Source organism: Labeo rohita, chromosome 16 (assembly GCF_022985175.1).
Source record: "Labeo rohita strain BAU-BD-2019 chromosome 16, IGBB_LRoh.1.0, whole genome shotgun sequence".
Classification (NCBI taxonomy): Eukaryota; Metazoa; Chordata; class Actinopteri; order Cypriniformes; family Cyprinidae; genus Labeo; species Labeo rohita.
This window is the reverse complement of record NC_066884.1, coordinates 38,431,382-38,566,691: the sequence shown is the minus strand read 5'-3', so window position 1 is coordinate 38,566,691 and position 135,310 is coordinate 38,431,382. Positions and strand designations below refer to the sequence as shown.

At 37.9% G+C, this 135,310-nt stretch overlaps 3 protein-coding genes and 1 long non-coding RNA gene across 4 annotated transcripts in view; 1 reads left to right on the top strand and 3 right to left on the bottom strand.

The window, feature by feature from the left end:
• slc6a3 (solute carrier family 6 member 3) overlaps nucleotides 1–10,084 on the bottom strand; it is a 20,332-nt gene extending 10,248 nt beyond the window's left edge. Inside the window, exons 1-6 of the mRNA XM_051130314.1 lie at nucleotides 9,941–10,084; nucleotides 8,691–9,034; nucleotides 7,619–7,750; nucleotides 2,791–3,004; nucleotides 2,570–2,708; nucleotides 2,181–2,315 (exon numbers count right to left, since the gene is read on the bottom strand). Coding sequence (XP_050986271.1) covers nucleotides 2,181–2,315; nucleotides 2,570–2,708; nucleotides 2,791–3,004; nucleotides 7,619–7,750; nucleotides 8,691–8,979 — 909 coding nt within the window. The 5' untranslated portion in view covers nucleotides 8,980–9,034; nucleotides 9,941–10,084. The remainder of the gene's footprint in view (nucleotides 1–2,180; nucleotides 2,316–2,569; nucleotides 2,709–2,790; nucleotides 3,005–7,618; nucleotides 7,751–8,690; nucleotides 9,035–9,940) is intronic.
• An 8,382-nt stretch (nucleotides 10,085–18,466) lies between these two features.
• Nucleotides 18,467–54,642, bottom strand: LOC127178483 (lysophosphatidylcholine acyltransferase 1). Its single transcript, XM_051131382.1, has 14 exons — nucleotides 54,296–54,642; nucleotides 40,703–40,842; nucleotides 36,539–36,753; nucleotides 32,828–32,940; nucleotides 31,688–31,748; nucleotides 31,541–31,599; nucleotides 29,511–29,545; nucleotides 27,330–27,384; nucleotides 25,953–26,035; nucleotides 25,504–25,629; nucleotides 23,659–23,812; nucleotides 23,372–23,470; nucleotides 23,085–23,226; nucleotides 18,467–22,189 (listed from the first exon to the last, which is right to left on the bottom strand). Exons 1-14 carry the CDS (start codon nucleotides 54,407–54,409, stop codon nucleotides 22,038–22,040), a joined length of 1,548 nt encoding a protein of 515 aa, XP_050987339.1. The 5' UTR covers nucleotides 54,410–54,642; the 3' UTR covers nucleotides 18,467–22,037.
• Nucleotides 54,643–54,731: 89 nt separating this feature from the next.
• On the top strand, nucleotides 54,732–96,254 carry LOC127178048 (uncharacterized). The gene is made up of 3 exons (XR_007829288.1): nucleotides 54,732–54,816; nucleotides 56,393–56,477; nucleotides 96,144–96,254. It is a non-coding gene; the product is annotated as an uncharacterized LOC127178048 (long non-coding RNA).
• Nucleotides 96,255–132,602: 36,348 nt separating this feature from the next.
• Nucleotides 132,603–135,310, bottom strand: part of irx4a (iroquois homeobox 4a) — a 3,341-nt gene continuing 633 nt past the window's right edge. Inside the window, exons 2-5 of the mRNA XM_051131990.1 lie at nucleotides 135,250–135,310; nucleotides 134,844–134,950; nucleotides 134,107–134,417; nucleotides 132,603–133,727 (exon numbers count right to left, since the gene is read on the bottom strand). The exon at nucleotides 135,250–135,310 is cut by the window's right edge and continues 179 nt beyond it. Of these exons, the coding sequence (XP_050987947.1) occupies nucleotides 133,039–133,727; nucleotides 134,107–134,417; nucleotides 134,844–134,950; nucleotides 135,250–135,310 (1,168 nt within the window). The 3' untranslated portion in view covers nucleotides 132,603–133,038. The remainder of the gene's footprint in view (nucleotides 133,728–134,106; nucleotides 134,418–134,843; nucleotides 134,951–135,249) is intronic.

Here is a 135,310-nt window from a genome sequence, read left to right as displayed (position 1 = left end):
TCATGACAAATTTTCACATGTGTCCTGTTTAACGCCTGAAGGACGACCTCCTTAAATGCCCTGGTCTTTAATTAGGAGTTTTGCTCAGCTCGTCTCTACAGAATCCCCCACAGCTGCTCAAGAGTGTTAAGAGTGAAATACATGTCCACTGAAGAATGTTTACCTTGAGAGAATGAATGTCTTCATTGTCATGCTGAAATGCCCAATAATGCAGGCAATGAGGGTTGAGTAGCATCTGCAGTTCCAGTTTTTTGTATTACATCACACAGTGGTGTGTGAATTCATGACAGCATTGATAAAACACAACTTCCTCACACCTTCAGCACTCATGCATCCCTATAGAAGAGTTTTACTACCACTGAACGTCACTGTGGGAACCAGACACTTCTCACCGTACTCCTCCTCTAGCAACAACACAACATTTTGGATGCTTTTGGATCTGAAATGATTGACTTGGTCTCTTGAGACCAGAGTATGGATTTCCAGAAGTCTATATTTTGTAAAAATGGGACTTGGAAGATGTTAAATGAGTTTATTGTGCTTTGGCTACAGTAGGTAATTCAGGCTGTGTCGTGCTCTGCTTTTCATAGCTTTTGCCGGCTCTGAGACACTTGCATGGTATTTCTCCGGCTCTTTTTCTAGTAAAAATCCACTCATAACTAAATAAAAAAAAAAAAAATTAAAGTGAAGACCTGATTATTTCAGGAAACTTGTCACAAGTCCATTGTTTTTTATTGTTAGTGCTACTTCTGCTATATTTTCACACTTAAAAAAAAATAATTTGGTATTCCTCTTGTTCCATTAACATTCTTTATGCTAAGAAATTTGCATTAAATTAAAGCATTAAATCTGTGTATGATTCAGTGGGCTATACAATGCCTTTAACTGTCAGGAAATTACTTGTCTTTAAATTTTTTTTCAAAACTTTAAGTTTTGGTTCAAGATACTTACCAAAAATAGCCTTGAACCTACACTAGTTTTATTTAGTAACCATCATTATTTGCTAAATAATTTTGACATTGTTCTTTGGTAATTGATCAAGCAGGCTTGTTGGAACATTATATCTCCAAAGAACCCTAACATGACTTCTAAGTAAGGAGTAATTGCTGAATTTGTTTAGTTTTAGAGGGGGTGTACTCATTTATGCTGTGCACTGTATATATGAAGAGTTCAGATGCAAAACCAGCTAAAAGCCATCTCAGTCAAAAATGAGATAATGATACTGAGTGAATGCTCTCGACACATAGTATACATCCATCAAATACTTTTATTTCAAACTCGCTAAATTCCAGCCTCAGCCCAATCAGAAGTACCAGTACTTACATAGAAACCTATACAAAGTAGACAGAAAGAAATGCTCATTTTACAGAAATACGTCAGATGGATTTAGAGGCTTTTGCATCTGAACTCTTCATATATATATATAGATAGATAGATAGATAGATAGATATTCATTCATTCATTCATTCATTCATTATACTTAATTTAAAAGGACACAAATGAAATGAATCTTAATATCATAATTAATTTAATTTGCTTTCTTTTAACAAAATAAATTAATTTAACTTAATTTTAAATATTTTTTTTTTTATTAACTTTTATTTATGAAAAACTTTTTGTGAAGATCCCTGTTAGTACATGATTTTACCTATTTGCAAAAAAAAAAAAAAAAAAAAAAAAAAAATGGTGGCACTCAGGAATTGACAATTTTCACTCAGTAATTTCTATATACAATGAGATACACAACTATTTATAAGATTGGTGTCAGAAAGAAGTCTCTTCTGCTCACCAAGGCTGCATTTATTTGATCAAAAATACAGTAAAAATAAATAAATAAATACATAAAAATAAGATATTCTGAATATCTGTTAAACTATAATTGCTTTCTGTGATCAAAGCTGAATTTTCAGCATCATTACTCCAGTCTTCAGTGTCCGTTATTTTTCAGGATTCACAGAAAGTTCAAAAGAACAGCATTTATTTGAAATAGAAATCTTTTGTAACATTAGAAATGTCTTTACTGGCACTTTTGATCAATTGAATGCATCCTTGATCAACTGACCAAAAAAAGTGTTAATTTCTGTTGAAAACTAAACAAAAAAAAAGGTACCAATCCCTTTTTTAACTTTGAACAGTAATGTTTGTGAGCATGTGTGTGTTAGGTGTGTGTGTGTGTGTACCTGAGCGTCACACAGGCGCAGGAAGTCCACGCTCAGGTAGGCTTTAATGCCATCGATGGCTCCAGGCAGTGTGACGCCACGCAGCAGCAGGACAGTGAGGACGACATAGGGCATCGTGGCTGTGATCCACACCACCTGCACACACACACACACACACACACACACACACATGGCATGAATGTCACCATATAATATGAATGCATCAGACTTTTGCTTAAACTCCTAATCAACCAACATCTTTGCTGCTCCCCTAGTCTGGCCAGTCTGGTTTGTTTCGTTGTTTTAGAGTGGCTTTGTATGCTCACACCAGCTAAACACCAGTATAAACAGACCAGAAGACCAGCAAACCACCTAAGGCCGGATCAGAGGGTTCAGGTAAGAGCTCGAACCTTCCCTGACGTCTTGACTCCCTTCCACAGACTGAAGTAGAGGACCACGATGACCACGGCCAGGCAGGAGGTGAGCTGCCAGCGCGGCAGACCCAGATCATCGATGCCGGTGCTCTCGTGGAGGTGCAGCACGCCTCGCCTGCAGATCAACATCGACACGTGATCGTACTCTACAGTACTCATGGGTTTAGGTCTGTGTTTGTGAGTATATGTGTACGTACTCGAAGTACTCGAGCGCCGGCGTGGTCTTGTACGTGTCGTTGAGCAGCGTGGCGTTGAGGTCGGAGCAGTTGGGGCTGTTCCAGGTGTTGTTGCAGTTGATCCAGGGCAGTTCTCCGGAGAAGGAGGAGAACAGGTAGAAGAGAGCCCACGCGATGATCACGTTATAGTAGAAGCCCACGTACAGCGAGATCAGGATCACCGTGAAGCCCACGCCTGAGCAAAACCAGCAGAAACATGAAGATATTCCTGCCGGAAACACCATCTGCTGCTCGCCAGATAATGATCTGGGGCCGGTTGCATAAAAACTTTAGACTAGTCTTAAAAGATAGTCATCTAATTTTTTTCTTTAAGACTGGTCAAAATTCCTTGGTCTGTCGCACCATATGTCTCACCATATGCTGGTCAGTCAGCCCATGGTAGACCACCAGCTAAACTAGCACCAAACCAGCACTAACCTGGTCTAAGATGATCTTTTCAGCAGGCATATTAGATGATTACAAATATATTTAAATCAATCATTTAAAAGGTAATTTAAAAAAGAATATACAGTTCGGGTGATGGGATCTATAAACTGCACTTGGGAAAAATATGGTGCATGATTTACTTTGAAATTATTTTCACACAGAAATTGCTAGTAAATTTCAGAAATAATAATAATAATTAAAAAAAAAAATTGAAAAAGTTGAAAAACTGAAATAGTATTTTCTCTGTACTTCAATAATCTTTGTTTTATTTATTTTGCCTACGTTTAACAGGACACAAATGAAACTAACAATCTTAATATCATTTTTCATTTAAATTACTTTCATTTAAATAATTTAACAATTTTTTTTTATTATTTTTTTATTTATTTATTTATTTTATTTTTTTTGTTACAAACATTGTCATGTTAATTGCATTCACCAGCTTCATTTATTCTACCCTGTGAAATATCAAAAATATACATTCTTACATATTAAACTCAACTGTATCAATAACCTAACATAATGAACTGTAAATAATCCCAAATTAGCTATTGTCTGCTGAATCAAAGCTTCATTTAAACTAAATATGTTTTTTGTTTGTTTGTTTTCATTTTAAAAAGTTTAATTCTGAAGCCAAAATCATGTCCTGAATTTAGTCAGCAGGTGGGAAAGAAAAGGCAAACCACGTACAAAATATAATTTGCTCATTACATTTCACAGATTAGCTCCCTATATTAAGTTATTTTTGCTCTGTGGAAATAGTACAAGGAAAAGTACAGTGTTTAGTCTTGATGAAGTTCCTGCAGCACATCAGTCAATCAAAACGACAGAAAGAGTCATAATCAGTGAAGCAAACGGAGCGCTAGTTCGAGTTTTCAGAGTTAGTTTTCATAAACCCCCGTGGCTCTTCAAACGGAGCTCTTTGTCTGAAAGCAAACAGCAGGATTCTCCCGTCATACATTAGCAGCACATGTGTGATTCCCGGCCCTCTCAGGCCATCGATCCTGAGGAAGCAAACATGTTGATCAGCGCTAATTACAGTAATCTCTCCTCGAGAGCCAGGCTCACAGAGAGCCAAGCTTGTGATTAAAATGTCCGTCTCCGTCTCTCTCTCTCTCTCCGCGAGATGCATGACAGCCGTTACGGACACGCAAAACAGGCGTCTTTAGGAAACAGATGATGGCTTTGTCAACCCTGAAGAGTGTTCACAATCCAGCTTCACACAGCTTTACATATACAATATCCGCTAAAGAGCATTCATGGTGATGGACTGATCCTCATGTCTTATTTTCCCACTTAAAATCCAACATGTATCAACAATTCTACCAAACCAGCACCAAAACAGCTGATACATCCAAAAACTACAGACAACCAGAGCTACAGACTTCAGCAAAGAGCCGTCTTCATCACTAGAGCCATTTTTGGCTGCTCTTGAATTGCCCATGCGATTGTTTGGAGAATAATAAAGGCTTTAACGTGACATTACAGCTTCTTCAGATCAGCACATTGGATTATGGGATTTTTAAAACACAATTATGTTTTTCTAAGGAACTATAAAATACGTTCCTTATAGAAAACTTCTTGTATTATATCAGACAGATTTTTTTTTTTTTCTTTTTATGTTTCGATTAATCTGCTATACCACATAAATAATAACGATAAACATAACAACAACATTTGTTTCTAGAGCACATTTAAACAAAACCAAGGTTGACCAAAGTGCTTCACAAAGAATAAAACACAAGTAAAAAAGGAAAACCAGAGAATCAACAAACAAATAAAATCAATAGAATACCACAGGAAACATACTAAGAAGTGTTATAAGCCAGGGTAAATAAATATGTCTTAAGATAGGATTTAAAAATACTAACAGAGGGGGCACGTCTGATAAAAGGAGGAAGGCTATTCCAAAGTTTCGGTCCCGCAGTAGCGAAAGCACGATCACCACGATTTTTAAGTTTAACTCTTGGAACTATGAGCAGGCCAAGGTCACGAGATCTCAAGGTTCTAGAAGGGGTATACGGAAGCAGTAAGTCGGTTAAGTATTGAGGCGCAAGGTTATTGAGAGCTTTATAAACAAATAATAAGATTTTAAAATCAATTCTATACTTAACAGGGAGCCAGTGTAGGGTAAGTGCAGTGTAGAGTAATACAGTCGTATTTTCGCTTGCCTTCCAGCAGTCTAGCGGCTGCATTCTGGACTAACTGAAGACGAGAAATGGAAGACTGAGAAATACCAAAATACAAAGAGCTACAATAGTCGAGACGAGATGTTACGAAGGCATGGATAGCTGTTTCGAGATTTTTCCGGGATAGAAAAGGTTTAACTTTACTGAAAAGGCGAAGTTGGTAAAAACATGACTTGACTACAGCTGAAATCTGTTTATCAAATTTTAAACTAGAGTCAAATAGAACGCCCAAGTTCCTGGCACACTGTGTATTACACGGAGTGGAAGCCAAGATCAAAATTAAAAACAACATTTTCCTTAGGACCAAACAAAATAATTTCTGATTTATTATTACGCTGTAGAGGAAGATAAAGATGGGTATCGTCAGCATATAGATGAAAAGAGACACCATATTTTTCAAAAATAGAAGCCAGAGGGAGCAAATAAATAGAGAACAACACAGGGCCAAGGATTGAACCTTGCGGAACACCACACTCCAGAGGAACGTCTGAAGAACAATAATGTTCAAAATGTTAAAAATAACAACTAACATGTCAGTTCTGTAATAAAATTGTAAGTATCTGTAATAAAATGAGATGTGTGCTCATAATCTCATTCTCATTTTAAGCATTTAAGCAAAAGCCTTTAGATCGAAACATTAATCAAGATTAAATGTGTGTCCAAATATGCCCAAACCAGTGTTATTTTACAATCATTGAGATAGTGTTATAGTTTTTATGGTCGTTCTCACTATTTAAAAAAACAAAAAAAACAAACATTAACTACGGCTTTTGCCTCAATAAACTCCTACTTTGCTGCTTATTATTAGTTAGTAAGGTTGCAGTTAAGTTCAGGTATTGGGTCAGATTAGGGATGTAGGATATGGTAATAAGTGTGCATGCTAATAAGTAGCGAGTTAACAGTGTGAACTGGTCCCTACACTAAAGTGTAACCTTTTTTTTATTAATATTTTGCATTAGTTTAAATTAGTAGCTTCTGTTTTTATTTTGATTTTAGTTAAGTTAGTAATTTTGTGTTGTTTTGTCATGCTTATTTGTTTTTAAATGTCTTTATTGTTATTATTTACTTTATTTTAGTTTTATATATTGTAGTACAGTTTTTAGAACTGAGAAATGTTGCTTAGCTGAAATAAAATAAGTTTAAGATTTCTATTAATATAACTCTTTATGGTAACACTATTTTACGGTCTCGTAACTAGCTGCTTATTAGCATTCATATTACTAGAATATTAGACATTTATTAGTACAAATTAAGCACATATTAATGCCTTATTCTACATGACCTTATTCTACATCCTACACCCAGTACATAAACTTAACAACTACCTTACTAATTATTAATATGCAGTAAATTAGTAATTTATTAAGGGAAAAGTCGTAGTTAATAGTGAATAAGTGTGAACAAAATGAACAAACAAACAAACAAACAAAAAATACTCTGAAAGTCAATGGCCACCAGCAACTGACTGCTTACCAGCATTCTTCAAAACAATCTTCTTTTGTGTTCAGCACTGTGGAACAGCTCTGGAACAACTTGAGGGTTGAGTAAATGATGACAGAACTTCCATTTTTGGGTGAACTGCCCCTTTAAGTAACACTTTTAATGAGTTTTTTTAATGGTTTTAGTGAACTATAATAACCCTGGTCCAAACTGGTAATATACACTGCATGATTATTCCACATGAGAATAGTAAAGTCCCTGCATTACAGCTTCTTCAGATCAGCACACTGGTTGATCTTTAGGGCTGGTTTTCTAAGGAACTACAGAATAACACGTTCTTTACAGAAAGTGTCTCATATCACATTGAAAAGTCTTGTTTATTGAAAAGCAGTGAAGAACTGAAGGTCACTGTGCTTCAGTATCTTCTGTGTGCTCGTGTCATGATGTGATACCGCTGAAGTGACACAAAATGTGCGATCCACCAACAACCGAGGCCTGGCAGGCAAATTTCATACTAAAAGCCAATTTTTCTGTCTTCCATTTGACTGCAGATGATTTGAGCTGGAGATAAACAGCACCTGTCTGCCGTTTGCCATGATGACTTTGTTTCGGGAACACAAACACCTTCTGCTTCAAAAGCCAGTGAACATCTGATCAGCGCTGTCACCTTAAGACTTACACGGGCCAGATGTAGTAAATCACAAGCCAAACCAAACTTTCTGAAGGTTACGTACCTTTAAAGATGGGGCAGATCTTCCAGACTCCTGCTGCTCCTTCACGGTTGTACTGACCCAGCGCTAACTCCATATAGAAGAGCGGCATCCCGGCGATCACCATGAAGAACAGGTACGGCACCAGGAACGCACCTGACACAAGCACAGCCGCACCATTATAGAGCACGAAACATTAAGATATACATGTTAGAGTAAGAGCACAATGATCCGTACTCTGAATAACACCACTGAAAGTCTGGGAATGACAAATGAGAACTCGCTTTTATTTGAGCTTCTTTGCCTAGATTCACTCTAAACATTCATCAGTCAAACTCATGAGGTGAAACAATAGTTACAACTGTTACAAATAAAAATAATAAAAGTAACAACTAAAAGTTTAATTTTGTAATATAATATGATACAAATTATAACAATAACAACTAAAATGTTAGTTTTGTAAACAAAATTAGATATATACAAAACTCATTTAAGCAACAGTGAAAACGTTTTAGATCAAAGAGTTCATTAAGATTAAAAAGTAATATACTAAAGATACTATTATAGTTTTTATTCATATTTAGATTTTTTTTATCTTAATTTTCTTTTTTTTTCATTTATATGTATTTATGTGTATATATTAGTATATATGTATATATATTATTATTTATTTTTTTTTTTTTATTAGTTATATTAGTACACCAATTTGTTAGTACAAAGCAATGTTGCTTTAACAACTAAATAAAATTTAAAAAAGAAAAGATTTTTAACATTTAGTTTCATTTATTTATTTATTAAGTTTTTTTTTATGTAACTATTATTTTTTGTTTTAGTTAACTATAATAACCCTGGTCCAAACTGGTAATGCTCGTTGATTTTACATTACTGGTTCGTCGAGGTTTTACAGGCTCTATGTCATTAAACTTTAACATTTTCCATAAACATCACTCTTGACTTTTCAGACTGTCTAATTCAGCTGTAAATGGCAGATTTTCACAAAAAATCGATATTCCTGTACAAGTTTAATCAATCTCATCCGCATGTCCCTGTGAAGCACATCTCAGACTTCAGTCCTATCTGAATGTCTGTCTCTCACCTCCTCCGTTTTTGTAGCACAGGTAAGGAAACCTCCAGACGTTGGCGAGATCCACGGCGAAGCCGATGACGGACAGGAGGAAGTCGATCTTCTTGCCCCAGGTCTCCCGCTCCTCTCCGGACGGGTGCGTCTGACCGCTGGGACTGACCAGGGCGGAGGAGGTGAACTGCACCCCATTCTGCTCCTTCACCAGGATCAGCTCCACCTCCTTGGGGCCGGCGGTGCCGGAGGGTTTGACGGGGGCGATGGCCGAGGACATGTGTGTGACCGGGAGTCTGCCTCTTAGCATGGGTCGCCGGCAGGCCGCGGAGGACGGAGAGACCGGCTCAGATGCAGAAGCCTCTCTGACGGGATGAGGAGAACAGAGATGGACGCGAGGAGGAGAGAGACGGAGGGAGGAGCAAATCAGCCATGTTGATAAGAGAACCAGACCTGATGGAGCTCGCTATGAGTCTGAACGTCTGAAAACCCTTAACTAAACCGATCTATTCCACAGTCATGAAATGCAGCACATGTAGAGCCATTCGATGGAAAAGCACTTCAAAATAGTCATTACGTTGTAATAAATATGTTACAATGTTGTAATAAACATGTTATAATATCTAGCAAATCCTACAGGTGTCTAAATGAAGTGGTTTACTCAAACCAAAACATTATTTAATCACCAAATCAGTTCTTCTCATTACAGTTTCACTGTTTACAAATAATGTTCATACACTGACAAAAATATTTGCTTTCAAAAATTGCTAGCAAATTTCACAAATAGCATGATTTAAATGAAATTTGGAATAGTATTTTCTTGTAAAACATACTCCAATTATCTCTCTTTCTTTAATAGTGTGTTATGATGTTGTATTGCTAAATAAAGACCCAAATGTGATTGAATTAACTGATATGTAAGTTCCAAAGAAAATAAAGATTACTGTAGTACGGACAAACATTTAATTCAAATGTTTCACTTGTTGTTTCTTTGTAACTATCTGAAAAATGTATTTGCAGTTTCTCTGTGAACATTTTTTTTCACCACTGTTTAATTTTCACCATATAGAATAAATTCAACAAAACACCAAAGGAATGATCTAATTTCTCTCTCTAATTTCAAACTCAACTGCACCCCAAACAAAAAGAGCACATAACCCGAGCTGTTGGCTCTCAGAAAAGCAGCACCTGTTGAGTTTCTGAGATCTGAACTATTTGTCCAAACAGCAATCATGCCATCAAAACAGTGTAAAAGCACAGTAAAATCCTACCTTCAGTGTGGGGTAAAGCACTTCTCCAAACAGCCTCTTACTTCTCCATGCGTTGATGATCCTCGTCAGCGTGTGCGATAATTACGGCCATTTCTTTGTGAATGCAGATGTGAATGATGAGCGTGGACGGTCTTTCTCCCACACAGGTAGAAGCAGACACTCTTGCACTGACCACAGCAGATGGAATATGAAGGATGAGCACCTTCCCATGTCTCCTCCTCCTCCTCCCGCTCTGACACCTCCTCATCTGCTCCTTCATTTCAATAAACATTCTCAAATCCAGAGCAGAAGCAACACCAGGAGACAATGGGGCTGCATTTGAAAGATTATTCTTCATTGCATTTTTAATCTTTTGCAAAACAGTTGTAGCATCTGCTTAGGATCATCAATGATCATTTAGGCTTTATGTTTTAGGGACCCCTTTAGTCTTTTGACATTTGCATATAAATTACAGACATGGCCTCACGTTCTACATTTATATGGCTGTTAATGGTCTATGGTTCCCTCCTCACTATCACAAAGATGCTAGACAGATCAGTTCTTGTCTCCCCATTGGACTTCAAAAACATTCCACGGAGGAGGCAATCACCAGAACCAAGCACCAAACTGCTTGGTGACCTACATTAGCCCAGTTACCCCTCGCTATTTGTACTAGTTAAATAATGTTTTAAAAACAAGGTTCGGGAGGAGCATGTTCAGATAATCAACCAATTCGGCACAGGTGTAACTCGTCTAGCTAATCATCTGAACTAGCACAAGTCATATATATGCACACAGCCGACTTGCCTCTGTCATTCGACGGTTTTCCGGCATCCCTCCTCCACCCCAATTCTTCACTCTTAATCTATTCTCATCCCATACTTGGGATAGGGGGAGTTCTCTGGGTTCGGGCCATATTCTGGGCTCGGAGCCCTTCCCCTAGGACAGCGCACCAAAATATTGCTCAACCAGATTAGATGTAAGGGTGAACTCGTGAATCTCTAAATGCGCATTTTCAGTGTATGAATGTATCTCTGGTTTAATATCCTCTAGAAGTTTCATTCTTGGTATCAAAACGATCTGCTCTTGATTTCCTTAACAATGGTGTACACCATGTGATTAGAAAATACATCATACTGTTTGTACTATATTTTGGGTAAAACCGCATCATTTCCCCAGACCAGCAATAAACATGCAAATGGGAAACTATCAAAATACCCTAACTCAAACCAATCATTGCTCAAACCCTTCGAGACATTCTCCAAGAACGGCAGTTTATCTTCAAGTAACTTTGTCGACTCGCTGTGGATTTTCCTATCTTCAGAAGAACTAGAGAAAACCTCCAGCATGCCTTAAAAGAATTCATCGATTGTCTACCGCATCAGGACGCTTTTTCAGCAACAAAGCCAATGCAAGTAACCTTTACAACTATCTAGATGCGTGTTTTAAGTTGAGCCCCTTTTTAAGGTGATTTTGCTTCTCTGATGATTCTCATGAGGTCACTGGATAATTGATGCTAAATACTGCCATTCTTTGTCTTCTCTCTCTCTCTCTTCTCACTTTCTTCCTCTATGTATATGTACACGTGTTTTGTTTTGCTTAGTTTAGTTGTATGTTAGCTGCAGTCCCATTTATTAAATTCTATGTATTCACAACTGATTGTCTCTGTGTGCTGTTCACAATTTGAAGTCCCTGAGTGTTTGATCTTGCTACATGCTACATTTGATTTTACTACATGTTAAGTTACTGCTAGTACTGACTAAAGTAGGAAAGTTATTCTTTCTTGGCCAGAAAATAACCTTTCCTAGAATTGATAAATGATTATACTTGTCTATTCGGTGGACGAACAGATCAAATAATTTTAATATTAATTCTGCTACAGTTAATTTTAAGATCTGATCAAAATATTCATAATTAATTATAACCAGTTATAATTAATCATAAATATTTTTTTCTTTTGAGCTAATTTGCTACGAAGTGTATTTTTCTTGTTTTCAAAACAAACTTGAACAAAACAGATTGATGCTTAAAATAAGAAAACAAAACTTAGGCCAACTAGAAACATTCTGATTCTGCATCTAGAGCTGTAAATAAATAAATACATGGATAATTAGAGTATATTCTATAAGATAGTACTATTTCAGTACTTCTACTTCCAAATCTCTCGTTTCAGTGTGCTAGTGGCTGTTGTTCTGTAAGCAAAGACTTTGGTGCACATTTCGAAACATGGCTGAGATTTCCAGATGAGACACACATGAGATTACAGAGGAGAAACGTCTGAGGAGTAGGAAATTTTGCTCTTTATTAACACACAGAAAGCGAAACCACTGAGACACTGAGGAGATCTCAATGGCCCAAAGCACTGCTCATTGAATGAAGTCAACATGTGTGGATTTAGGGAAGTGTGTGGCATGATTGTGGCGATGTGATGATATTTCAGCGTGTTAATCTTGGCCTGAGGCTGAGCATTAATCATCTGAAGACGGCATATGTGGAGGTGAGACAGCAGTTTGGCTCCAGCGCAGCAAATACCAGATCAAACAGAGGTTATCATCCTACCCTTTCACACATATCACAGATTCACAGCCAAACAACAGCAAAGACCTGTGGTGATGATGTTGATGATAAGAACACAAACCTTCATCTGACTCTGCCAAACCAAACCACTTCAACAGACAGTAAAGAATATTAGAATTCTCCACCATTTACAGAACAGGTTTCTGTTCATTTAGAGCCATACAGCAGTTTCTACCATACATGAGATGGTAAATGGTCCGGTGAGATATCGGGAATGAGCGTTGCATAAAGGCGCTTATGCAGAAACTCCTGTTTACTCTGAATGCTGAAGCCTGATTTGCTCATGTTCATGTAGCTGCACGAACAAATGCCATTTCATCCCACCAAAACGGCCAAAGCCGACTGCCTATATAAGTTGGCACTGAATGTCATTTCATCAGAATCTTTCGAATGATAGCTACAGTCAACTCAGGTGCAACTTTATAGCAGGGCAGCCTACACAACGCTTGTTCCCATTATCTCAGGGAACTGAAATTACGTTAATAACCTTTTGAAAGTAGTCTATCACATTGCGCAGAACAAAAGCTGCTTTGCAAGTCCAGCCCCAGATCACCTGTAGTGAGGGCCCCTAAAAAGAATGAGCTAATAACGAGACCCAGGTCACAAGCCCGGGGTCTACATAACATAGACCTTTTCCAATCATGTAGCGAAACAGGGTGATTATGCAGACAAGATCCATGCCTGAAGAGCAGGAATGTCCAAGTTATAAAACCTAGTAAAGGCACAGGTTTGCTTGCTGCACAGATATGTCCGATCAAGACTCCGCTGAACCAAGCCCAGGAGAAGGTCATTTCTCTGGTGGAGTGGGCCCTCACTCAAATAAGACACTGTAAGCCCATTGAGGTGTAAATCAGGGCTATAGCATCAACTATTCAGCAGGATAGTTTCTGCTTTGTAACTGGCAGCCTGATAGAATGGCCCCTGAAGCATACAAAGAGCTGCTCTGATTGCCTAAAGTGGCCTTACGTAAACTCTAAGAGCCCGAAACCGAGCAAAGTGAATTAGGACTCTTTCGCTCTCTGAGTTAGCTAGAAGGGTGATAACACATGCTCTGAATGGAATGGAGAGTGCCTTGGGCACTTTGGTTTGAGGATGACTTTACACTGGTTAGACCCAAACTCATGGCAGGAAGCAATAACTGAAAGTGCTTGCAGATTGCCCACTCACTTGACCAACACTAAAGCCAATAGGAGGGCGGTCCTAAGCGAATGGGGCTGTAAATTGGCTGAATGGAGCAGCTCAAAAGGAGGGCCTCAAAGGGTCTGAGGACTGTGGATAAGTCCCAGGTCAGCGCAGTATGAGGATGAGCTAGTTTCAATCTCCAAGTTCCCCTCAGGAACTTAACAACAAGGTAGTTTTTTCTGATTGCCTGGCCAGCTAGCTGAAACATACTTTGAGTGTGGAAGGGGTGTGCCCCTTGTCCAGAAGTTCTTGCAGAAAGGTTAGAATGGGTGAGACATCACATGAGGACGGGTCCTTATTCTAGACTGCAAACCAGTTAGAGAACAAAGACCACGTAAGGGCATAGAGGCATCTCACAGAGTGGGTTCTAGCCTCCAAAATGGTGTTAGTTACCCTCATAGGGAGATGTAAAAACTCCCATTGGAGGGACCAAACATGAACACTCCACAGCTCGGGCCAGACTTGCCAAATCATGGCTCTTACTTGGGAGAGGAGGTCCTTCCTCAATTGGCCAAGGGACTACCAACAGCAGCTGAATCAACTTCAGGGAACCACATCTGGTTCCTCCAGAGTGGGGCCATCAGAAGGACAGAGCATCCAATCTTCTTGACTTGTCTGATGATCAGAGGAAGTGGGCCAATTGTAGAAAGGCATGCAGATGAGCAATGGGCTAATAGTGGGTCAGAACATCTTGCTCCTTCGATAAATAAGTTGGGCAGTGAGAGCTGTCTTCCGACGTGAAAAGGTCCACCTTTGCCCTTCCAAAGACAGACCATATTGTCGGAGCCACTTGGGGATGTAGTCTCCATTCTTCTGGAGACACATTGCCCTGGGACAACATGCCCGCTCTTTGGTTCAGCCTGCCCGGGACGTGAACTGCCTTGAGTGAGCAAGATCCTGTAGAGGGAGCATGACCTGAAACCGATTTGGTGACTTATAAAGGCTACCACTGCCACGTTGTCCAAATGGACAAAGACGTGGTGCTCCATAAAAGGCTGCCCTTGTACAGTGACCACCTTCCTTCTGGAGGTCAGGCCCAATGGATCGCAGCTAGCTTCTAAATTGTCAATAAGCATCCTAGCACGAGCCAGGCCCACATCTGGGCCGAATCGGTAACTATCCCTAGGAAGATGATCGGCTAAATTATCTCTGCCATATGTACATCAGCTTGACATAGTCACTACTAGTAAGCTACAATTAAACATATTGTAAAACTTTAATTTGCTGTAAAGTCGCTTTGCAATGATATGTATCATGAAAAGCGCTATACAAATAAATTTGAATTGATTTAAATTGAATTAAATTGATTTGAGCCCATGGCACACTAGGTGGCTGAGTAGCAGCAACCTGTGAGCAAGAAGTTCCTGCTCCAATCTGGCTAACACAGAGGGGAAAGAGCCATGTCCACGCATTTTGTAAAAGTGTGTGGAGCCAGAGACAGTCCGAAAGGCAGAACTGTATATTGATAAGCCATCCCCTCAAACGCGAATCTCGGTCTGTGATGAGGGGTTATCTGGATGTGAAAGTAAACATCTTCCGGATCTACTGACAAAAAATAGTCCCCTGGGCATATTTGCGTGAGGATCGGCTTCAACGTTAACATCCTAAATGGCCATTTCATTAGGTTTGGGTGTCTGAGGTCATGAATGGGCCTGAGCCCACTATCTTTCTTGGAAACAAGGAAGTAACAGCTGTAAAAGCCTGACTTGCTGTTCGCTGGTGGAACTGTCTCCAAAGTGTCTTTTGCAAGCAGACTTTGCACTTCAGACCAGAGAATGTGTTCATCATTGTCCTGTACCGAAGTTTGAATAACGAGGGGGCCTACACGCGAACTGGAGCAAGTAATCTTGTTATATAGTTGGCAGAACCCAAACTGAGATGCCTAGGATGGCTTCCCAAGCCTGGAGTTGGGCGCAAAGGGGTCTGAGCTTTTTGAGTGAACTGACATTAGTTCTGAAGAAGAGTGTCTTTCCTCTGTTGGGTCTTTTCTATGGCAAGTATGCAGAATTCTTTCTTCTTCTTCTTCAGAGTCCAGAGAGGAGATGATCTTCGTGCTGAAGGAGAAACTTCTGATGAAATGGCATTCAGTGCCGACTTATATAGACAGTCAGCTCCACCTGTTTTGATGGGGCTGAAATGCCATTTGTTCGTGCAGCTACATGAACAGTGAACAAATCAGACTTCAGCATTCAAGTTTCCCCATAAGCATGTATACACAACATGAGAGACTGTTTTCAAAAGGGAATCAGACATGATTAACTGACAACATTTAGGAAAACTGACAGCATAATATGGCCAACATGATTAATTTTGTGGTGATTACTGAACATTTAATTCACTAAAAAATGAACTGAAAGACTGAACCTTGTTCTCAGGATGAGAGGATTTTTCATCACTCAATCTATAACTATATTATTAATTTATTTTTAACAGTATGTTTTGTTTACATCATAATTGTTTGAAAGATTACTGTTAGTTGAAAAGGTCTTTGTGACAACAGGCCCCCAAATTTTTTTTAATTTTGTTTTGTTTTTGAACAAGAACAGTGTAAATGTTCAACAGCTCTGGTTTATACTGGTTTATATCTGTTCAGAAATGGGAAAAATAATGAAAACTAGCCCTGGTCCCCTCAATATACTTTTTAAGTACCAGGGTTATTGTTGTTACTAAAACCTAAAATGTTTTCATTCATTCATTCAGTCATTAAAGAAAGAAAGAAAGAAAGCCCTGCAACTACATGAAATAAGGTCAATTTGAGTCACTATTTCCCGGTTTCGCAGACAGACTCAATGCCTAGTCCCAGACTTAACTGTCTGTGCTGTCTCATCTGAAAGAAACTTGCACTGACTTATGTTAAAATATATCAGCGTCTTTGTTTTGTCTCAAGATGGACACCAGTAAAGACACATATATAAAAATTACTTCAATGTCCTAACTCAGTGGTTCTCAACTCCAGTTCTCAGGGCCCACTGCTCTGCACATTTTGTATTTGAATCTGACACTCAGTTCAGTTCATGGATCTTTCTCCTAACGAGCTGATGATCTGAATCAGGATCGTTAAATGAGGGAGACATACGAAATCTGCAGGACTGGAGATGAGAACCACTGTCTGTGAAAACAGGCCAATACTTACTAAATGGAAATAAATAAAAACTAAAACTGAAAATAAATTAAACTTAACATTGTAGTATTTAAAAATAATAATAAAAAATAAAAACAACAAAAGCATATAACAAAACTACTAAAAATGAAACTAAAATTACAGTGAAACTCTATATAATAATAAAAAAGCAATATAATCTAATCTATATAATCTAATATATAATATAATTATAAAGTATATAAATAATCCTAAAATAACACACTTATGTACCTTTTACAAAACAGCATAATAACACAAAAATAATGTGGTGTTTATCAAACGGCACTGCCGTGTGGTAATTCATATCCCAGCATGCCCTTTGAACAAATATTATTATCATTAGTGGCTGACAGGGCTAATTCAATAATCAACACCTTTCAGAGATTCATTTTCAGCACACGCCACCTGCTAACATGATCAAACAGATTGAAGGTTTGATGTGGATCTGCAGATTTCACATTTAATGCCAAACTGAGTTTCTCGCTGCTCGATTCCTAATGGTGGTAAACAAAAAGTGTCATGGTACCCAAAAAAAAAAAAAAAAAAAAAAAAAAAAAAAAAAGCAGTGGCAGAAGAAAGCAGTGAATGTATGGTATATGAATGATGTATGCCAGAGCAGTCATGGTCCAGACGACGTCTCTCTTTCACACTCAATGAGAGATTCCTCAGAGTGACAGTCATGGTAAGACTCACTGCTTTTAAACAATCCTCCATAGAGCCGCTTTCCGCCGCACACCTGACTGGAGCCAATTAAGAGAGAATTTCATCCGTCATTTGATGAAAACCACTTCTGTGAGAACAAGGACGCAGCGGGAGGAACTCTGTTGTCAATCAGTGATCTTTTACTATTCATCAGATCCACTCGTGCATTTATGAGAGAAGCAGGAAAAACAGTGATGAGCTTCAGGAGACGCTGATCCATGACTGATCATTCAATCACATCGGTCCATTAAACAATCACCACATCCAGCATTCTATACACTGTACAAAAGAATGAATGAATGAATGAATACACACACACTATAGTAAAAGGCAGAGTAGGGGAGAGTGGGACAACAGTTTTTGACTTTCTCAGTTTGTGCAAATCCACATGAGGTTCAGAGTATATTTTTTCCACATTAATTTCACAGTTGTTTAGTACAAATATGTGGTTTTGTTTCATAATTACGGTGTATACAGCGTATTGAAGTGGCAGAAGAAAGCAGTATATATTCAAAGACAAAAGTTTTCATTCAACAGCAAAAGATATTTGTTTTTGATTTAAGCATGAACTCACTTAAACCTGCTAAATTTCTCAGAAAACATCTTCAATTTGCATCTCATGTAAATCTATCATGATTTTAGGATTTTAGATAGACGTACTGGAAAACAAAACAATAACAAAAAAATACTGAGAAAGTATTCATTTTTTAAATTTAAGAGAATTTGTGGAAGGGCAAATTACGACTTTACCATCTGCAGATACCCTGAAAAGACAATATAAAAGTTAAGAAATACCACATGAACTTTTATCTGTTTTTATACGATGACGATCTGAAACCAGCATCACAAGCTCATCAGCAGCGCTGGTGTTTCAGAGGAAAAGCCCATCCGCTCCTCTAGAGGGCGACAGAGTTACTACAGAAAACAAGCAGAGCCAGAGAGAATGTGGTCAAGTGTCCCTTTTTTATTAAAGAGTCAGAATGACAAGTCATTTCATAGCAGTCAAAACGGACAAGCCCAGGAATCTTGTAAAAATGACTCTTTTGATACATTACAAAATAAAAGTCAGGGCAAAATAGAAAACAGAGCTAACATCTACTTCAGCTGGACGAGTGTCAGAAGAGCCATCAGAAAGACACATGACCTGGAGGAGTTCAGCCTCTCTTCTTCAGCTCAGCGCTAGACACACGTCACAGACACCAGAGAAATAAATACAGGAACTTTTATGAACACAGCAGAGCAGGTCTTCTGTGAGGTATTTAAAATAAACTCTACTGTGGAGAAAAAACAAAACAAAAAAAAAGGTATACACTAGAGATGCTGGGTCCTCATTTCATTACAAAAATGATGAAAACAATGAAAAACAAAACTCTTTCCATCTTAAATCACCACTTCTGTTTGTCAGAAAGGAGACCGAGGTTTGCTCAGATCACACATTTCTGATTATTACATATGACTTAATTCAATACAATTCCAGCCAATTCAGCAAGTGAAACTATTGAGATATTTTTATGACATTTTCTTGACAATTTAATACGTATTTGTTTTTCTTTGTTATTCTCATTAGTCTAATACAGTATTGAAACACCAAAAGTGATTGTTTCATTCAAAACAACATTACATTTTATTTTCTTCTCAGAAATAACACTTTGTTTCATTATAATAATGTGAATTTGGTGTAAATGTGTGTTTGTTACAAAAATACAATTACAATGAAAAAAAACAAAAAAACAAAAAACAGGCTTCATGATTTTTACAAACAGACAGACAATGATTCCCATCAGATCCAGAGCAAACCCACAATCCCTTTCTGCTCAATCCAGTATCATCTGTACAGATACATATCAAAACAAAGCCACTGTAACACAGCAACTGATGACTGCAACAGTGTAAAAAAAAAAAAAAAAAAAAAAAAAAAAAAATACTGTAATACAGTAACCAATCAGTGTAACATACCCAGTTACTGTAACACAGAAACCAATCACTGCAACACAGTAATGATCACTGTAACATAGTAGCCAGTTACTGTAACACAGAAACCGACCACTATAACACAGAAACCAATATCTTTAACAGTCACCAATCACTGTAACAGTTACTGTAACATCGTAACCGATCACTGTAACACAGAAACCAATCACTGTAACATAAGTAACCAGTTACTGTAACAAAGAAACGATCCCTGTAACATAGTAACCAGTTACTGTAACACAGAAACCGATCACTGTAACATGTAACCGTTCACATGTACATGAACACCAGCAAACCGTCACATTTGTCAGAGGATTCACGAAAAGAAAGCTTCCAAATCTAAAGTGCCAGCACAAGTAAATACACATCAAATTGAGAAAACGGGAGAAAAACCACGGACCGAGACGGACTGAGATGAGCCGGAGACCGGGGCCGTCATGAGTACAGAGACTCCGTACGTCAGGCTCCAGATCCACCACTCACCGCTTCCCGTTTGAGACTATTGCCACTGAAATGATGCGCTTTTGACTGCTGATTGTGATGGATTGTCAATACATTCTCTTTTCCTCATTAAAATTACACTGAAATTCAAGGCCAACAGTAATCTTTGTGAAATCTCTATCATTTTGGAAAAAAAGAGAAACTGTAACCCTAGTAAGTACATACATAACACCATCAGCAAGGAAAACGTCACAGAAAGTGTAGAACGACAGAAGCTAATCATACCAGTTAACCAGGTCAATCTGAAAATAACACTTTAGATCACAGATCTGTCATGGCAGTGAGAAGAAATTCTTTTATGTATATCAAAATTCACAAAATGCCCAGCACTCGGAATATTCAAAATACATATCAGAAATCATTTTTTTAAAAAGGTGGTGACATCGATAAAATATTGCTTTGCCAAAAATGTGAGTTGAATTGAGAACTGACAGCGAAGGCCTTTGAAGGGTCCGACGGACTTCACTAGAAAACTGAAGTGTGAATCAAACATGCCAGATTGTAATAAACGCAGACGACTGAGGTGTCGGTGAAACGCTGTGGAGACTAAACTGATCGAACCTCAGGAAATCAAACCTGCATCTTCACATTAGTTCATCAACCATAAAAAAAATCTTATAAAAAGGTTATGAATAATAACAGCATCCTTTAGCAAAATAATCTCTTGAACTTTTGAAATCTCTGTGGTAAATCAAATTTAAGACCAAACTTTAAGAAAATAACTGTATATCGCTTGACTTCAGACTCACTGTGTTGTTCAAATGGGGAAAAAAAAAAAAATGTGATTCAATAAATGTTTTCAATTACATCAGGCAGTAGATTTATTCACTCGGCTGTTTGTTAAAGCATGAAAACAAATTGTCCATTTACCACAAAACATCACTCATTAGGGATTGAATGTGACATCAGTCAGACTCTGATTGTTCACGTGAAGAAACCGAAGCTCAAATGAAGAAAGGAAGACTTTACTTGATGTAAAATGCAGATAAAAATGTACTATAGTATTAGAATAAGCCACTTGTATTGGCCAAATTATCAGACTTGAAGTCAAATTTTAACTTGCCTCTGTGAGTGAAAAATAGAAAAATACAGGAATATGTTTATCAAAAAGGTAAACGCTCTGTTATCGACTACATCTAATGAGTAACATTGTTCAGATTCCTGATTCTCTAACTACACCACAGTCATTATTCTGTATTTGGTCCATATTAAGCAAGATTTTAGCAGTTTATTTCAGTACCTGAAGTAAATCAAAATAAAATGTAAAAAATAATTAAATGACCCTCCAAAAAAACCCCAGCTGATTGTGATGTGATCATGAATTGATTACTGGACATCCAGAATTCGTAAATGTGCAACGGACTGTACAAAAGGATGAGAAAAGAAATAAAACACACACACACACACACACACACACACATACCCAAAACAAACACCGTTAGCCGCTTTCCCCTGAGCGAAGGGACGAAATATTAAGGAATCAGGAGATATAATAAAAACTGGCTCATTCTGATTCAGACCAGCACTTCATCCAGTCGTATTTTGCACCTCAAATCTGATGCTCGCGTCCGTCCAGCAGGAGGAGACAGAGTTCAGATATCTGTCACTGGCGCTCAACGATCAGATAGTCAAATACTGAGTAATACTGTTATCAAGCATCGAGCCCATGCAAATACTCACTTATGAATTCATAAAGGCATCTACAGTCATGAAAAGACGGAAAACGGCGTGGACGGCGAGGGACCGAATGAGAGCGAAAAAAACATCAGGATTCATTACTGACTGGATGTTTTCATCCCGTATTTCAAAAACATGCACAGTCGGTCAGTATCAGTCACACAAATAAATCACCTCATGAGAAACGAAATAAGTGCTTGGCTTTCAAGTATGTCTTTTACCAAAAAAAAAAGAGAGAGATAGAAAGAAACAAATTCCCTTCAATTTGCTTTTAAAATAAAGATGCTGAGAGGAAGAGAAAACCAGCAAGCGTAAAGGAACCAATCAGATGTCACGGACAGCAGGAAGTAAACATTGCAGCGACGCTCAGTCGAGTTTCTTCTGCTCGCTGGGGCTGAAGTCGGCGCAGAAGCCGTTGGCGGCGTGGGACGGGGAGCTGCTGCCGAAGCCTGCGTTGTCCGAGTAGAGGTACTGCTCGGCGAAGTCTGGATGCTGATCGGCAAACTCCCTAAAGCTCTCTGCCAGCACCGGACACGGCAGAGGAACAAGAGTCAAAGCGGGAAAACAACACACTGACAACATGAACACGTTATCTTTAGTTCAGCATCACATCTGACAGATTCACATCACAGCCGCACCTTCAGCGTGGACTGATGCGGCTGCCTAAATAACTACACATTTCTATGGGGTAACTACAAAAAATAAAAAAATAGGTGCATGATTTGGGCAAATAGCACTTTTTTTGTGATTAAAAAAAAAAAAATGCAATTTCAAATCAGGTTTGGTGTGCTTGTTTGTAGGGTTGCACAATTTTAGCAGAAGTGATTATATATCAAAATGGCTATAAAATAAAAATAATAACAATAATATAATAAGACAATAATAATGATAATAATAAAAATAAAATACTATTGTAATTTCACTGTAAAAAAAAATCAAGTATTTAAGAAAAATATGATGATGATAATAATAAAATTATTATTATTATTATTATTACTAAATACAAATATAAAAATCACAAAAACAATAAAACATATTAAAGTTAAAATATTCTTCTTTAATAAAAAAATACTTATTTCATTTTTAATTGCAACAGTAAATCTTAACCTTAATTTCTTCATTTTTTAAACATTAAACCATCAAAGTTTTATTTTGATGGAAAACTGAAGGGGGCTTCTCTTATAATGATAAACGATTCCCATCATTAGTTTGATTCCAGTTTTGTTTCAATTAACTGTGCAGCCCTAGGTCACTGTGTTAAACACAAGCGCTATTATTATTATTTTCTTATCATTTACACAAACTCAGGTGACGTCAGCTGACGTCATTTTAAAGAACTCCAGGAACAAGATCAAAGGAAGCAGGTCAGTTGTGATGCTGAGTCTCGTACAGGAATAGGATGACATCTCTCACCGAAGGTGATTTTGCCCGAGTCCTCCTCATCGACGGCTCTGAACAGACGACCGACTTTCAGCTCTCCGACGCCCAGCGCCGTCCTCAAGATGCACATCAGCTCGTTCTCTGTGATCGCACCGTCCTCTTCTGCCTCAAACATCTGAAGACGTCACAAAAACACCAGACTCTCAGAGCTGAACATCATCAACACCACCACATTTGAAATCATTCACTCGTTCCATGAAATGAATGAATCATAGAATGAATAAAATGAATCATCTATTCATTGGATGACAGTCACACACCTGGAAGGCCAACCGGATGGTGTCCAGGGTTTTTGCAGGCCGACACACCACAGAGAAGGCGATCACAAACTCCCGGACGTCCATCGAGTGGTCTTCATTCTGCTCAGAAAGAGACCAGATGGAAAATTTAATGACATTACGCAGAAACAACAGCCAATCAGTGAAAAGATGGAGGAAGCCACAAAGATAACGGACATCTGAGTCATTCACATCTGATCATGAACGATTAAAACACGTGCTCAGAACCCTTCGGATGGATATGGTTTATCACTAAAGGCCTAGTTTACCTCGTCAAAGAGAGCGAACATGTGTCTGAGCTCGTCTGACACGGGCAGGTCGAGGAACTGGGCGAAATCCTCCAGACTCAGTCTCTGACCCTGCAGCTTAGCAGCTCGCTTCCCATAATCCTGCAGCAGCTTCTCTGAGTTTGCACGCTTCAGCCTGAGATTCAACACAAACAATTCAATACAGACCTCATTCAGCATCAGCACAGACTCACATCAGCACAGTGATGCGGAAATCACACATCAAATCATCATACGCACTAGTGTCTGTGAATATGAAACGGACTGCTGTAATCATGTGAATTTCATTACTACACACTCAAGGACACATGATTTATACATTACTATTTTACATCTCAAAGTAACAATAACATTATTAAAATGCTCACAATTGTTCTTCCATGTTTTGACTGTAACAGTAAACCTGTTATGCAGCAAATAAAATTATTAATACATTTTAAAATATTAAATTGTTAATGCGTCATTTTATTTTCACTATTTTTATTAAATTGTAAATCCAGGAAAAAATAAAAAATAAAAATACAAACTTCCTTTAAAGGAGAAGCCCACTTCCAGAACAACAATTTACAGATAATGTACTCACCCCCTTGTCATCCAAGATGTTCCGTGTCTTTCTTTCTTCAGTCGCAAAGAAATGATGTATATTGAGGAAAACATTTCAGGATTTTTCTCCATATAATGCAACTTCAAACGATCACAAATGCGGTTGTAAACGATCCCAGCTGAGGAAGAAGGGTCTTATCTAGCGAAACAATTGGATATTTTCATAACAATAATACAATTAAAATACTGTTTAATGTCAAACGCTCGTCTTGTCTTTCTCTCCCTGAACTGTTTTTGTTCTGGTTCATGTCAGTTAGTGTATGTCGAAAAACTTCCATCTCATGTTCTCCCTCAACTTCAGAATCGTCCTATATCGCTGTTTTACCTTTTTTGTTAAGGGTGTTTGATCTTCTTTGCATGTTCACTTTGTAAACACTGTGTCTGTACTTCTGCAGTGATGTAGGATGATTTTGAAATGATTTTTGAAGTTGAGGGAGAAAATACGATTGGAGTTTTTCGACATACACTAACTGTCTTGAACCAGAATACACAGAGTTCAGGGAGAGAAAGACAAGACCAGCGTTTGACATTAAAAAGTATATAAATTGTATTTTTTTAATGAAACTAAACCGATCATTTCACTAGATAAGACCCTTCTTCCTCGGCTGGGATCGTTTGAAGCCGCATTTAAACTGTATTTTGGAAGTTCAAACTCGGGGCACCATATCAGTCCATTATATGGAGAAAAATGCTGAAATGTTTTCCTCAAAAAACATAATTTCTTTATGACTGAAGAAAGAAAGACATGAACATCTTCTTTAATATTACTGTATAAAGCACTGTATACATTTCATTATTTCAATTAACTAGGTATATTTTTTAATTACTAAAATTTAATTCAAATATTAAAACAAAAAATGGAAATGGATGTTACTTTGAAATATAGGGAGAAAAAAAAAAAAGGAAAAATAAAATGGATTTCATAGTGCCCCAAAATGTAATTTTTTCTAAGCTTTTAATAAACTGGATATATTTCATTACTTCACTTACGATTTTTGATGACTAATATTTATTATTAGAACAGAAAAAAATGAAATCTAAAGGTAATTAATAAAACAAAAAATAACTGAAGAAAAAACAATGAATTTGGGGAAACCAAACTGGTTTCACAGGGCCCTAAATCGACATCGAGAATTACACGGTTCCTGATCTGATGTTTGGTGACACTGAAGCATCTGCGGGCTGATTGTCCTCATCAGCGTCTGTAATAAAAGCGAGACTCACCCCAGACTGCGCACCAGTTTAGCGAACTCCAGCAGACACGTGTCGACGGGCAGCCGGATCTGACCCTCGGCCATGGCCAGCTGACAGTCCTCAAACGAGTAGTCTGTGACGGGGACCTGCAGGGCCCTTCAGACACAACATGACATCAGACACGAGTCTGTCCTCACATACAGCACGGTTTCATTTGTTCATTTCTGTTATATACTTTTCCTTACTCAAAAAGAAACTGAATGCAGTAGCGAGTGAACTACAACAATACTATAAGTTTAATAATGATTAAATAATGTAATTGAGTTGCCAAAAAAAACAAAAAAAACAACCTAAAATAAGTTTTAATTTAATTAATACAAATGCAAAAAAATAAAATCTTAAAAAAAAGGGTGATTAAAAACCAAAGTGACAGACAGTACAGACAGAGACTGAGGCCGTGAGGAGTGTTGAAATCTTACTTTGCCATCAAGCGGCGCACGTTGTGAGCGAAGAGCGCTGGATTCTTCTTCTCCTCCTCTGAGGGCGAGTAAATGGGCAGATACTGAGAGAAAGAGAAAACCACACTGAAGATTCGTCTGTGCAAATCAACTGACACGCAGCACCTCGCCCCGCTTTACAACCAATAATCACAGCTGCTGAATGACTTATAATGACAAGAACGAGTCTGGAGAATCTGCAGGACTCTCGGTTCACTCATATAAACTATTTAATCAAAACCTCTGCTCCTCTGCCAAGTCAAGCCTCACTAATATTCTCCTGTAGAGTCAGAGCTCTGTTCACATCACCAACCCTGTGAAACTTCAGCTTGTGTGAATCCTGAGCGAACGACGACACCTCGTACAAATTTATCCTGAAAGACCATAAAACCTAAACAATCCCACATATGCAGAATGGTGAACTCTGACCTAAAGCACCCATGAGACTTCAGAAACACCCTAGAAATCACACAAAACACTCCTAAAATGATGGATTTATAAATCCATCCAGCTGACCTCTGGGTCTGGGTCTAGCACTTTTAGCATAGCTTAGCACAGATCATTGAATCCGTTTAGACCGACAGCATCTTGCTCAAAAATGACCAAAGCGTTTCATTTATACTATTTAAAACTTGACTCTTCTGTAGTTACGTCGTGTACAAAGACTGACGAAAAATGAAAAGTTGGACTTTCTAGGCCGATATGGCTAGGAACTATACTCTCATTCCGGCGTAATAATCAAGGAACTTTGCTGCCGTACCGTGGGTGCAAGCAGGGTTAAGGCTAGAAGTAATACAGCACTAGCTACTGGGCATGCGCACATCAATCTAACGTTATTTTTGTCACACTGTACAACAACAGCACTGTTTTTTAATTTCCGGTCGGAGCTGTATCCCTTCTAGCCACAACCGCGCAGCAGGCGCAATGATATTACGCAGCCGTCAACTCTGCGCTGCGTCCGAAGGCCTAGACAGCTGTCTTGCTGCCTCGCTGCCTTATCAGTCAACGAAATCGAATGAAATCGAATTTGTATTCGGACGTGCCTTGATGCCTTTCTGTGTAATATCACTGCACCCGTGGTACGGCAGCAAAGTTCCTTGATTATTATGCCGGAATGAGAGTATAGTTCCTAGCCATATCAGCCTAGAAAAATCACAACTTTTCATTTTTCATCGGGCTCTATCCATATTGATCATGTGCTAAAAACCACTACAAACGCCTCACGGACCCTCACAACAGACGGTCATGGAGGCGAGCTCTGCACGGACAGACATATGCTCTTTAGACCACGTCAAAGTCTTTTACAGTTATACGGTTCCCAGATGACAACACAGAGCATGTCAGAGAAGAGAGACTCACCTCGATCTCAAACTCATTGTGAAGCTGACAGAGCGTTAACCACAAGATCTTAAACCTGCAAAAGAGCAGAGGTACACAGATGTGACACTTTTCAAATGAATGTTTCTTCCTTTGATACGCATGTGGTGATTTATCTCAGGGGGTTTCAAACCCGTCTTCAAGGCCCCTCAGCACTGCAACTTTTGTCCGTTTCCTGTACCAGAAACACCTCATTCAGGGCTGTGTCTGAAAGCTTGGGCTGTTGCCGCACTGCTTTAACAGCTAATGACCCGCGAGCAGCGTTTGAGCACACAGAAACACACGAAATTAATGTCAGACAGACCTCTGGAGCAACGTAACGGTTTAAAGCTCTACAAGAAAACAGAGCGAGCTTTGGCGATAACTAATGCTGCATTCCAGACAACTCCAAATTAGGAAGCTTGTCACACTTTAAAACATTAGACATTAAGATTGTAAAATGATACCATAACTGTTTTACGTTTTGGTCATAACCAGTGGTGTATAAAGTCTCGAAAGCCATACTTAAGTACAAGTACAGATATCTTACCAGAAAATGACTTTGGTAGAAGTTGAAGTCACCGTTTAGAATATTACTTGAGTAAAAGTCTTTAAGTATGTGATATTTATTGTAATTGAGTCAGAGGGGGCATGAATGCATTTAAACTGCAGTTACAGATGCATAAATAGGCCTAATGTTTAGTTTTTTAACATAAAATGCTGAATACAGATATTTGAAATAATTTAAGACATGAAAAAAAAATAGTCGAAATGTGAAATTAAAACCACCAGTAGGTGGCAGCAAGTGACTGTTAATGAGTGAGTCATTGAGATTCAACCCATTCTTTCAAGAACAAAGCATTTGACTGTGTTAATAAGTGAATCACTGAATCATTTTTATCAACCGATTCGTTCAGAAAGCTGATTCATTCAATAAGTAAACACGTCCATTGCTCAGAGACACACGACAGTGCTGTGATCTTTGTTTGGAACTATTTTCGTTGGCAAAATTGAGCAAAAACAAGTAATATTATGTCTAAAATGTAAGTCACTTAATGCTTTACCGAACTTGTATAAAATAATTATTGAATGTGTTATCATGCTGATATCTGCAGAAAACCAGTACTCTGTCTGATATAGATCAAGTTAACTATATTCAATTATATAAATATAAAAAGCATACAGAAGCAATTTTGCCGTCTAAAATTTAGAACGCCTGGAATTTTGAGTTTTGAGTGTCAGATCGCACATCATTACAACGCTTACCATATTATGGCAGAAGATATGCTGTCCATCAGAAAATGATTGATCCGCACTTGTTTGCACATGAGCAAAGGTGTTTTTAGGAGTCTTAGCACTTCTTGCAAGCGCCAGACCGCTGATTCGTCAAACCTGCTTTCCTGCAGTCACAGTTCTTCTGTCTTCTGACTATTTTGTAGTAAGTAACGAATATGCTTTTGGGAAATGCATCGGAGTAAAAGTAAAAGTAGGCTGAAATAGAAACTCAAGTGAAGTACAGATACTCCCAAAAAATACTTAAGTACTGTAACAAAGTATTATTACTTCATTACATTACACCACTGGTCATAACTGACGCAAAAATGCTCCTGTAGTGTCACAGCGACATCATGTGGTCAACATGTGAACGTGATGCCTGATTGACTGGACCATAGATGTTGGTGTTGATGCTGGAAGTGAGAATTCGACTCAAATGTTCCCACATCCGAGCTCATCTACAACACTAATACTAATAACACTGAGAGCGGAAAAAGTTGGTAAGAAACATACAGATTAAGGCATCTCAGCAGACGAAAATGCATAACTAAAATTGGTTTCAACAACCAGATGCATTTACACTTCCTGAAGTGGTTTGAGCGATTGGATTTATATGAGTCTCAAAAACGTTTCGGAGGGCATCGATAGCTATCCGATCAGAGAAAACGCATGACGTGACCAGGTGTAAACAGGCCCTTAGACCTGCAGTCTCCACTAATGATCTGAAGAGCTGAATCAGGTGTGTTAGATGAGGGAGACGCACAGAATGTGCAGTGCTGGAGCTCCAGGACGGGTTTGAAAACCACTGGTTCAGCTGGCAGTGAAGCTCCACCTCGACTGCTCATGTTCATTTCATTCTACAGATATGAAGGAGCTGAATGAAAAGCTGTGGAAAAATGAGCCACTTACGCTCCAGGCCCCTGCCATGTCCACGTGATAGTGTCCTGTAACCGGAAGCACAACATCAGTCCATCAGCCTTCACGACACAAACACATCTAACAACTACAATACACAACACACCATCAAACTGAGTAAGTCAGAGATAGGAATATACTGCATGCTGTTTTCAGCACTGGATGAATGATCACATTTATAATCATTAGCTGTGGATGTGCACTCTTTAAAAAAAAAACAAAAAAAAAAAACATGTTAATCCATCTTAGAAGTTTTATAAAACCAGTCTGAGTTTATTAGATCACAGGGTTTAAAGCAAAAAAACAAATATTTTCACTGAAAATGTTTCCTCAGCCATACCCACACAGCCATACTCACACACCCAGTTTAAGAGCAGTTTTTTTCTTGTAATTAGAAACACTTGTCCTTTAAATTTAGAAGCACGACCTTCTGATCAATAATCAAAAATTATGATCCAAGATTAGCCTTCCTAATGTAAGGTGATATTTGACTCCTTACAGTGATTTAGGGGCTTTTTTTTTTACCTTTGCAACTGCATATTTCTAATTTTATTAAAAGTATGTCATCATCCATGTCAAAACCAGGTGTTCAAAAAAAAAAAATTCAAAAATGTATGTTTATAAGCTTTTTAAAATTTCCAATTGAAAAAATAATAAGAATAACACAAAAGTGGCTCGTACATTTTCAGATAAATAACTAAAATTATATGTTAAAAATGTAACTACATCCGCCAGCAGGTGGCAGCAAGTCACTGATTTGATCACCGAATCGTTCAATCAATTGAGGGACTGTCTTTATGAGCGCTTAATGATGAATCACTGACTCACTAGATTCTCAAAAACACACTTTAATCCATGAATGAAACACCGCTGTTTGCTTTTAGAGATGCGCAGCGGCTGAGCTGTTACTTTATTTGGAACTAATTTCATTGAGGAACTAGAGCAAAATCAGGCAGTAGTGTTATAGTCAGACAAAGTAAGTCACTTAACATTAACTTCTTGTTTATTGAACTGTTGTATTGAATCAATATCACATTTGCAACTCCTTTAAAAATTATAAAAGGAGAAGTCCACTTCCAGAACAACAATTTACAGATAATGTACTCACCCCCTTGTGATCCAAGATCCCTTTTTTTCACTTGTCTGTCTTTCTTCGGTCAATAAGAAATGACGCTTCTTGAGGAAAACATTCCAGAATCTTTCTCCATATAGTGGATTTCAGTGATGCCCCCACGTTTGAACTTCCAAAATGCAGTTTAAAAATGTATTGACCTGGATTACAGAGACTATGCATGCGCATAGCAGAGAGGAGACAAGACGAGCGTTTGAGGTTAAAAAAATAAATCAACTGTCAATATGTTTTAAAAAATGAGCGATCGTTTCGCTAGATACGACCCTTCTTCTTCGGCTGGGATCGTTTAGAGCCATCTGAAGCTGCATTTAAACTACGTTTTGGAAGTTCAAACTTGGGAACACCACTGAAGTCCACTATATGGAGAAAAATGCTGAAATGTTTCCCTCAAGAAACATAGTTTCTTTTTGACTGAAGAAAGAAAGACATGAACATCTTGGATGACAAAGGGTGAGTAAATTATCTGTAGATTTTTGTTCTGGAAGTGGACTTCTCCTTTAAAAGCAGTCACTCTCCTTATTGCGATCTTGTGGGTGCACAGAAAATGCTCTAGTGAGTTTTCTTTCAAGACTCAAAAGCACATGCAAATGATAAATTACACCATCTGTCATCATGTTATAAGCTCGAAACCTGCGGGAATGAGTAGAATTATTATTAATGCCCGCGCCAAAATTCAAGTTCTGCTCTGTGTTGTGAGCGGTGTTATTATATTGTCACTGAGGAAGCTGCAGCCGTGGCAGGGATGATTTTTGGTGTTCAGGCACAACAACAACAACAACGCTACATGTTTCTTTTCCCCTAATTTTTTCCAACTGACGGAAATCCGTCCCAGCGACGGAGAGCTTTAATCCCTGAGATCAATAAAGATCTTTCAATTTTGCGTGAGCCTCACCAGTTTGTTTGGGTAGCGGATCACGACAGGCTGTACAGGAACCGCAGGAATGAACGCTCCTGAATCACAAACAAACAACAAAACATCAGGATGAGCTGATCGTTAGCTGCTTCTGAAATGTAGTTATCCACGCACATGTACACACACCTGGTTTGAATGTGATCAGGCAGGATCTATTGGTGCACGTCCCTTCTGGAAAGATCATAATCTGGAAAACACCAGAGTTTCTGATCAGTTCAATATTACGAATCATTTCACCAAACCAGCGGTGTCTCAAATCTGGAAACAAACCGCAGTCATGACACACGACTCACTGTACGCCTCGCATCTGAGGAACTGATTTAAGAGAACTAACTGTGTCCCAGTCATGGGCCCATTTCTGCCACGAGATGTGAAATAATAAAAACTAATTGCAACTTTTTCACAATTCAGCCTTTTCTTTTTTTCAGAATTGTGAGATGTAAAGCCAGAATTAAAAAAAATTAAAAGTCTTTCTGAATTCTGTCTGTATCTCTGTAAGTTGTGAAAGAGTCTGAATTGTGAGACAAAAAAAGCCCAAATTGTGAATTAAAAAGTCATCTTTGTTATTATGTTATTCTGCAAGATAAAATAGCTCCTGTATATTTTTCTAAAATAACATGACCAAAATATTAAACCTATGTTGAATCTTTAAATCATCAGCACAGTGAAGTGAACATGGAGTTGATCTGAAACCATACACTGCTCTGATTTGACAGGATGTTCATGCTACAATGAGAAAACAGCAATTTATTACACATATACCAGGTGTTCATTTATTTATTTAATCAAAATATCTCAAACATAACACATTTGCTTGGGAATAGTGTGTTCATCTCCTGCGTCTTCAAAATCACTTTCCATCCTATTTCTATAACAAAAGCCACTTCCTAATGTTCCTAATCTTATTCTGCAGGAAAAAGTGCAGGACTTCATTTTGGCACGAAATCAACAGCTTAAGCATCAGTAATATTATCACCGAATCTGATTCATGTTGTGTTAGTCTCACTAACAATTCTGTTTGATCACATGACACAGATCAGCTTCCAAAGACCAGCGTTTTAAACACGGCTGAAAATAAGCAAATGAACTTCAGTTATGGTTGAGCAGCTATCATTAATCATTTTGAAGTTTGACCTGAGCAGATTTCTGGAAGTCTAATATACAGATCTGTGTAAACACACCTTAAATGACAACCACACTGATTTCAAGAGAGATTCAGAGTCTCAGTGGCTGTGTGAGACGAGTGTCAGTGAGCTGTAATGGTACCTGTGGCCACGCTCCTCCTGAATGAGCTCTTCTCTTGATCTCCTCCACCGTCTTGCGTCTGGAGTCCTGATCCGACCGCGACACGAACACGGGCCGGATGTATTTGATGAGAGCTGAGGAGACAGACGAGTGTTTCAGAAGCTCACACACACACATATCTGTCCTGCTGCGGTGCCGGACGAAGGTTCTCCAAAGGTGAGGAGCTATTTTTAGTCTCCAGACCCTAATGAGCTGCTTGATTCGAGGATTCAATGACACATTGAGGACAGAGTGACACGAAAAGATATTGAGTGAATCTCTCAAAACCTGTCACGCTTGAGCTCAACATGTAGAGAGAAAGTAACACACTGTGTTTTCCATTATGGGGGGGAACCTCACACAGAACTTGTATTATTTTGCATTAAGAATGTTTTTTTAGAGGAGCTAAGATTATCTTCATGATGTACAGAAATGTAGATTAATTCATTTAGATTAATTTGATTTTAATTTAATAAAATTTGGGGAGCTGTGTGGAATAATGCTTTACTGTCAATACATCAGAAAAAAAAAATCATATATACATATATATACATACATATACATATATATACATATATATATATATATATATATATATATATATATATATATATAATTATGAAAAACATCTTCATGATTACCAAGCATTTTATTTATTAACATAATATAATTTTTTTTTACATTTTAATTATATCTTAATTTAGAATCAAATAATTAAACTTACATTTTTCAGTTTGGGGTCAGTAAGTTTGAAAGAAATTAGTATTTTTTGTAATATAATTTAAGATGCATTAAATTGATCAAAAGTGACAGTTAAGACATTTAAAATGTTACAAAAGATTTCTAATGCAAATAAATGCTGTTCTTATGAACGGTCTATTCACCTGTGAATTCTGAAAAATAAAATGTATCACAGTTTCCACAAAAATAATGGGCAGCACAACTGTTTTCCAGGGCTCTACGCTTACTTTTCTTTTTAGCAGCACCTGTACTCTTTAATTTAGGAGCACAGTCAAAATTTTAAGAGCACCTTCTAATCAATAATTGAAAATTGATAATGATCAAAAACTAGCCTTCCCATTATGATGTGACATTTGCCCTCATAAACTGATTTACTGGGGAATTTAGTTCTTACCTTTGTAATGGCATTTTTCTAACTTTATTAAAAGTCATCTTTTATGTCTTTTTTTTTTTTTATTTATTACTAATCAAATACAACCACTATTAACAAAATTAATTTGTACTACAAAGGTGGCACAGAAGGCTTGTAGGTGTATTTTCATGTGTTTAATGAGGCTCAGAGGTGGCATGAGTGCAATCAAATTCATAAATTCATGTTGAGATTAATGTTTTAAATATAACATTTTGAATTTAAAAATATGAAATGATTTAAATGACTGAAAAGATACTTTAAAAATTAAACTAAAACTGCCAGTAGGTGGCGGCAAATCACTAATTTAAATACTGAATCATTCATTCATTTGATTCGTTTGAACATCTGATTCATCCAGGAACAAAGTCTTCATGAATGGGAAAATGAATCTTTGACATACTAGATTTGTTAAAAATGCACATTTATTCATAAAGGAAACAGTGCTGTGTTTGAATGGAGATGTGCAGCAGCTCAGTTGTGACTTGTTTCAGACTATTTTTGATGACAAAATAGAGCAAAATCAGGCAATAGTGTTATAGTCATATGTTGTATTAAATCAATATCTCATTTACAAACTCCCTTAGAAAAAACATTAAAAGCTCACAAAGTTTCATTATAATGAACGAAGCTCTCTACACTGCACAATCTTATTTACATTCCTCCTACACTTTGTTTATGAAAGGATTGGTGAGATATGTCTGTGATTCATTACTTAACGTTGCAAAACACACAGAAAACTTTGAAGCTCCCCTCAGCGCAAACACAAATATGTTGATCAAGTCAGTCGAACTGATGCTCCTAAATATTTTTTTTATAGTCGCAAATGCCACTGAAATGGTCGCGCTGTAGAGCCCTGTGTTCAACACTGATAATAATCAGACATGTCTGTTGAGCAGCCAATCAGCATATTAGAATAATTTCTGATCATTCGATGTGACACCGAAGACTGAAGTAACGATGCTGAAAATTCAGATTGATATCACAGCATTCAATTACATTTTAACAGATATTCACATAGAAACCAGCTTTTTGAAACCATAATAACATTTCACTATTTTTACTGCATTTTTGATCAGATAAAGGCAGCGGTGGTGTAAATAAAAACCCAATAAAGTGAAATGTGACCCTGGACCACAAAACCAGTCTTAAGTCGCTGGGGTTTATTTGTAGCAATAGCCAAAAATACACTGTATGGGTCAAAATGATTGATTTTTCTTTAATGGCAAAAACCATAAGGAAATTAAGTAAAGATCATGTTCCATTAAGATATTTTGTAAAATTCCTACTGTAAATGTATGAAAACTTAATTTTTGATTAGTAATATACATCGTTAAAAACATTATTTGAAGAACTTTACAGGTGATTTTCTCAATATTTGATTTTTTTGCACCCTCAGATTCCTGATTTTTAAATAGTTGTATCTCAGACAAATATTATCCTAACAAACTATATATCAATTAAAAGCTTATTTATTCAGCTTTCATATGATGTATAAATCTCAATTTTGAAAAAAATGACCCTTACGACTGGTTTTGTGATCCAGGGTCACAAATATGGCCAGACGTTCTCTATAAAATGAAGCTCTTGTTTGCTTGTCTCTGTGGGTTTTGTTGAGACGTCACATCATCACACTCGGATCTTCCTCTTTCACTTCCCCACAGCTGCTGAAACTCACGGCTCGTCCTCAGAGTCACTCAGGCTCTTGTGAGCGTGTGCTGTGGGCCGGTGAGCTCATAATCATCATCATCGGCCGCTCTGGAGGAGTGTGGAGGTGATGACTGAGATCACCGCGAGTGGGAGAGCAGAGATGGACGGAGATCTGCACTATCTAGGGATTAGAGGCTGACAGCGGCCGGCTGATCAGGGACTTAACGCCCACACCAAAATTAGCACTAACCAGCTTCATGTAATCACCCGGCCACAAAACCAGCACTCAGATGTGATCTGCAAACCACGCAGACCACACAGGTCTAAACCACGGTTAAACGTGACTAACCCTGCTAAACCTGGCAATTTGTGTCACTTGGAGCCGTCGTGAGAGCAGCTGCCGGTTGTCAATCAGTCTAATAAACCCCAAAACTGTATGCAGAACAGCTGTCTGAGCAAAACAAATGAAGCTAGCGTCTTTCTAAGAGTAACAGGATGCATTTGAGGAGAAAAGACACCTGTGCATCTGTCACTGCGCCGCTGCATTTCTGACGCCATCCATCAAAGTCACTTCAGTTTTTACTCCATGTCTTTGCTTTTACAGTATCACTACACTATAAACCACTGATGTTATGCACTACAGGTCAAAGCAGACTTCGTTCACAAACATTAAAATAGCATTATTATTCCAAACATTTGACCAACACTGTGCTTATATTCTATTTACTACAAATATTTGATCCAAAAATGCATATTTAATAAATTATAAAACTTTTTATAAATCAACACTGACGAAACAAGGCAATAAACTAGCTCTCATGACAACATCAGTGACAATGATGATGAAAGAACGACAACAGTTATTAAAAAGCAGAAGAGAACAGAAGACTTACTGCCCCACACCGGGATGTCTTTGCTCTCCGCTTTCATCACAATCGACGCCATGGTCATGGTGACGGGCATGGCGTCGAAGTAGGACGAGTGCGGGCCGAGGGTGAGGATGGACGCTTCGGCCGGCAGAGCCCGTCTGCCCTTAATGCTGATCCAGTGGAAACCGCCGGCAAACCACATGACCCGCATGATGGTCTTTAGCACCACGTCCACCAGCCTGCAGGAGAGCACATTCACCGTCAGTCAGACTGCAGCGCCCCAACACAAAACTGGGTCTGATTAGTGTTTGCTGAACCACATCAATGAGCCACACAATAGATACAAAAAAATAAATAAATAAATACAGAGGCTTTCACTAGATGACTTGAATAGATCTATTTGGAAAGAATGAAATCAAGAATGAATAGGGTGGTGAGTTCTAAACTTGAACAGCTGCTTTTTGTTTTATAATACTGTCATTAGAAGAAAATTCAATAAACAGTTGTTAAACAAAAACAAACAAACAAAAAAAGAATGATTAGGGCGATTTTGTGTAGAGTACATCTAAATAAATGCGTTTGAAATCATTTTAAAAAGCTGAAATTTTTTTTAGGGCTGAATGATTTGGGAACACTGCGAAAAATGTCAGTGATCATGGGTTTAAATATTTACCAAAAACCTAAACCCCTTACAGTTATCATTAAGTAAAAAATAAATAAATATATAAACAATGTTTATAGGCCACATTCCCAGAGTTTCTGATCCATTTAATATGACCGTAAATTAAAATGTTTATTAACTTGTTATATATGATTTTTATGATTATTATTAAATAAAAATATAAAAACAAGAAATACAGCTATAGAAAGAATTAAGAGACCACTTGAAAATTCTCAGTTGCTCTGGATTTACGATACTTATATATACTTATATTATATAAAATCACTAGTTGTGTTTGTTAACATTAATGCACTGTAAACTAACTAAATTAAGTTTTATTAACTAACATTAACAAAGATGAATAAATACTGTAATAAAAGTATTGATAAATACTGACTGTTCATTCATGTTAGTTAATACATTAATGTTAATGTTATATATTTGAGAAAAACTTAACTTTTCTTTTATTCTGTAAACTACTGATGTCATTTTTTCAAAAAAATAAAATAAATTATATATATATATATATATATATATATATTTTTTTTTTTTTTTTTTTTTTTTGTTTTGTTTTTAGAAAACACAATACCAACATTTTAACTTCAGAAAGTTAAGAAATCAATATTTGGTGGAATAACCCAGATAACAAATAAATAAAAACATTTGTTAGTTTAACCTACTGTCATTTTCTGCAAAAAATACAAATAAATAAATAAATTATTTTATTTTATTTTATTTCTTTTGGAATTTGAAAGAAATGTTATAAGACCTTACAGAATAAAACCAATATTATCATTTTACTCGAACCCATGCCAAGTAAATCCTGTTAAACTGAGAATTTTCAAATGCTCTCTAAAATTTTGTAAACTGAATTAATGCTACTATAATTTAAAAATAGCATTTAATAAAAATAAACTTAACTCCGAGTAAAACTGACTTTTGATAACGGCACTAAGCATTATCACAATATTAATATTATTTGAATATATCATGCAACATTAATGTATACGGTTAAGTTTCTTAACTATACACAATACTTGTTGCTCAATGATCACTTGTGTGCGAGCATGATCATTACACACCTGACACATCACATGCACACCTGACAACATCTGAACGTGCTTTGATCAGATCAATCAACATGCGTAAGTTTAAATGGAGATCAGACTTTACGTTACGCTGCAGACGTGCTTTAATAAAACATCACAACACACACGGGACAGAATTATAGAGTCCGGATCTGCTTCTCTCATCTCACAGCTCAGTGAGGTCATGTGGGTTTATTAGCAGTTATTAACATTGCTGGATGCAATTTGCATCTTAAAACAGAGTGTTTAATTAGACGCTGGATCTACTGTACAGAATGGGATGTTTCCCAACGGGAATCTGGAAGGACACTGAAAGGACAACAGCGTGTGTGTGTGTGTGTGTGTGTGTGTTCAACATTTATAATAACCAGAAATGTTTGTTGAGCAGCAAATCAGTATATTAGAATGATTTCTGAAGAACCATGTGACACTGAAGACTGGTGTAATGATGCTGAAAATACAGCTTTGATCAGAGCCAGTGATGGGAATAACGGCATTATAAATAAACAGCGTTACTAACAACATTTTTTTTAGTAATGAGTAATCAAATTAATTACTTAGTTTCCCGTGTTACAACACTGTTACCGTTACTGACAATAAAATGCAGCATTACTACAAATTACTATAATATTATTATTATCATTTTATTTTTCAGTTCATCTGAATGGACACGCTGCGTACCTGTATTTGACGATCCATAAATTCTAGTGTGAAGGCACACGACTAGCCGTCGTTTTGTCTCACACACATGCAAAGAAAGACACAGAGCGAGAGAGTCTTATATACCATGCAGAATTGACGCGCTACATGTAAACAATATTCTTTGTTGTATTTTCCTGTCAAAATAATGGAGCTCCTTTGGAATTCTTCAGCTTTTAAGAACTGCCGGTTTCTCCATTAGTAGGCGGAACTAATGCGCAAACGGCAATCTCATTGGCTGGCGCTCACCTATTATCATCATCCCTGTTCTGATTTCAGCAAATCAGATTGAGCGAACGCAGACAACGTGATTAATATTCATGAACCCAGCAGCTCATTAAACCTTGTGCATTTTTTATATTGTTATTAGTAGTAGAATTTGTAGTAGCTTTATCATCTTATCAGTATTATTTTTTGTTTTTTCTCTTCTTTATAGAAACACTAAATGACAAACAAACAAACATTTACTAGCCAAAGGCGATTCTATTGCCAAGGTGTCCGGTCGATAACATTTACAATAATTTATTAAATTCGATAGGTGTCTCTCACATTGTCCCACAGCAACATTAAAATAGTGTAAATTAGTGTACAATGTTTTATAATATTTTTTTTTTATATTTAGTGTCCATTTAATTTATTTAACATATTTAATATTGGGGACATCAAAGTTATTTGATATATTTTTTTAAACTAACAATTGTTACTTTCCCTGGTAATTAGTTACTTTTTGAATGATGAACTCAGTTACTATTTGTGAAAAGTAATTAGTAACTATAACTAGTAACATGCCCAAACTGATCACAGCAGTCAATTACATTTTTACAGATACCTGTATAGAAAACAGCTATTTTACATTGCAGTAGCTCACAAACTTAGTGTATTTTTTTTAATCAAGTAATCACAGCTTGGGTGAGCAGAAGTCTTGCTGACCCCAAACTTTTGAACAATAATAGTAATATACAACAGACACTTCTTCACATTAAAATACTGTGTTTGCCGATGCTGACGCAGCGACACACACTCGACCGATGCTGTGAGTTAAAAGGAGAAGTCCACTTCCAAAACAAACATTCACATATAATGTGGGTTTCAGCATTTTTCTCCATATAATGGACTGATATGGTGCCCTGATTTTGAACTTCCAAAAACCAGTTTAAATGCAGCTTCAAACGATCACAAATGCGGTTGTAGACGATCCCAGCCGAGGAAGAAGGGTCTTATGTAGCGAAACCATCGGTTAATTTCATAAAAATAATATAATTTATATACTTTTTAATGTCAAATGCTCATCTTGTCTTACTCTGCCTGGACTGTTTTTGAAACGTTTTCCTCAAAAAACAATTTCTTCAGGACTGAAGAAAGAAAGACATGAACATCTTGGATGACAAGGGGGGTGAGTACATTATATGTGAATCTTTGTTTTGGAAGTGGACTTTTCCTTTAAGGCGGGACCCTTTTCAAACACTCTTCTTCTATTTGCATTGGGTGTCAGAAACAGTGTGATTGTGCTGTGCCGCTCTCATTATGAACTTCAGTTCTTTCAGAAACTTCCTGATTTATGAAATAGAGGATCTGAAGTCAAATTTATTTCACCACAGACGAACTATAAACACTACAGCGCTATGTTTAAAGGAAATATGCAAAGAAGTGTTGCAAATCTGACTGAGTAATAAAGGCTCTTTGTCTTGAGCTGTGCTGCTGTAGTGTTACTGTCGGAAATGAAGAAGAGCAGCTCTTTACTTTCTCCATAAGCACTGCGGCTCCACCGCCGTCTCGGAGCGGCCCACTGAAGCGATGAAAGCGAACGGCCAGGCCAGCAGCATCATGAACGCCGCTATGAAGAGCCGAATGGGGAAGAGCGTCACCGTCATCAAACCGATCTGCAGAGAGAACAACACGTACACAAAGCTGTTAAATGAACCATTTCTACACATCAGAGAGACGTGTTTCCTGTTCAAGGCTTGCAAGGGTCAAATGAACTGCACAGAGATCAGAGTTCATTATAATATCAAAAGAAAGTGAAACTTTCAGAGCTTGACACTTCCTCTCAGCAATGTCTTGAACACTGAGGTTAGTTTCCACCGAGCGTTTAACGCTCACGTCTGCATTCACACACTCGTGTCACTGGCCTGCGGTTCATAGAGAGGGTGGAAAATAAGTTATGACTAATGAAACACCTTCACTGTCATCACAGGTGGACTTTAGGCGAAAAAAGTAGTGATGATTAAAAAAAGTGATATAACCTGTTTAAGACGCTTCTGCCAATGTAAAACAAAGCATGCATGACCAAAAAAAATAAATAAAACATTCACAATGTTGCAATTTACTAATTTATGAACTGTTAAAGAACATTTGACTGATGACTGTTTTTAAGTACTTTTTCAAATGTTAAATGTTGAAAGGATGCATTTCAAAAAATAATGTAAATCAGGTGACCAAAATAAACTGCATAAACAATGCACAAAAATGTCAGCAAAATGTTACTGCCAAATATATTTAGTAATTTGTTAAATGCTATTAAATGTCAATCTATTAAATGTTCTTACATTTTTATGATGACTTCATCTGTCAATTTGACCATACTGAATTAATTTGTTTGTTTGAATAAATATATTTGTATTAAATGTCAAAGTTCTTAACTTTTTCAAATGTTAAAATATAATAACCAACCTTGTATGCAAAGCCACCTGTCAGCCAATTAACTCTGAATCAACTGATTTAACTGGTTTGCTAAAGATTTGCTAAAGTTATCATATATTGTTATCATGCTGTTATCATATATAGTGAATCATATATTGGCCGATATGTTGATCTAATACAGCCTGTGCGGAATAAAGTTAGATGCCAAAACACAGAGAGGTCGAGACGTCTCACAGATCCTCGAGGACCAGGTGCGACACGGGAGACATTCACCAGATTACAACACAAACAAACAAAAGCTTCATCGGCCCCTGAAGCCGTGATTCAGTGCACTTATCAAACAGGAGCACGTGCTATCAGCGCAGCGGCGATACGGGATATCAGCAGTCAATATTTGTCTTGCTCTTATCAGCACTCGACTGCATTTACACACCGATAGCTTTAAAGTGACCAATTAGCAGCGCTGGAAGACGTGCAGGACGCTGCAATGTTTCCACCGAGCTGCTTTAATTGAGTTGATCACAGACCAACAGGCTGCCAAATCCCATATCAGCGAGCAGAGGCGTGGGACGAGCGCGAGCTAAAAATACAGCAGCTTCATGCTGGAAATATCACTAAAAACCAAGCTGTGAGCTCCTTCATGATGCCATGCACTCAGCTTACAACTCACATCAACCTGTAGAGCACAGAACGAGAGTCTCAGTAAATGAACCCACACAGCTCAAGGTGAACACCAACAACAACTCCATTTAACTTTAACTACATTCATACAACACTGGATTTTAAAATGCTCTATCGTCCAGAACAGAACAAAGCTGTAGGTTTCACAGGATTAAGTGGAAAGGAGTTGGTCTCGCATGCCCAAAATCTGGAGTAGGGCTCTATGAAACCTTTTCCCAAATTAAGTTTTATTTTTTTTCCCCAAATTCTGGATTCATTATGTAATTATTCCTTAAAAAATAAAGCTGTTTTTAGTAGTACATTTTACTAAACAATAGCAATGTATTTCTAGCACAACGTCTTCAAGTTAAACTTTTATTTTGCCTGGTCGCTGTGAATACCCTTAAATTTATATTATGTAATATTTAAATGTATATGATATGACGCTGGATTATGGCTGGATTCCGCGACTCCGTCTGCGTTTTCTGCAAAGTGGAATTCACAGGGCCCTACTGGAGGCATTGGTAATATGGCCACCAAGTGAACAGACTCTCCTTGGAAGGAACTTTGAAGAATTTTGGTGAGCAAACAAGAGACATTTTATCAAGTTTTGAGGTCAAAAAACTGCCGTCCTGACTTGACTACTGAACGACAGCAGGAGAGTAACACACCAGTCATATTCCTCACATACAAGTCATTTAGAGAGACCACACTTGTGTTAACCTTGTCCTCAAGAAACCAACATGTCCCTGAATAACTGCAGACCGTTGGCCCTGAAGTGAAGACTCGTGCATGATCTGACTCATTTCCTCCACATCATCATGCGGTGCTGTGAGCGCTTCACCAGCGGACGCTCATCCATCAGCGAGTCTGTCATCACCTGGACAGGAGCGCCTCAAACGGAGACGGACTTCAACATGAAGAACCATCTGGTGTCGCAGCGTGTAACGGACCAACTCTGCACCGAACAGACACGAACTGATCCAGAAGGACGCGCGGCTGACCCTCACTTATGTTTCTACTTTCAGAAGAGCCCAGTCCTGTAGGTTTCACACTCATCCAAAAGGACCTAAAATGACACAAGACAGCTGAAGAAATCTGGACTGCCGAAAGCACTTTTTGTCCAGAGCCCGTCCCGTCATTCTCTAGGTCTGGGTTCAGTTCTGCATCATCACGCTCAAAGCAAAAAGTTAGAGCTCACTGTGACGTGATGTGCGACGGTCGTGACAGAACCTGGAAAACAACTTTTCCAGCAACTACAACAGTCAAAACCAGGACCGATCTCCACTTTCTGCTACTTTCAGGCCACTGAAATCCTCATTATCATGAACAGAACTGTAGGCCTGCAATTAACAATTAACTCATTCAGATGAGTAGTTGACTTCTCTGATCATTTTGTGGATAAATAATTTCACAATAAGTAATGTTTGTAAATGTCATTCACATCCACTGCATTATCAAAGAACTTCAATTAAACATGCTTTATCCGAACGGTGTAACTTTTCCTCTGTGGAACACGAACTGACATTTCCCAGTCGACTGTTGATCCATTTAGTTTTATTGTACAGAAAAAAAGATGGAGATAAACTGGCAGGTGAGTGAAGCTGTTAAACATTCTGCTAAACATCTGTTTCCATCTGCACCAAGATGAATGTTCTGTACATCCTATTCTTGGCCAAAAAAAAAAAGGGTCTTGAAACACAGCACATTTCAAGGTCACACTGGCTGCAGCATTTTTACAGTGTGGTTTAGCAGGTCATGACTCATGAGAGGAAGTAAATCAATCACCCGTCACTCGTCATGATCACACTGGTACAAACTCCTGCTCCACATAAACATCACACCTATTCTGACCGCTGGACAGAGACGACGCTTCTCAAAACTGTCTTCCAGAACCTCACATAAACTGATGACAACACAGAGTGAGATTCAGGTGATCAGGTGGATTCAGATTTATTCACACAATCACTGAGATGAATTTATCAACCATGAAACAGGAGCTGCATTGGTCCATCATGGGCCCCAAAGTATTTCAATAACAATCAATTATAGTGTGTGAGGCTGACCGTAGTCGATACCTGGTCAAACATGGCTGAAGAGATCCTGTTAGGAAACACTAGAGACAGAAATCATTGATGTGATTCCCGATATCAGTGTTTGCTGATCTTCACCATTCTCTCAGATATCCTGACTGACAGGGTGATGATGCAGTTGAGAGGCCAAAATTCCTATTGTCACAGTAATAATTCTGTGGTAGGGATGCAACAAACAGTTATTTTGACCAATCTAACAATTATTAGAACAATTAATTCAGGGATCTAGACTGCGACCAAAATAGTCACATTTCAAACAGTTTTTTGAGACTGTGCGAGCTAAAATTTGCCGTGGCGGCATCTGTGCGCGCGCTCGGTCTGCGCTGCTCCAAAGTGTGTTCAGCTCCACACAGCACACGCCGCAGAGCCGCGACACATTGTAGCGTGAGTCAGATTTCACTGATCACATGAAGAGAGGCTTCCGGTGCAGAGCCTGGTTTATACTCGCCGCGTCAGCACTAGCGTGAAGGTGCACGTGGCAAAGATGACGAAATATAGAGGAAACGATGGCGGACGGAGGATTTGGTTTTCAAGCTAAAGTAAAGCAAACGACCGCTTCTTAAACCAGAGAAGGTGAACATGTTGGTATTCTTGTGGAAAAAAACAAAACAAAACAAACAAAAAAAAAAAAAAAAAAAAAACAGGCAAAACACCTAGGGCTGTGACGGCGGAAGATTTTTTCCACCGCGGTGGTATATAATTTTGAAACAAAAAACTGAGAAAAATTATTAACAAAAGTGCGTGTTTATTTCAGCCTACAAAACACTAAAGTAAATATCAAAGAAATTATACAGTTAAATAAGAAAGTAAAATAAGTAAAATATGAACGGCAAATATTAAACAAACATTTGTTGCATAAATTCGTAACAACCTCGCCCAACCCTTTAGAATGACCGGCCGAGACCGACTGGAGCCCGAGTCTTTTCTCTTTCTTTCCTATTACACTGTTGCATTCATTAAAATAGCTCAGTTTTGTTTTTAATAGGAACGTGGTTATATTTCTTTTCGTTTCTGTATAAAGTTAATTTAGAAATATGTTTGGAACATTTTTTTGTTTGTTAAATTAAGGTTTTTGCTTTTTAAAGTAACGACCAAGCGGCCAGAGGCAGTGAGTTGATCACAGCGTATGTTTGATCAGTTTTGCCTTCTCAAATCACCACGACTTGCCTAAAATAAAATCTTCAAGCATATCACAGTTTTATTTTAAACGTTTAACTTAGATAAATGCACGCTAATATGCGCATACAGTCGTTTGTTGGAGAGTGGAAGCTATGCGCTTCGCAGGACACGCCAGCGCAATCACTTGCAAAAAATAAAATACGCCATAATCTTTGCTCATAAACGTAAGTGTAATATATCATCCGGAATTGTAAAGGGTCTAATTTTATTTGCGTGCGCTCACAATATCAACAAAATGTTGTGCTTTTGTAAAAGTAAAGAAAACAAACAAGATGCGCTTTCCGATGTCTCTGTGTTGAACAGGAGCGCTGCACAAAAAACTAAACGAAACTTAGCAAATACTTTCCTTACAGTCAGGTTAAACATATCTATAGAAATCTTTAATTTATTACTTTTGTATTTATTACTTAGTAATATACTATTACTACTTTAAAACTAAAAAATTCAAATCGAAAACAAGAACACTTTCATTATAAAATCCGCAGAGATGCATTTCTCTCTAAAGGCGCGTCCAATGAGCAGATGGTGATCAGGATCGTCATCTTTGCGACACTGGCTCAGAAAACACTAGTTTATTAATAATTCATTCAAGTATCTCCTTATTTCCCTCCGACACATTCATAGTAATTACTTTTCCCGGAGTTTTGCAAGCTTTAGTCTATTGTGTGCGTATGAACGTGGATCTCGTCCGGCAGCTCTGAGGGCACTTGCGCTCGCTGCTGCTGTCGGCGGGGACACTAAACACGGCCACGGCAGAATAATTGTTGCAGAAACACTGTATTGTGACGACTGTGTGACGTCACGTTCAGTACTGCCGGTGGCGGTTGTCATTAGGGTTAGTTAGGGTTAGGGTTAACCCTAAAAACACCGTCACTGACAGCCAGTTTTGTTTTCACTTTGGAAAGTATTTTATCTTTGCCGTTTACCGCATGGCATGCTATGAAGGCTTTTACATTTTTATTTATTTATTTGATTCCTCAGTGTTGCTAAAGGTTCTGTAATTTATTAGTTGGTATATAATACAGCATGTGGTGTATGTTGTGCCTCATCTTATTCGTTTTTGTTAATAAGCATTTTGTAAGCAGGTTTGTCATTGTAGCCTACTGTTTTATTGTTGTTGTGCTTTTAAATGAAAAACAACAAGAATCCATCTTTTGTTTTAGTCTTAAAAAGTGAAAGGTGTATAGATGTAAGCAAAACAGACAATTGTGTTTTTTTGTAAAACATGACAAGATACAAAGTTTCGAAAGTGAAGCATCCGAAGCCCGGCTTATAGCACAGTACAAGAGGAACTTCAGTTCACAAAATTCAAATCACAAATAGTACTGATGACAAAGAACAGGTTAAATGTTAACCATTTTCATTACCACATAGGCCTAACTATAAACTATGATAAAAGATCATCAGCATGCATTGATTAATCCCATGTTTTAGCAAATAAATAAATAAAAGCAACCAAATTATGAGCTCCTGTGACCAGCTGAAAAAGTTAGTCACAAAAGAGCGACCAGTGGGTAGAATGAGTCTAGAGCCCTGCAATGGACTTTAGTAGTAAACATCTGAAGTGGATGAAAACCTTTCATTAAATTTGTCCTAAAACCAAACAGAATACCTGTTCTTGCCTTAGGACAACTTTGGTGAACTTTTTTTGATCCACTTCAGCTGTTGACTACTGTAATCATCGATTAGTTCACGGATTAATCATTAGGCTTTGAGCACTAATCATTTTGTCAACTTTGTCAGTTGTTTCACCTTAGTTTGTGGGTTTTACAAATACTTAACCATTAAATACTATTAAAAACAGTTTGTGACGACGTTGGATTGTCAGAGTGTCAGAAGAGCTCACAGCTCCACCCGCGTTCCCCGCATTTCTGCCTCCATCCTGAACCAAGCACTGCACACAGTTTGGAAACGCTCGTCTCTGCTTGTTTGCAGTGCATGGGTAAATAAAGAACTGGTTGTTTCAACAAGTACAGCATTTTGTTTACTCAAGAAACACTCTCTCTATGAAGACTAATGTTTTGTGTTTCTGAGGAGCAGAAGATTGTCTTAGCCTGGCATTTACCATCTAGTCATAGCCAATACTGTCTGAAAAGAGAAGTCCACTTCCAGAACAACAATTGACAGATAACCCCCTTGTCATCCAAGATGTTCATGTCTTCTTTCTTCAGTCGTAAAGAAATTATGGTTTTGTTGTTCTGGAAGTGGACTTAAGTTGTAAAGAAATTATGTTTTTTGAGGAAAACATTTCAGCATTTTTCTCCACTGATATGGTGCCCCGATTTTGAACTTCCAAAATGTAGTTTAAATGCAGCTTCAAAGGCTCTAAACGATCCCAGCCGAGGAAGAAGGATCTTATCTAGCGAAATGGTAGTTTCTTTTTTTTTTTTTTTTTGTAATAAAAATTTGTATACTTTTTAAGCACAAAAGCTGGTGTAGCGTCCACAACGCTACGAATCACTTCTAAGTTCATCGTCTGTGTACTCCAGCTCAAAAAGGTAGATAATGGCAAAAAAAAACTCCATCTCATTTTCTCCTACGACTTCAGAATTGTCCGAAATCGTTGTACCTTTTTATTTGTAAACAGCATTTGACTCACTTGCACTTCCTTAGTCTTTGCGCCCTCGCTTTGTAAACACTGGGTCTGCGCGACCTCATTCAATAGTACAGAGCGTCGTGGACGCACATCCCAGAGCCTGCACCACACCAGCTTTTGTGCTTGAAAAGTATTAAATGTATTTTCCAAAAAAAAATGACCGATCGCATTGCTAGATAAGACCCTTCTTCCTTGTCTGGGATCGTTTAGAGGCTTTGAAGCTGCATTTAAACTACATTTTGGTTCAAAACTCAGCACACCAATGAAGTCCATTATCTGGAGAAAAATGCAGAAATGTTTCCCTCAAAAACCATAGTTTCTTTATGACTGAAGACAGAAAGACATGAATAAATTATTTGTAAATTGTTGTTCTGGAGGTGGACTTCTCCTTTAAATAGCCTCTGCATAGCATTCATCTTCATCTGTTTAATTTTTTCTTTAGGATTTATTTTTGGCTCTTTTTTTTTGCCTTTATTATACTAATGACAGGAAAACATGAGTGCTCACATAGTTACACCTGTAAGTCATGAAATGCACTTGAAATGCAAAAGCGTCTCAGGCGTGGCTGTTCTAATATCTAGACTAAGAATGGACAAAACACACATCCCCAGCATTCACTGGTCAAAAACCCCTTGCAGCTCCATCTGAACGTAATTTTGGTCAAATGTCAATAATGTAATCTGACACTTGCATGTGTCATTTACATGTAAAGCCACAATACTGACTTTGATGACTCAGTGTGTATTTAAAAAAAAAAAAAAAAAACAATGGGGTTTTTCCAGATTTCCTGAAAGTAGTATGTTTGAGCATACAATGTTACAGTCTACTAGTGACAATTTAAAGCAATCAGAAAAATAAATACTGAATTAGAGATTTTTTTTAACAATAAAATTAAGAATTAAACTTTTAATAATGTATCTCCAAAACATGATCAAATTATTAAATGTCAAAAATATTGATGCACATCCCCAAAAGTTTAAATAGGAAAACATACAAGAAAAGTTGTGACACTGTTGTGAGCTGAAGTCTGATGAAGAGCATGCAACTAAAAAAAACAAACAACAACAACCACCAAAAAAAACAAAAAAAAAACAAAACACTATGTGGTTTTATTTAATGGTGACTTAATCCAATAATTCAGGCATATTCAACATTGTGTCGATTTTTCTTATATGTTTTATCATGTTAAAGCGTGCTTTTACAGCCGGTTCAATTGCTCCACCACAGTTCAATCTCTCCTGCTGAACTGTGTCAACTCTATACTTTGGCTAGGTATCAATGATGCAGGACAAGGCAGTAAAATGCACAGTGTTTCTCAAGTCTGTTTGATACTTTGGAGACAGCAAACAATTGTGGGTGTCCACCCAGAATCAGAAAACAGCCTTCGGATCATCCAAACAAACCAGACCCTGACGACAAATAAAGTGCGAAAGCACCTAAAAACTCTGCACTCAATGAACTCAAGCACTGCTCAACAAACACCCAAACAGCTTTTTCTGAGAACTGAATTCTATTATGAGAGTTTCAGCAGAAGAACCAGCAAGTCCTGTAAAGCAGATTTAAGTGTCCTGGTTATTCTGAGCTGCAGTCCTCTTTTCTTTTGGATCAAGGAGATCTCACAGTTTCCTGAGCGTTTCCATTCACTGTTCAAACTCGCGGTGAAGAGGGAAAGTGATCTGCTGGAAAACGACAGGACGGCAGGAAGCAGAGCGGGTCTGGAGTTCATCTGGTGTCTCGGTGACCCCAGCTTCAGGTCACGATCAGAAAGCGTGAAGAGTTTCACTCGGAGCTGCTGCATTTTCTCTGAGACGCATCTAGAAAAGTCTAACTGAACAAAATAAGCAGGCAAAACAGACAGCCTGCCACCAGCATCATCTTAAAACAGGAACACACTGGTCATGAGGAGGACAATCTGAATCATCTCGCTGACTGAAGGACTGATCGTTAGGCGTGACAAGAGTGTTCTTTAAAATACATCCCCACACACAGGAAATGGTGAGCGTGGAACTATGTGACAAACTTCATTCTCACACGGCTGCAAAATACAACCAGCTCTATTTAGAGCAAACCATACTGGTTGATATTACTGTACATCAGGGTTTAGAATAATGCATGAGCATAATATGCTTTGCTGAATGATTATTAGTGGAAAGTACAGCCTAAATCTGAGAAGCTAAATGTGCGAGCGTGAATAAAGTGTTTTTCTGCCGACGGTCTTTTCCGCACGTACTCTTCGATCTGCCACCATTTCCTCCCATTAAAATCATTCAAAACCAGTAAGACCGGCTTACATTTATTCATTCAGCAAATTCATTTTCTAAAGTTACAAATGAGAGACAACACAAAAAGTGGCTCATTCTGAGTCGTAGTGACTGTTAGTTTGATGAACTGGTTCAACTGATTCACTAAAAAGAACTGGTTCAAAAGAACGATTCATTCATGAAGCGGACATCACTCTAGACCGTCTGCCTGGGGCTTTGTACTACAGGTAATAACGCTGTAAATAATGTTCATTTTCTTGCACAGACTGATCGATTCACTTCATAAGACCACAATATATCATCAGGAGTCACTGGTATTAATTTTAAATAAGAAACCAACAAGACAAACACACTGAGCACACCAACAAAGAACTTTACATGTGCTTTAAATTGCCTTTTTGAAAGATTTTCTTTATCTTGGACACTTTTTATTATTTTAGTCTCGCAAAGCTGTCCTATAACTTCAGAAGACCTACTGTAAAGGCTACTTTAAGCTGTTTTATATATATATATATATATATTGGAGTTGGCTATTTAATTTTGGATGAACCATCCCTTTAAAACAAAAGAGTGGCACATTACCGAACCACACGGGAAAACAATGCTAATGGAGACACTCGCTTTAAACTAGCACTTAAAACACCCTGATGACAGACGTAACGAAGACCAGGACACTGAACACATTTGCTTCTGCAGTAAAACTCTAACGCACTTATGCCATTTGTAAACAAGTATTATATCATAACGATTCCTCAAGGAGCTGATTTACATTCACATAATAATCTAATGCAAACATCACAGAGCTGAGCAAGCAGAATGAAAGCGCACAATTAGACAAAACTGCTGCTGCGTTTGTGCTACTAATGGCTCACACAGAAGCGTTTGAGAAACGTCTGGACCGCGTACTAACACGATCACATGAGTACATTTGGCACCTGAGGATGTTGCTTTAAATTTAAACACTGGCATCCATCATAAATCATAAGACCCACTGCAGAAATATTGCTTTTCAAACATACAACAGCCTCCGAGTGTCTGAAAACATGTGAATCAGTGATTCTAATGAGCGTGACAGGACAGGGCCTGTCTCTGAACGAATGACAAGGACAAACGTGTGAGGACAAGACTTCAAATACACAACAAATCATGGTGTCTGAGAAGAGGCTGTTTTCCGCATTGACAGATCATTCAGAACGCTTTCCGTCATTTTGAAAAATATCTGTATTATCTCCAGAGACATTCTCACGGTAAAGGAGGCTTATAAGCATTAGAAATGAATTTAAAATGAAGTTTTAAAGCAGCCCTTGCAAAAACAGACCAAGGAACCAGAGAATCCAAGTGTTTTCCAGTGGATCCGGACTGTTTACTGTACGAGCTGAATAAAAGTCAAGAGTCTGCGCTTGATGAGAATAAAAGAGCTTCTGCCACAGAAGTTCTTTTGATATCAATGTTTCATTAAAATATCAAGTGTTAAAACTGACAGAGAAAAACAGAGCACAAAACTGGCAGTCCATTGCAATGATGAATGATTATTCACAGCTCAACAGGAAACTTCTGTCTTCAATGGCTCGTTACCTGAGGCTTCACGACGGGTCTGTTAATTAGAGAGCTGAAGACTTAAAGGATTTCAGAAGCACAGAGCCGAGAAGCAAAGCCTTCAACATTGTGATGCTAAAGGATCCCAGAGAGGTCAATTCAGTTCATGGTAATTGCTTGGCAGTCCTTGAAAAGACGACCGGTCACACACCTTTACATGTGCTGATGCGTACAGACCGACTGAACTCACACATTAGCATGAGAATCAGCAGACGTTTGCGCAATGACAACTAGTCTTTTCTTTATTAATGCCTGTAAACATAAGCATCAGTACAGCTACTGTCATTTCTTACAAGTTTTACCATGCTTTAGTGAGTTTTGATTAACTATTGTGCACACGCAGCATTCGTTTGAAGTCAGGAACATCATCTTATGAGATTATCTTTGTCTTCTGAGATATAATACATCCAAAAGTCTAAAACTACATAGAAAACCTGCAATTTTAAGAAACAACATACCGTTTAAGACTCTGCATTATTAATAGCCACTAATCAATAAAAAATTAATAGGTCAGATTTTTATCTTTCACCGAAACTCAAGAAGCTCTTTGGATCATCTCGGATCCTGCAGGAGAACATGATCATCAGGTTTAGTTCATGAAGTTTCACTGCTGCTGAGAGACTGAAACATCCCACATTCATGTTTCACTTCACTTTTCACTCAGATTGTTCTGCTGAATGTGTAACTGACAATGGAAAATATCTATGCATTTAACTAGAAAAGAGATGCAGCACATAAGCATTCTGACTAGCTCTTTCAGACTTCGCTTGGAAAACTGTAACTTGAGTTTACTTCTAGAGGCCACAAACGGCTCATCTTCACCCTGCAAAGCTGATTATCAGTCGAGCAGCTGCCATCTCTCAGCAGAAATCAGCCTTCCACACATACACCGCTCCAGCAGACAAACACAACCAACACAACAAACCATATTTACCATATACAGCACAAGCGACAGATAGACGGAGAGATAGATTTAAAAAAAAAATAAAAAAAATCAGACAGCTAGAGCAGATATAACGCATGACAGACAGAATCAACAAAAAGACTGAACGACAGAACAAAACAACAAATGAGACAGAACGAACAGACAGAACAAATGACAGTGAACGAACAACAGCGAACAAACCACAGACAAACGACAAACAGCTAGGACAACAGAACGAAAGAGAGGACAACTGACAGACAGACAATGAACAGACAGAATAAATGTCACAGGACATACAAATGATAGACCGCTACGAAAACAGAACAACAGACAGAATAATACGACTGACAGACAGACAGAATGACAGACAGAACAGAGCAACAGATGGAGAAAAACAACATGACAGAACGAAAGACAGCCAGAACGAACGAACGAGAGTGAATGAACAACAGACAGCTAGAACTACAGTATGACAGACAGATAAAACAACTGACTAAACAAATGACAGGCAAAACGAATGAAAGAAACAGAACAAAAGACAGACAGTATGAACGAAAGAAATACAGAATGAATGACAGACAGAACGAACAGCGAATGAACCACAGACAGAAAGAAACAGACAGCTAGCACAACAGAATGACAGACAGTAGAACAACTGACAGACAGACCGAACGAATGACAGAGAATAAACTACAGACAGAACAAATGACACAGAATGAACAAATGATAGACAGCTATGACAACAGACAGAACAGAACGGAGAAAAAGAGCAAAAAATGAATGACAGACAAAACAAACAACAGGCAGAACAAACAAATGACAGACAGAATGAAAGAAAGACAATGAATGACAGACTGAAAGACAAAAAAAAAGAATCAAAGACACAAAATGAATGAATGACAGACAAAACAAATAACAGACAGCTAAAACATGACAACGACACACAGACAGATGGGATGACAGACAAAATGACCAACAACCAGGCAGAATGCAGACAAACAGACGAAACGAACGTCACACAGACAGACAGATAGATAGATAGATAGATAGATAGATAGACAGATAGACAGACAGATAGACAGATAGATCTAAGCTGTATCTGGTCTGACGGCTGTGGCACGTGTTTTAAACGCATGTTAGGGTTGAGACGATCGCATGATGGGACAAAAGGCCGCTGTGAGTCTCACATGTGCTGAAGCGCCTGTGCTGCAGCGGCTCGACACGCGTGATTCCTCGATGCTGATAGGCTCTTCCAGCCCGAGCGCAACATGTAGCACAGGAAGGAAACTCTCCTTCGAGCTGCAGGCCGGAGAGGAACGGCTGGCACAGCATCTCACGGCCTACAGCTCCATCCACATCAGCAAACGCAAACGCCGCACGTACCTGGAGCTTCTGCGCCGTCGTGAACCTCAGGTCGTGCACGAACGGGTTTCTGAACGGAGGAGGCAGCTCCCGCTTCTCCTCTCCATCCGCATGTGTGCTCTTGATCAGCCTCATCCTCGACAGACCCCAATCAATTAAAGTCACCCAAGCGCCGCTATATCCGTGTCTGCGTCCGTCGGGCCTGCGGATTCCGCTCGAGCGCGTTATTATCTAGCAGTCCCGGAGCTCGAGCAGGGCTGAGGGATTAGGCGGATCATGTATTTGACGATCGCTCCTCTTTCCGTGTGCGCAGCAGCAGCAGTCAGTCAGTCCCGCTGGATGTCATGGAGGGGCAGAATCCCGCCGCCGGTGCGCATGCGCGGGGCCGCTCCTCCTCCGCTCACGCCATAAGATGCTCCGTTATGATGCGACTGCGCATGTGCGGATCCTCCATCCGCTCCGCTGGGCGGTCAGGGGTGATATAGCTAACAATTTGCTAGAGCACTAATAATGTTACACTCCTCAACGCGGCACGCTGCTAGGTAAGAAAGCCGCATACCAGCCATATCCAAGGAGGGTTTTTTATTCTTTAAGTTAAGACATTTTACACACACACACACACACACACACACACACAAAAAAACAAATCGTTTAAATCTATTCCTTAGATAGGCTACGAATCCAAAGATTAGTGTCTAACATTAAAAAATGGAAATCCCTAAAACTCATTTTTAAAGTAGGAAAATTCATGATCTTGTAAAGACAAAATATCACGTAACATTTCACGTGACAGTTCCTGCTCTGTTGCGCTCCATCAGCAATTTCTATATAATTATTGAATAACTGAGAATTATATATATATATATATATATATATATATATATATATATATATATATATATATGTATATGTATGTGTATATATATATATATATATATTACACACGTCTACACAGTTCTAATACAGTTTGCTGGTGTGGCTCGTACTGCTTGCTTGTTCTGTTTCTATATCTGAAAAGCGGATATTTGTACGGTAGTTCAGCACAGGGACTCAAGAGGCGCTAGAGAGTTACATGGAAATACAAATGAACAGGCGAGTGGAGTCTGATACGAATTGGTGGTAAACTGTTGAACTGATTTAAGATTATATTAATTATTGTGTTTAAATATGAATTGAACGTGATTTGGAAACGTTTACCATCTCTTAATTTGCTACTTTTTTTTTTTTTTTTTTATAAATATTACTTTCATATATAGATTTTGTTGTTTTAACCTTGTCAGACCTTGTCTTCCAATCTTAATCTACGAAAATCCATTAAAATAAAAAATACGTCTATAAAGGTTATGACAATCTGAACAAAGCCTGAAAAAACGTATTTTAATATTTATTGTATTTCCATCAGTTATTTAGAGGTTACAGCTGGCTCACAGTTTTGATATAACTTCCAGCACACTGAATAACTCTGCACACAATAAAACTTCATTTACCACGAAGACAGCGGTGACAGTGAAGAACAAAACCATTATGAAATCGATGTAAATTTCACTTGTGAGTGGAATATTATTTATTGTAGCATGTTAAACTGGAGCACATTTTTAATCATTTTACATCAAAGAATACTATGAAACACAATAAATCATTTAAGATGTATTTCTGTTTTTCATTTCTACCTTAACAGTTGCAAACAACAATTACAGCGCCCTTCCCACAAATAGCAAAATGTGCACTAAATAAATCATTTCCATGCCTACTTGTGTTCTTAGTGTCATTTACAACAAAGCTGTAATTTATCAAATTATTGAAAATGTGTAAAAAAAAAAAAAAAAGTGGTTTTATATGCTTCAGTATGAAAGAATTTACGAAAAGAAGAATTTTATTTTGGCCAACAACAATGTTATTATAATATTAAATAAAGTAATGTATACACTTTAACTTCTTTACTGAAGTTTTTGATCGCTTTCTACACCTGTTTCTGCATACAGACGAATATTTGCTATAAACGAACGATTAGAGTTTTGTTGTTTTTGTTTTGTTTGTTTGTTTGTTTTTTCCCTGAGATTGTCAAATTTATCAGCCAATCAAATTGTTCTATTTGTTCCTGTGGGTGTGGTCTTTTAGCCGGCGCGCCAGGAGTTTCGCGATCACGCTGCACTGAGGCTGATTTTGGCGAATTTACCAAAGGCTCCTCTTCAGATGAACACCGGTAAATGCTGCTTTCCCACTTGTTCACACATTTCTGGATTACTTTGCTTTCTATAGGTTTACTAAGGTTTAACAAGACTAGTTCGCGCCAGTTCTCACAGAAATATTAGATATATATTTGACATGAAAGACACGAGTATGAAGACAGACAGAAAGACACAGTGAAGATCAGAAGACCTTTATATTGAAGAGTGACGTGCTGACTTTGATCGTCGATGCAGTTCGGTCAAATCCTGATTCAGCAGATGCTCTGATGGATTCAGGTGAAGGAGTCTGTAATGTGTTCATGTGTCCTGTTCATAATGAAACAGTTTCTTCTCGTGTCTTTGTTCTGTATATTGATCATGCCAAACATGTTGCCAGAGTTAAATATTTTTCAGTGTTTCTTTCTAGTTACGTCTTCATATTTTAAAGGAGAAGTTCACTTCCAGAACAACAATTCACAGATAATGTACTCACCCCCTTGTCATCCAAGATGTTCATGTCTTTCTTTCTTCAGTCGTAAAGAAATTATGTTGTTTGAGGAAAACATTTCAGGATTTTTTCTCCATATAATGGACTGATATGGTGCCCCGAGTTTGAACTTCCAAAATGCAGTTTAAATGCGGCTTCAAACGATCACAAATGCGGTTGTAAACGATCCCAGCTGAGGAAGAAGGGTCTTATCTAGCAAAACCATCGGTTACTTTTATTCAAAAAATACAATTTAAATACTTTTTAATGTCAAATGCTCGTCTTGTCTTGCTTTCCCTGAACTCTGTGTATTCTGGTTCAAGACAGTTAGTGTATGTCGAAAAACTTCAGTCATATTTTCTCCCTCAACTTTTAAAATCATTTCAAAATCATCCTACATCGCTGCAGAAGTACAGACACAGTCTTTGCAAAGTAAACATGCAAAGAAGATCAAACACCCTTAACAGAGAAGGTAAAACAGCGATATAGGACGATTTTGAAGTTGAGGGGGAACATGAGATTGGAGTTTTTCAACATACACTAACTGACATGAACCGCAACAAAAACAGTCCAGACAGAGTGAGACAAGACGAGCATTTGACATTAAAAAATACATCAGTTGTATTATTTTTATGAAAATAACTGGTTGTTTCGCTAGATAAGACCCTTCTTCCTCAGCTGGGATCGTTTACAACCGCATTTGTGATCGTTTGAAGCTGCATTTAAACTGACTTTTGGAAGTTCAAACTCGGGGCACCATATCAGTCCATTATATGGAGAAAAATCCTGAAATGTTTTCCTCAAACAACATAATTTCTTTACGACTGAAGAAAGAAAGACATGAACATCTTGGATGACAAGGGGGTGAGTACATTATCTGTAAATTGTTGTTCTGGAAGTGAACTACTCCTTTAAGGTTCACAGATGTTACATCACTTGTACAGTTATAACATCTTGAATTTCATTACTTTTTTGGAGACTTACGGCTCATTCACACGGGGCGTCAGCGTTAACGCTTCTCATTTATTTAGAATGGAGTGACGTCAAGCATTGCCGAACTGAAATGTGGGTCCGTTGTGTCGTGTCACAGGTGTTGCTCGCGACAGAAGTTTTTTTAAACTTTTCAAGCGCCAACGCAGGCGTCAGCCGATCAGATCGCGTTATGTAAATATACTAGTGCAGACGCTAGCCAATCAGCACGAAGCTTCAGACACGCCCTCCGTAAAGCGTTAACGCTGACGCCCCGTGTGAATGTACCGTTACGGGTTATTATAATAATATTTGTGTATTGAAACCTGTTGTTGATTCAGGACCGTGTGAAATGTTAGTTTTGCTTGATCTCACAGCTGCATTTGACACTACAGTGCATGAATGTTGCTGGAGCGTTTAAGACTGTGGGCAGGGATTCAAGGGAATGATCTTAACTGGTTTGCTTTGCATTTTAGACAGAGAACTCTCTCTGAATTTGGAAAATTTTCTTCCTCTTCTGCTCCCATTAAAGCAGGAGTTCTGCAAAGATCTAAATTGGGCCCTGTTTTATTTTCCATTTATATGCTTCCTCTGGCCAATATTTGTCAGAAACGCAACATATCCTATCACTTTTATGCTGACAGTACTCAGCTTTATCTCCCTATAAAGTATAACTTGGCTTCATGTCCACTCTTCGGTTGCTTTAATGGCATTAAGAAGTGGATGGCAGCCAGTTTCCTCCACCTGACTGAATCAAAGACTGAAGCGAAACTGTTTGGCCCTCTGAGTTCAACCAAACATACAGTGAATCAACTAGGCCTCTTTAAGTCTGAGGTACACAATGAAACAAGGAATCGTGGTGTTGCTTTTGATGCTCAATTCAAGTCTGATAAGCATTTAAAGATTTGGAAGTTGTTGTGTATGCTTTTATTACATCTCAACTGGTTTACTGTAAGTCATTGTATTATGGTGTTTCTCATGCCTCATTATCAAGTAAGCCTGTAATCAAAATGCCGCTTTTGGCTGTGAAATATGCATATATCAGCTGTGTTACATCCCTCTATTGGCTTAGAATTCAGGATTTGATTTTACTATTTGTTTTTAAGGGTTTAAATAGTTTGGAACTCTGTTATATTGCTGTTTTATTTACTTTTCATCTAACCTTTAACCAGGAAATAAAACTCTTGAGATTTAAAATATCTTTTACAAGAGGGTTCTGGACAAGACAGTATGTTGAAATCATTTGAACATCAAACAAATGCATTAATTCACATACAGTGTTGGGGGTAATGCATTACAAGTGACACGAGTTACGCATTACTTTTTGATTGACAAGAAAATATCCGAGCTCTCCTGTCCCCATGTGAGAGAAATCGAGATGTTAGAGAAGAGAAGTAAGATGTTAGTTCTAGAATAAATGTGAACATGCATTAATTCATCGCACTCACAAAAAACAGATTCAGTATTCCTCAAAATGAATAAAAACAGCGAATTTCAACTCAATCCTTTATGCATTTACTCCCATTTTATTAATCAGTGTCTTTGCTGCTGACCTTCGATGATCCAATTCAACCATACTAATAAGCAAAAATAATCTAATAATAACTCAAGATAATCTAACATTTGTTTTCCTTTTTTTATTACTGAAGAGTTAACCTTTTTTTCCTCTGTGCTCTACTGTACAGATGTGAATTTACTTTTGTCAAAGCTTTTGGTGTGAAAAGGCTTTTACATTTGCCAAAAACAGAACTTTATATATTAAAAACAAACAATCAAGCCCTGCCCAGATTTAAAAAGTAACGCAAAAGTAAAGTGACGCATTACTTTCCATAAAAATAACTAAGTAACATAATGAGTTACTTTTTTAGGGAGTAACTCAATATTGTAATGCATTACTTTTAAAAGTAACTTTCCCCAACACTGTTCACATATACATAAAATGTACTTCAATTCATTTAGAGAGATCAACTGTTTAAAGCATAATTTGTCTTTTAAATGCTTCCAATCACATGGAGCAGCATAACTAAACGCCCTGTTACCTGTATTTGTACTGACATGTGAGATGTTTGGCAGATAATAATCGTGTGAGCAAAGACCATCATCCTTTATACCATTTTGAATGATACTGCTGTAAAAAAGAGGGAAACAAACTCTTAATATTTTTAGAAATAAATGTGTGCTGGAGTCTACAGGGTGACAACATGGACCATCTCACCCCTGAGAGTACAGCAGACAATGATGGGTCAGACTGAGGGCTTTTGAATTAGTAGTAAACCTTAATGCTCCATAAACACAATCCGACGCCTGTAAACAATGTTTCGGTGCCTGCATATAGATACTATCTCAGTCATCCGACACTGACAGGAAAGCAGCAGATATACTGAGCTCCCTCTTGCTTTAAAACAAAGACAGGACTTGACTTGAAGAAGAAGCCCCAAAAGAGAGAGAATCAATTAAATATCCCAAATGTTTATTTGTAGAAGCTTTATAAATATGTTAATCTGTGACTGTGATTTATGTATTTGTTCTGTACTCGGTCTCACGCTCTTAAGTTGTAAGGTCCTGGTATGTAAAGCACTTTGGCCAACATATGCTATTTTTAAATGTGCTATAGAAATAAATGTGATTGACTGATATACTGTATCATATTTAATACGTGGATTTCTAAGGCCTCTAGATGATTAAACGTGATCAGAACTTTACTGTTAAACCTGTTGCACACAATCCACTACATCCCTTCTGTCTTTTTTAGTCTAAAACGTCCTCCTTCAGCTGGTGCTTCGTGTGTGTTTTTGCTGTCAAATCTGGACTGATTTGTATTAAGTAAACATAAGAATAACTGTAGTCATATTTCCAGATGAACACTTACTGGACCGAAGAAGCTTGGCTTTACTTGATTCATCTTACTAAGACGTATTATTGGAGATATAGAATCACCACTAATATTTACATCATTTTATGTCAGTATCTGCTCTACTGTTATAAAGATCTCACTGATGTGCATTATACGCATCAGAATTTCATCCTATAGATATCAACATCAGCAATTCCATAATTATTTTTATTATTTGAGTTTCTGAATAATATCGAGCTGTTTTTTTCCTCCATATTCTCACTCCATCAGACTATATGAGACATAAAAGCCTGATGCATCAAATATGACACTTAAACAAAACAAAACACATTTTAAAATACATATTTTTAATATAGATTTATTTCTTTAATATAGATTTAGTTGCATAACCATTCCAAAAACAAAAAACAAACAAACAAACAAAAAAAACAAGTTTTTCAGGGTTAAGACAGCATGTATCAAAAAATAGTACTGATACCCGTGTGTGGTAAAGACATTCCTTTGGTGTTGACAAAACCTATAAAGTTTCGTCCAGCAGCTCTTTCATGAGGACAACCATCATCATCTGTTCTCTGTTCTCCAGATATAGATTATAGACTTCATATGTTAAAAACAGCATGAGATTTGTGACCCTGGACCACAAAACCAGTCATAATACCGGTCGCAATAGCCAACAATACATTGTATGGGTCCAAAGTATTGAATTTATTTATTTTATTTTATTGTATTTTATTTATTTATTTTTTTTTTTTGCCAAAAATCATTAGGATATTAAGTAAAGATCATGTTCCATGAATATATTTTTCAGATTTCCTACCGTAAACATATATCGAAAGTTAATTTTCGATTAGTAATATGCATTGCTAAGAACTTAATTTGGACAAATTTAAAGGCAATTTTCTCAATTTTTATATTTTTTCGGACCATCAGATTCCAGATTTTCAAATAGTTGTATCTCGACCAAATATTGTCCTATCCTAACAAATATACATCATTGAAAAGCTTATTTGTTCAGCTTTCAGATGATGTTATTTTTAAAAATTGACCCTTATGACTGGTTTTATGGTCCAGGGTCACATATCTAGGTCTTGCACATGTCTTGTTTGTGAGCGTTGGTCCTGGAGGGCCGGTGTCCTGCAGAGTTTAGCTCCAACTTGCCTCAATGCACCTGCCTGGAAGTTCCAAGTTTACCTATTAAGACCTTGATTAGCCGGTTCAGGTGTGTTTGATTAAGGTTGGAGCTAAACTCTGTAGGACGCCGGCTCTCCAGGACCGAGTGTGGTGACCCCTGCATTAGAAGATCTGTAAGCTGAAGTCCATTCGTTCTGTCCATCAGCAACAGACTTTGATATGGATACGAGTCACAGTGTTGTACTGTAACAGCAGTGCGTTTGAACTGAAAGTGAGACAGGAGGCCTGACACTGACTGAACTCCCTGAGCTCATCTTCTGGAATCTACATGATGTTTGGTCTGGAGACACTGTGATGTGTTGTGGTGAATAACGTTTCTAATTCATGTTGGAAGAACTTGTTTGCTGGTTTTTGTGATAATTAGTGACGTTCAGTATCAAAAGTAATTGGCCATTTTGTAATACTCAGTCACTGATGGTCACTGTTGCAGTGTCAGGTCATTTACAGAAGCCACAGCACTGATCAGCTGATCACGTCATGCTTGTGTTTGCCATCTGAAGTGCAGCAGAATCCTGTGTTCAGTGGGAACTGTGGCTCATGGGCTTTCTACAGGCTTTGGCGTCCTCTTGTGGATGATCACTGACATTGATAATAATACAGTTCAATAATATCCGCCACAAGAGGGCGCTAAAGACTCTTGCGCTGTCAGAGTGAATTGTTGTCACTTAGATGGACTGATACTGTATGTCTGATATTTTCTGTTTTTCCTCAGTGGAGAAGTTGTTATGTATGAAGAAGAAATGTGTGCACACCGCCATCCAGTTGGAGACGTATTGTTCTCCAGATCCTACATGCATTTAAACAAGTCATTCAGTCATTTGCTCTTAAAATCGGTCTCTGATCATGAACTAAAAATAGTGATGATCCCATAACCTGTTTAACACTTGTAAGGATAAGAGTAACATCTGAATTTCTCTAAAATTACAGACAAAATAATCCTAATAGTACGAAGGATTTAGGAAGCTCTAATTAAAATATTTACAAGATCCTTCTGAGGGATTTTTGTTTGTTTGTCTGTTTATTACAGCACTTGATTCATACCTGTGTGCAGTCGGATGATTAATTGTCTTATTAAACAGCTATAACTGGTGATGGTATTAAATATTTTATCTCTAGACTGAGATTGATTTGAAAAGATCCTGTCATCATTAACTAATATGTGACCCTGGATCACAAAACCAGTTATAACGGTCATTTTTTCAAAATTGAGATTTAATAAACTTGATTTTTAATAAATAAGCTTTCCGTTGATGTATGGTTTGTTAGGATAGGACAATATTTGGCCGAGATATAACTATTTAAAAATCAGGAATCTGAGGGTGTAAAAAAATCAAAATATTGAGAAAATCACCTTTAAAGTTCTTCAAATAATGTTCTTAATAATGTATATGACTAATCAAAAATTAAGTTTTCATACATTTACAGTAGGAATTTTACAAAATATCTTTATGGAACATGATCTTTACTTAATTTCCTAATGATTTTTGCCATAAAAGAAAAAACAATAATTTTGACCCATACAATGTATTTTTGGCTATTGCTACTAATAAAAAAAAAACAAAATGACTGAAGACTGCTTTTGTGCTCCAGGGTCACATATTAAAAACACTTTCCTTCTCCTGAGTAGATGTTTGGCAGAATGTACAAGCTGCTGTTTTCTGCACGAGTAAACTGAATTTTCAATCCCCCCCCCCAAAAAAACAAAAAAAAAAAACAAACACCCAAACAGCATGAAGACTTTGTTTGCTGAAAGTCTCATGCTGCAGTACAAAACATTAAAAGTTACTGGTAACAATTGGTTATGTTCCACACAATGCTATTATGTAATTTAAGAATATTTTCAATATCTTTCATAGTGTAATTCTGCCTTTTTTGGAGCACTTGTGTGATTGAATATATAAAGTAGTTATTTTTTATATACATAAAAAAATGTCATACATGAAAAAGCCTTTAAATAATATAAAGTGACATAAAAAAGGCCTTAAACATACAAAAAGTTATTTGCTAGGGCAGCATTGGTCATTTTCGTTTAATTTTACTTGATGTACTGAAATAACTAAAACTAAAACTGAATTTAAAAATGAAAAAAGAAATATATATGTATATATATATATATATATATATTTGTTGTGTAGCATTTGCTGTGATGTCATGATGATCAGATACAAATACAGGTGCTGTTCATCATATCGTTATGATTTTGGAGGATCTGTCGAGGAAGAACCATAAACCGACTGTTTGAGGACAGTGCGATGAATGTGAGACTGCGGTTGTGTTTGTGTGCCGCAGTGACTGCAGTGACGGCCATCTCTCTCTCTCTCTGAGCCATAGAAATATTACTGCAGAACATTTTCTTTACTCTTGTAAATGAGAAGCGGATCGGACAGCGCCGCTAAAGCCGTGTTCTGGGCTGCTGAAGTGGAAAACACGGCGCTATATTGAGTTATAATATCATACAGCAGACGCTGGTGTTGTGGGGTGTGTTTGTAATTGCGGGTGTCAGCGGCAGTCACCTGCCACGCCGCGGCCCCGGCTTCAGCGCGAGTTTCGGCAGAGACGCCGCCGTCGCTCCTGCCCTCGGGTCGTGACTTTTGCATTCGGTAAGCATCCGAGAGGCGTCGCGAGAGAAAAGCTCCCGCCCGTCGCTCTCCCGACGCCGCAGGAATTAAAACGGAAGAAATGCAATTTAAAGACATGAAGTAAACAATCACCTAACACTTGTTTCGAGCACGGACACAATTTCCCGGGCCTTGTCCAATTCCGTCGTAGCCCGGGGCGCGTGTGTTTTTTTTTACACGTGGTTCTACACCACTGATTAGAATGGTAATGCAGGAGCAGAATCAATCCCTGTGACATTTCACACAATCAAACATTGTGTTTTATACACTGCAGCACTTCTGTTCCCTCTCAGAAACAAACTCCAGAAGTCTCTGCTTGCAAATCAAGTGCACTGCAGCACAATTACCACAGACCGGAGACAATTACTGCCTGTACGACACCGCAAACGATGCAGTGTTCGCCATGCTTGTCCCACAAATTCAAATTAAAGTCTAAATTTAGGCGTGTTTTATTATCTATGGTTTATTAAACACGTAAGCATTGGTGTTCTCAGGTTTCATAAAGAAAGGCCGTATGAATTTTAAGCCTGACTGTGCAGCTGCATCACAGAAACACACAAGCCATTTAGTGACAAACGAACTTGTGGCTAGTTTTGTGCATTTGGAAGTAAGTTCTCGTAACTATCCTGATCAGGTCACTTTGGCTGTTGTTTTCATTGTGCTCTGAGGCTCATCAGAGATTACCGTGGTAAAGGGTGTGTTCGAGTCGTCTGGCACACTGAAGCTCTGATGTGAACACGCTAGCGATTCTCTGTTAACATGATCATATTCCAGCTGTAGAAAACAGCAAAGTGCAGAAGTCAGTGACGCTCTGTTTTAGATTTGTGCTTACTATAGTCCTAACAGTAAACTGCTTTCCTGTAGCTCAAACAGTGGATCATGGTGCTAGAAACATCAAGGTCATGGGTTCAGTTTCCAGGGAAAACAAGAGCCGATCAAATGTGTTTTCCAAATGCATTGTAAGTCTCTGTAATGTAAATATTATACATAATAACACGCAACTAACCCTAAACCAAACCCCAAATCTTATAGTAAGTACTTTAATGTGTAACAACACTAGGGCTAGGTTAAAAAAAAAATTACATTTCTCAATTTTAATAGATTCTCATTTTGATGAACCAATGCCAACTTCTACATCCCAAGAATCAATTTGTCCTTTTTTGTAGCTGATTTGTGAGCAGAACTTAATCAAACATTATTTGTAGCTCCTGCCATCCAATAACCACAATAATCTTTGTTAGTTTTGATACGAAACAAATGATCAGTCAGTGTCTCAGTGTAGAAACAGTGCCATGGAACATCACATTTACCTCAGAAAAGTCATTCAAGATCCATAAGCGCAATAGTTATCTAGAAAAAATAAGTTCAGAAAGTGGCATTTTGCACTATATGCACTGTATTCAGTATATTTTTACTGAACTTTTTTTTTTTTTAATATTTAATGTTTGAATAAATCCACCATGTAATCAAGGTATGACATCCATGTTCAGTATTTATACTGAAACAACTAACTGGAGCAGAAACAGAATTCTGTCATTAAACAGTTATTATAATACATTAAATAAAACCGTTTAATGCACAGGTAGTTCCAAGTCAGTTTGATCATAGTTCTATATTAATGCGCTGCTTTAAAGGAGAAGTCCACTTCCAGAACAAAAATGTACAGATAATGTACTCACCCCATTGTCATCCAAGATGTTCATGGGTTATTTTCTTCGAAAATTTTATAAAGAAATTGTGTGAAATTGAGGAAAACATTTCAGGATTGTTCTCCACTGATATGGTGCCCTGAGTTTGAACTTCCAAAATGCAGTTTAAATGCGGCTTCAAACGATCCCAGATGTGGTTGTAAATGTCAGTTAGTGTATGTCGAAAAACTCCCATCTCATGTTCTCCCTCAACTTCAAAATCGTCCTATATCGCTGTTTCACCTTTTTTGTTGTTTGATCTTCTTTGCATGTTCACTTTGCAAACACTGTGTCTGTACTTCTGCAGCGATGAAGGATGATTTTGAAATGATTTTCGAAGTTGAGGGAGAAAAAATGTTTTTTCGACATACCCTAACTGTCTTGAGTCAGAATACACAGAGTTCAGGGAGAGAAAGACAAGACGAGCATTTGAGATTAAAAAGTATATAAATTGTATTATTTTTATGAAAATAACTGATTGTTTCGCTAGATAAGACCCTTCTTTCCTCGGCTGGGATTGTTAACAACCTCAATTGGGATCATTTGAAGCCACATTTAAACTGTATTTTGGAAGTTCAAACTTGGGGCACCATATCAGTCCATTATATGGAGAAAAATGCTAAAATGTTTTCCTCAAAAAAATTCAAAATTTTTGTTCTGGAAGTGGACTTCTTTAAACTATAGCCATAATATGGAGATTTCTGTGTGTGTTTATGTAAGTGACTGACCTCATGCACATGGTCGCTCATTAAGAGTGCTCCACATTCACTAACATTACAAGGTTAGGAACAAATTCATGTGTGTATGTGTGTTAATATAGCGACGTGTTTTCATAAGAAATTCACATTGCAGAAAGTGTCAACATAACATGTTCAAAAACACTTGGCATTGCACTCTTTACACAATTCATGATAGTACAACTGTACTTTTTAGTGCATCATTTGTTTATTAGTGGTTTATAGAGCCACTGATCCACTGACTCTCCTCCATTATGAAGATGAATGCTGAAACTGAATCCGTGTGGGTCAGAGCTGTGTTTCTGCTTCGGCTGCATTATAGCGAAGCCTCAGGCCACTGCGGAGCTCCGCTGACAGACGGACTGATGTTGTGTTTTACCAGCCGCAGCCGCCTGTCAATCAAACACGGCCGTGTTCCCAACATATCCAAACACTAATATCAACATGCATTAGCTGCGAGAAATGCAGCCTCCAGGGCGCGTGTTGAATGGCACGTGTTTCCTGCTTTTCTGCACTAGTTTCACACAGAACGTGTGTTAACAAATAACGCTCTCTTAACAAATAAAGTTGAGCATGTAAAAAGTACAAAACAAACTCGAAATCCAATTGAATGGAGAGATGACGTGTCAGTTTCTGATGTTAAAATTCCTCAAGCGTGTGTGTGTGTTAAATGTGATGTTACAATAAATGTAAAATGGTAAAACTAAGGGTTTATTTATTCATTTTAATAAATCAGGGTTCAATGCAAAGGTTTTTATTTATTTGTTTGTTTTTTTTCAGGTCTCAATTGATTATTTCCATAGTTTTGACCCATGTTATCTCAAATCGCAATAATTCTAGAATCTAATAATTCAAATTATATTTTTAGAAGAATAGTCAAATTTCACAATTTTCAATTCTAATTTTGATTTCATAGCAAAAACTAAAAGTAATGCTCAAATGTTATTAAAGACAAGCAAACAGTCAGTAATAAACTAATTACAAGCATTAGAATGAATAAATGGAAGAGAATAGACATTAAAAAAGGCTGTCAGCTATCATTCATGCTGGCCCTGAAATTAATAAATTTTTCACAACTCTAATTCTGTTTATTTTAATTTTCATTCATTAGTACGATTAGTATTTGCTGTTTAATGCATTACAGTTATTAATGGAATAAACACAGCTTTCCTGATTCTATGCTAATGTTTGTAGCGGTCGACAGAGGGCGATCCGTATGTAATATTTGGGCTTTTCTCCATGTTGCCCCTCCTGAGGTCCTGGTGTCTTGTGCTGCGTGTGAGGATGAGGCAGTTTACACGTCGATCTGCAGTCTCTCGTCACTGACAGCTGCTCGCCGTTTCAAACGGGCCCCCTTAAAAACGCTCCGCCGCTTTGAAACCCGGCCCGCGGCGCTCCGATACGAGCGAGGGACGGGCCGCTCGGTAACCGAAGCCATGATGTTACAGAGGCGAGGTTGTTGTTGGACAAGAGAGATCTTTGTGGAGAACACAAGTGTTTGGCTGTGCGGTGACATTCCCGTCTGTCAGCCCCGTCCTGCCTCCGAAACACCTGCGCGCCGCAATGTTAAACGGCTCAGAAATGGCAGAGCGAGTCTGACAGATGAAAGGCCGGCGGGTCGCTCTCCAGGCTCACAGGTGTCATGGAGAAACATCTCGTCTGTGTCTCTCAGGTTCATGCTGCAGCTTCTGTGATGTGCTTGTCTGCTTTTTTTCTTCTGATGCTGTGAAACTGGAGACACTGCAGAAGCTTGAGCGAGATTCCAGATCTTTCTTTGTGTCCGGAGCATAGATGCATATTTTTATAGAAATATGAAATTATAGTGCGATCATTGCTTTTATCACTCGTGCTCGAGGTCACTGATGTGCTAAAACCTCTAAGTATTAAAGTTCAGCGTTTGTGCTGCAGATATGAATGATTCCTCAGTTCATGAGTGATGACCTGAATTTTCATCTGGAGACCAAAAAAACAGGCAAAGCAATCTGACATTTCAAGAAGTCCTAGTCAGGGTTATTTTAGTATTATTCATATACAAGTATAGTTTTTATTATTATTTTGGAATGGATTTTTCAGATGGACGCATAAATAGTTGTTTTCATAATAACTGTTTTTGAGTGTTATTTTAGCATAACTGATATGGAATAGTTTTTGTTAATAATTTAATTTACTTTTTCAGTTTTCATTTTAATTTTAGTTGAGGTTTTAGTAATTTTGTTGTGTATTTTTCCATTTTATATACATTTTTTTTTTAATTGGTCTATATATATATATATATATATATTTTTTTTTTTTTTTTTTTTTTTTTTTTTTTTTTAATGAAAAAAAAAGCTTAAAATCGGCCTTAGAATCATCTAGTGTGCAGCCAGCTTAAGTAATTGTAATCAAAGTTAAAATGCATTATAGTATTTAAAGGTGTGTTTGTCACGTTTTAATGCATTACGCTTTCTACAGGTGTAACAGTGAATAGATTAGTATTATAATATATTATAAATGTCGTTATAATTGTTCTCTAGATCATATAATGCATTATAAGGTGCATTACAATTAATTCAATAATACTTAATAACCCAAGTCACATGTAAAAACATGATCTCGCTCCAGTAAGGATTCGTCTAGAACACAGAACAACCTCATGGAAACATGAAAAACAATTCCTGCATTTGAGTTTGCAAACAGGATGCAAATCATAAAAAAAAAAAAATAATAAATAAATAAAAAAAATCATAAAAGTTCAGGAGGAGCTTGTTCATCTGTATAACGATCCAACTCAGCACAGTCACAACATAAAGAGGGTAGAGTACTTAACAAAATTAAGTTTCAACAAAGGAAATATGTCAATCAGTTAAACTCAATAAACTGGTATAAAACTGTGGAGATGTGGAATAGTCAGCAGCAGTTTTGGAAATCTGTGCACTAACTGCCTATTGCAAAGATCTGTAAAGGTAAAATGTGTGTTTTTTATGGTAAAATACATTCATGTGTCCCACAGCTTCAGGAACATTTGCTCAGCCAATAGTGTGAGTTTGGGGCGGGACTGTTTTTTATTAGACCAACGGTGGGAGGTTTGAAGAACCAGTTATTAGCTCATTTCAAATGATGTCACTGATTTCTGCAGTGTGTGATTCATCTGAATCTGAAACCATGTCTTTATTCAACTAAAAATGGATGAAGATTCAGTAGTAGGTGCACTGCAATATTTGTTGATCCTGATGTGATCTGTGCTGTTGTTTGCATGTGTTACTGAAGTGAGTTGTCAGACTGTCCTGCCTTTTTTCACTCTCCTCATTTGTGTTCAATTTCTTCTCAGACATTTTCAACACTTCACCTTCCATTGCACATCCAGAGGGCTTTTGTTCTCCTCGTCTCTCTATATTAGTGTCACAGGAATCTTTGTGTGTTGATTGAGAGGAGATGAAACGGATGGATCAGATCTGTGACGACCCACTGCATTAACTATTAGACTAGTCTTACAAATTAGTCATCTGTTTTTTTTTTTTTTAGGACTAGTCTTTTTTATGTTTTATCACTAGGGGTGGGCAGATCGATCCTAATATCGATAGTATCGATACCAACGTTGGTATTGGTATGGGATCAATACTTTAGGTTAATTTTCTATCCTCAACATTTAATACATTGCTTAATACATTCAACACATGTCTGTGTGTGCTGCTCTTTTCACGTCTCATATGCAAACGCTGCTGTTTTGTTGTCATGCCATCATGTGACTCAGCAGCTTCAAGCGCAGGTGGAGACTTTTGGCTATGAGAGATGGAACAGTAGAAATTTGCTACTGTGGCAACAACTTATTCACCTTATTTTTCAATGCAAAAGTAAGTTTTTAGTTTTTTTTTTTTTTTTTTGTGAATGTGCGAGGCTTCTTCGTCATTTGCACGGTATGGTAGGGAAATCGTAGAAAAATAACAGTGCAATAAACGGTGAAATTGTTTCTTTCTTAATGCATTAAGCCACGTTAAGTGTTACTTTATAACTCTATGGGAGGAAAATGCTTAACATCAAACTGTACACATTGCTTTCATACTCCCTTGTGAAAATTAACTATGGTTTTACTACAAATAAAACAAAACAAAAAAGCAAACAAAAAAAAACATGGTTACTATTGCTAAACCATGGTAACCACAAATTAACCATGGTCTTTCAACACTAACCATAGTTTAACCATGGTATTTGTAGTATAACTATAGTTATACAAATGGTAATCAATGTGCCAAAAAAACATGGTTACTACACTTTTACTATACTAAAACCATGGTTAATTTTCGTAAGGACTGGGCTGAAGTTTGAACTTGTGAGGACAGAGGAAATCCAAAACCACAGAATCACCAAAGCGGGGGGTCTGCCGACTTATGCCCTTCATCAAAGAGCAAATATGAAGGAAATATTTAATAACTGTAAAAGGTCAAGTAGTGGAGTAAAACCAGTCTTAAGTATCACGGGTATATTGTAGCAATAGCCCACAATACATTGCATAGGTCAAAATTCTTGATTTTTCTTTAATGCCAAAATCATTAGGAAATTAAGTAAAGATCATGTCCCATGAAGATATTTTGTAAATCTCCTACTGTAAACATATTAAAAATTAATTTTTGATTAGTGATATGCATTGCAAAAAACTTCATTTGGAAGGTGATTTACTTATTTTAATATTATTTTATTATTATTATTATTATTATTATTGTATTATTTTTTATTTATTTATTTTTTGCACCCTCAGATTTTAAAATAGTATCTCGGCCAAATATTGTTCTATCCTAACAAACCATACATCAATGGAAAGCTTATTACACGATATTTCAACTTTCAGGTGATCTTTAAATCTAAATTTAAATAAATACATTTAAATTACTATAATAAAACCATGGTTAATTTCTCCTTGCAAACTCCTATCAGAAAGGCAAAGAATATCCACATAGCTTTAAGGTGAAATCGTAATTGGACATTTAAATGTATGTTTTTAAAAGGAAAAAGTATCGGTATCAGTATTTGTATATACTGACCCTATATTTACTTGGTATTGATACCAAAATTTGCGGTATCTCCCACCCCTATTTATCATAAAAAGACTGATTACGAACTGTTAGTTGATCAGACTAGTTCTTGAAGAAATAACTGCATGTTTTTAAAAGCTGCATGTTTGTAAGAAACAAATCCACAAAGAAAATGTTAACTTCAAGCCATTTCTTCTGTCTAAAATCTGTCTAAAGTCCATAATCCATAATAACGCTTCCTCCAGTGAAAAAGTGGTCTGGTCTGAATCAGGAGAGAAATCTGCACTGTTTACAAGTCAAACCAGTCCAAACCAGCTCTAAACAAATGGATTAGATTTTGACGTGAGAGACAACAGGAGATGGACTATTTCACTGGAAGAAGCCTTATTATGGATTATGGACTTGGCCGGAAACGAGGGTTTAAAGTTAAAATTGTCTCCTGTTTCCTACAAACACACAGCTGTTGTCTTCTCAAGATGTTCACTGATGGACTGGAGTGGTGTGGATTACTTGTGGATTATTGTGATGTTTTCATCAGCTGTTTGGACTCTCATTCTGACGGCACCCATTCACTGCAGAGGATCCGTTGGTGAACAAGTGATGCAGTGACACATTTCTACAAATCTGATGAAGAAACGAACTCATCCTAGTCTTAGATATATGCCTGTTCCTTCACTTCGACTGTGTTTATGCAACTGGCCCCTGATTTGAGCGCATTGGCTCACGGGTGCAGAATGTTGAACACGGCGAGGTATCGACAGGGCCGAGTGTTAGCTGACAGTGAGCACGGATCTCCAACCCCCGCCTGAAGCCGATAAGAGTCTGGGCAATTGACCTGAGCATCATTTGTTATTTTAAGGTTATCTGGAGTTCTAGTCCTTGACGGAGCTCTTGAGCGCGTCTCCTCTCGCCATCCGCGTCCTCCGGCGTTTCTGAGGAGCGCTCGATTCGAAATGATCCGAACGCCACTTGTTTGCTTGTTTTCTTATCTGCAGATGGTGACTTCATAGCGTTTAATTGGCTTTCAGAAAAGGGCCCTTGAAATAAAACAATTATCTCGGACGCCGCTATCGTCCTGGCGCGGTGTCGGGCTAATTGTTTCTGCCGGGCGATTTGATCTGAACGTCATGCGCCGATTTACCAGAGCTCAAATGCGCAACTACAAGCGCAATTAACAACACCGCGATCAGTCAGCGCCGGCAGCTTTGCCATAATTAAACCCCGGCATCAAAGGCGAGCGGCCGCGTTTGTCAGCAGACGGACCGATGTCAAACACGACAGAAGAAAGTCGGAACAACCTCAAATGCTTGCTCGACAAGCCGGATCAAAAAGACGGCGGAAGCGGCGCCTTTGATTGGCCAAGTGGCTCTCGCCGCCCTATTTGTTCCTTCTTATGTTTCCAGGAAGCGTAGGAAGGTGCCCTTTCGCATCGGTTCGTCCGTCATCGTGGCGACAAATGCGCGGCGCTGGAGCGGAGCGGCGGTGTACGATCTCACACAAAGAATGCCTGCGAGAGGCAGATGCTGTTTGGTCTAATGCGGAAAGCATCTGTGGTGATGAGTGCCGTATCAAAGTGATGAAATTCCTCCTGCGTTTCCTCCGGCGGGCTCAAGTGTCTCAAACAGAGCCCGCTTTTATATGGCTCTCGAGGGCCAGCGTGCACTTTTTGTTTTCGCTCTCTCAGCCACTCAGAGCGGCGTGTTTGGGTAAAGATCAGTGACCCGAGAGCCCTTTCAAACGCTGGCCGAACCCCAAACACACTTGTAATTGGTAAGACAATGAGAGCGGAATGGTAAACACACAAGGGTCATTCATATATCAGCGTTTTACGCCGGATCGCACGGCTCAAGTACAACAACATGTGGCTAAAACCAGCCATTTCGAGGCGTGTGTTGTGTGTTCTTAGCAGCTGTACGTCACCAACTTTGCAAGCGCGTTTAGTCTGCCTTTGAACTGTAGAATGCCATTAGCTCTGCGTCTGAATGCGTTTTGTAAGCAGAGTATTTTGAGGAGGCGTGCTGCAGTGCCGCCCGACACCAGATGGAGGAGCTCTAGTGATGTTTTACCATCCCGTGGGCGACTGGGAGACGAACGGAGCCACAGATGGAGACGCTGAAAGACCAAATATCTCGTCCAGGCATCGCATGTCAAGCCTTTTCTCCTCACGGTGAGACTGAAGTTTGGCTCGTGAGGACAGAGGAAATCCAAAACCACTGAGTCACCAAAGCGGGGAGTCTGCTGTCTTATGCCCTTCATCAGAGAACAAATATATGAAGGAAATATTTAATAACTGTAAAAGGTCAAGTAGTGGAGTAAAACGTTATATGTGACCCTGGACCACAAAACCAGTCTTAAGTAGCAAAGGTATATTTTTTAGAAAAACCAACAATACGTTGTATGGGTCAAAATGACTGTGTTTTTTTTGTTGTTGTTTTTTTTTCTTTCTTTTTTTTCCTTTTTTGCCAGAAATCATTAGGGTATTAAGTAAAGATCATGTTCCATGAAGATATTTTGTAAATCTCCTACTGTAAATATATTTACAGTAGGATTTTTAAAACTTGGTATTGCTAAGAACTTCATTTGGACAACTTTAAAGGTGATTTACACTCTCTCTCTTTCTCTCTCTCTATATATATTATTATTATTATTATTATTATTATTATTTATGTATTTTTATATATATATATATATATATATATATATATATATATATATATATACTCTGATTCCAGTTTTTCAAATAGTTGTATCTTGGCAAAATATTGTTTTATTCTTACAAACCATACATCAATGGAAAGCTTATTACATGATATTTCAGCTTTCCGATGATGCATAAATCTTAAATTAAAGAAAAAAAAAAAATCCATATGACCATATTCTGTGGTCCGGCGTCACATATTTTCTTTTTAAAAAATTACGTTTTCAATATATATATATATTTTTTATCATATTTAATTAACACTGATATTGTGAAATACTATTACAATCTCAAATACCTGTTTTCTATTGTAATACATGTTAAAATGTAATTTATTCCTGTGAAATAAAGCTAAATTTGCAGCATCATTACTCCAATCCTAGCAGCAGTTGTGTAGATTCTGTTCTTTTCCAAATCAAGTAAATGAATCAGATCACTAAAACACTAAACTACTTAACTTTTTTTTTTTTTTGAAAAGTTAACACTTTTATTCATTAAGGAAGCATTAAATAATGCCAGTAAATTAAATAATCTAAAGTAATTATAATGTTCCAAAAGATTTTTATTTCAAATAAATGTTATTTTGAATGATTCATCTGTGTATCCTGAAAAAAAAAAAAAAAAGTATGATGGTTTTCACAAAAATATTGTGCAGCACAACTGTTTTCAGCATTGCTAATAATCAGAAATGTTTGTTGAGCAGCAAATCAGCATATTAGAATGATTTCTGAAGGATCATGTGACTGAAAATACAGCTTTGATCACAGAAATCAATTACACTTTAACAGATATTCACACAGAAAACAGCTGTTTGAAACTGTAATAATATTTCACATTAATACTGTATTTTTGATCAAATGAATGCAGCCTTGTTGAGCAGACCTTTTATTTCCCCCCAAAATTGTATTTGAATCACAAACGTTTGATCATTATATGTATATTGATCATTGTCACCTGCACATCAGTTCTCCTCACTAGTATAATATATATTGTAAACAGTCAAATGTGTGGTAGTAGGCTGACTTTTCTTACGAGACTAAATCTTGAAGACATCTGAAGTAAATGTGTGTTAGTAAGTGTGAATGTAGGAGTCTTTCTTCATCTCTCAGTGGTGTGTGTGTGTGTGTGTGTGTGTGTCAGAGCATCTTGTATCTGGCTTTCTTCTACAATCTGAGGCTGTGACACGAGGGATTCGCTGTTGTCCACTTCTCACAGATTACACTGACTCAGAGACAATGCCATACAAGCTTATTGCGGCTGTTTGTTTGCAGGAATAAATGTGTGCCGGTTAGGGTTCGTCCGTCTCTCTGTTCCCAGTTATCGCAGGCGCAGGCGACCCGCGTTCCCAAGGCCACAAATGCTAATCATCAATCTCACTTGCATGCGACGTCTCTGTTTAACAGCTGATAGAGCCTTTGCGGTCACATCCCTTATCACGGCCTGAATGTGTTTCCCCTCTACTACAGCTTTAGGAACGAACCTTCATCATTTAATCCATCATCTCAACATTCATATGCCACTGCGGGACAGACGACTCAAGGTTTGCCTGTTAGCATGATGCACTCCACTATAAACACCAACAGTGTTGATAAAGTCATTTAGTTAAAGGAAAAGTCCACTTCCAAAACAAAAATGTACATATAATGTACTCACCCCCTTGTCATCCAAGATGTTCATGTCTTTCTTTCTTCAGTTGTAAAGAAATTATGTGTTTTGAGGGAAACATTTCAGGATTTTTCTCCATATAATGGACTGATATGGTGCCCCGAGTTTGAACTTCCAAAATGCAGTTTAAATGCGGCTTCAAATGATCCCAAATGAGGTTGTAAATTACATCAGAAGTTTGATTCTGTCCTTCTTTAAACAAACTCTGGCTTTCCTCGATAGTCGTGAGAAGTGACACCGGCTATAGATCGGGACGTTTGAACAACAGGCTCGTCTGGGCCGCTCAATGGCCCGACAGAACTCACTATTGATCCTTTAATCAGCTCACAGCCGGCTGAGATGCTGTTTCTTTGCTGTAGCTTTGATGTGGAGAATAAATCAGAGCTGGGAACTGGAAGCAGCATTGGGAACGTCGTCCCACATGCTCTCGTAAAGAAACTCTGATGGTGTTTATTGAACTTCATCTCCAGACCTGCTTTTAGAGTCACTTCAGTAGCATTTAAGCCATTTATTTGAGAAAAACTATCAACAGGTACACAGAAACTCAAAGATCTGCACTACAACACGCCAAAATAAAAGTCCAGTTCAATGTGAAAAAAATATGACAAGAGTATACAGTGAATAACAATAATAATAATAATAATAAAACATTATTTATTTTTAATAGTTTTTCTTTTCTTTCTTATATATTTAAAGGGGTGATAAAGGGAGGTATTTCGTTTTTGAAAAATCCCTTTTCAAGAACTACAACAAACGGCTCCTTTGGACTACAACGTTTGTTTTCCACATACAATAATGTCACAACGCGGTCCAATAGAATATCATTAAATTAAATCCCGCCTACGAAAATTCTAATTGTTGGGGTGTAGGGATGAGGTGGGGGATTAGCCTAACAACAGCGAGCTTATGCTGGAGCTGGTTTCGTGCAATGAAACTAAGTATGTGAATAATTAAATACATGAGCACGATAATATCATGTATTGGCGATCTCGCAGGCTGACGATAGGGCCCAACACTACTGTAGTGTATTATTTACTCACCCTCCATGCATCCTAGGTGTATATGACTTCCTTCTTTCAAACAAATGCAATCGGAGTTATATCAAAATTTGCCTTACACGGCTCCGGGGGTTAATAAAGGCCTCCTGTAGTGAATCGATGTGTTTTTGTAAGAAAAATATCCATATTTAAAACGTAAGAATCACTTTAGTCTAGCTTGTGCTAACAGTTGTACACAGAACTTGCTTCTTTGACGAGGGGCGTGGCAGTACTGAAACACCGTCTAAGCTGTTCACCAATCACAACACATTTCATTTTTCAGAAGGCGGAACCTGGAGAAATGTATTGTAATAATGTAAATTATTTTAAAAGTAATGTGTTTTTTGAACCACCAAGCATGAAAGCATGTTCTACACCCCCAAAACAAAATCAAGACTCTGTTAAAGAGCATAATAGGACCGCTTTAAGTTTTTATTCTAAACCTCTGCTGTGCAGCACTTTGTTTGCCAAAAATAAAAGCAATTATCAGATCTTAATTAATTAGTTTGTTAATACCCTCTGTTGATTAGCATCAAATTTGGGAATAACTTTGTATTAAATCATAAATCCAGAAAATTGAAAGGATAAAACATAAGGCCCCATTACTTTCTGCAAGTAAGTAAATAAATAATAAATAAATAAATTGTTATGGTTTTATTCATTTACTTGACTGGACACTGGGGGGAAAAACTGTAGAAAAAAATCTATTTGGTTAATCAGAAGTTGAAAAACTTCATTAGGCCATAAAAATGTTTTTTTTGTTCAATTTCCAATAAATTGTTGTTAAATTATATATGTTTTCTCATTTCAATTTATTTGTCATGCTTTTTGGTTACTAAAATTTGTTTTGAATTTAACTGTTAAATGGAGTCCAGAAAATTTGAAACTGAATGAATGAATGAATCAATCAATCAATAGTTTAATTGTTTAAATGCATGGTTCATTTTTTCCCCCAATTAAACAGACATGATGTTTGATTACTGAAATTTAGTTTAACTATTAAAACAATTAAAATGAAAAAAGTCCCTAATTTTGACATTTATCAACAGGGTTTAACAGGGCTGTTACCCAAACAGCTGAATGTTTAGAGGTGTCATTTGTGTTGGCAGAATGAGTTACGCAATAAAATGTAATACTTTATTTTGAGGTTTTTCTAGTTTGAACAATAGCAATGGTAGCTTGCAGTAAATCACAGAAGTTGCCTGGATGGCACATGCACATAAACTCTGAAGGATTGCAGTCTGTGTTTGTGTCTGTGCAGTGGTGCGTTTGCTTATTATTACAGTAACATTACAGTTGAAGAGGCGACGTAAGTCATACTCGAGCCCAAATCTCCCTCCTCACCAGCAAACACATTTTCCACTTGAAGAACTTTACACTCAGAGTCTTACTGAGTCCTGAACCTGAGTCTTTATTACTCAAATGAAGCCGGTTTACACTACAGAAACCTGAAAACTGGACCTTCTGATTATAGGAAAACAGGAGCTTGTTCACACAACTGGTGAGAGATAATGAATATGTAAGCAATGATTCAGTGTCTCAATATACTCTCATGTTGTTCTCAAACTTTACAGAAGGCATTGGACTGAAAATCAGCATCAAAGTATCAGTCCTGTGCAGTATAAGTCTTCTAAAGTCATTGCTTATCTTTTGTAATTCTGTTTAGATGAAAGCATAATGCAAGACGAAATACATGTACATATGAAGCTTTGAGTGAGGAACAGACCTGAGTGTGAATCTGAGTGTGTTGTGATAACAGCATAATTGTGCAGTGTGTAGGGCACCTGTGCACCGGTTGAGCCCTGGGATCCTGCTGCAGTGTCTCTTGTCAGATCACGTGACACACGTCTGACAAACGCATGCAGATCAACAGAGATGCTGTAAGATCTTCTGGTGTCTCTGTCTGCAGTCTCATATTCACACGAACAGCTGAATGCAGCGCTGCAGTCACACTAGTACACCGCACTGACTAGTCCTGCCACTAGTTGATGCATTGGCTCTATATAATGTATACTGTGTCAAACTAATATTTTAAGAGGCATGACTTGAGTTTACTGGTAAGAATACGGTTTAGTTTGTTAACATTAGTAAGCTACACTAGTAAACACGAGTAAACAATGAACAAAACTTCTACAGCAATTGTTAACATGAGCTAATATAAACTTCAGCATTTACTAGTACAAGTTTGAAATTTAATTGTATTTTTTATTAACTAACATAACTAAGATTAGTAAATAAATAAAACAACATATTGTTCATTGTTAGTTCATGTTAACTTAATTAGTTAATGCATTAATTAATAAACAAATGAAACCTTATTGGAACCTCATTATTATAGATTTTTCTCTCTTACTATATATATCTAATTGTATGTATTATTATTATTATTTTTTATATATATTATTTACCAAATATTTTTTGTGGTCAAGTCACTGCTATTAATTTTGTAATTAATTAATTAAAAATTTTACAGTTGTGGAAACCAAAAAAAATTCTTTCAAAGCTAAAAGCTGGTCTTTAAGATGCAGTGGGAGATTTTCAGACAGATTTTTTCTGTTAGTCAGTGTATATCTGATCTGATCTGATCATCACAAGCTTCTATAAGGAAAAAGAGACATTTTCTTTCGTAATTTGCCATAAACTTTAATTCTTTGCCGTGTAGTACAATGAATAACTAAGATCAATAATGTTTCTGTGCATGACATAATGTCAAGACCAACATCTGGTGTCAAATGCATATTAAAGTAAATTATATTTCTGGCGAATGGAATGGAATGGAATGCATGACAAAATATATGAAGTAAATGCAGATAATAATGACTTACACATGTATGTTCATTGAAAAGAGAAGAATTGCCTTCATGAGTTGTGTGGTTTTCAGAATATAGCCTTTGATGCTGGCAGGATTTAATGAATGAATGTAAGCATGTTGCACATCATTTTGAAGAGTTCAGCCTGGATTGACGAGCTGTCTGCATTGATTAGATGTGTTGAGGATTATTGTTTTACCTAGACTTTGCTCTCTCAGGAAACAGACTTTCATATGGATAAAACATTAGATCTGTGCTATGGAAACATATCTGGTGCTTACATCTCTAAGATGTGTCTGATCATAACGCTGTTCTTCTCTTGCCTTGGTACAAGCAAAAACTAAAAACACAGAAAGTGTAAACCAGGTCTATTCAGGAATGGGACTTTCATTCCATTGAAACACTAAAAGGAAGTGATTGACTCGCAGTTTTCATTTCATTACGCATTCAGACAATGTTTTTGAAAAGGCTTATCAGTGTTTGGGCCTATTGAGAAAACTGAGGAGTTTTAACATTGAAAATGACATTCTGATGGTTGTATATAAATCACTTATCGAATCTGTTCTTACTGTTAACATTGTATCCTGGTTTAACTCTCTTTATGTTAAAAGCAAGAACAAGCTTTTAAGTATTCTAAATGTGACGAGTAAAATAGCTCTCGAGTAAAGTACCTCTCACTGATCTTTATACTGTGGCATTAAAAAGGAAAACCTCTGTTATTGTGGGAGACTCTTCTCATCCTCTGTGTAGTTCTTTTCAGTTACGTCCTTAAGGCAGATGGTATAAAGTGCCTTTGGTGGACCTTTATCACAACTGCCACTGGTATTTTAAATAGGATCTTAAAATGATTTCAATATTTAATGCAATAAATGTGCTGGCCCTGCCCCAGACCTGTACATCATCTTATATTTCATACATTTGACTGTGTATGAGATATGATGCAGGGCAACAACTCCATAAATGCAGTTATGCTCTAAAACTAAAGATATTGGTGCAAAAAAATCCCCCTTTATGTGTTTTGTCTCTTTGTCTTACATTTATATATATCACATATCACACAATATCATTTACTCACCCTCATGCCATTTCAAACCTTTCTTTGGTGAAGCATAACATAAGGTAGATAAATACTAAGATGTTTCTCAAATCATCAAATCATCTTTTTTTATGTTCTGTAGTTTACGTTGCAGCCTAAAATGTTTATGTGTAATAATTTTTATGTTGAATCAAATAAAATATAAAATGTTTAGTATAGTTGTTTTTTAAAGTGATGTATGTAATGTAAATTGTTGTTGTGATGATTATTTGTATTGCTTGTGTGTTGAGCCTTTTGTCTAAAGACAATTTTCTACCCCACCTGGGATAGACAATAAAGCTTTTGAACTGAATTGAATTTAATCAAACTGGACAGAAGTTGATCATAAACTCTTCTCCGGGTAAGAATATTAATATCTCCTCAAATTGGAGCTGAATGATTGATTTGACTCCCGAACGGCCCAGGGTTCCCCTCACAGAAACCGTAGTTCAGCGAGATGGATGAGAGCTGGTCAGAGCGTGTTTGTGCGCTCGACGGGTTGATACACTACACACTCCCGTGACTATCTGCGGTTAGTCGCGGCCGTAGAGGTTAGAGTGGAGGAAATGAGATCACCATTACCAAGGGTTTGTGAGCGATAGCCGGCCGCTAACACATGCACGTTCAGCGTTATTACTGGCCCTTCATTTTTCTCTGCCGTGGCATTGATGTATGTGGCCGAGGAATAAGTAATGCATATGTAACCTATAGGCCCTTAAATATAAATGTGGCAGAAGTAAAGCGGGCCGTGATTCGCTCCTTATCTGCATTCGCAGGTTGGTAAGATCCATCAATGTTTATGAAGCCGGCGCGTGTAATTCCGGCACATTTGTCCACAGAACACACACGTGGAAGTTTTCCATTACGCCACGATTATCATGTTACAACATTTTGAATATCCGGCCGGATACCATCTTGAATTATTCTCCAGGAAAATCCCAAATTTCTTTACGAGATAAGGCCGGGACGGCAGAGAGGCCTTCCCCGTCCTCTGAATGAAGATAACTAGCTTTTATTAATGACCTGCCATCAGACAGGACCATAATTAAAGTTCTTCTCGCCGAAGGACGCCGGACAAATTTTCTTGATAATTTGATAACCGAAGGACACCGGCGGGCCGAAGAAAGCGAGGCGATCCGTCGATGCTATCGCCGCTCATTTGATTTGTCCGGGAAGGCCACTCCTATCGGTCCCTTTCACCTGCGAACGCTTAATTATCCTCCTGATGCATATGGGAAAGTCATTCATTAAATTTGACTGTCGGTTAATTCTCTGCTTTGCGTGCGTTATCGGCCTCCGGAGCCGAGCCGGAGACTGTATTGGGCTGCGAGGAGCTTGTTAGAGACACGTTAGGAGCCGCGTGAAATGGATCGCTTTTATTATGCGAGACACGCCGCAAATTGATTGAGACTGCATTTGCATTTGGGTGAATAATATCTCTTATTAGGGAGAACAAGCCAATAAATAAAGAGGACTGTCTGTTAGTTCATTTGTCAGCGACTGTAACGCTTCGGCTCGCATCTGCATGCGCTTCGGATGGAAACGTATCGAGCGGCGCACGTGAGCCGCATGCCGATGCCTTACATTACAGCGGTGGGGAATAACCCCTATCCAGTGAACACTACAGCATCATGTGAGCTTGTGTCAAATCTTTACGTGACATTAATTATACACTGCTATAGGCTTCGTCTAGGAAATTTTCTGAAAATATCCAAAGTAATAGCCAATCTAATTCAGCTTCATATTTATTTTAATTTTGGGTTATGGTTAGGGAGTCCCTAAAGGGACAAGATGATGGGGACAAAAATAGATTCTATTTCAATGCTTCTGCATTCTCTTGCAAAACCAGTGGCAGAAATAATATAAGGTGGGAGGACACACTGTATTTCAGTACTTTTCATGGATTAATGCAAAGTTTCTCCAGCAAATGCAATTGTTTCATAAACATTGAAATGTAAATATTGCAGTTCCTTTAAGAATAAGGAATTCACATGTTTTACTGTGGTGAACTGCTGGAAAATACAAAACATTTGGAAAATTAAAGAAATTGGTATTCAGGATTGATGACATACATTTGCATTACATTTAGTCATTTAGCAGATGCCTTTGTCCAGTGTGACTTACAAATGAGGACAATGGAAGCAATCAAAATCAACAAAAGAGCAATGATATGCAAGTGCTATGACAAGTCTCAGTTAGCCTAAAGCAGTACACAAGTTTTTTTTTTTTTTTTTTTTTTTTTTTTTTTTAATAATAATAATAATAATAATAATAAATAAAAAGAAAACAGATAGAATAGAAAAAGAATGTAGCACACTAGTATTAGAGGCCTTTTTGTTAATTCTATAATAAATAAAAAAATAAAGTAAATAAATTGAATACAAAAAGACTAGAGAAGCTAGTGTTAGTTTTTTTTTTTAGCAGTTAGAAAATGAATAGCGTGCACAAGTCTTAAAGGGTCAAACTTTTATTTATTTTTTTCCTTTAAAGAATAGTATTCGAATAGAGAGTGTTCAGTGTGGGGGGTGTCATATTTGTTAGGTACTTTACTCTGTATAACAACAAAACATTTATTTCAGTGAAAAAAAAAAATAGTCCAAAACTCTCAAATTCAACATTTTGAACATTTTGGGCCCTATAATTTTTTTTTTTTTTAGAAATTTAAAATTTAAAATTTAAAATTCAAATTCAACTTCAACTCAAATTCAACATTTTGAACATTTTGGGCCCTATAATTTTTTTTTTTTTTAGAAATTTAAAATTTAAAATTTAAAATTCAAATTCAACTTCAACTCAAATTCAACATTTTGAACATTTTGGGCCCTAATTCAACATTTTGAAAATTTTGGGCAAATTCAACTATAAATTCAACATTTTTTTTTTTTTTTTTTTTTTTTAGAAATTTAAGAATGAAAATTAAACCCTTTTATTTTTTGGCAAATAAACAGAGGTTTACTGTTAAAATTATTACATGGAAGAAAATTTGTCTGAATATTCTGTTAAAGATTTTTATTTATTTTTTTTCTACAATTAAGTGGTTAATCTGGTTGTAATATTTATTTTTAGCATCCCAGCATACAGCTTGAAGTCCAGGATGGTCAGTCGTGCAGTTTGGAGGGGATGGTAGCTGGTTCATTCTTCTTTGAACCTAATGAACAGGAGCATTTTTAAGCTTTGATAGAATGTAATGCATTTTTCAAGACTAACAAACATTATTTCATAGTTTTACAAGTTTACCTTGGGCGTCTCTGCAGCAGTATATGTTCTCGCATTCTGTGGGCATCCTTTCACACTTACCACAAGTACACCTTTTAGAGAAAAAAGTAACATTGTAAAATAAATGGTAGCACGTCATCTTACTGTATCAGTAAGAAAATAACAGTTACATAGTAACTAATAAATGCATAGTTACTATAAATATATAGTTACTATATATATATATATATATATATATATACACGCCTGCAGTCGCTGATTCTGGGTCTGAGTTTGGCTCAAACATGTCAGGCCGGATAACATTTCCCTCAGCAGTGTCCATCATTACCAGTGTTTATATTTACCATACTTGTGAGCAGTGTTGGGGAAAGTTACTTTTAAAAGTAATGCATTACTTTTGTAAAACTCCCTAAAAAAGTAACTAATTACGTTAGTTACTTTTAATGGAAAGTAATGCGTTGCATTGCATTACTTTTGCGTTACTTTTTTAAATCTGGGCAGGGCTTGATTGTTTGTTTTTAATATAAAACAATTCTAATGTAAAAGCCCTTTTACACCAAAAGTAAAATGAATTCACCTCAGGCTAAAAAGGAAAGTACATTTATGCAGGAGATCACTCTTCAGCTATATAAAAAGCACAAATGTTAGTTTATCTAAAGTAATTTTTGCTTATTAGTATGGTTGAATTGCATCATCGAAGGTCAGCAGCAAAGACACTGGTTCATAAAATGTTATTAAATACATAAAGGATATTTGTTTTATTTAACATACAGGTGCATCTTAATAAATTAGAATGTCGTGGAAAAGTTTATTTCTTTCAGTAATTCAACTCAAATTGTGAAACTTGTGTATTAAATAAATTCAGTGCACACAGACTGAAGTAGTTTAAGTCTTTGGTTCTTTGAATTGTGATGATTTTGCCTCACATTTAACAAAAACCCACAAATTCACTATCTCAACAAATTAGAATACTTCATAAGAAAAAAAAAACATTTTTGGTGAATTGTTGGCCTTCTGGAAAGCCATAGCAGGCTACAGCATGACCCTAGTGACCTGTGGTTGGCCTGGCCATGTGTCACTCAGAAAACAACAGGCCAATCAGAAGAGAGGCTCATTAATGTTAATTAGATGAAGAGAGGTGTGATGTGTGTTCTTTTCGGCTCATTAAAGATTAATCTTGCAGCCGCATTCTGGATTAATTGTAAAGGTTCGATAGAACTGGCTGGAGGACATGCCAAGAGGGCATTGAGACCGAACAAGAGATTGAACAAGGAGTTGTGCAGCATGTTCTGAAAGAAATGGCCTGATCTTCCTGATGTTGAATAAAGCAAATCTGCAGGACTGTGCAGTTTTAGCAGTGTGGTCTGAGAAAGTCAGCTGATCATCAATCACAACTCCAGGTTTCTAGCTGTTTTTGAAGGAGTTATGGTTGATGTGCATAACTGGATGATGAAATTGTGATGAAATGATGGGTTTGACGGAACCACAAGCAGTTCTGTCATGGCAAGGTTTAGTTGATGATGATGATCCTTCAACCAACAAGAAATGTCTGTTAGACAATCTGAGATGCGAGCAGCTATCGCCGGATCATCAGGATGGAATGAGAGGTAGAGTTGAGTGTCATCAGCATAGCAGTGATATGAAAAGCCATGTTTCTGAACAACAGAACCTAGTGATGCCATGTAGACACAGAAGAGAAGTGGACCAAGAACTGAGCCCTGAGGTACCCCAGTAGTTAGATGTTGTGACTTGGAAACTTCTCCAAGATACCTTGAAGGACCTGTCTGAGAGGTAAGATTCAAACCACTGGAGTGGTTCCTGAGATGCCATTTGCCAATAGGGTTGACAGGTGGATCTGCTGTTTAACTGTGTCAAAAGCAGCAGATCCAGCAAAGTAAGTACTGATGATTTGGAATCCGCTCTTGCCAGTCTTAAGGCTTCAACAACTGAGAGCAAGTCAGTCTCGGTTGAATGTCCACTTCTGAAACCATACTGATTGCTGTCCAGGTGGTTTTTCTGTGTAAGAAAGGTAGAGACTTGTTTGAACACCGCTCGTTCAAGTGTTTCTGCAGTGAAGAAAAGAAGGGAAACCAGTGTTTATTTCTCTGAAAGAGATGGGTTAAAAGTGGGTTTCTTAAGTAGCGGGGTTATGGTCAGCACCGATAGCCCAGTGGTTAGTGTGCTGACACATAGCCCAACTGCGCTGCTAGCGACCGATTCCCATCTCGAGGTGCTTTGCTGATCCCACCCACCTCTCTTCACCCAATGCTTTCCTGTCTGCTCTCAACTGTCCTATCAAATAAAGACAAAATCCCTATAAATATAACTTAAAAAACAAAAGTATTGGGTTATATGATTGGCTTATTTAAATGCTGAGGGAAAAGCACCAGTGTGAAGGGATGTGTTAATGATGTGAGTGAGTGCAGGTACAACAGCTGGAGGAGTGGCTTGAAGGAGATGGGATGGAATAGGATCAAATGGACAAGTAGTAGAATGATTTGAAAGGATGAGTTTGGAGACTCCTGTCTCAGAGAGTGAAGAGAAGGATGTGAACGAGTGTATGTTTGCTGATAAAATGTGCTTGATAGATTGTGGTGTGAAGAATTGAAAACATACGTACACTCTTAAAAATAAAGGTGCTTCGCGATGCCATGGCATGTTAAAGAAGCTTTAACATCTGAAGAACCTTTCTGTTTCACAAAAGATTCTTTGTGACGAAAGAAGGTTCTTCAGATTATAAAAAGTTAAGAAAGAGCAGGTTCTTTAAAGAACCTTTGACTGAATGTTTTTTGTGGAACCAAAAATAGTTCTTTTATGGTATCGCTGTGAAGAACCTTTTAAAGCACCTTTATTTTAAGAGTGTAGCTGGTAATATTTGTCACAATATAAATATTAATGCTCATGTTTTCAAGTCAGAATAGTGCATGTCCTGCTTTTCTTAGATTAAAATAAAAATAAATAAATAAATAAATATTTTTCCACTCAATTTTTTAAATGTAATTCATTTTTCATCATCAAGTCCTCTTAGGGCCTTTGTAAATATCCCACTGGCTGATTAAATTAGCAGGTTTTTGTTTGTTTCTTCTAGACACTATTACATACTTTTTCTTGTTTCATAATGAAAACAAACCAGAATTTTACAGTTTGGTTCCTAAAATATATTGCTGCTTAATAAGTCATTTTTCCTTAGATATGTTTTTTTTTTTTTTTTTTTTTTTTTTAAATTTGCCTGCATTAAGTATTGTATGTATTATATGTAATATTTTGTTGTTAAAGGTTACCAAGTATTTTGATGAACGCCTTTGATAAATACCAACCACATTAATAATATTAAACTATTTAAGCATTTGTTTGTTTCTTTGTTTTTGTAGAATATAAATTGCTTTTAATAACATGCAAATATGCGTACATTTAATGAGGTGGTACATACATTGCATATTTACGAGTTAATTGTGCAGTTTCCTTATGCCGCATTTTCACTTACAGTATCTCACAAAAGTGAGTACACCCCTCACATTTCAGCAATCATTTTAGTATATCTTCACAATACTATAGGGTCAATACTACAGAAATGAAACTTGAATATATAGTGAGTAGTCAATCTGCAGCTTGTATAGCAGTGTATATTTACTGTCCCCTAAAAATAACTCAACATACAGCCATTATTATCAAAACAGCTGGCAACAAAAGTGAGTACACCCTAAGTGAACTTGTCAAAACTGTGTCCAAAGTGTCAATATTTTGTGTCGCACCATTGTTATCTAGCACTGCCTTAATCATTCTGCGCATGGAATTCACCAGAGCTGCACAGGCTGTTGCTGGGATCCTCTTCAAATCCTCTATAATGACATCATGGAGCTGCTGGATGTTACACACATGGTGCTTCTCCACCTTCCGCTTGAGGATGCCCCATAGGTGCTCAATAGGGTTCAGGTCAGATCACCTTCACCTGCACCTTCCTCAGACAAGTGTCATCTTGGTGGTGTGTTTGGGGTCATTATGATGTTTCTGAAGGGAAGGCATCATGTTCTGCTTCAGAAATGTACAGTACATAATGGAATCCATGTTTCCCTCAATGAAGCGCAGCTCCCCAGTACCAGCAGCACTCATGCAGCCCCAGACCATGATGCCACCACCACCACGCTTGACTGTAGGAGAGACACAGTTTTCTTGGTACTCCTCACCACACGTGCTGGACACCATCTGAGCCAAACAAGTTTATCTTAGTCTCATCAGACCATAGGACATGGTTCCAGTAATTCATGTTCTTGGACAGGTTGTCTTCAGCAAACTGTTTGCGGGCTTTCTTGTAAGCCAGCTTCAGAAGAGGCTTCCTTCTCAGATGACGCCAATGCAAACCGACTTGTTGCAGTGTGCGGCGTATGGTCTGAGCACTGACAAGCAGACCTTCTGCTTCTGCAACCTCTAAAGCAATGCTGACAGCACTCATTCATCTGTTTTTGAAGCGTCAGGTTCTGCACCTGACACACAGAATGAGTTGATCGACCCTTGCGACGCCTATTCCGATTAGAACCCGTCTTTGAAAACCTCTGTATGACCCTGACCACAGTACTGTAACTCAGTTTCAGGTTGTTACTGAACCTCTTATAGCCTAGGCCATCTTTGTGGAGAGCAACAATTCTAATTCTTGTTGAACATCCAGTGGTCAGTATGAGAGAATGGTACTCAAAGCACCAAAATTTACCTGCTTTAATACAAGATACGCAACTTTGTATGGTCCAGAATAGGACATGTGGCTTTGCATTGTTAAATGACATAGTGCTGTTATCACTTAGGGTGTACTCACTTTTGTTGGCAGCTGTTTTGATAATAATGGCTGTATGCCGAGTTATTTTTAGGGGACAGTAAATATACACTGCTATACAAGCTGCACATTGACTACTCTAAAATATATTCAAGTTTAATTTCTATAGTATTGTCCCTTAAGAAGATATACTGAAATGATGCTGAAATATGCTGAAATGTGAGGTACTCACTTTTGTGAGATACTGTAGTTAAAAGGGTAAAGTTTTGTCCATTTAACTGTAGTAAAATTCATTAACACTGGCTGTTTTATAAGAGCCATTATGTAAGAACTGCATGCGAATGTGCATGAACATCATTTTAAATTCACCAGGATGTGATTTTCATTGGAGGATCAGTAGACTGAACTAATTTAGTGTCTCAGGTCTGGTATAAATTTGAGCAAAAATCATGAGAGCACTAGAAACACACGACACACAGAACTGAAGTGTCCTCGTTTCACCTAATCTTTTTGGACTTAAACTGTCGGTATGCTGTGAACGCAAATACATTCCACCGATCTGGTGAAATATTCAGCTCTTTCATTAATACATTCAGATGTAAAGCGCCCCATCTTTCCCACTGTTAACATTATGCCAGTCCATTAACTCATCAAATAAAACGAAAGTTCAATGGCGTGTGATAAACCTGACTGCCACGGAGGATCTTAAAACGATTAAGTCTCTCAGTGCCTCTGCCGGTGGCTGAAACGGCTTAATGGAAGCAGACGGGATAGTTATGAAGAGATCACCATCCCTGCCATACAATATTCCCTCCAAGACGTATTAACCTTTAGCGCTCGCTCCCCTCCTCTCCATTAGTGTCGTATCCATCATCGCTGCCGCAGACGCGCTCATGGCCACTAAGTGTTTAACTGTAACGCTATCCGTCCCCTGTGTGTTTCTCCAGACAGCCTCCAGTCAGACCGGACCATCCAATATATATTATCACAGCAGGATGAAGAGATTATCGGCGGATCGAAGGCCAGCGCTTCTATCTGTCCTGCCACGCTTTAATCTGCCAGCTTTTGGACACTAGATCGAGTCCTCGACGCCTTATCGAATACCGTACCTGAGCCGCAGTCCTGCCATGAAGGTCGTAGCGGGTCAAGAGGGGTCGAGGGAATGTTTTTGGGACGCTAGTCCACCGGCGCGACCGGCTGGTGTCAGACGGGCCGGACGTCAGCGCCGTTACAGCGACCGGCCTCATTTATCTGCCTGTCCGGACGGTTTGGGTCTCTTGGCCCTATAAAGTGAGTTGGGCCTCCAATCAAAGAGGCTTTAGATAAAGGTCCTGAGGGAGAGGAGGGCGGCCGCGCTGCCTGATAACCTCACGGTGGCCTTCGTCCCATCAGAGCCGCTCTCTGCAGCCACGGCTCAATCTGATTCTTGTCAAATGATGAAAGAGCTTGTAAGAGCTCCTGACAGAGAGAGAGTGTGTGTGTGTGTGTGTGTGTGTGACGGGGCTCTTCACTAGTTTGAGACACTGATTTTCAAGTCAACATTTGTTGCATTTATATCTTAAGTGATGCATTCAAGCTGTAAAACTGTAAATACATAGAGACAGAACTAGTGATGGGAATAACTGTATTATTACTAACGGCATTAATTTTTTCAGTAATGAGTAATGAAACAAATTACTGTTTCCCCCATTACAACGCTGTTATCGTTACCTGACAATACAATGTGGCGTTACTTTAATTTATTATAATATCTGAATGGATACGCAGTGTACCTGTATTTGACAAACCGTAAACTCTAATGTGAAGGCACACGACTAGCCGTAGTTGAGCGAGAGAGTCTTATATACCATGCAGAATTGACACGCTACATGTGAACAATATTCTTTGTTGTATTTTCTTCTCAAAATAATGGCGTTTCTTTGGAATTCTTCAGCTTTTAAGAAAGGCGGAACTAATGCGCAAACAGCAAACTCATTGGCTGGCGCTCACCTATTATCATCATCCCTGTTCTGATTTCAGCAAATCAGATTGAGCGAACACAGACATGTTATTAATATTCATGAACCCAGCAGCTCATTAATCTTTAGGCCCAGTGTGTTTTATTAGTAGTAGAATTCATAGTAGTTTTGTTGTCTTATCAGTATTATTTTTAGTTTTTTTCCCCCCAGTCCTAAGTTCAGTCAACATGACAAATATGCATTCATATGTGGTTACTCTAAACTAAAATATAAACTAAAGTTCTAATTGCCAAAGTTTAATGCTAAATAGCCTATGTAAATATGTAATATGTATTAAACAGATATTTAATATTAGTCTGGTAAGTAATGAGTAAACAAAAAATGTAATTAATTTCATTTAAGTTGCATTCAACATATTTAATATTGGGAGCATCCAAGTTATTTGACATTATATATATATATATATAGTTTTATTTTTTTATTTTTTTTTTAAAGCAATAATAGTTACTTTCCCTGGTAATTAGTTACTTGTATAATGATGATCTTAGTTACTAACTCAGTTACTATTTGTGAGAAGTAACTAGTAACTATAACTAATTACTTTATTTAAAGTAGCATTTCCAACACTGGGCAGAACTAGTAAGGTAACACAGTTCATATTTTACACTGTAGTTTGTTAAAATTCATGGAAAGACAATTTAGTGGTCATACTGAAACAAATAACCGGGTTATAACCGGTATATATATATATATATATATATATATATATATATATATATATATCATTTAACAGTAAAAAAAAAAAAAAAAAAAAAAAAATCCCAAAAATATTTAAAATTTTTCAATAGCTAACATTAAATAGTTAAGTGGCAACGAACATTACTTTGGCAGACTTTATTAATCTACATTTTTACCATTTTAAGTTGATTAAAAAAATAATAATAATAATTTTTATTTATTTTGAAAACACATGAATTAAGAATGAGTTCATATTTATAAATGAGTATTGATTAGTTTATTAGTTAGTAACACTTTAGAATAGGAAACACTTATACACTATTAACTACAACTTTTAGTTTTTTTTTTTTAAGTGTTACCAATTTATTAATAAATGCTGTGAAGTATTGATCACTGTAGGTGAGAACTAATAAACTGAACCTTAAAGTATAGTGTGTTGTTTTTTTTTGTTTTGTTTGTTTGTTTTTTGTGTGTATGTGTGTGTGTGTGTGAGCAGTGTAAATTCAGGACTGTTAAATGTGTGTGTGTGTATGTGTTTGTTTGTGTGAGTGTTTTGGGTTTTTATCTGTCAGAGAGAGAGGAGAGGACAGAGACAGAGAGTCAGGTGCTGCTTTCACTCCCGTCTGCAGCCTCACGGACACTGTGTGTGTGTTTGAGCTGCGGGGGTAATGAGGCCCACACCAGACCCTGTGTGTGTGTGAGAGAGAGAGAGTGACAGTGTTGACCTCCTTCTTTCCCCGGTGCTGTGCTGTATCTGAGCTCTGAACACACACACGCAGCGCTTGGCCTTTCCAAAATAGGGGTCAGACGAGCGAATCCCAGCCGTCCCGTCAGTCGGTCTGCAGCCGGCAGGGTTACGAGAGAGATTGGGTCGGGTCAGACGGCCGAGGGGAAACACTTACGGGTGATGTGCAGATATTAGCAGCTTCAAAACACCCTAGTTACTTGGAATAACAAACTGTTTGACTTGATTTAAATTGAGAATAAAATTAAAACTATAATAAAACTCAAATAATTACAATTACAAATTAAAGTTGCAAGCAGCATTGAAAGGGCCCTCGCACCTGGGCTCATCGCCACCCGTTGACTTTAGGAAAACTGTGAACGGTGGGCAGTATGCTTTTAAAGTGCTAAACACAGGAGGTATATGTAAGAGTCTTTTATATTTGCTAAACTTCCTGCTGCCAGCTGGTGGTGCTATGACTATATCTGAATATTGTCATGTAGATGACTCTTACCAAACATTTGAAGTTTGGGGCAGATTGGATATTGATTGTTTTAGTTAGTGTAAAGCAAGTCATTTCCTGTTGGCAGCTGGTGGCGCTATGATTATAACAGAATATTGGCCTTTAGATGTGTTCAGGTCAGGACTCTTATTGAACATGTAAATTTTGGTGCAGATCGAACATTATAAGCCTGAATTATAACAACTTCCTGTTTCATGAATTGAAGTTTATCAGGCCGCCATGGACACGCCCTTCAACGAAAACTCAAGATCTTCGCAGTTTAACGTCACAAAGGGCTTTAGATTACACCGACCAAATTTGGTGTTGATCTGTTTAAATCTCTAGGAGGAGTTTATTTAAATACAATACCGAAAATGGCAAAAACGGCACAAAACTTCCCAAGAAAATTCAAAATAACAGACTTCCTGTTAGGTTTTGGACTTCATACCAGGGGACTTTTTTGTAGGTACTGGTGTGTTACATGTGTCTACCGAATTTCGTACATGTATGTGAAATACAGCAAATTGAAATTTTACACCCTCTGAAACTCATATCAGATATAAATGTTCACCACTTTTGGCATGTGTGCAAAGTTTCATGAGTTTTCAAGCAGGTTTAGGCCCTCAAAAACGCGATTAATTTTGGAGAAGAATCTGAGCAATTACAATACATCCCTAATTATCCCAAATAATTAGGGATGGATGCATGAAAGCATCATGAAAGCTGTCTGGATGACTCGTGTTATATTCCAAGTGTTATGAAGCCTGGTTTGATGTAGTGTGATGCATATTGGGATATATATTGGAATATATTCAGCAACAACCATAAAATTTAAAGACAATAGAAGTACTTGTAAAATTCCATGTAAAGAAGTACTTAAAGGGGTCATTGGAAGCTAAGTTCACTTTTACTTGTTGTTTGAACATTAATGTGTGTTGTCAGTGTATGTACAAATCTGCCCTATAATGATAAAAATATATGCAGTGGTTTCAATTCATCTGTAAAAATAATATCCCCTTTTTCAAATCGAGTCAGTCTCGTTGTGGTGTCACACCCACAGAGGCCACTCCCACCATAGTTGATTGACATGAGCGTCTTACCTCAGATCAGCTGTAACAGTCCAACCTCCATTGTTTGGATGCCGGAGCAGGGATGTAAGTTAGACAAGGATTGAGCGATTGAGGTGTTGTGTTGCTGGATGTAATAATGAACATAGTGGTGGTCATTTACTCCCGACATCTGAGCCGCTGAAGATGCAGTGGATTACGTTTGTTTGAGAAGGGAATGCGCCTCTCGATCTACATATATCTGTCTGTGTTCACACGAATCATTCATGATCCAGCTTCACTTACAGCAGAAGTGAGTATAAGGGCTTTTTTTTATGAATCTCTGCAATCACCTTTCCTAATAATGTGCTAGTTGGCAAGTTTCGTGCTAAATGCGCTAAATCTCTCCAAAGTATATTATAAACTTTTCATTAAGACCCTAAAGAATCATATCAACTTGTGGAAAATAGGCATCCGATGACCCCTTTAATATTGCAAGCAAAATCACAGGATGATCTCAGTCCTTAATAAAAAGCAAAAAGACAAGGCCGTAACAGTGTAAAACACATCTCGTTTCTGCGTGAAGAACAAGTCTTGACACGCTGATCCGGCTCGTCGTGATCTGTGTAACTCTAATCTATTTGCCGTGTTCCTCGATCTTCAGACAAGCGGAGCAGATGTTTCTCAACCACCAGCAGCAGCCGTGGACTCGAGTTCGGAGTTGTTTTCGAGATGTAGGACAAGCTCGCTAAAACCGTCTGGCTTGTGGTGAAGTTGTACTGCGTTTGTTGGTTTGGATCCTGTGGCGTTCGTGTCCTTCACCTCGGGGCTTCCATCAGACTTTCTGATCTCTGGATGTTACCTGCTTTTAACAGATCATTTCCCTGGTGCAAACGCTGCGGTCGGCTCAGTAAGCACAGCGTCACGCTCGCGCCGGCCCGGACTCGTTCTCCATTTGCTAAAGATAATAGGAGAGCATAATTACAGTGACAGTGTCAGATGAAATGTATTTTCTCTGTACTCAGCTAACTCCCCACAGAAAGCATTTCAATTTACTCTGTCGTGCGCAGAACAATATCGTCCCCGCAGACCGTGACACAAAGGACCATTACAAACGACAATATATATTTCATATCTCCCCAAATGTTTGCTGCAAGTTACAAATGGAGGCCTATTCAAGTATTTATGCCGTGCAGCCAACAGAATATGTATTAGTAATACGCGTGGGCTGAAGAGAAACATATTCTCCTGCTTATATCCATTTGTTGTCAAGATGCATTGGGCCTGTGAGGTCGAGACTGAGATGAGGAAAGGCGCATATGCTCTCAGAGCTGCTGATGGAGGTTTCTGTGTTCCATACAGTATGTTTGTATGATTAACATGTGCAATCACTTTTTTTTTTATCAGTGACAGGATTATTATTTAATTTTAGCAAAAGCGTATAGTTTGCATCCAGTAACTGCTGAGTTTTCACCATTTTTACTAGATTCTCGAAAGATTTCAAAAGTACAGATGTCGTCTCTCCTTCAATGCAAACTAATTAAAGTGCAATGTGCGAATATCTAAAGACTCTTAAATCAAGATACATTTACTTGAAAAACAATATGACCTAAAAAAAAGGAAAAAAAAAGAAGCCTTGTTTGTGTGAAATTAATCAAAATTAAGCAAATTTATAATTGAGACAAAAGCAAAAATCTGCCATCAGAAAAAATCAACTTAAAGGGAGATTTTTACAGGTTTTCATACCCAGTTGTTCATGTTTTAAGCATAAACTCACTTCAGTTTCTCAGACTTCATGTGTGCATTTTGCATCTCAAGTGAATGCAGCATGATTTAAGAATAAAACAAGACAAAATACTGAGGGAGACTTTTTTCACATCATCTAATGGTATGTATTTATGAATTTTTGACTTTCAGGTGCCATAATAAAGCGGACAAGAATGAATTGTTGATCTGAGCATCAAGTCGAGCAGCCAGAGGAGAAGGAAGCAGCATGTTAGTGTGACACGGAGACATGGCAGAAATAAGGTAAGCATTAATAGTTACAAAATGAAACACTGCTAGGAATGCTTGTTTACCTCTGGTTATATGCATTTTAAATGCCTGGGCTGAATTGGAAATAAAAACAATTAAATTTTCAGCATTGCGATGTGCAGGGGAGCGTGCGGTAATCGCTACACGCAGGAACATAAGTTAAGAGTCCTTCAGAATTTATAGAACAAGCTCTTGCGTTATTTTGGGTGTTGCTGAGTGAGGAATTTGCATCGGCATGAATAAGTCATCCGGCACAACACGAGTTTTTAGTTCTGTAGGCAGCAATCAAAATTAATTATTTCCATTGTTAATTTTTCATTGCTCTTATCCAAGACTGAGAAAATGCATTAGTCACTTTGCATTCGCTAAATGTTTCATGGCAAGCTGTTCTCAGAAAACAAAATAGCCACCTAGAAGAAAACATCACAGATGCTGCTGCCGGATTGAGCGGGTTTGCTGAAACAAGCCACTTCTAAAGACGAACGTCGGTATATGATGTAAAGAACAAGAACGTCATTCAGGGGTTTTCCTGAAACTCACAGTCTTTCATCAATGTGATTCAGTTCAACTCAAGATCTTAAGCTCATTCATGTCAGAAATATTCTCATACTACAGGCATCAACAATTTGTAACATTAATGCAATATTTGAGAAGAACCAACAATACTGTTACAGTATGGGTTAATTTTTGTTTGTTTATTTTTATATGAACGTTGTTCCCACTACAGTGATTTCTAATGCACTTCAAATGTTGACTACTGTATGTATGTGTGTATGTGTATATAAAACCTAAACCTATCCCTCATATGAGACTCTGCACACTTTTATTTTCTGAATAAAACTCATTCTGCATGATTTATAAGCCTGGTTAAATTTAAAAAAATACCAAAATAATACCAAAATTTACTGGTATTACTATCCTTAACGTGACAAATACCAGGTACACACACACACACATACACACAATTTTAAAAAAAGTCAAATAAAAAACGGAAAAAAAAAAAATACACAATAAAAACTGATTCAAAATGTTAAGAAAAATTAGTAAATTTATCATAATAATGATTTATTATTAGTTCTGACATACAGTATGTAAACCATACTGTTCGGTGATTATGTGAACGGACCCTCAAATAATAAACCACAGCTTAAAGCAATAAATAACCCATACTAATTCTGATTGCTCAAATGCAAAGCAAGATCCTGAGAAATCCTCTTAGTGCTCGATGATTAAAAAAGGCTTTATGTGCACATAAACACATTTGATATGCTGTAATTAGTATTACTGTCATTTATCCCTCCCACTTCATCCCATCAGAAAGGCATCAGAGGCTGATGCACAATAACACACACAGCTCCAGGATTGGAGTGTTTGAGCCTCATGAGGGAAGCACTGTGTGTGTGTGTGTGTGTGTGTGTGTGTACGTACGTGTTTGAGAGAGAGAGAGAGAGAGAGTGTATACTGGTATTCCCTATATTATAAGGATCAAATTTCCCTACAAGTATAGCAAAATATCAAAAGGTGTTGTGTGAGGGGTATCTTTATGGGTACGGGTAAGTGGCAGAAAATACAGTTTGTACAGTATAAAAAAAATTAAAAAATAAATAAAAATAAATAATTACATCTATGCACTGTCACCAGAAAAACTAGAGACCAGTATGTATGTGTGTGTGTGCGCGTGTGCGTGTGTGTGTGACTGGGGGCTTATGTTGGCCTCAGGCTATGGGCTTTTACCATCAGACGGCTGGAGACGAGGGCCTGTGCATGGGTTGAAGCCTCTCAGGAGACTGATGTTTACAGTGGATGTCAGTGGCCTGTTTATACAGTATTCATCAGCGTCTGTGTGCGGGCTGATGCCGTACATACTCAGATCCAGAAGATCCATACGTTACTGATGATTGACCACAATCACAGTCTGTATGAGTTCTAAAGTCACAGTGGGACACAAGACACCTTTAAGAGATAATTCATGTTCATCCAAACACATGACTTCCAGATCGAAGTGTGATATACATATATATATATAGTTTTTTTTTTTTTTTTTTTTTTTGCAAGAATATCTTGATTGGCTGATTTTTCCATGTTAAAGTGAAGGTACAGCGGCCATTAAACTACAAAATGTACCATAAAAGCACTACAAATGAAGCACATGTTGTGCTCTATAGTGTAGGTCTTCTGAGATCATATGAAGCTTTGTGTAACAAACAGACTGAAATCAGTCACTCATAATATTTTAAATAATCTATACTAATTACAAATACGACACCTCAAAGATTTTTAGTGAACAATAAGTATTAATTTAAATTGATTTTAATATGAAACATCATATGACTGTAGTATATGTAGTATAGAAGTCATATGGACTTCTGCTCTGATACCTATGTTTGTTTGTTTGTTTGTTTGTTTGTTATGGAGCTTGAAGGAATTTCATTATTGTCACATAACTCTGTTGCAGGAAGAACAAATAAACGTAAACAGTCTTTAATAACAGAAACGCAGGGGTAAATCCACAATAGGAGCAGGCACAAACACACGTACATAACTGGTAGACCTGACAGGGGAGAACTGAACAGACAGGAACTCAAGTACAAGGGATAATGAGGGAACACAGCTGAACCAAATGGGCCTTAACGAAACTAAACGAGAACAGGAACAAGCCATATAAGGGAAAACAGGAACAGAAACAGGGGCAAAACACGACAGAACAGGTCCATGATCCTGACAATTATATGGAAACGTGACCAGGATGTTTTGTTTTGTTTTGGAGCTTGAAATTTTGAATCCCAATGTAAAAGTTGGCAGCATATTCTTTAAAAAACAATAACTTTTTGTTGTTGTTTTTATCCAGAAGATTGATAAAAGGTCAGTTAATAATGACAAAATTTTCTTTTTTTAAGTGAATTACCCCTTGGATATTACAGTCCTCACACATTTGAGGAGGCTTCGAACAGTAAGTTTAAATATTAGTACAGAAAATGGAATTGGCTGGAAAACTCTTGAATTAGGGTTGTGCTTTGCTGAACGTCTGCGCAGTAGGTTCATAGGGCCATTCATGTATGTAGATCTTTTAAAGTGTTTGTCTCTAATAATGAATCAAGTCCTTAAAGTTGAAATCCCGAGATCAACACAGAACATCACAGGAGACGAAGCATCTTGCTGTATTTTGCATGACCTGTAATTCTGAAACACAGTGAAACATTAATCAAGCGTGACAATCTTGGCTGCATTAATCATGTGGATTTCAGCGTGGCCCGTCGATGCTGATTTGTTTATAATATGTTCAGTCAAAGAGGCATTACTCAATTTGCCGCTTATTTGCATTTTTGAAGAGCGGCGCGTTTCTGAGCGCAGAGGAATCCTGTGATCAATAATATAGCTGCTAATGAGCCACACCGGCCCCCTCTGTGAAGCTTTCATCCAAAATTCATTAATATCGTGTTTTATTCATCCGGACGTGGAGCTGAGATGTCGGAAACCGCAGGACGGCTTCAGCCCACCCTGGCAGACGAGACACGAGTACGAGCTGCTTTGTTTGAGGAGATTAAACGACAGACAGCCAGTCTGTAGAGGAAATGTGAACAGAGCAGGTGTGAGGAATAGAAATGTGTGCGATGAACCTGAACCTGATCTACCAGCTCTCTCCAGTCTCCAGAAATACACCGCTCATCAGATGTTTCATGCCGTACCTGTTCCTGGATACATTTATAAGCAGAGGTGTAAAATACCTGAATAATTCAGCTTGATTACAACGCTTAAGTCTGGGAATCTGTATTTTACTCCAGTACATTTTAAACTGAAAACATGGACTCTTTCTTCCATTGGTTCATTAATTGTATTCTGTCTGGAAGTTTATTTTTGGCCTCCTCTTTACATCTCACTGTTTCAGGGCCAGTTTTAGATAAAACAGAAAGTATTAAAATACATTTGTATTTGTAATTATTTGTGAAATTTACTAGCAATTTCTGAGTGAAAAACTGTTTAAATGTAAATATGATTAAACAATGGTTTCTGACCCTGTGCTGTTGCATTTTCCCCCTCAGGCAAACTTTTCTGGAGTTTGTCCAACAAAGCATTTAATGCAGTTCACTTTGCACTGAGAAAATGATTCAAAATCATAAAAAAAAAATCCTCTCTTGTGTGTGTGTGTGTGTGTGTGTGTGTGTGTTTTGGCTTATTAACTTTAAAATTTTAACACATATACATCTTTCAGTTTCATTCAGATACATTTTTGTTTTTATACTTGGACTTTTAGTCCCAGATTTACTAAACAGCAAATTAGCGTTAGAGTGCAATTCCATAAAAGTGTCAATCGGAGGGGAAAATTCTTGGTCCTACTAAGGTGCACATTAAAGAGCACAGATGCAACATCTCACTTCTATAATGATCATCACAATCTACCAAGAGCAGCACAAATTAGCACTTGCCAGTGTTGGGGAAAGTTACTTTTAAAAGTAATGCATTACAATATTGAGTTACTCCCTAAAAAAGTAACTAATTATGTTACTTAGTTATTTTTATGGAAAGTAATGTGTTACTTTACTTTTGTGTTACTTTTTAAATTTGGGCAGGGCTTGCTTTTTTGTTTTTAATATAAAAATTTCTATTTCTGGCAAATGTAAAAGCCTTTTCACACCAAAAGCCTCAGGCTTTGACAAAAGTAAATTCACGTCTGTACAGTAGACCGCGGAAGAAAAAAAATGTCAACTCTTCAGCAAAAAAAAAAAAAAAAAGGAAAACAAATGTTAGATTATCTTGAGTAATTTTTGCTTATTAGTATGGTTAAATTGGATCATCGAAGATCGGCAGCAAAGATATTGGTTAATAAAATGGGATTAAATGCATCAAGGATATTTGTATTATTTAACATATTTAATTATTGCAGGTTTGCTTCATATTCTGAGTTGAATTTCACTGTTTTTATTTTAAGGAATACTGAATCCGTTTTTTGTGAGTGAGATGAATTAATGCATGTTCACAATTTTGTGAAAAAAATAACTCAGATATTTTCTTGTCAATTAAAAAGTAATGAGTTACTTTACTAGTTACTTGGAAAAAGTAATAATATTACGTAACTCGCGTTACTTGTAATGCATTACCCCCAACACTGGCACTTGCCTTAAAACGTTTGGGCATTAAATAATTTTGCAAGTACAAGTAATTTGACAAGCACAGACATAAATTGCATTGCATGATTAATTTTAATACTCTCCTCCCATAAATGTTGTGTCTGAAAGGGAAACTACTACACATGCATATTCGATAAGGTCAGGGCCAAAAATAATTGTCCACACCTTTTCAGTGCTAATTAAAGCATTATATAAATCCCAACAATAAAATGTATTTATATGTTATTTAATTAATATAAGAATTTATTGATAGTAATTGTTTAAATTAATATAATAATGAATACTTTATTCCATTTTCTTAAAATTGGTTTAAATGCTGAAATGGGACGTTATAAAACTTTTTGTTTTTACTTGTATCTGAGCTGTGAATCATGCTTTTTACAGTTTAATATGTTACTGTAGACATTGCCCTACCCCGCTCATATGGTAGTAATTTTATTAAAAATCCTGAAAAATCCTGCAGAAAGCCTGAAAATGCAAAAACCCAACCGACTTACAAATGGTAAGCTACAGCAACAGACCAAAATTGTCATCATTTACTAAAAAAAAGAGCACATTCATGGGCCTTTAGCAATGTCTTATTACTAAACCAATCACTCGTTTGAGTCTCATCTTTTCAGTCAATTTGTAGATCCAGTCATGTCATTGTTTTTCTCATTCAACACAAACCACTGATTTTTATTAGAAACTGACTTAAATTTTGGTCTGGTTCAACAGGCTTGGAATCTAGTGCACATGATGCATGGACTACAGTTATGATACACCGAGAATGCTTTTGCTCTGTTTTTGAAGCTTCAGACTGCATTTATTGTAATTCATTGGCCGGTTTTCCATTTTTGGGTGAGTTGATCTTTTGGAAGTCAAGAAATCTCAGTAAAATCAGAAGAATTCACTGAAATCACAAAGGAGATGAGCGTTTCATTTAGCGTTATGGCGCCAGACCCCAGAGCTCCGCATGACGACCTATTACACCCGCGCTCAGATAAAGCGGCGTATCGTTTTAAGACGCTCTCCGTCTGAATAATTCAAGGGCTGGAAATTGTCTCTCAAATCAGGAGAGGCTGAAATATATTCGGCTAGAATTCTCCCCTAACGGAGACGAGGAGATCTGTCCACCGTGTTCCTAGGTATTAACTCTCACCTTTGAATATTTCATTTTTGGCAATGCTTCACAGAAGAATGGCTCGGCCCTCAAGTACATTTACATTAATTTTTGAATTTCCTGGATGAGGCCCTGGAGGTCACTGCAATTCATGTCGAACTGACAGGCCTTTTTAAGGTGCTTGTCAGTCGGAGACGGCCGAGCGGAAAGCTCCCATCCAAACTCACCGAGACAGGCCCTCTTTGGCAGCCTTGATTGGTGCCTTGATGTCTGTTAGTGTAACCTGGGAGGTTAGCGGCGGTGTCACTCAAACCCGCTTGCTTGAAAAAAGCTAGCGAAATCGCGGGCGCCTGTCCATTGTTCGCCAGTGGGCGCCTGCGCTGTGGCTGTCAAGTCGATTTCATCGGCTCTGTTAAAAAGCAGTGACAGCGTGGCTATCAAATATTTGTCCTGCGTCTGTACGCTCGCTCTGTCTGTCTGTCTGTCTGTCTGTGCGAATTTCGCACATTCGGAGCTCCGACTTTCCCCTCCATTTCCCATTTACAAGCTCTCAGCGGGCGACTCTAATTTGCCTGGGCTGCGCTGTAGTGTGACAGAGGCTTGTCACCGCGCGGCTGATGAGGGGAATATGTTGTCTGTTCTGGATGGATGTTTCTGGAAGTTTGAGGAGAGGCAGATGGCGCCGCGTTCGCTGTCCTCGCGCTCTGCCTTCCTCACCTCACCTGTTTCATTTGCATTCTGTTTCATCAGCGGCCGCTCTCCTGTCTGCGCTGGATTTTTACTTCTCGACGCCATTCTGAATTCCGCATCAGGCAGAGACGCATCTTTTATATTGTCAGAACCGGAGACACAGCTGAGGAAAGCGCAGCCAGTGGGAAATCGCTCAAGTTTACCGCTACAGATCGATGAGGTGCAGCGCTCTTTACAGCTGATCGGCCTCTTTAGCCAACTCAAAAACGCCCTTTAGAGTGACAGTTGTTACATAAACACATCCATTATTGAGTGCAGTGCTAATTTGTGTGGCTAAAACCGGACTAAAACTAAAACAATTCAGGTGACTAAAATATGACTGAAACATTTTAGCCAAGATACTGGAACTACATCAAAACTTGCTGTCAAAATGAGCACAGATACAGTGTTTATTAGGGCTGTCAAACAATTAAAATTAATCTAATCAATTACAGGATGTGCAGATTAGTTAATGAAATGAACTGCAAATTAATTACACATCATATTAGGCTCAGGAATTACCACCCAAAAGATCTTTTAAAGTCATTATTGTGTTAAATGAGAAAAGCACTGAATAGACGTTACAAAAAAAAAGCAGCTTTGGAAATAAATATATGTTTATTCAAGATAGAATTCATTACACATCAGCTTTTAAAGCTACAGTGTGGCCGTAACATTGTTTTCATAAGCAGTGTCTGAAAATGTAGGTGTATTTTCACACACTGTTTAGAGGTGGCATGAATGCATTTACACTTGCATTAGAAATGCTATGAGATTTATAGGTTTAAAGGAGCATTAAAAGATTTTAAAAAGTAGGTGGCGGCGAATCATTGTCTTAGAATGAGAGTCATTCTGTCATTCATTCAACTGATTCGTTCAAACAGCTGATCTGTTTCTTAATGAATGAGTCACTGAATCACTGACTCACCTGGTTCGTTCAAAACTGGATTCATTCAGTAACAAAACATCACTGTATGTTGATCAGAGGTGCTCAACAGTTCTGCTGTGGCTTTGATTGGAGCCATCTTTGTTGGTGAAAAACAGACGATGCTGTGTCTAAAACACAATATTAACTTCTTGTTTATTGAACTGTTGTATAAAAATCACATTGGCAGATACTGGTGAAAAACACCACTCTTGCTGGTGTGATATTGCAAAACTGTATCATATCATATAATGAATAGAAGATGTCATTTATGCTCTCATATTTTGAATTTTAGGCTCACATAACTGCATTCTAATAGACTCCATCACACAGTCGTCCTGCATCATGTTCCTCAGCAACTTATAATAATTAATTGCACCACATTAAAGCATTAAATCAACAGCCATAATGTATATACTGTATACACACACACACTCACACACACATTTTTGCTATATGAAAGTGCTGAGGTCTTGTGAGCATGCGTGTTGTGAGCGTAAGCATGTGCATCATGTCCTAGATAGTGCTGCTCTGACAGGTCAAATGAATAGTCCGGCTGCTGGAGCATGACACCGGATACACAGAGATCATGGGTTTGATTTGCTGCGAATACACATGCTGATAAAACACAGACTGTAAGACACTGTGAGATGAGCGGAGAATACATATAATGTAAAGATGGTGCTGTAGATGCTGGAGGTTAGACATCAGTGATCGTGGACGTACGGATTCAATCTGTGTTTTCCTACATGGATTTAGAGAGCTGACAGCAGTCAGTAACCTTTAGTGCCGTCCCGTTCTGAGATATCGCTGTCTGCAGATGTCAGTTATTATTTCAGTGCTTATGTTTTTGTCCTGTCTCACCTTTAAATATTAGACTTTCATAGTCTGACCTCCTGAAGAGCGCAAGCACTGTAGATCTGCTGGTTTGAGCAGTTCAACACCACTTCTGTCTCAACTCCAGACCCAGTCAATCAAAAAAACAGAAACTCTTTCAAATGTCAAATACAACAAAATTAAACACTAACAGCTTATCCAGTCCAATGCAAAGCATGATGGAAATCCACTGGCCAGTTTTCAAAAAGTCATCACAACAAGTTACAACTTTTTCTGGGATCAAATAAGTTTGCATTGACACTGCTCTGTTTCTTTTTTTTTTTTTTTTTTTTTTTTTTTTTTGGATGCCATCAAGTTTGCATTATTAATGCATGCAAATCTTAAATCAGGGTGTTAGGAAGAAACTGCTGTAAGTTCATCTTGCAGAGATCTGCAAACAGTGTCTAAACTGCCTAAAATTTTTTAAGGTTTTGCAGAAAGAGTGATTTTATTTGACAAATTGGTTTAGGTTATTCAGCATTTGGTTTAGAGAATGGGGTTTAGTGTTTTAGCAACTGTGAAAAACTGTATTGTTTTCAATCAATCAGTTAATTCATTAATTAATTAAAATGAAATTCTCAAAAAATGGTACAAATAAAACAATTTGAAGCAACAACAACAACAAAAAATAATAAAATAAAATGTACTTTACCATTAGAAGTCCTGAAAAACTTATTGGTAAAAAGCTTTAAAAACGTCCAGGAAAAGGAAAAAAAAAAAAAAATATATATATATATATAGAAAGCAAGAAAGAAAGAAACCATAATTTGAGGGGGGAAAACAGAACGAAATAAAATGGAATTTTGAAAAAAAAAAAAGTGTGACAGAATTGGAAAAAATATATATATACCGTAATTTGTGAAAAAACTAAACCGAACAAAAAATAAAGTAGATTTTGTAGGGCACTACAACTGGCATCCGGCTGCATCACATTGCATTGTGGAGATGACTTTTGCACAGACAAACACCACTCACGCTTTCTTCTGAAATGAGCTCACCTGTCCTCTCCCCTCACAAGTCATCAAGTCTCATCCACTCAATAATCCTGCTGGCTTCCAGCTCCTCTTGCTCAGATCTACCCTCATTATGTCACAGACAGCAGCTGTTCTACAGCCGTCTCAGCTCCAAATATCACATGGACCAATTAAAACATTGTCTCTGTCCCTCATGTGGGCTGATGTGCCGGGGCTGAGAAGGGTTAATGAGTTGGCTCAGGGACCGGCGTATGCTTATGTCATGTCACCCGCTCCCTTAAAGCTCAGCCATGTATTGAGACGCGGCCGGCGCTGAGCAGGTCATTACAATATTCATGAGGGACGGTCAAAAGCTCTGGCCTGTTCTCCGCCTGTTGACGTGTAACCCACCGTACGAATGTGAAAGGTCATGGACCCGGCGCATGTCTGTCTACAGAGCATGTGATCCGCTGACGGTTAAAACGCAGGCCTTATTGAAGTCTTATATGGCGTCTCTCTCACTAACACCTTTAAATTTTTAAACTGTAATGTCCAAACCAATTAAACTGCAGTTGATCGTTCTGCAGAAGCACATGGTGCATGAAATATGCATTATGTTTCTTAGGAACTTTTTTTTAGTTTCTTTTTTTCTGCGGTGCATGTGAAAAACAGATCTGATTTGCATATTAATGAGAGGCTTTGCAGATTGGCATGTTGGGAAGTGTCACAGCAGTTGAACCTGATGCCAGAGGCCTGTGTACAGACAGGTTTACACTGCATTCTCCTACACAGCAACCACTGCACCTCATGCACACAGTGTGCATCATAATACCTTGCCAAACATGGTGAACACTTGTGTTATGTTCCTTTCTTATATTTAAGCATGTTCACATTTTCTGATTTGAAAAGTATGACCCACATGAATCGTAAACAAAACATGCTGCAAAACATGGCATTTTTAAAAACATGGCATTTATTTAACGCATAAACAGCACTTAAAGAGCTAGTGGTGACATCTAGCTGTGTGCGGGACACCCTGATCAACTCAGCTGTGGTCCAAAATTGACAATCGCCAAGTGCCACATGCAAGTAAAAATCTGTGTTGTCTTGTATATGAAATGGTGTTACTCGAATATCAAATCACAAAGGCTGCAGTTCAATTCTATAAATATAGTCTAACACGCGGCATGTTTGATAGTGAAGCACAGCACTGTGTTCATTTACACATCAGCAGCTCATGATCCAGTGTTTTCAGTTCCAATGGCAATAAAGGTGAATGTAATCTATTAACAGCACAGGCACAAAATAGGTCAAGACAAACTTTTTTTGGGTGTAAACTGACTGCCACAAACCTTAGTTTTAACATTCATCCTGTCCTCCCATCAAGGTTGTGTCTGAAAGGGAAAGTCCTACAAATGCATATCCAAAAAGATCAGCCACAAAAATAACTCTGTCCACATGATTTCATTGCAAATTTTTCACTGCATGTCTTTAGTAAAACTAGACACTAGTCAGCCAAAAGAGGGTTTGAAGCCTGATTTGTTCACATTCTTGTAGCTGCACAAACAAAAAGGGTGAGACTCTGAGCATCATTTTATCCAAATTTTTATTCTTCAGTGCAAAGATCATTTCCTCCCTAGACATCCCTGCATGCTGCAGACAGGAACAGTAAGTCCGCCGCTTTCTTGGGCTGTGCCCACTGTGAGGCTGCACTCACTGAGACAGACTGCTGTCACTGAATAGTGGACTGACTTGCACCCTCACCAAGGCTGTGGAGAATCTCAGCTTAGAATTTACCAATTTACCAAGGTGTGGCAAGCACCCTACTCTTCACATGGGGCACCTCCCATTTTGGCTCAAAGCCTGTGTACTGTTTCACACTTGGCGCCTGGGATGTCTTTATCTCAAGGCAACCCACTGCTGCATCAGAGCTGAAGCCCCTTAAAAAAAACGCTTGCCTATTTCAGACATGCATTCCATTGGGACTGACCTCCAGAATGAAGGTGGTCGCAACAGATGCCTTCAACTCGGGTTGGGGTGCACTGTATAAGGGCAGAGCAGCTTTTGGCTTCTGGTCCAACAGGGAGCAATGCCTGCACATCAACTGCATCAAGATGGCATTTTTTATAGCCCTAAAAAACTTCCTTCCAGCCTTAAAAGGGCACCATGTCCTGGTCCGCAAAACAACAACAACAACATCATGATGGAGGTAGCCTTTATAACTTACCAAGGCGGTGTCAGATAGTGAGTAGCCTCCTCCTATGGGAACAGTGTAACATACTCTCACTGAGGGCAGTTCACATCCCAGGCAGACTGAAGCAGCAGACATGCTATCCAGGGGCAATGTAGCTCATGGAGTATGGAGACTACACCCCCAAATGGTTCAAACGATTTGGTCTGCCATCGGGGGGGGCAGAGGTATACCACTCATCTCAGAAGCCAACTCTTACTGCCCAATTTATTTCTTGAAGGAGCGAGATGCTCTGGCCCACGTTCCAGTGCTCACCTGTATGCCTTCCCCCCAATTCCCTGCTTCTTTAGGTCATCAGAGGGGTCAGGGAAGTTAGGTGCTCTGTCCTTCTGATGGCTACACTCTGGAGGAATCAGATATGGTTCCCCAAATTAATTTACCTGTTATTGGCAGCTTCTTAACCAATCCCATTGAGGACGAACCTCCTCTCTCAAGTGAGAGACATGATTTGGCATCCCCGGCCCAAGTTGTGGAGCCTTCATGTTTGGCCCCTTGGCAGGAGTCTTTACAGCTCCCATTGAGAGATACTAACACCAGAGTTACAAAACAAATATTTAATGTCATTTTGTTTTCGTGGCTAGCCAGACAGTCAGCAAGAATGACCTTGTCATTAAGTTGAGGGGAGCTTGTAGACTGAATCCACCTCGTCCTCATACGGTGCTGACTTGGGACTTATCCATAGACCTCCCTTTGAGCTGCTTCAGTTGGCTGACTTACAGCCCCTGATGCTTAAGTCCACCCTCCTTTTGCCGTTAGTTTCTGTCAAGCAAGTGGGCGATTTACAAGCACTTGTCAGTGCTTCATGCCTTCAGTTTGGGCCTAACGACTATAGAGTTGTCTTCAAACCAAGACACAGATATGTGCTTAAAGCACTCTCCACTCCGTTCAGAGCACAAGTCATCACCCTTTTAGCTCTTCGTAACCCAGAGGATGAGCAGGGTCCCAATTCACTCTGCCCGGTTCATGCTATTAGAGTGTATGTAGCACTCTAGCCACTTCCGCCATTCATAGCAGCTCTTTGTGTGCTTTGGAGGCCGTTTTAAAGGGCTGCCTGTCTCAAAGCAGAGGCTATCTCACAGGATATTTGACGCTATAGCCCTTACAGTGTCCTATTGGAGTGAGGGTCCACTCCACCAGAGGAATGGCCTCTTCCTGGGCTTAGCCCAGAGGAGTTTTAATTGGTGAGACCTGTATGGCAGCCAGCTGGTCTTTGCTGTCTACCTTCGTCAGATTTTATAACTTGAATGGATTTTGTTTGTAATCCCTGATCCCCTACATTGGTGGAGAAGGTCTTGTATGTTGACCCCAGCCTGGTGGCATAATTGGCTGATGCTTATACAGTAGGAGCCAACAGCGTTTCGTCCTTTGATGCAATGGTAGAGACCGTTTGAAAGGAAATGTGCCGGTTACTAAAAAGAAAAAAAACAAAACAAAAAAAAATAGGCCTACTTTGTGTCCATGCAAGAATAGCATATCATGCACTGTTGAGGGCTTCAGATTAATGCGTCTCTGCTTGAGTATGTGACTGCAAATACTGAAAGCTCTCTCTGATGGTGCTGATGGTGATGTACAAAGTACATGGTGTGTCTGTTCCACCAGTGGAGGACATCCTTGGGGCCCGTGTGCTTCTGATCCGTCCAACTTGACCTTTATCCCTGATATCCCGCTATTTTGGAATTGATTGACATGTCGATGTCCATGGTAACATCCGCATCCTCCCATTCTACAAGGGGGCAGTCGTGGCCTAATGGTTAGAAAGTCGGGCTTGTATCCCAAAGGTCGCCGGTTTGAATCCGGCAGGAATTGAAGGTAGGGATTGTCAGTGAACAGCACTCTTTCCACCTTCAATACCATGACTGAGGTGCGCTTGAGCAAGACAATTTAAGACATTGTTATCTGCCCTAGCTCCCTCTGAACATATTACAAAACAGTGTTTATTAACATTTGTTTGCTAAATTACTACTGTAACTTTACAGTAGATAATAATGATGTCCTAGAGTATTTTGAGTGATGATAGTAATTTTGTTTAGTTTCATTTATAGTACTACTGCTGTAGTTTTGTAGTTCTATGATCCACCCGCACGCTTCCTCGAGTCACTGGCATTGATTACTCTAAAAGAAACCGGTTTGAAAATCTAAGAAGTAGAAAGTACAGATATTTGTGTAAAATTGTAAGGAGTAAAAGTAAAAAGTAGTCAGAAAAATAAATAGTGAAGTAATGTACTGATACCAGAAAAATCTACTTAAGTACAGTAACGAAGTGTTTGGTGTTTTGGTGTTGCAAAAAGCACCTTTGACACTAAGTCGTAATTTGCATACATGTATTGTGGCTGATAGGAAAGATGTTTTTCAATAGTTTTCGGTCCAAATGTCAGTTCTCACTGCACAACCGCATTTCACAATTGTATCGGTCAGGTCAGTGACAACAGCTCTTCTTAGTGTTTGTGCCCTTTCAATCAAATTTCGTGACAGTGTCGTTGGATGTGGCAAAATTTCCTTCACATCAAATTTTCCAATCTTGGCTGCTGTGTCAACAAGGTGTTGTGCTAGTTTAAAGAAACCCTGGCCAGCGATAGTGTCATGCAGTCTTAGGTCTGCGCAAACAAAGTCAACGCATTTTTCTGTCATTTCATCTTTTAGTGCACTTGACACTTTCGACTGACTTGCCATAAACAACAGGGAAGTTTGGCCTTTCAAAACTGCACACATGAAGCTTCAGACTTGAAGTTCCAGACTTGTGCCCAGTGTATGTGAGTATTTTGCTGCCTTTGTCACAGCTCGCAAAAGAAAGCTGCTTTCCATCGCTGTCGCATACTATCGAAAAACATTTTCAAATATCAGGTTTTCCTTTCTATCGCTTTGTAGTTTTGTATGTTCCTTTCTTTAATACTGAACTAATATCTGTGGCACTAAGCGATCCACCTGTGTCTTGCTCTTTAGACATTTTGCCTCAGTGTGGGCCTACATTCCATGCATGAACCACGTGAGAGTGTAGCTTCCGACCTCTAAATCATTTTTATTTTATGTTAGTTGTTCTTGTAGCTTTTGTGCTAGATAAGTAATAGTTTATCTAATTTATAAATAATTTAGTTTTTAGTAATTTAATTTTAAGATATTTCCATTTTGTGAGGGTCCCACAAATATTTTTATTCTCCCGCAACCCGCACACACAAGGACCTTACTGCCCGCACCAGCATTTACCCATCAAACCTTGTCCCACACATGCACTTGGTTGTGTCGTGTCCCGTGGTACTCCCATGGAAGCGCAGGTCTCTGGCGTACACTGTTGTGCAAAAAAGCTGCATGCGAGTCTATGACTGGTGCTATCAGCTGAAAAATTGCAAAATTGCATGAAATCTGCAGAACTGACTTATATAGCAGTTGACCCCACCCCTTTTGGCAGGCCGAAGTGGTAATTGTTCATGCAGCTACACAAACGTGAACAAGGAGTTTCCCCATAGCATCCCTTGACGCAACTCTTATTCCCTTATCTTAGGGAAAAAAGTCACTTTAGTAACCAGAGTATTTGTGTTGCTTATAAATGTAAGATGTGAACCCATCTTCCAAAACCTGTAATGAGAATCGTTTATAAATCAACAACAAAGATTTCAAGTCACAGTGAAACTAAAAGTAGCAGATCTTTTATTATATAGTGGCGAACACTCATGCATCAGTTTTTGATTGGATGTAAGGATGTGGGTTTGACCCTCAAAAAAAGTATGCAGATGAGTGTGAGGTGAAGGGGCCAGGTTTAATAAAACTGAGAGAAGACTGATCATTCACCGGGATGAATTTGTTATGTTTGAATAAAATTTAGGAGGTCCAAACTTTTTTTTTAAATGAAACATATGCACAGATGAATCATTTAGTATTAGGATTATAATTTTACTGTTGTTCTGTTAAATAAAATTAGTAATAGTAGTAGTAGGAGGAGGAGGAGGAGGAGGAGGAGGAGTACAATAGAGGTATACTGCGGAGAAAAAAAAAAGAAATGATTTTTTTGGTAATACAAGAATGCACTATTTTACTTCAAAATGTCATGTTTAATTCAGTGTGTAACTTGCTGTTTCTTTGTAATTAGTTGTAAAATTTCCTAGCAGTAGCAGTAAAAATTAGCTGATCATGTTTGGGTTTATTTTTACGATGTAATTCATAATTACAATGACAGATACATAAACACATACAATTATAAGCTCAGTGGAAAATGTCAGAATCTATTTTTGAGTGCTTATTTCCATCCTTAACCCATGATATGTTAAAGATCCTCAGACTGTGATCTCACTGACAGATACAGTATGCACACTAAAGTCCTCAGATGCACATTTATCTCATTAGCATCTTGTTTCACACTATGTGTGTCACTGTGATGTCGCCAACCACAGATAAGACGGCCTCCACAACAAACCGCCTTTCTCTCTCTCTCTCTCTCTCTCTCTCGCTCAGGACCAGAGGGCAGTGAAGACTCCAAAAGCTGAGCATGGCAAACAGCGTCGGCCGTGTTATCGCTCTCCCGCACACTCTCTGTGCAAAGTTTAAGCTGATCCAGTGACAAGCGGCGTGGTGTCGGCCCGCTCTAATCTGGCAGGGAGCGCGTGTTAATTTGACAGAGGAACGACACTAGCAACTGCACAATTAAAAAAGCTACTGCTGTGTTTACACTCGCTGGCCTGTGTAACCGCTGAATGAGAAACATAAACAGCTTAGCTGCCGGAGAGCCGATCTGATGGCGCGGGCCCCGGCGTGGACGCTACATGCCGTCACAAACTCCCACTGATGGAATCCCGCGATCGCCGCATTGTGTCCAACACAAAACCCAGCTTCTTTTCGCAGCTCGCCGTTTGATGCGAACAAAGGCGAGGAGAGGTTTGGGCTAATAAATACAATCTGGTCGAAGCTCGCAAATGTAAATCCAGAGGAAAATCCTCACAAAGCGTTGTATGAAGGCGATGGCGTGTTCTAGTATCAGGTGGCGTCAGTAATCTCAATAATCTCCAGCTTTCCCAGTTTCACAATATTAACAGAGCGGCGTTTATCTGGAGTCACAATGCGGCCGTGTCGCGGCTATTGTGAACGAAGTGCACGCGGTTCATTGTTCATATCTGTTTGGCTCCTCGAGTGTCGATGATGAACTCGTTCAGCGTCTCATCGTCGTCCAGAAGGCCAGATGAGAGCGTTCACAATGTGTTGGGATCTCTGATCTGGCAGCGATAAGTGTATTTCGCTACTGGTAAACTGATAAAGCAATCATCAGGGCCGGTGATTAATGTGCTGCTCAGAAGTGTAAAAACCTCTCAATGCCTTTCTGAACATCAGACGTTCAGTTTTAGCCGGGTTTTGTTCCTCGAAACAGCAGACTGAGGCTTTGAACATGCTGATGTGTGATTCTGTTCTGATGCTAGGCCAGCTCACCTTATAAAAGCTTTCTGTATACTGCAACTTTTACAGGGAATTGTCATTTTTGTCATATTCTGTATAGAAATCTCAGATTAACACTTTCTAGCACAGAAATCTCACTCTGGCTTTGTTTTGATGGACTCAAACATGGTTTCAAAGAATTCTGTAAACTATTTTATTCTTTAAGGAGATCATCAAATGCTTTTGATGGATGTTCATGAGTTGTTTGTATTTTTCAGGAGAAATGCTAATATAATTAGTCTTTCATTGTGTTGTACAGTGTTAGGTAGTAATAACACTGCTAACTAAAAACAATATAAATGTATTTGTCATCAGTATGACAGTTTTTTAGCCCTTTATCCGGTCATTTCAATGAATAGTTTATTATTTAGAGTTGAGGTTAAAAGTTTACATACAAATCTGCAAAATGTTAATTATTTTACCAAAAGAGGGATCATACAAAGTGCATGTTATTTTTTTTTTATTTAGTACTGACCTAAATAAGATATTTCACATAAAAGATGGTTACATATAATCCACAAGAGAAAATATTAGTTGCATTTATAAAAATGACCCAGTTCAAAAGTTACCCCCTTGATTCTTAATACTGTTGTTACCTGAATGATCCACAGATCTGTTTTGTTTTTGTTTTGTTTTTTTCAGTGATAGTTCTTCATGAGTACCTTGTTTGTCCTGAACAGTTAAACTGCCCGCTGTTCTTCAGAAAAATCCTTCAGCTCCCTTTTTTTTTCAGCATTTTTGTATATTTGAACCTTTTCCAATGACTATGATTTTGAGATCCATCTTTTCACACTGAGGACAACTGAGGGACTCACATGCAACTATTACTGAAGGTTCAAACGCTCACTGATGCTCCAGAAGGAAAAACCATGCATTAAGAGCAGGAGGGTGTAAACTGTTGAACAGAATGAAGATGTGTACATTTTTGCTATTTTGCATAAATATCATATTTCTTTCATTTAGTACTGCCCTTCAGAAGCTACACTACATACTTACATGTTTTCCAGAAGACAAGTTTAGTTTACACTGATCTTCAAATACAATTTCACCCCTGGACTCTTAGTGCATGGTTTTTTCCTTCTGGAGCATCTGTGAGCGTTTGAACCTTCTGTAATAGTTGCATATGAGTCCCTCAATTGTGTGAAAAGATGTATCGTATAATCATACAGTCATTGTTGGAAAGGGTTCAAAAACACTGAAGATGCTGGAAAACCAAAGAATTTGTGGGACCTGAAGGATTTTTCTGAAGAACAGCAGCAGTTTAACTGTTCAGGACAAACAAGGGACTCAAAAAAACACAGCTGTGGATCATTCAAGTGTATGTAAACTTTTGAACGGGGTCATTTTTATAAATGCAACTATTATTTCTGTTGTGGACTATTTGTAAACATCTTTTATATAAAATATCTTATTCAGGTCAGTACTAAATAAAAAATAACATTTTGCATAATCCCTCTTATTTTGGTAAGATAATTAACATTTTGCAAATTCTGCAAGGTATTTAAACTTTTGACCTCAACTGTATTTATTTATTTGTCTTTTATTTGTGTGTGATATTTCATGTGGGTCAAACAGTAGATCATGTCACCAGCAACATCAAGGTCATGGCTTTGATTCCCAAAGAAAACAAGAACTGATATAATATGTTCCTCGATTGCAGTGTAAGTCACTTTAGATACAAGCGTTTGCCAAATGCGTCAGTGTGAATTGTTGGTGGTGTAGAGAGTCAAACCACTGGACGTCAAAAAAGATGGCAATCAAAAATATTCAACTTTTTGCATTTGTCCCTTTAAGGTTGAATCATTCAGACTCATGAAAACTTCTGAAACAGTATTCAGTGTTCAGTGCACATGCTCTGATGTATACACAAATATAGACGCTGCAAGCTTGTGTCATTTCACTGTCCAGTCAATAAAACAGGCAAAAATGATGTACATAAAAAAAGCATACAACTATGTCCAAACAGCAGAAACCTTGATGTGAGAGTGAGCGTAGTTCAGGTGGAGTTTTTCCCAATCTCGCCGAGTGTTTGAAGCATGTCAGAGACTCTCGGCTGGCCTCACAACACTCGGGCGTGATGTGTGTGACAGCGAGATGTTTTCATTCATAGGAACAGAGGAAAAAAGCCCACAACAACTCAACAACAAATATAAACACGCTGAAGAACATGGAGTGCAGCGCGACTGGAGTTCGTGACATGCTGTCAGAAGCCGTGGTGTGAAACCATCCGTCCTCCCGCAGCCCGGCCCGTCAGGGGGAAACTCCGGCCGCGCGTCCCGTCCATCAGCCGCGGGACGGACATCATCAGCTCTGACAGGCTGCGCTCTTATTAAAGGGCCCCACAGGTGCTCTAATCTGCTCACCTGAGTTTGAGGCCATCAGGCCTCGCGCTCGTGTCTGTACCGGTCAGTCAGAGGTCCGGCACTCGCTCACCCGGGGCCGTCACAGTCAGCGGGTCAGAAATGACCGGCGGACAGATAGAGAGACGCTGACACGAGCCGTCCGTCCACTCCAGCGCAGAGCGTGATGGAGAAACTGAACTAACTTCACAGACTCATTTATTCCAGACTACAGTAATCAATTTGGCACTGTGATTTTCCACACAACACAGTGCCTAAAACGCTCATAACTGTGGTAAAATCGCTGTAACACACGACCTCAAGCAGCCAAGCACAACAGTTGCACATATACAGGTATTCAAATAAATAGTTTTATTTTATTTTATTATTATTATTATTATTATTATTTTTTAATAAACATTTAATAATACATGTTTATTTATAATTAATAATAGGAACGTTTCCTCTGCCATATTATAATTTTAAAGTGTTTTATAGTTAGTGATTAACAGTTGTCATGAACTCGATCCATTAACACAGAATGTGGGAAAGTCAGATCTAGTCAGATTTTTTTTTTTTTTTTACCTTGACACAATCCATGGATCCATTTGTATTCTAAATCTCATTAATCACTGAAATATTTGTAAATATATATGGCTGCAATCAAGTAAGATTAAATTAGATTAGATTAGATTAAATTTTTTATTAAAATGTTTAAATAAAAATTTGGTATTAACATTTTTAATTGAGTTTGTGTGTGTGTGTGTGTGTGTTTGCATTTTAATTGTATAGTGTATTTATTTTATTTATTTGTTCGTTAGTTTGCATTTGCTTTTTAAGAACATAATTCTAATGTTTCTACCCTAGTAAACAAAAGTAATAGATTTAATGCATTTATTTGATATTAAGTATAGTTCAAGTCTATTAATATATTTACTGACACATCGCTCAAGATTTACTGATATAACATTTTAAATGTAACCTTATTTGGAATACTACTTACTACTTTCTTAATATTACGCCTAAAATAAGTTTTAATGTCGCTATTGATGAGGATTGTATGATCTTTAAATGATATCGGCCTTTAAATGCAAAATATTTAAAGTGCATCTAAAGTAAACTTGCAATAGTTCCAGTTTAGCACAATCAAATATACTTCAGCATATGTTAAGTTGGACTTCAGCACTACTTTCAGCACTGCTATTAAAGTGCATTAAGTACAAAATTAGTTGTTCCAATTTAGCAGAATTTAAATATACCAGTTTACTATACTAAAAGTACAATTGCAGGGTATTTTTATTAAATACATAATATGTAAATGTATTTGTAGTAGTATACTTAGCATACAAGAAATGCATTTTAAATACATTTTAGTATATTTGTTTTTCACTGTATTCATTTTATTAATTTCAATTTTAGTGTTAGTTATGTCACTACAAGTATGTATAAATAAATAAATAAATAAATATTGCTTTGGTAACCAGCTGAAATAAACTCATATTCTATTTTATTTGTTAACATTTATTTTCTTTTAAGTAACATTTTAGTTGTATTATTATTATTATTATTATTATCAGTGTTGATAACCTAATAAATGATAATAACCCTAACGCATATGGTGATTCAGTTTTATAACATGAAGAACATTTATTAGACCTTACTCGATGTGTGTGTTTGTAAATATTAATTTCTACATTTAAACTGTGATTTAATAATAGAAATAAAATATCAAGCATAAACATGTCACATGCTTGTGTTCCCCACTGGGAGTAATCAAGCAGTTTATTGCATGGGGAGCTCCTTGTGCTTCATATCCTGCTGAACATAGTGGAATATTCCCGTCAGCCTGTTATTCCAGCTCTGAGAGAAAGAGGTCACTGTTGATTTACTTTAGACTCTTCATGTGGCTTCTTCAGTGCATCATGTCCTTCAGCACAATGTACCTAATCTACTCACAGCTTTACAGAATGTGCATCTCTAATGTTGTTCAGCGCAGGCAGATGCATCATACCAGTTCAAACAGCACAGTGTCAGTCTGTGTTCGGGACGGGACGGTTCTGCCCTTACTGTGATGTTATCAGAGCATTGTTGGGATGTTCTTTTGGGTCGCCCACCCAAAACCACCTGACACTTGACTGCTGTTGAGTTAACGGTGTGTTTGTGTGAAACTTGTCGTCTTCTGTCCCGACTCCCGATCCGTGAGTGTGTGACAGTGAGTGAAGCAGCAGCAGGATTATGAACGGCTGTAATTAGCTGCTTCAGGACAGGAGGAGTGAGGAGGACTCGAGGTGAAGTGGCACGTCATTAAGGGCTGTGCTGCTCCTCGCCGCGCGCTTTTACTCATTTTGGCGTGTAATTACTAAAAAACGCTGTTTGAGAGATGGGAGAGTGAAGTGTTTCTGTTCCTTTCATCCCAGCTTTCCCAAACTCACACACATGCGCTCATGCCATTATCACTCAAACTAAAGCCTCTGCGGAGTTCTCTGGGTTTTTCATTTGAACTCAGGTGACCATTGATTGTGAGTGTTTAGTATTGTGTTTGTTGTGATGAAGTGAGCTGCTGTGTTTGGATGTGCAGTGAGCAGCGGTTTTCCAATCAGTTTTGAAATCAGGTGAAATATAGAGTCTTTTATTGTCTATTAGGCATATTGTCACTTTGTGGCGTGTAGGTAATGTAGAATGAATGTAACTGTAGCTGATTCAGTGTTATAGGGAGGCTGGGGCTAGTTGTCACACAGGGAAGTTGTCATGAGATCTTGGTAAATAAAAGAGTCTTAAGTTGTAATAATAATCTTTGTAAATTCTGTCTTTCAGGCTAAACTTGCAATAATATACTTTTAACGTCTATTTTTAGTTACTATATAATGAACTCAAAGGTTGAACTGTGTTCTCATGTATTGTTTATAAAAGGTATATTTTTCGTAGTTGACTTTTCTTAAAGGTTGGTGCTATTAAGGTGAATTGACGTGTTGTAGTTTTATAGCTTAAGTATGATTTCTGTTAGCCAAAATATTGAAATGTTTGAAGTCAGTAAGATTTCAGAGATTTAAATAGAGACTAATACTTTTATTCATCAAGGATGTGTTAGATTGATCAAAAGTGGCAGCAAAGACATTTATAATGTCACAAAAGATTTCTATTTCAAATAAATGCTGTTCATTTGAACTTTCTGTTGAATCCTGAAAAATAAAATGAAGCAGCACAACTGTTTTCAACATTGATGATAATCAGAAATGTTTGTTGAGCAGCAAATCAGCATATTAGAATGATTTCTGAAGGATCATGTGACACTGAAGACTGGAGTAATGATGCTGAAAAGCATCAGCTGCACATCACAGAAATAAATTACATTATAACAGATATTCACATAGAAAGCAGCTATTTTACATTGTAATAATATTTCACAATTTGTAATGTGTTTTTGATCAAAATGCAACTTTGGTGAGCAAAATAGCATTATCTTAAAAATGTTAAAAATTTGTGTCAACCCTAAACAGTAGTATATGTTTTGCTTGTTGTTTTATAGTATTTATTTATTTATTTGTTTTACTGTTCTCACTGTGACAACTTACCCCATAACGTGTGACAACGTGCCCTGCTATTGGTAAAATAAACACTGTGTGCTTTATTGAAATGTTCATTATCTCAGATAGATTCAAGTCTAAATCACACAAAGATCATCTTTTGTTTCTTATTTTTAAAATAAGACACTATTGATTTGTGTCTGGTGGGCAGGATATATTTTAAATGTCAGATTGAAATGCTCTGTGTGAATATTTTGTGTCTGTACGGTCATTTAACAGAAGTGAATATGTGTCCCAGTCTTGAAGTCCAGCCAGCTCAGCGGGACAGCAGACAGGAAGAACAAATTTGAATTGGGTGTGAACGGCCAAATCTGATAAGTCAATACAAACGCTATTTTGCTGTTCAGAATCAGTAAATAGATTGACAGACTCGCAGTGTTTTCTGTCTATTATCTGGAGCATTCAAACGCAATCTAGGATAAATAGATTCTGGATCATTTCAGAGTTACAGTCACTTTCCAGCCCTTGTTTGTCAGGACGGACCTGCGTATTATCCTCTAGAAATCACAAACGCCATCTTGCTCGTATCAAGGACTTTCAGAAGACAAGCAAACAGATCCCTGAAGATCAGGAAAAAATTCCCCGCTTAAGAATTCAGGCACTAGCGTAACCGAGGGACGAGCGTCATTTTTATTTCATAGCTCAGATTCTCCACAGGGCCGCCGATCGTGTGGTCAGGCGTGTCCCGACTCCGGCGGTTCCACATGGAAGTTTCTGGAAAAAGGCCCATCGGCTGGATTTAATTGCTGTTGGTGACACAACAAAGAGCCCGTCTAATGACTACAAACATTCATGTGTGGATTATAATTGAACGGGGGAAAAGATCAATAGCGTTCAATGAAAACTAATTGTGTCGGAGGGAGGAATGTTAGTTTACACGTTACATCTGTGTGCCCGATCCGAGTCTCCGGCTCCATTTTTTAGTGAAACTGAGCGTGACAAAAACGGATGCATAAAACACACTCCTCTTCTATTATTTAAGAATGGAAACAGTGTGGAACAATGAGAGCGAGGCTGTGAAGCGTACGGCGGAAAGCAACACAGATAGAAAATACAAGTCTGACTTTCAAAACTTCAACGGTTCAGACGGGTCTCTTCTTTGATTTCTTCCTTCACCACTGCAAAATCTGGTGAACATCTGGTGAACATTTCTTTAGTTATCGTCTTGATTCCTGTACTTCTCTGTTTTTTTTGGTCACTTATAGGGATGAACAGGGTTACAAAGACAGTAAGACAAAAACTAAAACATCAGCTGAAGAGTCTGGATTTATAGTTGATTTTAACATTAGGATAGGGAAAAACTCATACTAGACTTACTTAATTTGTTTGAGTTTAAAAACACATTTAACATCTATTTCACAAATCGCAATGCTAATATTTATAGACTAATAGACTAATTTATAGACTTGTTATTCATTAATTTGCTCTCAAACGGTATGAGTCATAGAGCTTTTGTTGGCAGAAAACTACAGAGAGACTTTAAAGCTTCTCAGGAGATTTACGAATGATTCTCATTACAAGTTGCAAGTGAAACTCAAACTCACAGCAGATTCAGAGCTTGGGTTTGTGACTTTGTGAGTTGGTATTGCTCTGAAAAGCTGCAAACACTGGATCAAAAGCTGTGATACGTTTCCATCCCTGAGAAAGGAGAGAAAATCATGAGAGAAAACAGGAAAATGGGATTTGGACGCAATACAGGCCAGATTCGAACACACATGAGCAGGTGTTACTCGATTAGTAGCATTCACTGCTGGACTGAAAATACTTAAGTTCTGTCCAACAAACCGTTTATTAGGTTTGCAGTGGCTTCAGTTTTGTTGACCTGGATGGGTTATAGTTACTTGACAAAATCACATTGTGCATATGACTGAAATTAGACCTACACTCTTAAAAATAAAGATGCTTCACGATGCCATAGAAGAACCGTTTTTGTTTAAATGGTTCTGAAGGAGCCTTTAACATCTGAAGAACCTTTCTGTTTCACGAAATTGTGGCAAAAGAAGGTTCTTCAGATTATAAAAAGGTAAGAAAGAGATGGTTCTTTAAAGAACCTTTGCCTGAATGGTTCTTTGTGGAACCAAAAATGGTTCTTATATGGCATCGCTGTGAAGAACCTTTTAAAGCACCTTTATTTTTAAGAGTGTAATGCTTAGAAGCTCATCCATCACATTCATTAGTGTGAATAATGATAAATATTATTACAGTAATCATATGTCAATATGTGGATGTTAGACTGGCGATTGACTCAAAACATGAGTTGAAAGACAACAGCACTGACTGTTTTATGAGTGCCGTGTGTTAAAGCGCCCTGAATGACTGTCCGCGTGACACGTTTGACTCGGTTTGTGTGTTTGTTTGATTATGTGTTCGGACTCAGCGTGAGTTAAGCTCACTAATCTGGTTTGTAAAGCGTCTGTGGTTTCACTGAGAGACGAGCTGCCAGAACAACGAACATCCGGACGAACACGGCTCACCCCACAACACCTGACTGACACCGGACTGCTGCAGTCTGCGGCAGATGTTTGTGGATAATTATACTAAAATATATAAATGATTGTTGTTTCAATTAAATATAAGCAGGATCATGCACTGTCAGTTGGTCATTTTCCCAAATAAACTATTTCTGGTTGATTGAAACCACTCTGTCATTCTTTATTTTGTGATTATGACTAGATGACTGTTCACTATCTCTTGTTAATTAAATGGCAGTATTATCAGTAATGCAACACTTAAAAACATGAGATCAAACAGTAAGCAGTTCATTTGTATGATGAAGTGTGCAAAAAGAAACTTTTGCAAGAGGAAATGCAGTTGTCTTTCATATTTTCAGTGCTTTCTGAGCTCTAGAGGCGTGTTGCGTGTTGTCATTGACTCTCTCACTGTTTTATGTGGTGAGAATCGTCATACTTGAAGTTTGGTTACTGTATTTCAGTATGACAGATGTGAGAGATGTGATGTTTCTTGAAAAATCCCTCAGCTGGAACCTGAGCTTTATCTACACAGCAGAAGATCACTGAGACGTGAGGTGCAGGAGTCTTTTCAGACCAGAGTAGTGTTTTCACTAGTGCCGTTACTTCCGTATGAAGTCGAGTGTATGATTTGCGAATGTAAATGTGTACCAGACTTTCTGCAGTAAAGGTACTGAGTATTGACTCTGGTACCCGCTGATAAGCAATTGCTTTCAAATTCTCTTGTGTGTTTGTGTTTACTCTCTGTGAAGAGTGTCAGAGGAAGTGTTTTGCAGTGTTTATCATTGTAACCAATCACAGACATGTGTGCTGATCACATGACTGCAGTGGCCAATCAGAGGAGTTTCACTTAGTTCAGCACAGAATCCACCCAAAATGCTGGCGGTTTTGTTCAGTTCTGAAATCCTGACATTACAGTCGGCAATGTGCGATCAGCAGCTTCTCTGATTAAAACTGGAGTTTTCTCAATGAGTGAGCTCACGCTGAACTGAAGTGATTTGACAGCTTCAGTGATAAAGCACTTTTTTATTATTATTATTATTATTTTTTTTTTTGGTCTTGTACCTCTGCTAAGTTAAGTGACTTCCCATAATGTCCAAAACATTAACTTACTGGATGCCCTTGTGTTTCATTGAAGCTGGAGTGCTAAAGAAAAAAAAAAGTTGTTTGTTTTAATCTCTCTGATCCACACAGAGGTTCTGCAGAAATTTACAGAAAGTGACTGAGTGAAAGTGAATTCATATTTTTACCTCACATTAAAGATTTCCAGGAGAAATGAATGTGGTTTAGAGTAAAAATGCCACCAAGATTCAAGATAAAAGTGCAAAAAAATATCCCTGTATGAGTTCTTTTATTGATAATATACAGTAGTAGTATTACATGAGCAAGAATATCAGCTGTTGATTTTATACTGTTTAAGTTAGGGTTAGGGTTAGGTGTTAGGTGTTAGGTTAAATATTAGGTGGCTTACATTTCTAAAAGTGTTGTATGTTTTTGCTTTATTTCACCAACAAATTCACAGCAGAAGCATTGCATGTCTCAGATCAACATACAAAGTATAGTGTTTCCTTCCTGAATGAATCTTCAATTTGAATGAATTGGTTGAGTGAATGATTCAGTGACTCATTCCTAAAGTCAGTCACTTGCTTCATTATTGAATGAATCTCTTGAACAAATCAAATGATTCAGTGACTCACTCATTAAGACAGTGACTGCCATCTACTGGTGCTTTTAGTATCATTTAAATAAATAAATAAATAAATAAATTCACTTCATCCCTTATGCAATTGTAATTGCAACCACAATCTAATTTAATGCCACTTAAGATGCAGTTTCTGTGCCACTTCTGCAGTGCAAATGTGAATTTTGTTCAATCTCTAATATTTGTTCTATTAGTTGTAATATACAATATATATATATATATGTATATATATATATATATATATATATATATATATATATTAGTTTTTACTTCAGCTTACTGAAAAACTACTTATAAAGATTTCTCATTCTTAAATGTTGCTTTTTCTTATAATTTATAAAGGTACAAAACAGATGTTAGTACTTCAGTAGGTTGATATATTAACATTAGATCAGTTAATGATTTTTATTTTTTTCTTACTGTAGATTTACCTTCTGTAAGGTTTTTTTTTTTTTTTTTTTTTTTTTATGGTAAAGTTGTTTTTACAGTACATGCATTGCAATAAATGCAGATAATTTGACAAAACATCATATACAACAATTTTCACAATATGCATAGCATCAATAAAGGTATGTTACTGTATGTACTGAATTGTGCTGTTTTGATGTTTGTGTATTTATGCATTCATTCATGTTTTATGCAGTGCAAATCAATGCAATCAGACCATTTGTAAAATCATCAACCATTTTACAATATTTCTTTTTTTAAAGCAATTGGTAACTGCTTTTGTAATCTCATTTTTTTTAAAAAAAAAAAAAAAAAAGAAAGCTACATGCATTTATTAATTATAATGTATTTATTTTTTTCTTATCATCGTTATTTGATTTTATATCATTTTTAAAGTAAAGAGAGTGTGTTTCAATAGTTTTTGCTATGTTATTGAAATTTGGTACCAAGAAATTTTACTTGTATTCATATGAATTTTTTTTTTTATAAGCACTCCAAGAACCAACCATAACCAAGAAACTGATTAGAAACCACCCAGAATACCTTAGCAGTCAATTAACAATGCATTAAAAACATTTAACAGGGCATTTCACTGCATGTTATGCAGTCCTGTCTATCCAAATAGGCGTAACATAAAAATAAACCAAATAAACTGAATTAGGACTTCATGTAGTTCTGTATGAGTCTCTATGTGTGTGTTCTTAAAGGAGCAGCGGCGCGGTGGAGGAAGGGCAGGAGTGTGTAAATAATGTAAAGGCTTTAAAGTGTTTTCTCATGCCTGTAGCTCAATCCTGACCCACTTTAATTAGCCCTTCATTTCTGCACGCCCTCCTTTCATGCATCGCTCGCACACGGCACAAAAACCTCCGCTTTGATTAAAAGCGCTTTGATTTGAAGCAGGTTTTTCAGAGCAAATCAGATTATAAGGTGGCACACTGTCAGACTCCCTTCTCCCAACTTCCGCCCCTCTCACATCCGACAGCCAGGAACTCCAAAACATTTAATTGCCCGCCAAAATGTTCCACATCCATCACATTATCTTGCCACAATCCGCCAAAGGTATCAGAGCCCCCAATTACCTGCGTTTTCTCTGCATAAAGTCCCCTGCATTGCAAATGTGACCTTTCGCGTAAATGCTGATTGCTTGTTCAGGGGTGAGTGTTGCTGAAGGAGTGTGTGTGTGTGTGTGTGTGTGTGTCAGGCGAAGGCCCCTCTGTGACACTCCACCCATTGTGAATGTTAACTCACTCTGATAGCCATAACACAAATCAGTGGGCTTGACATCATGAAGCGGGCCGGAGCGCTTTAACGAGGGCTGGGCAGCCAGCCGGACGCCCCTGTACTCCAGACTCATGCATAAGATGCGCTTCTTCATCCTTAAACAGGCCAGGAGCCCCTCGGCCCCGCTCCGCTCCTCTCAGCGGCTCAGCCAGGCCAGACATGTAAAACAGCGGCCGCTCGCATGGACGCTTCAGCATCTTCCCCTCTGAGCTCCTGCCGTGTGAAACTGAAGCGGGCCTAGTTAAAGCCCATCGTCACGCCAGCATGAGCCGCTCTCAACAAGCAAGCGGAGGAACGGAGGTTTACTCCAGGACGGCACATTTGCTGTGAAGACACATTTTGTGCAATAGACACATTCTGCCCACCATTTGCATATTTGACGTTGATATTGGTATACTGACAAGATCAATAGTTAAGTTCATTTGTTCGTCATTACAGACAGAGTGCATTAGGATTTACTGAACACGCTGTAAAGAATTATAGTCATATTAATGTTAAAACACTTTCCTTACTATATACAGTGAAGAACTGCAATAAATCTAACAGGTTTCAGTTCACAGTTTACTTTATTTTGCTCAAAAAATTATATCTGGTGTCTAAATAATTTTTGGTTTGACTGTACATTTTGGTTATTTGTTATAGCTGGTTTTTGTTTGATTTATTTATTTTAGTGTCATGATGGTGTTTAGGTTTGTTTGCACCTTCTGTATATTAGTTTTTACCTCAGCTTATGGAAAAGCTACTTGTAAAGAACTGTCATTCTTAAATGTCACTTTTTCTTTTCAGAAAAAAAAAAGTATTTTGGTGATTGTCAGTGTATTATAAAGATACAAAACAGATTTTAGTACTTCAGCAGGTTGATATGTTAACATTAGATCCATGTTATTTATTTATTTATTTACTGTAAATTTTATTTTTCTGTAAGTTTTTTTTTACAGTACATGCATTACAATAAATACAGAAAATTTGACAAAACATATACAACAATTTTCCCAATATGTTTATTTCCCAATCATATTTTATGCAATGCAAATCAATGCAATCAGAGCATTTGTAAAAGCAACATCCGTTTGCATTTTAATTGCACAGAAATACTGTATTCTACATTCGGTGTGTTTGAAGTTTTAGCTGAAGAGACTCTTCTACTGTACTTCACCAGTAGTCAGTGCATATATTAATAATTTGCATGGCTCAGTAAAGTACAAATTTCAAATCAGTGATTGTTTTTTTGTTTGTTTGTTTTTTTAGGTAAAAAAACAAGGTGTATCTGTGTGTGTTCTGTTGCAGTCAAAGTGTTGGGAATGAAGCCGTGTCAAACTCCTGTAAGCATCACTTCTGTCACCTTGGTAATTGCAGAAAGGTCATGCGGCATTGTGCGCAGCGCTCAGATTTATGTACATCATTTGAGGATGGATCAATAGTATATGCTGTTTTCATTCGTCTATGAAAGGCATAAGAGAGTTAAGCTTGACCTTTGCCTCCGTATCCAATTGTGTTGCAAAAGATCAGCGGTACATACAAATAAGAGCGGCTTGAGTGTTTCTGTAAAAGCAAAGATAAAAACAAGAGGTCGGGCACGAGGGGAATAAGAACACTGATGCCGTAGCATGTAAGGAAATATTACTGAGTTCCTCTGACAAATCAAAAGATGTGTTTGAATGGCTGTTGTTGGAGCGGCTGAGATGTGGCTGGCGTGATGAACACGCGTCTGCTTTCTGACTGCAGACGCTCAATACTCTCAGGATGATTTCACTGTGTGGTAAACTGGTATTTATGGCATACAGGAGAGAATTTGTGAGATTCTCTACATGTGGGATACTTTAATCTCTAGATGCTCATAATGGCTGTGGATGAAGATGAAGACGAAGACGTGTTGGATGAGCACACAGACTCTGTGCTCATGCTGGGTTTCTGGCGTGGAGAAGACTGGTTCACCACACGCTTCACACTGTTCACAAGAGCTCGCGACTCCTGCTACACAATCCAGCGCTCTTTCTTTCTCATGCCGTAGATGTCAGTCTGTCATTCCTCTCTTTCCTTTTCAGAATCAGGATATTTCTGCTGTTTTTATCTTATCTTCTTATAAAAAAGATTGCAGGTGCTGAAAATTGAGCCTTTGCTATTGTCCATTTGCATTATTGACACACTATTTTCTATATCTGTTATCTAATACTGTAAAGCTGCTTTGACACAATCTGTATTGTTTAGCACTATATAAATAAGATGACTTGACTTGACTTCACATGCTGATTAAATGATTTGACCCCCTTAATGTCACCGACGCCTACATTTACTTCACCATATTACAAATAAATCCTAATCTAATCATGACAAACTATATATTGTTGGAAAGGTCTAAGACTCCTAAATAGATATTATACAACTGTTTTGTGTTACAAATTATGTAGGAAAAGTAACAGATTACCTTATGACAGGAGTGCACCTCAAAAAAATCGACATCATAACAGGAGTTCTTTCTTCGTTGCCTTTTTCCCCATCACACTTTTGATGTCATAGGAAGTTATATTCCAGTTGAAAACTTAAAATCTCGAAATTCATCCTTTGAAAACCATTTTAAAATCAGACATTGCATTACCATTGAAAATGTTCATTAAAATCATATTACAAAATGTTTTCATTCATAAATTATAAAAAATTAAGTTTGAATAGTGTATTTTCGCGTATATGTTCAAAAATAGGAGTGACAGTTAAAGGGTTAAATGATTAAAAAAATGGTTTAAACTTGTCCATCCTTTCCTTAAAAAAAGAAGAAAAAGAAACAGTGAAATCTTTAAACTTTAAAATACTTACTGTTTCATAACCACAAGATGTAAACCATATGCGTTAAAATGGCTTTACTTTGAACATCACATCTATCGCTTCTTTCTAACCAAGTTACATCGGATTTTACAACTTTGTTACCATCAGAAAATAAAACCCAATACCCTAAAATGATCATAAGATGCACTAGAACAACTTTAAAATTTAAATAACACACATTTTAATATCAAATGTACTGTAAGTGCTTTTAAAAACATAAACCTTACATTTATGCAAAAAAATTCTCCCCCCATAACTTTTTATGGACAACTTTAAATTACTTTTTGTGAAAATTAACATTATGCCACTGACAGAGTAAACATGAAGTATTCCTTTACTATACAGTGATCAAATGTTTTTTTTTTTAAAAGCCAGTAAATCAGATTTTTACTGGACTTCTACGGACTTTTACTCACCAGTGAAAGCTGGAAATTCTTCAGCAGCTATAATTTAATATGCAATGTATGTTAGCCAGCTAGATACAGGTTTAAATCCATAGATTTATACACAGATAATAAACATAACACAATGCAGCACTGGCCTGACAGGGCAAGTTTTTATTTATTTATTTGTATTTTTTTCTTGCACACACATTCACTGTTTTGTTGTGCACATTGTAAAGGTTTTTACTTGTCATTGTCTTTATATGATTTTATTCTTCAGTAGTGCTTTTCAGTGGATCTTGAACGTAAAAGCTCATGCTATGTTATATTTTATTTTTTATTTTTTTGTTAATTCAGTTTGGTTTGAAGTGTGGATTCTGTCTCATCTCATAGTTCTGTTAACTAGTCATGTAGGCCCCGGGCCGGCAGGACAGTGTTTCATATGTCTGTGTGATATTTCTGCTAATCTGGTGAAGTGTCAGTGACTTCCTTCAGTCACACAGTCAGTCCAGCCTCTCCAGAGCTCAGAGAGGCTCTTACTCTCCGCTCAGAGACTGAATATCAGCGCTGTGACCTCTGCAGTGACTCCGTGAAGGCCGACGGGAAGTTTGTGACACCTGAGAGTGAAGACAAGCCTATCAAACAGAGCGGCTGAAATCTGCCCTCCAGACCCGCGGTGACTAACGGAGGAAAGCGGCCGATAAGCCGCGTGCCACCGCATCGATGCCTATTACACCAGCCATCTAGTGAACTTTAATGACATTTAAATGCAATTTTAAAGCTGCAGGGAAAACAAATGGCTTTTGCATGTGCTATTTTGTGTGTGATTAATATTGACTGATAGAACACTTGTGACACTGAATGCAAGATTAAACAGATTTAGTTTGCTGACTTTGTTATTATACACTAAGATTAGAAAGAGGGGAAATAAATAATGTGAAACACCTTAAAAAGACATGTTTGTATAAGATGTTTAAGAGGTCTGTCTGCACATAACCATTAGATGGTGGAAACAACAACAACAACAACAATATATATTCACAATTTGACCTATTGTGGGAAAATAATAATGGAAAATGTGGCATAATGGTAAAACCTTAAACAATGTGTATTTGGTTGGTTTTGCATTTTTTATTTGTAAACATATTCTTATTAATATTACTACAATTATGGTGGCAGACTGGGTTTAAGCAATATGTATAGCTATAGATCTGCAGTACTGTAAAGATTATGGTAAAACTTTACACAGTGTGTTTATATTTCTAATTTCAAGCTTTCATTTGCTTTTTTTTTTTATTTGTAAAACTGTATTATGAAATGTATTAATGCATTAATATAAATGATGTTGATATTACTAATATTATTATTATTACTATTATTCCGGCAGAGTGATAAAGCAGAGCTGTGTTAGATCTGCAGTGCTGTTATGATCTGTATGTGTTTTGAACTCGTTGTTTCTGTTTCAACCTTCCTGTCTCATTCAGCGTCAGCATTTCATTCTGCAGACTTCGGCAGAGGCCAATAAGACTACAGTAATTGCTTTTTTATTAATTAGCCAGATTAATTAAGAGCAAATGTTAGCGACGATAGCAGCAGGACAGAAGCACACAGTAGTGGGTCAGTGTTAGAGAGCTGCTAATGATGTGCAAATATATTTAGCGTGTCCTTTGCTCCCGGGGGTCACTCTTATTTAAAGCTCTGCAGTTCGGAGTCCGGAGGGAAATGTGGACAAACGCGTCTGATAAACAAGCGTCTGTTCTGTTAAGAGCTGTGAAATCTCATGTCCAACATGCTTGATTTCTGTTCTTGAAGTGAGCCTGCTTGATCCGTCCTCCTCCCATCACACAATCACATACAGGTCATTCCTGGTTCAGTGCAACAACAACAATAATAATAATAATAAAAATAATAATTTATTTTATTTTATTTTATTTTATTTTATTTTATTTTATTTTTGTGTACTGCTAAACTCTTTGTGTGGTTCCTGGAGTAATGAGAAAACGAGATCATTGTGGTCTCTGAAAAAAGGTTTTTTTTTTTTTTTTTTTTATAGGTGAATTGTCTTAGTGTGATGTTGGAACTCACAAATAACTGCGATGACATGCAGATAATAATCGCAACACTAGACAACAGAGCAGATCAAATCTGACTGACAGAGCCGGTGGAGAAAATAAAGCACACTAATTGGTGAGGTAAAGATCTAAATCTTTTCGCCTTTTTCTCCTCGATTTTCAGTTAATGTGTTGTGTTCAAGTCTATTACCAGCGCCAGACGCCGCTGTCCCTTAAGATGAAGCAGAAATATATAAATAAAGGGAAGAAAACGGAGCCATCAGCGGAGGTTTGCGCAGGTCGATAAAGCTTTTAGATTTGGAGATGTTTCTATTTCCTGCGGCTAAGAGTTGTTAATGGAGCTTAAGGAATTATCTTATGGCTCTGTGTTTTGAGAGCAGTTTATTTCAGGGGCCCCTGTGTCCCCTGTCGAGTCTGAATATGCTGCTGTCAAAGGCGCTTAATGAAAAGTAACGCGTCGCTGATTACAGTTTGATTCGGTTTCTATGTAAAAGCGCCGTTAATTCAGCATCATCCCTCCGCCCGGTGTGTGCGTGTGTGTGTGTGTGTGTGTTTTGACACGCCTGAATGAGTAAGTCAAACCATCACATCTCCTCCCCCTCTCTTGGCCTCCCCAGACCCTGTTTTACGACAAGAAAGTTTCTTCAAACAGTAAATATATATCCTTTTATCCAATACGCAAAATGTTTTATTATTCTATGCAATGATATTTTATTCTGTTCCTTTGCAGTCTGCTCTGTAATTTTAGAAAAATCTCTTAATGCCTAAGAATTTTTAAAAATATTTATTATTATTATTATTATTTAAAATATATGCGTAAAATAACAAATTAATAAGCCTGGAATGTTATACTTGATTTTTCTTTATTTATTTGAGTGAAAAAGAGTGCTCTTTATTTTTAGACAACGAAATACAAGACCAACAGCACCATATGTTGTGCATCGCGTTGTACGGACAAAACGCGTTTTTTCAAATGTCTTTGTCCAGGGGATCGTTCAGGAGAAGATCTCAATCGTTTGGCTTTCGCATTGAAATTCATCAGCGAAGGCCCTCTCAGCGGACCCCCAGTCCTCCAGGGGCCACACTTTCACCATCACTGTCAACTCCTGCCTTTGACTGCGTGTTTTTGCCCTTTTATCTCGAGCAACTAATTCTCTTGCCCTTTTCACTTAGAGACGCGCCCCGGTGAAAAAGCCTCCGAGTGCAGAGGAGCTCCAGAAATTGAGGGGTCCGTGTCAAGATGAACATTTCAAATGATCTCGCCCTCTACCATATAAACGGCCTGTCTGCAGAGCTCAAGTGTTGGGTCAGGGTAAAGGATTTGGCGCTTCGATAATATTATCAGAGGCAGAGAAAGAGAGAGTAGAAATCGATAGAGTGACGTGAATGATGACTGAAAACATCCCAATTACAGGCTGGTTATGGCGGGTTAATGGGGCTCATCCAGCGCTGTCTTATGGCTCCTGAGGGCCTCATCTCTCCCATCAGAGGACGAGAGAGAATGATAAACAGTTATTGGGGGATTATTACAAAGCCAAACACAGGGAACACGAAACAATCACTGCTGAGAACATGGTATACATTATTTAGAATGGACAGTCGGCCCATTCGTATTGTTATGCCATTACTTTGGCCTAATGCTATCAAATGTAACATTTAAATTACTTTGGCATTTTCAAAAACAGTAGAAAATGTATACATGTATAGTTGTATATTTTAGGACGTGACTTTCAACTTTTTAGTGACAAATGCAAATAAGAATTAAGGTCCACAATTAAAAGAACACATCGGAATGACGTGTGCTCAGTACCAGGGACAGCGACTCTGATCGATACACAGAACAAAAGCTTGGAAAAATCCACCGTTTATTAGAGTGAGCAGATTTGAACATTCCCCCGTTTCGAGGAGATCTGTGCATTTGTGCGATGCTTTCTTGACAGTGACACTTGTGAGTCGTTGCAACAAGGTCCGAGTTCGTCTAAAAGAATGATCCATAAAAACTAGCAACATATGCATGCCAAAGAAACGATAAAAGCCGGAACAAAACTGGGCTGTAAACTTTTTTCAGTCTTTCAGAACATAAACTTCCAGTTCATTTACATAATCTGAACGTGCGTCAACCAAACCGATAAATATATATATAAACCAACCCCCTCGCCAGTGAGATGTCAACACAGCAATAAATACATACATTTCCCCATGATTTTAATGTAACAAAACGCATTTTGGGCCCATCGATTCACAGTCTGGCGTTTGTTTGTGAACTGAACGCGTAAACAGCTATTCCAAACAGTCTTTTGGTGTGCTAGGAGCAGAATATTTTATTCACGCCCTTTGGAAATGTCATACTGTCCTTGCTGGCCTCTTGCTGCTGTGTTTTTATCACGTTGTTGTTGTTGTTGTTCCCCATGGAGCGTCCAAGGGCTCCAGTCTCTAAGATCGACCCTTTGGTCGAGGTGGTCCAAGAAACCGTAGTGTTCGTCTGTGCTTGGTTTAAGGAGCTGTGTCTAAACAAGGGGTCGTGAAAAACTCCATCTACCCAGTTTCTGAGAGTCGTAACAGGTGAGTCCTGCTGTCTTTCCAGGCCGCTGACAGGTGAGGAGGCGGAGGGCGATGGCTGACATCGAAGCATACACGAGGAGTACTCTGTCGGGTTCAACGAGGTCGCGGTCTGGGCCAGAGACCAGATGCGGGGTTTGCTGTCCAGTAACGGATGGCCCTGCTGCTGGAAGCACGTTTTGCTGTGCCGAAGCTCGTGCTCGCAGTCGTCCGCGGTGCTTTTCAAGCAGCTTTTGGCGAGATCGCGCTCGGCTTCGAGCAGACCGGGAATGGAGAGTTTTGGAGAAGGCTCCTTGAGGCGATCGTCGGTGGTCGCCATGTGCGCGTTCATGTGAAAGCGGTGCTTGAGCTCACACTCTGAGCTCTCAGACTCGATGGTATCGAAGTCGTCCAAGTCACTCAGCTGTAGCTCCTTGTCTTCTCGACTTTTGCTCTCTGTGCAAAAACAGTGATGGAAAGTAAGTGGAGAGCGACAGAGAACAAAATACACAAGCCTAAGATTTACTGAACACCCAAACTAACGCTTTCATTAGTATAATTAAATACTTTTTTGTTTAATTATATAACGCTTCACAAATAATGCGTTTTTGTACAATAAAATAGTTAGCAACATAATGTTTATTCCATAATATTTACATATGACTTTAGCCTTTCACCAGACCATTACAAGTTTGCGCTTTTCAGGAACACACTTGAGAACTCAGATAGCTGGAGAAATAATTAAAAATAAATTTAAAATAAACTAAATAGGCCTAATAATAACCTAAAAGGCTCATTGATAGGACATGATTGTGAAGAACGGAAGGGAGCTGACCTTCATCGTTGGTTTCACTTTTGATCTGTTCGTCCTGCGAGCCATCCTCATCATCATCGTACTTCTTATCGTCTGAGCCCTTGTTTCTCGGTGGCCATGTCATCTTGTTCTCCTTCTTGAGCCTTCTTCTGGCGTTGGCAAACCAGGTGGACACCTGCGTGAGGGTCATCTTGGTGATGATGGCCAGCATGATCTTCTCGCCTTTAGTGGGATAGGGGTTCTTCCGGTGCTCCTGAAGCCACGCTTTCAAGGTGCTGGTCGTCTCACGGGTGGCGTTCTTCCTTCTGGTTCCTCCCTCCATAGATCCGTATCTGTGGCATAAAGAAACGCAAGTTGGGAAAAGTTTTTTTTTTGCAGTGCAACACAGAAAAGTAGTGTTGTTTCCTTAAGGGCTGTAAACTTTATGGGGTTTCTGTTTTTTTTTTTTTTTTTTTAACAGAGCGAACAAATTGCTTGATCGAGTGCACCGGCCGAGTATCTGTCCATTAAAGCACTTCAGGGGAAACCCTGAAGGCTGAACCGCCAAGTGCATGATATAGCATGAAATATACATTAAAAGACAGTGACCTGAAATTCAAGGGAAATTCTGTTTCATTGGTTTGAAAAACAAAGCGTTCAATCGAACGCGCTAATTATTGCATCAATATGTTGAGCGCAGCCTATGAAATTGATCCAAATGAACTGAGTCGTGTTAATTGTCAATCAGAATACTCTTAATGATGGCCGCTATTCAATACCTGTCATACTGGTACTGTCCCAAGGTGGGATCATATGGGTAATATGCGGCAGCCTGTGTTATACCCGCATGCGCAGACGCACTTCCATCTTTGGCATCAAACGTTCCCTGGAAATAAATACAAGAGCTGTCAGCAATTAAACGTTACATTTATCATGCTTGTTAATATAGCCACAATAATTATCAAAATATAAAGCTCGTCTTAAATTTGGAGCCCATATAATATAGAAAAGATTCCATGAAACTCTGCTCAAACGCATCATTTCTGCGATAATTAAGTACCACATGCAAAGTAATAAAAGGTTCGTTAATGTTCTCATTCGTTATACAGAGTTTTGGTGATCTTAACATTATGCTTCACTGCATGTCATTATTGTCAATTATAATTGCGTGTGCACTAAACTCACCAAAGAGTAGAAAGCGGACGCGTCAGCTCCATAGGTAACATAATTCCCGTAGCCTTGACCG

Bases quoted from the DNA above. Each gene is read 5' to 3' on its own strand.
- LOC127178483 (XM_051131382.1), bottom strand. From the start codon at position 54,409: ATGAGGCTGATCAAGAGCACACATGCGGATGGAGAGGAGAAGCGGGAG. The intron at 36,754-40,702 runs GTAAAGAGCTGC...GCTCTCCTGCAG, and splicing joins CCGCAGTGCTTATGGAGAAA to GCTGGTGGACGTGGTGCTAA. The intron at 23,813-25,503 runs GTGAGTCTCGCT...GTTGAATCTCAG, and splicing joins AAACTGGTGCGCAGTCTGGG to GCTGAAGCGTGCAAACTCAG.